The following is a 140,947-nucleotide window of genomic DNA, read 5'->3' on the forward strand; positions in this document are numbered from 1 at the left end:
AAAACTAAGTCGGAGACATGGCAGTAAAAAATATGACGCGCCAACTTCGTGACAAATTGGCCCTGCGAGAGTATAACGATCTCCAACAGCTTTTCCCAAAGGCGGAACAGCTCTCCCGGAATGTTAGTGACAAAGATCATTCATCGCATGTGCAAAAAGACAATTTTAATGTCAAGGAAGGATCTGATCGGAACTCCGTGACCATCAAACCGTCTCATGCGTCGATCAATACCATCGGAGTACGCCTAATGAAATCTCGTGCACTAGTAATAAGAGAAAAAGATTACATATTTTAATCTCATTTTAAATTTTTTAAAATATATTTAAAATTTTAATTAGACTAATTAGTTATTTTAATTTTAAACTATAATTATTAATACGATAGGGTAATTATTTTTCCTAGTACATTATTAATTATTTACTAAGTATATTTGTCCTAAATTCTTTTGTCTATAATAACCCGTATACGATAGCCGGAACAAAGAGAGTAGTAATTCTTGATCTCCATGCTCGGACATGATTGCATAATTAGTCCGAACGGAGACAGCAGTATATTTTATTAGGAATTGTGATAGTTAAATAAAAAAGAAAAAATTAGATGTACATACAACAAAACATTGATAAGAATGAGTTGCTTCAATTGTGATTGCATATATGGATATTTTAAAAATGAAATTTTATTTATTTATTTATTTTTTATGTGAAATATAAAGAATTATATATATAATATAAAAATAATTAATATATGTAATATATTAATTTTTTGGAAAAAAAAATATTTATTTGTTTGGATAAAAAGAACACACAGTTTTTGCAATATATAACTATATTTAAAAAATATTTTATTATTTAAACTTTACATTTGAAAGGATAATTTAAATTCAAAATATATATAGTATGACATTTATTTTAATTAAAAAATATTATGAGTGTGTTCATTTTGTGCTTTTTGGTGAAATTATTTTTTATATTAAGTAGGAGTAATTATATCTATAATAATAAAAAATTAATAATTTATATTAAATTATTAATTTTTTATTAGTTGATAAAAATATATATGGTATATATTGTATTAGTGTGTAATATAAAAATTATATTATTTAAGAGTAACATCTATAGAGAATTATATCACTAAAAAATACAAAATGAACTAATCGTATTGTGAAAATATTTTCATAAAACAAATATTGAAATGCAAAACATTAGCATCTCAAATATTCTCATACAAAATACACATCCACCGTAATAACAATTTATTATTATTATTGTTATTATTATTATTATTACAATATATTTGATTGTGTTTTAGTACTTTGCTAAATTTTAGAACTGATCAGTTGACTCAATTTTCAAAATATTGGTATTTTTTAAGAGGAAATTGTAAAAAATTATCTCTGATGTATATCTCAGCGTTACTTTTATCCTATATTTATCTCGCTGGTAAAATATATCATATATGTTTGTCAAAGTCGATATTTATATTCTTTAGTCGCACGTGACGTTTACACCACGCGCGGTCAAATGATATAAATAACGATTTTTGCAAAGATGTGAGATATATTTTGTCAACGAGATAAATACATTACAAAGTGATAATGAAGTATATGTGGGGATATTTTTTTCCTATTTTTCAATGTGATAAATAATACAATATTGTATCTTCTATTATTTTGCCCCCATTTTTTTTATATAATGTAAACTAATAATAAAATTTTTGTAATTTGGTTGACTTATAATTTTAGGTTTTAATTGTTTTAGTAAAACATACTCCCTCCGTCCATCTCGAAGGGTTACATTTACCTTTTGTGTCGTTCTACTTAATATTAAAAATATCCTTATATTTGTATTTTTTTTTTTTACAAATGTCATTCTATTTGTATTATCTAATGAAAGTATTTTTTGTAATTTTTTCTTAATTTTTACTATTTTTTTATATAATAATTAATACTCAAATATCACCATGCAAAAAGTAAATAAGACCTTTAGAACCAAACTGAGGTAGTATTAAATTTTTATATAATTTTATTTTGTTTCTCTAATCATTTAGGGTTTTTTCTTTTTTTACAAAACAAAAAATTTATGTATTTCTCCAAAAAAAAAAAAATATATTATGCGTTCATTATTACTCCCTGAGTCTCATATCTATTTATCAATTTGTATGAAGTTGTAAAAATATTAATATTATATTGAGATGCAGAAATAAATATGAAAAGACTAAACTAACATTATTAGTATTATATTATATAAATATAATAACATTTGTGTAATATATTGTAAATTGGAAGTGTGTTTGTAATGTTAGGTAGATAATATAATTACTAAAAAAAAATGAATACTTTGTTATGAGACGGACTAAAATAAAAAATTTGATAGATTGTTAAGGGATAAAAGTTATATTATTTACACAATTCTCTATACCTCACATAAAAATATATTTCTTCAAACCATTTCACAGAACAAACACACTCTTAATTTTACCCAGTTTTTTTCCTTCTTTGTTTACCTGATTTCACCATGAGAAATCGAAAACGACAATATTGAATAAAAAAAAATGAACTGATATTTTACCCCTCAAAATTTTATGACCGGTTTCGTCGCTCCATCTCTCTCTATATATAATTGTAATACTCTCCACGTCCCGCGCGACATATGATTCATTTTTCTTTTTTGTTCGTCCCATTAAAGATGACTATTTTATAATTTTAGTAATTTTATTCATCTTAAACATATTTAACAAATATAAATAATTCTAATTAAATTTCTAATCTTTTACGAAAATCTCTTTATTTCTATATTTCTCCTTAATAAATAAATATTTTTTATCTATATTTAAAAATTTTTATTTTTAATAAAATTAGTTTTAAGTTAATTATAAATAAATAAATAATTTTTTTTATTTATTTGTATTATATAAAATTTTATTCTCTACAAAATAATATCTATATTATATATATTTTATTGATATATAATGCTAAAAATATTTAAAATACCAACAACACTATTCATATAAAAAATAATAAAATAATATTATAACTTGTTATTAAATAATAAAATAATATTATAACTTATTATTAATAACTTACTAATCTACACTATCTAAAATATCTTATCAACTGGGACGGAGGGAGTATATTGCAAGGTATGAAAAATGTTTATAAAGTACAGCCGGTACTATTTATTTCATATCGAGAAATAAGAAATCTTATTTAGCGTGTGTATGTGCATAATGCAAAATAAAATATTGGATAGCCTGCATGTACGGATGCATATACGCTGGATTCAATCGTCCAGCTGTGTGCAAAATTCACCCTAAAAAGTACTATTAGCAAAGAAAGTTTAAAAATAAATCAATCAAAATCATCAAAATAATAAGATTAAATTGCACAAAATTCACCCGTAGTTTCATGAAATTCAACCAAATCTCTCATATTTTTAAAACTGCGTCAAACTTCCTCGTGGTTTCATAAACCTTGCGTCTAACCTCCTCAGCGGTCCTTATTTAACGGTTTTTGACCTAAATGCACTCAAACTGCGAATAAATTTTAGAATCTCAATTTCTAAACCCCTAAAATTACAAATATATTTATTTTTTTTATATTTACCTTAAAAAAATAGTAAAAATAAACAATTAAAACCCGAGAAAAATAACTATTTTTTAGTATATTTACTATTTTTTTAGGGTAAATATATAAAAAAAAATAAATATATTTGTAATTTTAGGAGTTTAGAAATTGAGATTCTAAAATTTATTCGCAGAGGCATTTAAGTCAAATACCGTTAAATAAGGACTGCTGAAAGGGTTAGACACAAATTTTATGAAACCACGAGAGAGTTTGACGCAGTTTTAGAAGTAAGAGGGATTTGGTGCAATTTTATGAAACCACAACTGAATTTTGTGCAATTTAACCAAATAATAATGCCAAAGCCAACCCTATTTGCTTGTTTTCTTTTTTCTGAAGTCTACAACAAAGAAGTGGGAGAGCAGCAGATTTTTTAGGATCTGTTTGGTTCGAGGGTTTAGGAGGGGACGGGAGAAAAATGGAGTTTTTTGTGTTTAGTTCAACTTTTATTAGAGGGGATGGGAGGGGATGAGAGTCAATTTCTTCTAATTTCTTTTACCCTCCAATTTGGGGGAATTCAGAAGGGAGGGATTTTATCAAAAAAAAATTATTTAATTATCTATTATACTTTTTACATATTTTATTAGAAATTTTATAATATTTTTTAAAATTTTAAAATTTATTTATTTTATTTTTAATTATATCAAATAAATATTAATATATATTAAAATTGTATTATATATTTTGAAATAGTTTTAATTAATATTTTTTAATCAAGTTTAATTATAATAATTTTTTAATAAATTACTAATTAGCATATAATTATATCTATAATACTAATATTTTACTTCTTTTTGCCCCACATATGAGCATATTACTTTAGATACACGAGAGTTTAGATAAAATATAATTAGTAAATAATTAATAAATGTACTAGTAAAAATAATTATATATTAAAATTAAAATAACTAAATAATTTAATTAATATTAAAAAATTTATAAATTATAAAATATAAAATATTTTTATAATATACTTAGTTTATATAATTTTTGTTATAGTGTTATTATTTAAACGATAAAACTATTGTTTATCTTCATTGGTAAATTTAATAAATAACTAATGTATGAAGTATTTGATTCTTCCAAGATGTAATAATGTAATTATTGTTTTTATTATATTAGACAAAAAAAAAATTTGTATCTTATTTTATAAATAAATTAATCAAATTTTATTAAATACTTTTATTTTTCTTTATTTATATAATATAAGGGGTAAAACAGTAAAATTATTATATTTTTTCTTCCCTCCTGTTTAATCAAACAAAAAAAATATTATTTTCTTTAGCTTTACTTCCCTTTCCTTCCATATGAACTAAACACACTGTTACAATTTTAATATTTTTTTTCTTCCCTTCGCCTCTCATCTCTTCTATTAAAATCTATCATCTCCCCTGTCCTTGTTTAAACCAAACAGACCCTGATACATTTGATATGAGATGGACGTATATAAGGAAATGGATCTGACGTTAGCGGCCAGTTAAAAATATGTTTAATTTTTTTTTATATTAATTTTAATATAGATATAAGGTATGCTCACCTAAATATTTTGGTGGTATGATTTTATATAAATATTATAATAGTAAAATATATACATGATTAAAAAGTAATCATAATAATATATAAATATATTAATATAATATAATATAATATAATATATATATTTATCCATTCACAAAATAATAATATAAAATATTACTTTTTATATATTATCAGGACAATTTTATATTTTTTATTAAAAATATATATTTATTAAAAAATATAAAGTGAACAAATTTATATATATTTTTTATTTTTATTTTTATTCTTTTATCTTTTATAATAAAAATATATAAAAACAAATTTTTTTTCTTCTTAATCCAAAGTATTTCTTTTATTTTTTTATTTTTTTTTTCTTTTCGGTAGATTAAAAAACTAATCCCCTCCATCCTAATTCGGCATGGGAAATTTAGATGGATAATATTATGTAAGAAAATTTAAAAATTAATTGATACGATGAGAGAAGTTTATATTTATTTATTTTTATTTGGGCGATATTGTGGTGAGAAAAAAGAATCAAATATTATATATATTTATAGAAATTATAAAAAAATACAATATATATTTCATCAGTTCCGCGTTAATATATACATATTTTTATTTTTGTTTGTCCCGCGTTGACGTATACATTTCCTTTTCAATAACTATATTATAGGCATTAAAAATTTAATGTCTAAATTAAATTAAATATCATGTATTTTGAAATAAAATAAAATTTCAATAAAATAAATATATGGTATTTAATTATTTACATATGTTAATTTTTGTACAATAAATATCAACCATTAATGCAAAAATCTGTTTATAATGGAAGATATCGTACAGATATTACGTGAATAAATAGAGCCATAATAAAAAAGGAAATATTATAAAAAACACGTGGCACCATCTGAAAAGGAAGCCAAGACCACCCTCCCTATAAATAGGAGCCATGACCAATTTATTTGAGATACCGAAGTTACATCGAGGATTCAAGCAAATGGATAAGTTTTTAGACTATCTTTGTATTGTTCTTCATATTTTTCGTGTCCTTCGAAGTGTTCTTCGTCGAAAGTCACTGATTTGGACAAATTATCCAATTTTGGTTGACGAATCGATGGAGTTAACATTTTTCGTCGTATGCCTAAGCCGAATAAAGGATCAAAGCTCCAAAAGCTGTTGAAGGATCCGTCAAAACCAATGAAGATCTTCCCAAGTTCATCCTAAAGCTTCAAGGCCTACGTCGCGTTCTTCGTCAAAAGCATCAACCAGGCCCTCTTTGATCCAAAAGTCAAAGGGACACGTCGCCAAAAATGTTATGGAACACCAAATCCACATCTTTAAAGATCAAAGCTTCGGATCGTCCAATGAAGACATCAAATCCAAAGCCGACAATCAAATCGCCCACATGGAAACCAAAGCTCTCCAAAAGGCGACAAAGTAAAAAAAAAAGATCAAAACTTCGGATCGTCCAAAGAAAATATCAAATCCAAAATTGAGGATCAAATTCGTCTGCACGGAGACCAAAGCCCTCCAAAAGGCGGCAAAGCCAAACCAAAGATCAAAAACCTCGAATCGTCCAAAGAAGACATCAAATTTAAAACTGGGGATCAAATTCGCCCGCACGGACATCAAAGTCCTCCAAAAGGTGGCAAAGCCAAACAAAAAATTAAAGTCTCGGATCGTCCAAAGAAGATATTAAATCCAAAGTTGAGGATCAAATTCACCCGCACGGAGACCAAAACCCTCCAAAGGCCAACAAAGCCAAACCAAATATCAAAGTCTCGTATCGTCCGAAGAGGACATCGAATCCAAAGCCGATGATCAAATCTAGGGATGAAGAAATTTACCGAACATACTAAAATACTGATTTATCGTACCGTATCGTGTCAAAAATACCAAAATTTTCGGTATACCAATAATTTCGGTACGGTATCGGTATAAATTTTTAAAGAGTCAGGTATTTCAGTATAATACCGTACCGATATTATTTTTATTAAATAAATTTAATTATTAATATAAATAATAATTATTAAATTTTTTTACATCATAGCAAAAAATATGGAGACTATTGAAAATTTATTGATTTTTTCATAATATTTTTGTAGCAGAGAATAGTGATATTTATTAATTTTTTAAAATATTTTACAATTTAAAATTATAATTTTCGGTATACCGATACTTTTGGTACGGTACCGGTATGTATGTTCACCATACCAAAAAGTTCGGTACGGTATCGGTATGTATGTTCACCATACCAAAAAGTTCGGTACGGTATCGGTATCTATCGATATTTTCGGTACGGTACAGTATGTCATCCCTAATCAAATCGCCCACACGGAAACCAAAGTTCTTAAAAAGCGGCAAAATCAAATGAAAGATCAAAGTCTCGGATCATCTAAAGAAGACATCAAATCCAAAGCCGATGATCAAATCGCCCACACGGAGACCAAAGCTCTCCAAAATGCGGCAAAGCCAAACCAAAGATCAAAACCTCGGATCGTCCAAAGAGGACACCAAATCCAAAGTCGACGATCAAATCACCTGCATGAAGACCAAAACCGACGATCAAATCACCCGCATAAAAACAAAAGCCCTCAAATGTTTGCCAAATCCAAACCGAAGACCAAATCTCTTCGAATGAAAGAAGCCATTCAAATTTAAGTTGGAAACAAATCAACCCGGAAAGAGAATCAAAGGACCCATACAGAGAATATGACCCGCTTTAAATCCAAATCAAATATAATTTGTACAAATTTTGTTTTTATTAAAAATAACACAATTTTTTCTCTACATATATATCTCTTTTTTCTTTTTCTTTTCTTTTGTTTTTTACAAATACTCTATATTTTACCTTTACATAATTACTTTTAAATAAAAAAGTAAAACAAAATTGTCTTTAAATAATGTGGGACGGGGGAAATATAGTATATATACCTATTCACTCGTAAAAAAAATCAATAATCAAATACAAAATATTATTTTTGTTGGGGTGTAAATTCAAGTTCCATATTGGAAGTTGTGAAGAAAATTAAACACCTTGTAAGTCCCAAGTCGAATTCCACTCACTAGTATGAGACCTTTTGGAGAATATCTAAAAATAAATTCGTGCGGGCTCAGCTCAAAACGGACTACCCTCCGACGCCTCAGGTCATCTGCCATACATGGTTCGTCTAATGCGACTTGTCTATCGGACTTAGTTTACAGGGTATTAGATTCGACCGAAAATTTACATGGATTCCTCGTCATAAAAATAAAATAAAATAAATAAATAGTAACAATTACAACGTACGCGGTATCGAAACCAAATCAGCCGGCCTAATTAATAATAATAAATATAAGTATGTTTTGTCGTGGTTCTGAAAGCCCTCGAGTCAGCAGTTGGCCTAAACTATACATTATATAGTCTCGTTGATCACACCATCACAACCACAGCCGGGGAGCGGAGCAACCTCAATATTATTATTATTATTCTATTACTAATTAATGGCGAAGAGCAAAATGGAGCTGGAAGAGCTGTACCTGGGAGTCCCCGACGACTCCGTCAACCTCACTTTCCAACACTTGGCTCAGCTCAACAACAACAGCAGATCGCTTACCTCGCCGGCCGTGTCCGAACGATCTATGACAAGGCCGACGACGGCGATGGCGAAGCTCCCGAGTCTCGACTTCAGCAAAGGGCTGCAGGAAACATCATCGGCCTTGGAACATAAGATCATCTACCGCCGCGACGACCACGATCATCATCGTGTTCATCAAGGAGGATACCGCAGCGATGTCGACACGATGAATAGCCAATTCAGTGGGACGACGAGCATGAGCATGAGCATGAGCATGAGCATGGCGGATAATTATGGAGCCGGCCGAAGGAGGCGCCCGGGGATTCCGCACTCCAATATTTGCACCGTGTGTTGCAACTACATCTATATTTGCCGTCACCGTTGCCTGGTACGCCGCTCCTCCGTCAATTCTACTAGTATGATGTTGTCGGTTTTAAAAAAATAATACTAATTAGTTAATATTAATTTAAAATTATTTTTATTATAAAATAATTATTTTTACTAATACATTTTTAATTATTTAATAATTATATCTTTCTAAATTCTCGTTTCTAGAGTGAAATAAACAACACAGTAGCCGGAACAGAACAGAGAGAATAATAAATAAATAAATACTCATACTATGTAAAATTAGATTCTAAATTATAACCAGTTTCTCAAACCAAGAACAACAAAGCTAGTAGGCTCACATTAGTATTGCATAGCCATTAATCAATTAGCATATATTATCTTCGTTCATTCGTAAACTTTCTATTTTATCATTTTAGTTTAATTACTTCTTCCGTTCTATAACAAATTATCCATTTTTTCATTTTAGTCCATCCATAACAAAGTATTCATTTCCTTTTTTAATAACTGTACTATCTACCTAACATTACAAATATTCTTACAACTTACAATATATTACACAAATGTCATTACCTTTATATCACACGTACTAACAAAGTTATTTTAGTCATTTCTACTTTATTCCTACTATATCTCAATATAATACTAATATTTTTAAAACTACGTGCAAAAAGCAAATGGATATTTTTTTTGAATGGAGGGAGTACAATCTTTTATTTATTTTTATTAAATAACAATATATTCTTATTTTTCACCTTTTATATTACTTTTACTTTAATTTCAATGGTAAAATAGATTTTACACTTCTTTATTACACTGTATATACACGTGTATGCAGGTGTGTGGAAGAGTGTACTGCAGACAATGCGTGACCATAGGTATGGGAGATATGACTGAAGGCAGAAAATGTATTGACTGTTTAGGGAGAAGATTTAGCCAAAGGTACGGTCTTATACAACTGTAGTTAACTTTTAAATAGTATTTTCAAATAATTAATTTTTTTTTTTTTTTTTTCCAAAATTTTAAAATTTGAGAAACGGGGTGCATTTTTTTTGGATTTAAGTTGAGAAATTTAATTTAATTTTAAAATTTAAGTTGATTTGATAAATCAACACATATAAAATACATAAATTTATTCCATATAAGATATATTGTTTGTAATAAAAAAATATTTTTTTTATATTTGTAATTACATTATGTACTGTATAAGAGTATGTGATAAATTAAAATCAACTAAGATATGTCAGACTATATCATATTATTCTCTTAATTTATTGTATTATATTAATATAAATGATGTATTACAATATGTACAGTAATATCATCAGTTGTATATTAGCTATGTTGAATTTTAAAATTCGTAACCGTCACTATTAAAATAGATAAGTATTAATATATATTTTTATTTATTAAATTATCACATTATATATTTATTTTTTATTTAATCATTTTACTAATTTAAAAATCTAATCATCAATATAGGCAAATATATATCTCTATATATATATATAATACCCAAAATTTTCCCATGGGATAAGCCCCGTTTGGTCCCAATGCATTATTGGGTTTGTGTTCAAATCAATCAATATAATTTATTGATAAACCAAACAATAAATAAAATCACTAACAAACACATTCCTTCATGGAAACAACCAAAAGAAGAAACCTATAAACTATCTTTCACAACGCATAGACCATTATACATTTGTAGTTTTCCTAACAGCCATTTAGTAGGCCGGCCAAGACCTCTGACCGATTAATAGTATTTTGTATGTAATAATATTATTATAATATGCAAAATTTCAAATTTATATATTATCAATAATAAGTAATAATTTAACATAATCTACTACTACCGATCAAATTTAGATAATATAAATTTAATTAAATCATAATATGAACATCTAAAATATCTCAACAAATATTATTACGACAGGTACATTAAGAAGGCTGGAAACGTAGGGTGGTGTTGCATGGGGTACCCGTCGGGGCTAAAGCAAATGGAGCTCAAGTGGGCCGAGAAAGGGCCAAGAAGGAGCGGCGAAAACAAATATTACAGCAACAATCACGCCATGATGTCGAGGACAAGAAGCCCTATTGTCCCGCCGTCGCATAGCAATCCGCCTTCGTTTGTGATGAACTCATCGCCGTATAACTCGCCGAGGAACCAACACTATCCCATGCCTTTCTAGATATATGTTTGTATGCATAAATGTGTGTGTGTTTTTTCGATTGATTCCTATCTTTATGTAACAATAATATTTATTGGTTTTTTGGTTTGTTTGTTATTTGATTTGTTTGGGAATTCAAAAATATTTCTTACATGGTTTGTAGGATCATGAATTTCATGTCTATTTAGGATAACAATATAATTTTAAATGCTGACAAATGGAAGAAAGCAAGTTATACAGAGCAATGTCGATAGAAACAACAAAATCTGATGCATTTTTTTTTAATGAATATTCATATTATAATGGACAGATTTTACTCATAGCAAAATATTAATTAAACATATATTAATATAGTAAAAAATTATAATATTCTTAATGAATTTATCTCTATTCTTCTTGAAGATAACGATTTTTTTTTTCTATTTAACAATTTTTTACTATTTATTGTGAATATAAAAAAGTACTTTTTCATTAAAAGTAATATTTATATGTCTCTCTCTTCTTTGATAACGTAATTTATTATTTATTAATTGCATACAAAAATATTTAAAATTCATGAATTAATAAATAATAATTAAAAATTAATTTTTTATTTTTATTTCTTCTATATTTTAAATTCAATTCCTTCTTCATGAATTATTTGATAGTGTTTTAGAAGAAAATGATAGATATGGAAACTTTTAAGTAAGTTATTACTAATCAAAGATCTATATTCTCACTAACCAAATAAATATCAAACAATCAATAAAGAAAACTTGAATTTATTACGGAAGCAAGCAATTCGGAGTTAGATTATCCTATTATCGAACAAACAGACACCGAACATACATCTAAGACTCCGACTACAAATGATACGCCACAGAAACGCAACAAACATGCAAACCCAAACCCTAATATAAGGAAACATTGCCGAAATATTAAAGCCAATAAAACATCGTTGATAATGCATATATTGTCCTATATTTATATAGATAAATTATAAACTATAATTAATGTTATGGATAGATTTTGCAATTACATGAACAATTAAAGACGCAACCATCTATAAAAAGGGGCCAAGGCATGAGATGAGATATCACTTCACTTTTCATAGTCTAAGTAAAGCATTAAGAAGGTCGTTTAGAGAGAAAACACTTTTGGATGATCTTTATTTATAAGCATGAGTAGCTAATTTCCTAACCTAGTCCAAGGTTGAATGTAGATTTCGGATTGAGATTTGTGAGATTGTGCGATTTCTGTGATTCATATATGCAATTGTTTTATTTAATCTTTTATCGTGGCCAGATCTTAGATTGGGTTAGTAATTGTGTGTCAATTGAACATTTACATCCGTAATTATGTATGTGTTTCATAAAGTGGTAGTACTGATGGGACTGACCCGAAGGTCATTCTAAATCCGTCGGTTGAAAGCGGCCCAAAGGAAGCCTGCCTGGCCGATGTTCGAGATTCTTTGACCTTTTTTTATGGTGATCAGAGGTCCTCCAGATCCGGCACTCCCACCGAACATAGTAACATGGTCATACTTAAGTGCCCGGGAGGTCGGATCTGCTGCGAGGTTGGTTGTAAGGCCCGCGGGAGGCCAAATATCTGGCCGGCTGGAATCGACCTTCAGGACCTTGCTTTTTCGAGTTTCTTCCTCCGGAAGCAGCGCAAACTCGTTCCAAACGGCGGGTTTCACAACGTCAGTAATATATTGAGATAGTTTTTGGACGGATCCGTGAAGAGATGACCGAATTTTCCCATGGATGTGCTCTGAAGTACACTGGCCGGAATGCTAATGATTTGGTCCGGCCTTCCAGAAGCCGCAGAAACCTCGTCGCACGGGCTAGCTTCCTGCGCAGGGCGCGATGACGAGTCGCCGACGATTTCTTTGTTTTTTGACATCTCTATAGTCGTCGGCGGTGTCTGTTTTCTCTACCGAAGTGGCATAGAAAAGTAACTAGACGTCGGTGTCCCACTGGGCGTACCAATTCTGTTATCGTAAAAAAATCACCTCCGGAGGCTTAATCGGAAGCCCACCAGAATCGATTTGTTCGAAGGATCCCCGGCCTCCTCGAGAAAGAATCCGGACTATTTCGCGATATCCGAATAATCTACGAATCAAAGAAACTAGAAGCTAAAATTAATAACGCAATAGAGAAACTAAAAATTGGAATTTAAATCGATAAAAGCTGGAAAATAATACAAAAAATAAGTGCAGAGAAAAATTTAATTGAAGAAGACATGAATGAATGGCATCTTTTCTCCGCTCCTAATCGCTCAATTAATTATTTGGATTTATTCAAATATGAATGAACAGAACTTAATTTACAGCGATACTGCTTTAACCACCTAAATACAACTTTCTCTACAAGCTAACATTGTTTTTCCAGGGATAGAAAATAGATAATTGTCACATTTCCTGATGGTCACTTGAGATATACCAAAATCTAATTCCTAAAAAAAAAAAAAAAAGGAAATAAAACCTATAAGAATTTTTTAGTATATAAAAAATTGAAGTTAAAAATCTCACAAAGGGCGCTGTGACAAAAACAAACAAGGAAACAACATTACACTAGTGTATGTATATCATAAGTAGAAATAATCACAGTATAATCTATTCCCCAAAACCATCTCGACATCAACCGTCGGCGACGCCTCCGAGACTCGGCCGCCGACAATTCACGGCGGCGAAGGCCCCATGCTCGGCGGGGCGTCCTTTTCCGAGTTCATCGGCGCATTCTGTTCGCGTCGAGGATAAAAGTTCAAGTCGAGCTTCTGTCCTTTCTTCGCCTCCTCGTCCAAATCCGTCTCGTTTTTTGGGGTGTTCATATTCATACTCATATTCGCCTCGCGCTCGGATTGCCGCTTCTTCTTGCGCATCATCAGTGTCTTGAAACGGCGCCTCACGGTCAGGCAGACGTTGCACTTGCACGTCGGCTCGTGCTTCCCCTTCCCGCTCGGCGGCTGAATGCACACGATGCAGCTGCAGCCGGGTCGGTGTCGAGGATGCCGGGTCGTGGCCACGACCGACGACTCCGCTGCGGCGTCGCCTAAATTGTCGCCGAGAACTGCGGCGGTCGCCAAGGCATCCAACCCGGAAGGCTCTCCCGCTTTCGGTACCCGATTGTCAAACGAAATCTTCCGTCTCTTCGAATCTGGAAAACATGGAAAGAAAATATCACTCATCGTGTCGATCTAATGTAAAAAAGTCGAATTTTGTTCGTACCCTTGTGAATACTGCAAATGTTCTCCAGATCCTTTGGATTTATGTCCTCTGGAGCCGAACATGAACACCTGAATGAAACGGCGAAACAGTGAAATCATCGGTAAATAAAAATTTTCAGTTTTTTGTAAAGATTGCTGACCTTTTTAAGTCCCACTTATTGTCGGCACACGACCACTTTACCGAAAGAAGAGCATGCACAGGCAATCTTCGCCATTTCAAACAACTGTCGCATTGCGCCAGCTGTTCCTTTTCTCTGATAAGATTTCGAGACACAATCAGGGAACGTAAGATACTCCCACCTTAAACAATATCCGAAAGCCATCGAATAAGTACAAGATCGATCATGGTAATACTTACCCTGAAGGCCGGGAAGTGAAGACTGTGCGTTTTCCAAAAACCGGAGGTTCCTGGTCGAGGATCCTTTTAACAGTAAGAACTCAAGAACCACATTGACATTTAACAAATTCATAAAGAAAACTTTGCGTACTTCGAATTCCTCAAATTCATGGTCCTCGACCATCACAACGGACAGCTTCGAAGTGGGAGACGGACGAAGCAACTCCTGGGCGTCTTCCCATGTAATTTTTAGCTCCATAGCATCGTTTGTGTGAATGAGAAGCCTCTTGTTTTTAATGTTTCGGGCCTTTTTCTTATCCACGACAGGTATATGCTTCTGAAGTGAAACATTCTTCCCGATCAGCGGAAACATCTCAATAAAAATGGAGGTAAGAACACAGAACGGAAGGGAAATAACAGTTATAAAGAACCAACTTACAGCGATGCCTGAAAGCGACATGTCCACCCCAGAATCGCCGTTTGGCAAAGTGGTTGTCTGTGCATCCTAAATGTTTACAAGAACATCATTGCAACAAAAGTTCGAAGAAAATAAGTGGATAGGGAACAAGAAAATGATACATAAAATATCAGACCTGCCCTTCTCCGTTATTCAGTGCCTTCCGACAGCCTATCACAAGCTTAGCGCCAGGGTCTATCCGACTAAACGTCACTATTAAGATCAAACAAAAGATTTCTCCTAAGATCTTTTATTGCTCAGAAATTTCATTTTAAACCATTGATAAACAAACTGTTGGACAATATTCAGCGCATATTGACAAACTTAACTATAATTCAGTAAAGAGCATGATTGACACTGGGAAGAGCCAAAAATCAGTATGTCCTATCAGATATACTCATTTCAATATTAGTCCTATAATTTGTTATTAAATTTTGGCAGACTATGTAGGGAAAAAACAGAAAAGAAAAGTTGAGATTAAATTATTACAATTTAGTCTCATGATATTTCCAGCCATTGCTATAAATAGAATCCAAACAGACAATTTTAAATAAAAGTTACAAAAGCTTTCTAAGCAACTTCAACTTGTATGTATGGCTTTGTACGAGCAGATTAATTAATTTTGACAAGAAGAAATACTGGGATGTGTCCGCCTTTATTTAATCTCACAAAATATAACATCCATACCACTGTTAAAAAAAACAATTACCAAAAAGAACAAAAAAAAATGATTAAAAGTTATTAAAATTTAACTTCAACATAAAACTTTTGCAAATGGAGAAGGCAAATTTAAAAAGCTTTTACCGGGAATAAAATTGAAAATTACATATTGGTCTATTGCAACCACAGCTTAATATTTTCTAGGGAAAGAACTCAAAACGAGAAAAAAAAAATATATTTCACTTTGTAGGTTGTTTCTTATTGGTAACTTCACTTTTATTCAACACTTCACTTTATTAAGAATGTCTAACAAAAAAAAAAAAAAGAATGTCTAATAACAAAATAAACACGTCAATATATTAGATAGGATGGGATAAATCAGTTATCTAAAGTTAAGCTGCAAAACACAGAATAAAATAGAATACTGACATAAACAACATTGTTAATGTTACAAAAACATCCAAAAAGTTTATCAAACAAATACTCCCTCCATCCCATATATGATGAAACATTTGGTTTTGGTATGAAAATTTAATTAGTATTAAGTATAATAAAATAAGAAATAGGTAATGTGATGAGAAAGAAATATATTTTATTTTTTTATGAAATGTAATATTATTTTCTATTTTAAAAATATTACATGGTACGTAGGACAGACTAAAATTAAAAATATTGCAAAATAGGCAGGGGTAGGGATGGTCGGAGTACTATTTAATAGTTCAGCATCGGCATTAATTTTTCCTAACGGCCCCTTTGTGAAACTATTGTCTATATATATGTGCCTTTTTCCGGTTGTATCCTAACCCATAATTTTCCTTGATATATAAAGATTAGATTAATCAATAAAATTAGCTCAGAAATTTTCATGTCAATGCAAGATATAATATAATCATATTTCAATAATAATTAACTAGAAATACAAAAACCATAATAATATCGAGAATATTACCTTAATTTAACTTCAAGATTCTAAGATAAGATCACTTCATAAAACTGACTCTAAAACTTCTCTCTCATAACAATCGCACATTCATGAAAATAATCAAAATATAACTATACAATCATTTTTAGACTTAAATAACAAAGTTTAGGGTTGGCAATGAGTCGGGATAAAGCTAATACCAACTTACAAAGTAAGCTTTGGATTACATTTTAAATGGAAAATAGGTATTGTTGTAGTTCTATTTTGAATGAAAAATAGGCTTTCGATATTATATTTAAAAAACATCACGCTGGATACTTATATCTAATTTAAAATATCACATCGAAAACCTTTTTTCTATTCAAGCATACATCCAAAGCTTATTTTCAATTCAAAACCTATTTTTAGTCAAATTTAGAGGATTACTAAAACAAAACAACCAATTCACACCTTTAAGAATTTTTTACTAAGTTCGATAAACAAAGAATAGCCAAGAACATACCTGTGTCGCCAGCTCGTACATCCATATTTTGGATGCACGGAGTAACACCCTCCAACACATACATACGGCTGTTGTTATTTGGCCAAAACCGAAACTGAAATGTCCATTCTTTTCCCTTTATGTCTTGAATTCGTATCGGTATGCCTTCCGATTGATTTATAGGGGGAAAGTAGGCCTGCAAAAGACATACACATCTCACACAATGCATATCGATAGTAACATAAAACAATCATGCAATCATCACGCAAAACTCGAAACCAAGACACACTTCAGCACAGGCTTTCGGAAGGACGAGGCGACCAATTCTCCCCGCATCGCTAGCGCTCAGAATTTTCTCAAACAACGGCACGATTGTTGATTTCAAACTACGGATTGAGAGTTAAGGCATATCCCGGACACAAATTAAATGATACGATAACAACAAAATCAAATGGTACGGATACTCTCCAGATAACTGCTGCAGTTCTTGGTCAGTGATCCTCGGCCAATACCGAGGTAGTAACTGATTGCGGCCGCGCCCTTCCCCCGGAGGTCTGGCGACACGTACCTGTGAAACGGCTCCTTTATTTATTTCTGAAACTATTGGGGAGCTGGGTTTGGGCAGCTTCGGCATAATATGACATTCTTTTTGGTCTAGTGGTGAAGAACTCTTGCTCTGTCCACTGCCTTTGTTAATTCCGCTTGGAAAAGGTACCCCGATTCCAGAACAACCTAATGGATTCACCCGAGCAAAATTTATTGATCGTTGAGCTGCAGATTCGAACATACCCTTAACCCCATCTTTTGGCTTGCTGTTGTCAGGTTTAAGAAGGGATGGAGCAGAATGCTGTTCCGGAAGAGTCGCAGGGCATTTGCTGCTCTGCATAATTTTGAAAATGGGGTCGTCTTGTTTATATTGCTCGAATGCCGAACATGCGTTGTTGGTGCTGATCACCTTCGTCAGTTGCAGTAGCTTCTCAGTGCTAAACTTGTCCCCATCGATTTTTTCCTCACAAACTACAGGATGAATGTCTTGAACAGCATTTGCAACAATTGCGTCGCTGGGTATGTTGCATGGAATCTGAAATAATCGAGTGAGTATAGGGGCACCAAACACGGAAGACAACGGAAATGCAAATAATTTGAAGAATATACAGAAGTGAAGAAAAGTGTGCACGACAATGAGACAGGATGCAATAACGTTATGCTGTAACAACGCTTTCTTTTGTACCATTTTGTTTTTCAACACGGCTACCACAAGGATAACTAATATGAATTGACCGACTCTTTGAAACCTTAGACAAGCTTTAATGATGTGTCACAAATTAGTGGCATCATAACCTTAGTTTGCTTATCAACGACCTCAGACTACTAATTTTATGATAATAGTTTCCAAGGATATCCAAAGTTAAATGTCCGGGCAATCCTACTTCTGATTGTTTCAGAAACCGAGGTATATTATTTATCAGCACTAAGCATCAGCATTTCATATATATGTAATCAATATATTGCACACAAATAGATGAGTATTCTAAATATATATATATATATATATAAACTCTTAGCATATTCAATTGATCGAAAACAACATATGAATGTATCGACACCAATTCCGCCGGCTTCATAACCAATCCAATGCCAGCCACATAAGACATCACAAGATCAAAGAAAAGTAAAAAAAAAAATGAAAATCAAAACTAAAGCAACAATAACAATGCACCTGAATCGATTGGTGCACCGGATGTACTTCCAAAGGCTTAGTACAGTTGGTGCACCGAACCCCTCCGAAATCCATACATTCGTGCAGATGTCTCGATGCAATACAACCACAGTGGATTCTCTACAGAACAAAATCAAATATATTTCGGACAGAGCCAAACAACAAACGAAATAGAAAAGACTGAGTAGTTGTCTAGTGGCATTGCTACCTTTCCACATACTCTGCATTCTCTCCAACCGGATTCCTCCAAGTGAAAAGTTTCACAGAACATCGAATTCTCGTACGCTGAGCTGGAATTCATACAAAACCGATCAAATGAGAAGACAAACACGATAACCACAAAATGACGTTTTAGCAATTGATATGGACTCAGTTTTGGGACATACAGTTCAGCAGTACAAGAATTTATAGCAGAGAGGATTGTTGAATATAATATATATATATATGTGCGTGTCCACATTTGTAAAAGAACTTCCTACCGCCATGTGAATCCGAATTTGAAAACCTCAGCAGAAATCGAAGTAGATATTCGTAATAAAATGATGTAGTTAATTCTGAAAATTACCCGCAGGCGGTACAGAGTGTGGCGAATCCGCCGGATTTCAAGCTCCAGCCTTTCTTCCACTCGGACAACGTCGTTCCACGGCACGCCTCGTTCGTGCAGTTATTCGACCCCATTTCCTAATATTGCAATCAGAATCCCCGTTTCCTAAACCCTAACTCAAATCCAGGAAGAAATCAGAAACCCTAGAAAACAAAAATCATGGGCGAAACCCAGTTGACCCAGAACAAGAAAAAGAAGAAATAAACCCCATCACTCTCCAAAATTAAACAATCCAACTTCCAACTCACCTTGATCGAACCAAAAATCGCGCAATCGAATTAACGTCCAAGGGTAAAGTCAGAGCGTCTCATCGTTTGGTACCAAAGATTTTAAATTGAAGAGAGGGGTAGGGAAGGCGACAGGCCCAGCGGGGGAGTGCAGAGAGCAGCAGGCAGCTATCAATCAATATATATATATATATGTATGTATGTGTAGAGGACAGGACTAAATGAGGGATGGAGGAGGGGAGCAGCGTGAGTGCATGCAGCAGCAGCAGCAGGAGCAGAGGATGGCAAGAGTGTCGTCGTTGATCTGCTGCTGCGCCTGTACCAGTCTGTTTGTCGACGTCGTCGTCGTCGTCTCTACGAAAGATTGTGGTGTGGTTGAAGAGAAATCGTGGAGAAGTGGGGTGTTACGACACGCGAACATACGTATATACGAAATGAATTTGGGCGAGAAAACGTGAGGGCAAGGCAGTCGTATGTTTAGTCAACTCAACCCAGAGAGATAAATAGGCTCTTATTTATGCACGTATGTTTATGTTTTGGGAGGGAATTATAGGCCCCAACCCTTGTCCCTTGTCGTCTCACCAACCCCTCCAATGGCATATAACCACCTGTGTGTTTCTTTGGAAATATTTAATTTTAATTTTATTTTAAAATAATCTTTAATTTAATATATATTTTCTTTTCAATAATAAAATTTAGAAGAAATTTCCAGAAAAATATAAAAGAATTATTATTTATTTATTTTAGTCAATAAATATAATTTTATAATTTAATCTTTATTATTTATATATATATAATGATTCATAATTCCGATTTTTTCGTCTTTTTTCTTATTAGATATCTTTCTCTTCAGATTACTACACCACATCTCTATTATCGAACTTTGCTTGATTCGGAGTTGATTGAGCGTCTATGGAATCGGTAGGAAGCTGATGAACTTAAATCCAGCACCGTTTCAATAAAAAATTATTGTGTTAGATCCTACCGGAGAAATGATGAAAAAGATGTTATAATTTAGGACAAGATATGCCTGAGGAATGTGACAAATTTGAAAACGATGGAAAGAAAGATTGTCGATTCAGTTAATGACAATGAAAAAACTTATAATAGGAGAAGTATTTAATGTAAGTTTAAAAGTACAAATAAATTTTTAAATAGTAGATATATTGGATTCCCTGGTCTAGAGGCTCTCTATCACCGTCACTCACTCCAACAGAAGAGTGACATATAATGACTTTTACATATATATTTTGAATAAAATTTTAAAATTTATTAAATTACATATTAACCATAATTTGATATTGACATTGTCCCTAAATTGATTCAGAGTTGAAAAGTCACAGGCCGCGAAATCTCTTGTCATCTTGTCACCATCATCTCTTTTTTGGCTTTTGTCGACCCACAACAACTTTTTAAATTCCTCTCTCACAGACCGTGGTTATTTCGATGTTACATTATCTCATCGACATTCTCCTCAAGTATCTTCTTTACTTTTCATATCGCAAAAAATGTTGTGGTAATCATATTTAAAGTAGTCGTTGTGTGCTAAATTGTTTTGAAAAGTGGCTTGGAACTTATTTATGCAAACCGTTTTAGAGTTTATGTAATTTATTTTACTCATTTGAAAAATGGTTTTGAAGTTGGGAATAGCTATTGTAGGCTTATTTGCGTAGCTATTGTGTGCTTTTTCATTTGTAAATTGATTGGAATTTGGAATCTTTCATTTCATTGTAGTTCACTTTACAGGGCTTGAAATTTGATGAATTAATAAAGATGACTAAATTTGATACAGAGAAAAGATTATATCAGTTTATGCTAAAAAATAGGCTTTAACATAAAAAAAACAAGATGCATAATGATAAAAAGAATAAGATAATATCTAAAACATTGTATGTAGTGTTGAAAAAAAGCGAGAGGAGGATAAATAAAGTATTACTACGAAAGCTTCCAAAGCTAATAACAAGATTGATTGCATGACTAGAATAAAATTTTATTTGAGAGAGAATGCAAAATATCAAAGTTGTCAAATTCATTTCTGAACATAGGCATTACCTTAGCACTTAGGATACACATTTATTTAGGACACATAAGAGGATAAATAATGTTCACATACTACATAAATAGAGTTGGCAAAATGTGTGAGACATACTCTAAAACTCATGATATTATGGTTAAAGAAGTCGGCGGTTGAGACAATTTTGGATTTATTAAGCATGATTATAAGAATATTATGCTAAAAAGAAACAAAATATATGGAAGTTGGAGAACCGGTGAAGTGCTTGAGTATTTGCAAAGATGCAAAGTACATACCGAAATTATTCGTATTCCATTCGAGTGGATAGATATGATATAATAGGTAATATATTTTGGACAAATAGCATAATGAAAGAAAATTATGCTGATTTTGGAGATATTGTGAGTTTGGATACCACAAAAGTTATCCATTTTCATTGTTTGTTGTTGTCAATCATTGTATATAAACAATAATATTTGGTGCTTCACTTTTACGATGAGACAATTCCTTATTTGAATGATTGTTTGAAACGTTCATAGAAATCAGGGTGGAAAAAACTTGTCACTATTCTTACATATCAAGATCATGCTATGATGAATGCATTAGCTAAATGATGGCCCAAAACTTATCATGGGTTATTTATTTGGCATATCTATCAAAATGTTGCAATACATTTGAGTGAGTTTCATGAAAAATATAAAATCTTGCATATGATTTTGAGAGATGCATTTATGATTCTGAAGAAGAGAATGAGTTTCTGCACAAATGAAATGAAATGTTTGTGAAGTATGATGTAGTGGAAAACGATTGGTTGAAAAGGTTGTTTAGAGTAAAAGAGAAATAGGCATTGGTATATGAGCATTAATTCTTCTATGCTGATATTACTACAATATAACATAACAAGGGTATTAATGTGTCGTCAAAAGGTACGTGGGTTATAAGAACCCTTTGCGAGTATTTTTTTTTAACAGTTTGAAAATTTTATTGAATCTCACTAATACGAAGAGTTGATGATTGATTTTAAAGTAAGTACGAGTGTTTTAGTGCTTCCTATACACATTCAATTTTTGAAACATACTAAAAATGTGTATACACCTGAAGTTTTAAAAGATTTTCAAAATGAACTATGAAAGGCTTATTATTGCACTGGCACAAATGAAACAATAGAATTATATCATGTCAATTATCTAGGAAGATTAAAGTGTCAAATTGTGAAATTTAACTTTTTAGATGATACTATTTTTAGTAGCTACAAGAAATTTGAATTTGGTGGTTTTTATGCGCTCATGCGCTGAAATCTTCTCAAATAATAATGTTTTCAATATTCCAAAATAATATGTGATGAGAAGATAAACAAAATTTACTAACATGGAGTGTGGTTCCGTAGGTGATGTGAATGATAAAAAAAAATGGTTGAGTTTTTTTTTCCAACAAAATGGTCATACAGGCTTCAAAAACTAAAAAAAAAAAAATGTACTTCCTCTGTCCCATGTAATATATCCATGCAAATGTAGATACGAGATTTTAGGTAAAATATAATTAATAGGTAATTAAGAAATGTATTAGTAAAAATAATTATAAATTAAGATTAAAATAACTAAATAATTTAAATAAGATTTTAAAAAATTATAAATTATGAAGTTTAAAATGTGAATAAAGTGTAGAATTATATTTCTAAAAAAAATGACAAATTATGTGGAATAGAGGAAGTATGAATTGATGAAAGAATCATCTGTGAAAACTATTGAAAAGGTGAATGAATATTTATACAAATGAAATATTATGGGTGAGCGATCATCTATGAGAAATACTCAAGCAAATTTAAAAATTGAGGGGCTGTAGAGAAAAAATGCAACATACATCTGAAGGGGATAACGAAAAAAAGATGATGTGAAATCTTCTATCATGACCTCTTTGTGATGTGTAGTCTTTTGTTTTTACCATCCAGATCAAAAGAAAATGTATTATATAAATGCTTCGAAAACTAATGTTATTAAGCTTAGTTGAAGCAGTAGGTGCAAAATTTTGTTGTTTCCAGATCTTCAAGAATTGTTATTTTTCTTAAACTTGAATTGTGTTATATGATACAAATTCTAAGCAACTATTTTTTTTTATTATTTTATGTTTTAACAAAACAGGTTGCCCATGTATAAAAGTTTACACTATCTCAAATACGATACTATTTCTTTGCCCATGATAATTAGGCACTACATTTTTCTTTCCTAAGAAAGTCTTTTTTCTGATCCGGGGGTACGTATTCATTGATAACAATGACTAATTGTAGCATCGTTCATTTGAAATGCAAAAAACAAACACTAAAGATAATGATAATAAAAAAAAACTTGTACCGACGTTACATAGTCATCCGTACAATAAACTTAAATAATTTGAAAATAAAAATATAAAAATCAATCATATTAAAACCTTTATACAAAACCCAAAGGCATAATTTTTTCATTTTGGTCGCCTACATTTTTTTTTACTTTGTGCTCTAATTTCATCATATCTTTCAATTTTTGCACTCTTCTCTCAACTATTTCACTATCTTTATTAACTCTAGTATCTCTCCCCAGTAATCTTCTCAATTGAAGAAATGACAACCATTTGGAACACCTGCATTTGCACAATTTCAATAAATATTCAAAATATCTCCAAAAATATTTATCTAAACACATTTCAAACTTCAATCATCATTTTCGATTCAAAAAATTCAACTCCAAAACTCTTGTCAAAACGGAACTTATAATTATTCTTTTTGTGGATTGAAGATAAATATATCTCACCATAAATATTTTTTTTTCATGTACACTAACTCTGGAGTTCTAATAGCATTCAATATATTAGGCTGCTATGGATTGTTTATACATAATTCAAAATTCAAAATTTCTCATAAATTAATTATAATGTACTTTCTTTTTTTTTTTAATTGAAAGTTACTTTATACTCTTCAGTTTTTCCATTTATATATTCTTCAAATCAACATCCGTAATATATACAAATAGCACACAGTTATATTATACACAACACAGTCTTATTATACACAACACATGTTGTGTTTAATAAAGACATGTGTTGTTGGTTCATAATTATAAGTATGTTTTAGTATGTAGTGTGCTAGAATCAGCTATTGTTTGTGTTATATAAAACTATAGCATGTGTTGTATTTGTATTGTTAGTTCATAATTACAAATGTGTTGTATAAGAGTATGTGGTGTTGAAATCAACTATTGCTTGTGTTGTATAAGACTATAGCATATGTTGTTAGTTCATGATCTGTATTTGTATTATACAAATGCATACAGTGTACTGTCAATAGTAATACCGTGCACAGTGCCGCCCTATATAAAAAGCCGTTATTACCTTCACTATCACCATTCTTCATTATTTTCATCATTGTTTTTCATTTGTTGTTGTTACTATTGCACAAAAAAATACTCACTTCATCCACTTGATAAACATATATTTTGTTATTTTTTATTTTCCAAACATAAAGTATCTATTTTATTTTTAGTATGTATAGACTCCAATTCGCTTATGGTGTTGATTACTATAATCAACACCGTGCTGAAACAATCCATACCGTAGATTGAAAGAAGAAATCAAGGGTTGATATTTAAGCGATGAATTAAAATGTAATTGTATGTACTATAGTAATTATAGAAACATGTAATTATGTATCCTTCCTAATTAATATGATTTATATAATGAATAGCAATCAATTTTGAATATGGAAAGAAATAAAATATTTTGTCCTAAAAAATCTAAGCATTTATATATTTATTTATTTTATGTTTACCGTTTTTTTTTTTAGAAATTTTTCTAAACCCTCCAATTGATCGATTATTTGCTATGTGAAGGAGACAAACAATATTTTAGGAGATGTGCATCACAATCCTTCTATCACATACAACCACAATGCTTCTGCATCGTCACCAAACACGGGTAACCTTATAAATATATTTTGCGGGTGATTGTTCAGAATATACTCCACAGCATATTTCATTGTTTTTAATAACATGTTTTTATACGGTTGACATCATATATTGCTAATACGAAAAGCAAGCTAAAAATTGATATGGCTAGCGCTCAATTCTTTTTATTATTGGATTTATTTTCAAATTTAAAATGCATAAAATATCTTCTTGTATAGCTAACTACTACTTACATTAATTGACAACAAATGTATTATATACTAATGGATTACATAGTGCAGTGAGACATATGTAAAATATATGTAAATTTCATAAAAAAAAATAAAAATAAAAATTGGACATGCCGCGATAGTATGTTATCCGATTACAAATAGCATTTATCAATGACGTTGAAAGCAATTATCATTGTAAAGAATATCATTCTATGTTAATAACAGGAGGATTGGGCTTCAACATACCAACAGTCAATTTATTCTCTAGATGACAAAGTATTTTGATTTAGACATACCAACAACAAATAAATTTACTCAACTGAAAGATAATCGTAAATAAAATGACTGTCTGACACTGGAATCACTCCGATAAGTTGGGCGAAGTTGATTTCGAACTTTGGTTGGTGTCGCTACTGAATGAGAAGAAGGATGGAATGTTTGATTGATTTTGGGTTGGCGATCACCGCGGAAATAGCAACAACGATATTGATGGAAGCCAACAACGGCGGAAGAGCAATAGGAAATGCAGTTTCGGCAGTTGGCGGAGGGGATTTGACATGGGCGCAGGCAGAAAAATAGAAATACGATAAAAAATAAAAAATAAAAAAAATAAAATTATGAGATATTGTACCTAATTGTAAGTAATTAGGATTTTTATAAAAAAATTACCATCTATAATTTTATAAAATTTAATACTATGAATAATTGTACAACATATACAATATAAAATGAAAAGTATATTATTAAATTCCGGATAGAATGTTTATATTGTTGATAACACAATGTAATATGATCAAAATTTGGATAAAATTTTAAATAAGGGGTTGAGGGCTTCGTCATTAGACTACACCCTCGTTCTCATAATTAATGTGATTTTCTTAATTATAGTAATATTTGCAATTAACATAATATTTATTTTTTACCTGAATTAAATTTATTGCTTAAATTAAAATTAATACGAAAAATATTTCAATTTTATAAAAAAAAAATGTCATAAATAATGTATATATAAAATTCAACATTATATAACATGTACGTCATACACAGTATAGAATGAAAACATATAAAAAAAATTACAGATAACATATGTATATAGTGTAGATAGCGCAATGTCATATGGTCAAAATTTAAATAAATTTTAAAACTATAATTAAATATTTTTCTATTCAAATTTACAATATCAATCTTTTTTATTGATATTCATTTGATCATAAAATTTAATTTATTATAGCATTTATTTTCATTTGATAAAGCATATATATATATATAAATTACAAATAACATGTGTAAAATACAAAAAGCATAAGTTATTATAAATTGTGGAGAATGCCTAACAAGAACATATGCAAGCATAATAAAAATCTAATAGCATGTATACATCTATATACATCTATCATGTAAGTTTACTTCAAAATATATTTTTTTAAAAAATCTATTTTTAACAAAACTTGGTTCACAATATTCACTATAAAAAATTATTTTGGCTAATCAAAATAATAATAATAATAATCAATAAAGATATTCACTATATCTCGCCCTTCTTCTAGGCCTACCTTTGCTTTTACATGAGCAAATTTATACTCTCTCCGTCCCGTGTAATTATTTTTTAAAAAATAAAAGTGACATGGTATGTGAGACGAATAGAAACGGCAACGTGGACATGATACGTGGGATGGAATGAGTAATTTTTTTTTTTTTTAAAAAAAAAAACATATACTGAACAACAGTGAAAATTTCAATTACACGCATGATTCACTCAATTGTAGGGGGAATCGGAGATGGGATGACGGCCGGCATTGGAATTGCAACAATGAGTGGTGGAGGAAGTCAATTTCACAACCGAATTTCACTTCACGGATTGGAACGAAAATTGAAACAAGTGTTAGAATTATTTTTGCCACGGCAATAGCAACTGCAGCGACGGTAGTGCCGACAACGATGGCAGCGGGCGATTGCCGCGAATGATCAAAGAAGAGATGACAGATCTCCGGGGAGAAGAGAGAAGAGGTGAAAATTTTGAGAAATAATAGTAATTGTAATAATTAGAAACATTTCTCAGCTAAAATTATTGTTTTATCCTTATTATTAATAATAATAATTATAAATACAATTCTATAATATATTATGAAAATAATTTATTTTTATATTGAATTTTAAAAAAATTAAAAAATATAATTATATTATTATTTTTAATTTATATATTATATTTGAATTAAAATTTAAAATTATAATTTAGATAACAAATTTAAATATAAGTATATAATTTTTTAAATTATAGTAAAATTATTAAATATAAGTTATCAAATTTTAAAATAAATTGAAAATTATGAATAATTTAATACTCCTATTATATTGTAATTTTATTTTTAATTTTTAATATTTTTTAAATTAAAATTTTAAAATATAAATAATTAAATTTTAAAAATATATTTTCTATACTTTTATTTAAAATATTTAAATATAATTAAAAAAATTTAAAATATATATAATTTTTATAGAAAAATATAATTATATTAACAGAATGTCCCTTTGAGTAATTTTAACCATTTAAAAGTATTTTCAAATTTATTACATCCAAACAGTTTTTCAGGAGAAGCATTTAAGTCAATTCAAACGGCCTAATTAGAGTTTAAAGATATTAATTTAAAACATATAATTATATTTTTCTATAAAAATATAATAAAAATTCGGATAAGATTTATATCCATAATTATTGAGATTTTGTTAATTATGGTGATATTTTTAATTAATGTAATAGTTAATTCTTAACTAAATTAAATTACTTAATTTAAAATTATCACAAAAAAATTTTTAACTTAAAATTACAATTTTAACCTCGTTTATTAATATCGGTTAGATCTATTATTAATTACGATCCTACTGCTATAGATAAATCGGCATGGTGCTTATGTTTTTAAATAGATCAAATTATCTAACCCAAAATCGATCCATTTATTTAAATAGGTAAAAAAAAAAAAAAAAAAAACCGACGAACCGAAAATGACATGTTTACCAATTTAATAATTTTCTAAACAAATTCGAAAACTCCACACAAACTCAACATATCCAACAAAACAAGAAACACACTAAAAATTCACTGAGGATGTGTTTGTTTGAAAGATTTCCCCAAAAAATCCACTATTCATCCAATTTGTTCTCTTCAAAAACATCAAATCAAACACCTATTTTTTATTTTTTTATATTATACTAGAAAATAATTTTGTATTCAAATCATCACATCACCACCTATTTATATCACAATCATATAACTATTTCAATCCAAATTTTTTACTATTCAAATCTCAATTCAAAATCCAAACCCCCCAAACAAACACACTTCTACCGTAAGAAAATAAATATTCCTCCATAAATTAGTAATTTTTTTATTAGATTAATATTATTTTATATATATAATAAATATATTATAAAGACTTCGATCCTAACATGATCTATTTATTATCGTGTTGACGCATATACATAAATGAATCAAAATTCTAGACCCAAATTTAATTATTTCGTATCAGATTCATATCAAATTGTTGTATCGTGATAGTTCTTGTCCGATCTACTAAAAATGTCATAGTTACACTAGTTGGACACGCCAAAGCTACCCCATTGAGCTACATCATATATATTGGTGGTTTGAACAGGAGTGAAGGCTTGTAAAAGACAAGGGAGACAAACATGAAGATAAAAAAACACCTAACACATGATATACGACTAACAACATACAATATAAGGATAGATATATATGTTACCAAACACTAATAATCATAATCAGCTCAGCTACTACTAAACTAAAATCATGTCTTGATTCCTTCTCTAACATGAATACGTACGTGTTCACACAATCAAGTCACTCGCTCGTCATAACTACCCCATGCAACGCACTCAGTTTTTACTTATTCGACACCATTCATTTACTTTTGTGTTTTCAACATCGTATTAAATTTTGGTCTATGCAGGTGGGGTGGTTTAATAGAAGAAGATGCATATAGACGGCATACCAATATGAGTGAGTACCGCTGCTTTAAATCAGTCTTCGTCTTCTACGTGAGAATATAGCATAGCTAACCTCAAACTCCATCTGCATAAAAACCCAATCCATCATTTGGCTATTTTCTTTAGATATATAGCTAACACAATCAATAAATAATCTCATCATAATAAACACAATCAGACTTGAATCTATCGAGTTTGTTTTATTGTTGTCTATATATATAGGTCCATTATTTTGATAATCTATAGAATGCAATTTTCTAATTTTCATAAAATATTTTCACATTGACATATATGGAAAAGACCAAAATTAAATCTAAAATGGAATATCTAAAATATCTCAACAATGATCATATTGATGGATTTTCTGTGCTCCTTGTCATTGTGAATACTAACTAGCTTAGAATTCAAGTCAGTGTAAAGATTTAAGTGTGAATCTAGGGAGCATTTTTAAGCAACTAAGTCACTTGCAATGTCAATGTTAACTAACTAGCTTAGAATTTAAGCCAATGTAAAGATTTAAGCGTGAATCTAAGGGACATTTTTAAACAACTAAGTCACTTGCTATTTCCTCCTCGATGGATTGATTCGGTACAAATCTAAGGCACTGGACTTAACCCTATGACTTAAATCAACCAACTGGAATTGCATATTAAACAGATTAAATAAGATTAGGAAAAGAATAATAAATCACAAGAGTAATGTTTTCATGGAAAGTAGTCTTGAAGTGGTTGCTGTATATATTACAAATTGTCTATAAGTTGTTACGCCGCTCAGCAGAAGGGAATTAGACAACAAATCAACATAGTAAAAAAAGAAAGTGCATTTATACTAAGCCTCACTCTAATGCATCTTTATAGTGATGAAAAATAATCGTAATTTGCTTGAAGGATTGGAAGGTCAGATTAGTTAGTACTCACTGCTGCATCACAAAAATATAATCTGAATTATCAACATGCATTCCTTGAAAGCAACATAATGTTGAATAGTTTCAGATGAGAAGAATCAAGATGTCAAATGAAACTAAGCCAAGCATTTCCAAAAACCAAAATCTCACAGAATGAACTGTTCTATGTCTGACAGACCAACAATATGATCTAGTGCAAATTTTCCATGAGAAAAATGCATGGGAGAAAATCATGACTAGAAAATTGTGGAGTCAAAAGCAACCTCCATGGAAATGCATTGTAAAGTGCCTAGTTTTTTATCTCTAGGCATTTCCCCGCTGTAATATTAATAGGAGAAATCGTTTGTTTACTTGTAAGATTTTAGACTGGGTTTTACTATTCCAACTCCCTCAAAAAACATCAAATCAAACACCTAAGGGCTGTGTTTTTTTTTTTAGTTTTACCACATATTTTTAGAATTCAATTTTTTTTTTCCCTAAAAAAATATCAAATCAAATAATTACTTTTCTTTTATTATATTTACTACAAATCCATTTTACATTCAAGCATCAACGTCTATTAATATCACATCAAACAACTATTCAATTTCAAAATTTTACTATTCAAAAATTCAAATCCAAAAATCCAAACCCACAAACAAACACGCGACTCTTTTTTATTTATTATATTACACTAAAATTTAATTTTATATCTGTAAAAATTTTAAGAGAAATTTCTAAAATTTATTGATAATGAAATTAAGTATACAAAACGATAAAGTTATTTATAACAACAAAATCTTGTAATATATCTAAATAATAACAACAATCTAATTTAGCAGATACGATTTTATAATAACTAACAAATCTAGACAATATCAACTAAAATATTTATCTAAAATATATTTCAAGCACTCACCCTTAAACTCAAGTTGATGTAGAAGCCAATTTGAATTTGGCAAAAAAAATTGGAGGTAATTGAATATTAACGGACTGAAGGTGTTGACCAAACGTTGACCTGCACTGGTAAATTACCTCCAGTTACATTAAGGGATGTACCAGGATAAAACGCTAATTAGTAGACTGTATCATTTAAAATTTAAAAGAAATTTCTAAAATTTATTGATAATGAAATTAAGATCTATTTTAAATAATAACAACCAATTTAAGTAACATATCTAAATAATAAGTAGATGATAACTAACAAATCTACATAATATCAATTAAAATATCTATCTAAATATATTTCAACATTCAAAACATTGCGTCATATTGATATCACATCCAACAACTATTTTAATTTAAAAATTTACTATTCAAAACAAAAATACAAAACCCAAATCTTACAAGTAAACACAATCGAATATGTGTAGTCCTTTGCTAATAATTGTTCTTCTGTCAACATATATTTTAAACAGATTATCTCATTTTCAACATTTGCAACAATCTTCCTGAGAAAAAACATATCTTCAAAATCGATCATACAGATAGACATAACACAAAAGTATGCCGCAGATGAGAAATCCAAAAGAAAATGAGAGTAATATTTACCATGTTGTCCCTGTTTACAACGACAGTCAAACTGCAGTGTGCCCAACACATGAAAAAGCTTGCTGGCCTAATCCAAGTATCTCATGTTTTCTTTTTTGAATCACCTCTCACTAAATGGTATAAGGGTTTATCAGGCTGCCAATTTCTTGAAAGTCAAGTTCCAGAAACAAAGATATAATAATAACTCCATTATAGGCTTACCAGCAGTTGAAGAGCATGATTCTTCACTGTCAAGAATTCAGATCAACAGAAAGTTTAAAAATTAGGTTAAGATAGAGATCCTTTCAAAGTGAAATTCTGCACCAAGACATGCACCTTAGCAGGCTCAAGCTCTCCCTTGTGTCCGTAGTTAAGAAGCAGCTGACAGAATCTTTAACATCTTTGCCTACTCCAAGAGTGGAACGCCTGCCATTATACAGGATAGGGACCCTCAGTTGGAAACAAAACATAAACAAAAGTTATGGGAGAAATTCATTTACCGCCTTGTATCTGAAACCATGACATCAGAAAGGTCTTCTATAATTTGATGCTTGCGACACCTGCCAGACAGAATATCAATTAGAAACAAATATAATCAAAGTTCTGGGAGAAGTTTATTTACCACCTTGTATCAGAGATTACGACATCGGGAAGGTTCTCAACAATTTGGTGCTTGGGATTAGTAACAGGTGACTCTGATCCAAAGTAAAAGGTATGAAATCATCAATTTCTCATAAAATAGAAAATAATCAGAGAATAATACAGAATCTAAAGAATTGAATAGAAGATTGCTTAAGTCATCACAACTCACATGAAACCAATGCGGTAAGGTAAGCAATTTGAGTGTCACAAAAGGAAGAACTCATCACAACTCACATGAAAATCAGCAGAGAATAATACAGAATCTAAAGAATTATATAGAAAGTTGCTTAAGTCATCACAAATCACATGAAACCAGTGAGGTAAAGTAAGCAATTTGAGTGTTGCAAAAAGGAATAACCCAGCTGAAATTACAAAGAAAATTAATGCAGCTCTTATTAAAAATATTTTGGCGATCTCTCACCCCAATGTTTAAGTACCATAGTGCAATTAATTAATATTCTTAGTTCAGTCAATAACACTTTTTCCCAAGACTTAAATTTAAACAAAAAAAAAGGTGGTTAACCAAACTTTACATGATAATAAAATCATAGACAATATAATTATATAAATATATCTCTACAGGATAGATAAAATCTTGTTAATGCTAGAAATCAATAAACTAAAATGTATTACCTCTCTCACCAAAATATCTGGTTGTTTCGGTGCTGGAAAAGTACAATCACAACAGTTCATGAATCAAAAACCTTTTTAGAGTGAAAAAGGATGAACTCAAGTATAAGAATTGAAATTTAGCATCAAACCGTTTCTTTTGTACATTCCAGCCATCCAGAATATCCTGCTTCCACAGTTCTTTACAATGATAATGATCATCATAACCAAAAGGTCCAAAACCTACTGGATCCATCCAGTTCTCATAAAAAGAGTCATACACCACACCCAAGTGATCAACACTTTTGTTTAAGTAGTTAGGACCTACCACATGAAAAATAATGAAATAAACAACTTTATTAAATTGAAGTCAAAGCACACTAGAGCTCCTGAATCCTCTTATACCAATCAAAATGCACCAAATAACCTTCAGCCAAAAAGCTATAATCAGTTTCCCGCAAAATCTAACAGCCGCCTTAACAAGTGCAACACTTTGAATTGATGGATGGGATAAAGAGTGTTCAGTAAATTCGTAGCCACATTCAATATCCTAGTCCGGGAATATATACCGTCCAACGTTCCAATATATTTAGTCCTATTCCAAACAAGACCTATTGAAAATGTATTATAATAAGAGGACAAAATCATAATTACCTACCATTCCGAAAATTTCTGCCCCGGCCTCGAATGCTGTAGATGAGTTCATTATTGTCAACATCACCATGCAAACTAGTTTCACACCAATTGAATGACGAGGGCTCTCTAAACTGTAAGAACTTCTGGTCTGGATCATCAAAGATGTCCACATCCCTGGAGCACAAAGGCTGTTGTAATAAACATTTATTTGATGATAATTCAGCCTGCATCATAGCAGAACAATAGGTTTGTCAACTGATGCTCGAGTCTGAAATGTGTTCTTTGGCTTCAAGGTATAGTGAGCAAAAAATTTCAGACAACCAGTAACATGTTTTGAAGGAAGAACAAGTACAGTTGTGACTATACAAAGACACAAACAAGACATGAATAGCTTGATTATGGAAGTAAACACTCCACAAGTGGAATTATTTAAGCTTGGATTTGCTGTATTTGTCACTAGATTTTTTTATTTTTTATTTTCTACTTCAAATTCATTGTTTTCAAATGTTTACTTGCTTCCTGTTACTTCAAGTTCTTTGATTGTTTTGTCCTCTTTTAAAGTGCATATTACATATATTTAACACAATGGGGTAACCAAGAACTTTGTTACTAAAGATAAGAAAAAATATTCAATATCTTACCACTACCAACCCAAAGTCATCAAAATCATATTCCAGGTGTTTGGATCTGGAAGTTTTCCCTGCCCTCATTTTGGGAGAAAAACCATGTAAAAAGGATCTGTAGTCATGAAAAAATAAATAAATAAAAAAAATTCTAACGAATAAAATGGTGTTCCACTTTTTCGGGAACATGTAAAGGACCAGAATGGGTCATCCAGTGGCCATCAAAGTTCTTTTTATATAATGGTACCTCAATCAGAGAAAATAAAAATAAAAATATAGTTGTCGATTATAGCCAATACCCTAATCAATTTCTTTCCATGCCAAAATGATCAGACAAAGACTGTTGACAACTATGCCATCATGCAGTGACAAGGATTCAAGGTGCAAAGAAACAAGATTGAAAGGTAAATTTCCAACTGTGGAGATATTGACCACTGGCAGGTATCAGATCCATAAAACCTTCTCGTGCAAAGCTATTCATTAGATTATGCATTAAAAACTATGTAAGTGAATAGTTTTAAAGTTGTTCAAGATGTTCTTCCTGCTCAAAAGGATGGTGATAATCCCTCTCCGAATTTTTTTTACAACATGACTTATTTAAAAAACTACAAAGCAATCAATTATGATATCAAGTGGAAATGATACTAGAAGCTAGTATATTAAGCAAGAAATTATGCATACAGGAGCAAAGTGGAAGTAAATTTGTGGTCTGCATGGGGACACAGTGTGTGTATTGGCATTTCAGGAAAACTAACAGACATAATATGAAAAGAAGATTGCTGTGTATTCCTTACTTAAAAACCACACAACCTATTGTTAAAATTCCAGTTACCATTCAATCGAGTCATCCTATAGTAAAAGGTTAACATTTGTTAAAAGATAACGTGAGGAAACCAAAACAAGTTATGACTTCAAAACCATGGACGGGAATAGTCATATTTCAATTTAAAATCTGTCATGATAATCCTCCACTTCGCCCTATTAAATAAATATATTCTATACACAAATCCTAAGATTTGATTGAAAAGACCTTGGGTTTGTTTGTTTTGTATTTTTGGATGGCACGATTCCTAATAAATATTATCAAAAAAATATAATATATACACATGTTACACAATATATAATATACAATTTATTCACTAAAAGAAATCAACAATTCAACACAAAATATATTATCAATACAATTCTCCATACCTAACATAAAAAAACACATTCATCCAAAAACACAAAGTGTTACACCTTAATTTCATTATGCTATTATTCTTTGTGTAGCTAACTGTTAAATCCTTTCCATGATCAAAATAATGTGTACATAAACAAGGCTAAAGTACGCAAAAACATGCAAAATTCATGCACTTTGCATTCTACAGAACTTACCTGCAATTTATCTTTGGTGAGTGATCTGGAGTTTTTGCTTCCAATTCCCCTAAACCTAATATATACAACCAGTCTCTCAGTTGATGACTCTAAACACTCCATATTTAAACGTTAAAGTACAAACCTAATACAGTCAAAAGAAAGAAAGTAATGGAATTTGCTAGTGAAAACTTAAATGTTAATTTATTGTAGGATTCATAGCAAATATTAGTACAACTTGGTCCAACTAATATGCCCAAAAAGATAGTAATTATCACTCACAATAGTTAGTTCCAATGGGAATGATAATATTAATTTTGCATTAGCCCTTAAATCAACCTTCAATTGAAAATGCAACATGGGATTCCTGAGCATGTGTTGGATTTTCTTCTGCATTACTGCTCACACCACCATCACCAACCAAATCAATGACAGATACCGCTGCAATAAGAAGGAGAAACCTCATTTTACATGTTTTATCTAGATTATGATGCCAGTCCAAAGATAAATCCCTGGCAAAGCCATGGCCTACTCTGCCAAAATTGTAGAGTGATACAGCAATTTACATTCTTATTCAATAGTTTGATTAGTAAACGCAATACCATTAAATAAATGCAGAGGCCTTAAATGGGAACAAACAACAACAAATCATACAAGGCAGAAACACACATGCACAGCATGTACATTACACGCCCTGCCATTCTAAAATACTAAGGAACACAACCAAGAACATGAATGTGCTGAGGGCAGGCGTGGAGAAGGCCAGGAACTTCGACGCTACAAGAATGAGCAACAAAGAAATGAAAGCATTGCAGCGAAAGACAGAAAGAGTGGCAGAAAAGCATCACATATGCTCATGAATGGTGGCTCACAAAAGTTTTTCAACCGAAAATTGGTGGATTCCTCTAAAAATCTGAACACACTGAAGATCTGGCACTCAGCTGCAGCCTCAGAACAACAATGATGATGGTATCGTAAACAAGCACAGGAAAGGTAGATCCGCAACTTATGGATTAAATGGTGGGAGGATTGTGGGTTGGTTTCCTCCACTTTTCTTCTGTCTTTCTTTTTCTTTTCTTTTTTTTTTTTTTTTTTTTTTCCATTAGCATAAAATTAAAGTAAACAAAAGATGTTGGAATACAGATCAAGCACACTATTGGTTGAACCATGTTGCAAGAATAATATAGAAAAAAGAAGAAAGAAAGAAAAACTATACTCCAATTAATAGATTCATTGATAATCACAAAGCAGTGATAATTCCTTGGCATAACGAGTAACGTAGAAATTGATGATACATCAACCACAAGACCAATCTTAACATAATTGAACAAAATACAAACAACTTGTTTATCAGCTCCATGTAGCAATAAGAACTTGAACAAAATATGAAAAAAAAAAAAAAAAAAAAAAAAAAAACACGATTTAGATAACATATATTGAAACTCACGATGTGTATTGGGCAACTTGAAAGAATCAAAATGTTTGTTGTCTTTTCCAGCTAAAGCTTCACATTGATCAGGTATATGGGCTGGTACCCTGCAAAACTGTCATCATTACCTAGCAAATCTGAAAACTTTCTTCTAAAAGAAAAGCATTGCGGCTTCTTATAAAGAATGCAATGCAGCAAGAAAAAACCTCAACTTCCACAAATTTAAGTAACTTATTAGTATATGATATAGTCAGCATACTCAAAAAGCTGTCACTTTGCAGCTTTTAAAAAATTTTTGAAAAGAAATCAAGTTCATGATTCAAAGGGCATATACTCCCATAAACTGGCGTACATCTTTGAATATTCAACCTCGAACTCGTGGTTCAATGAAGTTTCTGGAACAAAAAAGTTAGCACTCATCAACAGACAATATATATATCATCTCCAGACGCAACTCAGAGGCATACTGGAGCACTTAAAAATTAAGATCCAAAGCGTACTTTCTTCATTTGTTTCAGACTGATCCACATGAATGCCTTCACTGATGATATTGGAAGGAAGATGATGTGCGTCTTGATTATTCGAAGAAAAATCATCTTCATCTGAGTCATCCCTTGCTTTTGAATTTGAAGAATGAGATCAAGTTCAGGGAAGGTTATCATGCAATCAAACTTGGAATGTAATGCCTGACATTTTCTTTGTACTACAACTTTGATCCACAGATATTGAGTACACACATAGAAAACATGTCAAAAGGCAGACAACCTAGAAACCAAGAGACCCTTAAATGACAAATGCATTGTTCCATGAACAGCAGAAGCATTTATCCCACATGATCCTCTTGCACTTCAGATACTGATAATCTAAAAGATATTTCCGATTTTCTAAAAGTAAAGCCAAATTACCATCAAGATTCCTGGTCTTGTGCTCCTCCGCAGCAGTTGCTACATTGGCCAGGCTCAGAAGATCGAGCGATCTATTTTCATAATGTGAAGTGTGTGAGTGCTTTCCATCAGCATAACCCTCTAAACCAGCTGTGTGCTGATGCTGCCGCTTCCTTTGCTCAAAATATTGTTTTTGCCTAGATTGATTATAATCATTGGTCAGTTTTAGTTAAGTTAACCCATATTACCATCTGTCATCAAGTAAAGTACATATATTATATAAAATATCCTGGAAAACAATACTTAACTAAAATACATTTACCTTTTATGGGTTGATTTTCTTGACTGCAATATGTTCAGCATGATTACAAACATGAAATCCAAAATCTTATCAATTAAAAAACTGAAAACTGACAAGAAAACTGAAACAATTTATGTATAAAAGAGAACTTCATCAGCAAAACCCTAATGGAAAAAAAATAACTCAAGCATCCACCTAGCTTGATCTTTCCATGCAGAGGAACTTCTAAATGGAAAAGAACTTGAAAAGTTATCATAGGCAAGATTGGGAACACAATTTCTTGATTAGGCGCTACAGTGTTATTGACCCATAAGATTGTTAACAATGCAGCAAACACATCATACAAAAAGTTTATACTGAAAGGACCACAAGCAAAGGATCCAATAAGCTAACAGACCAATGTGGCAATTTTCATGTGTAAACTAGAGTAAGAATGCAGGCAGTATATACAAGTATGACAACTGTGATCAGTTAAAGTCAATCAAAGCATACCGATGGCTCCCAAGACTAGAACATAGAATCCAACAAACAGCAGCTACATCTTAGACTCACAGCCAATCAGCTAACCTAGCTAGGTGTGGTGTCATATGACAATATTCAAATTAAATCATTTAGCAATATTAAATCTTTATAGCTTGATTGTTAGATAGCTGTAGCATTACTACCATTTCTCGCAGCTTTCCATTAATTTAATCAACAACTTGGGAAGATCATACCAAATAGAAAACTATAAACACAAATGATCAACCATTTACATTAGCACCAAAATGGAGAATTACTTTCCATTTTAGCGATGAGTGCTTCCTTCACATGAACTAGCCAATGCTCTCGGTTCACAATATTGACGAAAGCAAGGAAATAAGTTAGATATGCGTAAAATCTAACCGTCGTGACTTTCCGCCTCGATCCACCCATCCATTGCAACATGACGTAAGATAGAACACCGAAAAGACCTCAAGTAAACCTCTGAAAATGGAAGAAAAAAATTAGTAAAAACTTCAGAGGAAGGAGCAGAAAATATGAATCTCCCAAATGGACGAAGTAATCACGAAGCATACCGGCGGCAAATGGCTGAAGAATCTGCTTGATCTCAATTTTCAGTCACAAATTCGTCGTCGATTGCACGCACGGCTTTAAACGAGTTTGAAGGCGGCAGGGGGAGAAAAATATTCGAACAAATGGTTTGTTTTGTCACGCTTTCGAATAAACTTTTTCCAATGGTGACGACAAATTTTAATAAAAATAATATTTTATAGTATAAAATATTGGTTTCATTCGCTTAATATTTTAAAGTGAACAATTTTTATAAATATTATTAAAAATATATATTTATTAGAAAAAAAAATAATTATTAAATATAAAAAAAAAACAATTTTTTATTAAAAGAAAAATACCTCTAAAAATATAAAATAATACACAATATAATATGTATGATACAAAAAAAAATATACGTGTACACACAAACAAAAGAAAATTTTAAAGTTATAAAATATAAAAAGCATATCGTAATAGATGATAAAATATATATTCTACACTTTTTTTTTTGACAACCAACGTTAAACTAGAAAAAGAACAATTTTTAAAAAAGTATAGCATAACACGGTCATATTTGAACACAATTAGAACCAAACTTATTTTGGATTAATACACGGCCATGTTTAACAAATATACAGTTATGTTTGATTGCGGAAATACTGAAGTCAATTTCGGATGTACATGGCCGTGTACATATACCATCTCGGTACATCCCCGTAGGAAGATATAAGGTTGTCTATAATTTAACATGACTATGTTATTTGATTCGACTTTTGCCGACTGTGGTAACATGGTCGTATTTCGTTCAAGTCATCTACTATGTCGATTTCGTTATGTTTACATCAGCCATTTTCGTTGATTTTTTAACGGTAAGACTAAAATTGATTGAAATTGTTTGTAATTGAAACTAAAATTGATGTTTTTTTATATTGAAAGCAAAATAAAAATATTTTCATTATATTGATACTACTATTAATTTTTCCCTTAAAATAATACTCAGTTCGTCTAAGTTAAAGTGTCTTAAGTTATTATAAATAGGAAAATTTAGATAAAATATAATTAATAACTAATTAATAAATGTATTAGTAAAAATAATTATAAATTAAAATTAAAATAACTAGAAAGTTTAATTAAATATAAAATTATAAATTATAAAATTTTAAATATGATTAAAATATATAATTATATTTAAAAAAATTAATGACAATTATGTGGACAGTAAAAAAAAAATGAATACTTTGTATTAGACGGATAAATAATAAACATCAAGCCCTGTGATGCACTATTATTGAATATATATATATATATATATTATAGATAAAAAGTATTTTGAGTTGAGATATATTTGCATCGTGAGGTATAAAATAATATTAACTGTGTTTTAGTCTTCGGAGTCTTCAAAGTGAAATTTTTTTTTTTGTACATTTAGACCTCTGGTGCCGGAGATGCCTACGTGGCTTGCCCGATGATACGTGTCCGCCAAGCGGATAATTTTTATTATTTTAAATTTAATCAATAATAACATGTAGAGTGCAGTGCACACTCGTTTCCATTTACAAACAAAATAGGGTAAATCACACATTGATAATCTTAACAAATTCAACATACTCATGTGAATAGAAAGTATATCCATACCATACAAATCTTGATGAAACCCAATTGAAATTCTATGATTTGCTTACAAATTTTAAAAAATTGCCCCTAACCATGGGGAAGTTGGTCACAATAACTCTAAGAAGTATTAAGATATTTAATGCCAAAAAGAATATCTAATACATAAAAGATATTTTATCTATGAAATAACTTCAATTGTACATAAAGTATGTGTGCCAAATTGCTATAATTACACAAAATCAAAACTTCAATGTCAGTGCTAAGGGCATATTTCTTACAAAATGAGTATGGATAAATATCACCTTCAAAAATAACAGTCAACAGACGATGTAAACACATTGAAATGGTACATGAAGAATAAAATCAAAACCCTTGGATATGTATGATGCATTCTGTTTTTGTCTAATCATTCAAGATGCCAAAACTATGCGCCATGTACAATGTGATCCGAACCTGATAAGCATTTCCTGCTGTTTGCGTGAGATAGTGCGCCGACACAACAAACAAGCTCATTCAGCATAAAAAAAGGATTTCCATGGAATCAACACTGACCTGAATTACAGAAGAAATGGCAGAACTCTAATATAAGTGTACTATTTTTAAGGTAAAAAGAACTCAGCCTAGTAAATACGCAATTTGGTAATAAAGACCTTTAGGAGAACATGGCAATTTGATCGTAAAGACCACTAATCCAACATGCCAATACCAAGCCATTATTTGCTCAAAAGTACAATCTCACCCAGTCATTTCAGAACAAACACGGAAATTATCTAGACCTCAAGTGTTTAAGCAAGTTTCAGATTCATAGCCATCGTACAACACTTAATGAATAACAAGCAGACTTACAGTTTTAACATGGGAGACAGGGAAAGGCCTCCTGTAGTCGGGGTTGTGAGTTCCATGAAGAATGCTGAATAAGATCAAGGGATGAATACTTGGGAGAAATCCCAATATCCTGTGGGTCAAGAGGTTACTCGCTGAGGGGGGAAAGTACAACAAGAATACAAATTCAGAAGCTCCTTGCTCTTCAAACAGAGAACAAATTGGCCTTTGTTCCTTTAGAATGAGATTGTGATAGAAGGCATCGAAGCAAGGTAGGAATGAAATCGTTAGATAAGATCATCAAAATCCTGTCCTAATATAGTGAATCAAAAGGGAGATTGGCACAAGGGGCAGGTTGACTTATGTGACGTTGAAAACCACTTGTAAAGACAGGCTGAATGAAATTTATGTTTGCAGGTCTTGCAAGCAAGACGAGGCAGGCTATGGTTGACTGAATGGATGACACTATAACAAATAGGGCAATCTTCAACTCCTTCGAATTCTCTGTCGAAACTGCTTTTCCATGACCTTATTGCTTCAGCCAAAGCTCCATTCTGTAGATTCAAACTCAAACTATCAGCATTGAAGTTCAAATTACATTTGTATAACTGAATCAAGTAATAAATAGTAAATGACAGAACACACCTATTGATTGATGAAAGAGTTTTCATTGAGTTAGGTTATAACAAGTGTATGTCAAACAATTGAAAGAAAACTCAATGCAAGGAATAAAAGCATGCAATGATTTGTGGGAATCAGCATAAACGACCTGAATACGAACAAATGCCATCAATGACATTAACCATTTCCTTTGCTTCACCTCACTGATGCCAAGGCTCTTGGTGGATTCTACGTCCACAAGCCTCAGAGGGTAAGAAGGGGGAAGGCGTATTACCAAATCCATTCCTGTCTCGTCTTTTGTATAGGTGGCCACTACCTCATTAGCTGATTTGCTCACAGAGATGGAAAAGTTATCATCAGCAAAACTAGCTTTCTTGATCTGCATTGATAAACAGACTCCAGTTACAAGGGGTTACAGGTGTTAGAAATAAAAATAAAAACACCAAGATTCTATCAAACTAATCCAAAACACTTCTATAGAATATAACTACTAGTCATCTTTAATCTAGAAATGGATAAAAGGATTTCAAACACTTCCCTCAAGTTAAATATAGGAGTTCAGCTTCAGCAAGGGGTGCAAAGCATAAGTTTGTTTCCATGAGACTGCAAGCTCAAGGTAAAAATACCTAACTAGCAGACAATATTTTTATTGTTCAACAGCTTTCCCCAAACACAAATTTTTTTTCTACTGTAACAAAAAGGTACCAGATCATATTCAAGGCTTGCAGCACATGGAAACCTTAGAACTGAACATGCAGTAGCCCAAGATAAACAAACTAATACCCTCGGTTACAGGGACAATTCATTACCAGTTCTTTAACAAAGGGCAGTAAACCAAATTCAGCATATAGTTAAGCTTATTAAGAGGAACAGGCACTAGTTAAGAACTGGCGAGGAAAGCTAAGTATTTAATTCAGTCGGTATCATATCAAGATAGTAAATTCACGAATTACACCTGAATAATCAAATTGAAATTCCCAATTCATGGTGATAACAAAGACCTATCAATAGATAGAACAATTAAGTCCTCATCTTTATTGAAAGATAAATACTCCCATCTATAATTGTTATAGTAGTTCATTAGACATTTGCACTCAGCATCTACTCAAATAAATTAAAACACAAACTCAATCTATGTGGACAATCAAGCTTTTGAAAATAATAATAATAAAGTAAAAGCAATAATTGTGAATCACATCTTTCGCACCTGTGATAATTCATTTGATATCAATACTGGGCTGCACCATGCTTTTGTGAAAGATTCAATGGCAGACAATGCAGAACGGTCCCGAACATCACTAAACCACCCTCGAACATAGGCAGGAAGGCTGTAAAGCATTAGTCCTAGTACTGCACCGGAAAGTGAAGCCAGTTTCTCAGGTCCGACAGGCCAAAGCACCTCAACTGAAAACAACAATGACCTGGTTGTGATAGCTCGAGTTGCAGCATTTCCTGCTGCTGCCACTTCAGAAGGAAGTTCCATATCTTTCTTTCTTGAGCTGGTGCCCATGTAATGCTCCAAGGGAATATGTTGGAATAGACAATCCAGTATTATGGAATCAGCAGAATCTTGCACATACTGAGTGATTCTCTCCCTTTCTTTGGATGACGAAGGCAATGATACTGTATGAGATAACAGCAAAGACCAAGCAACTAGCAGGTTCACCTGTGAATTCAATATAGCAAAAAAGAAGGATGGTCAGCAGATAAGGTACTATTCTGTAAAATCTATCCAACATAGATGTCCATGTACAATCTAATCCAAGCAAAAAGTGCTATTGCCAATATAAAATATAACCCACCCTTTCATGTGCCACCAAATCCATTTCAAGAACATTAAGAGGTACTTTTTCAAGTTTGTGAGAAATTTCTTCCCTCAGTTTAAACTTTTCTGCTGACGATGTATCAAAAGAATCTGAATTATTGGAAGAACTATGATCCAACATTCCATCATTGTCACATGAAAAAGCACTTTGCGCAACAGGGTCTGTGGATAGTAGAGCAAAAGCTGCCAGCTGCAGTAGTGAAAGTGGTTTGCAAGAAAAGAGTAATGTAAAAAGAGAACTGACAGCTCCTTTACTTAGCCCCCAAATCTCAATTGACTTCATAGCTTTGTCTCTTGCATGTAAACTTGACAGAACAACGCATGAACCAACCAACTCCCAGAACTCATGATGATTTAACCTTGACGATGCAATAATCGATGAAGCTTCATGACAACATGAACTTGCTATTGCTTCTGCAACAGCAGTACAAAAAAACAAACGCAGGATACCTTCGAAAATACGATCTGAGATGATTACCCACTTCTCATTTCCAAGAGAATTTAAATTTTCAGCATGTTCCTTAGCCTGGAATCCAAGGGAACAAAACAAGGAGAATCCAATGAGACCATTTCTGGCAAGTTCCATGTTAAAAGGATCACTCAACTCAATAATATCCCTAAGTTTACTTAATGATACATTAACATCATCCGGCTCATTCTTCAAAGTATCATTGACATTTTCGACAAACTCTTCCATCATAACAACTGCTGCTTCAATCCAAAACCTTAGTTGATGCAAGACAAACTTCCAATCATCATCATCAAATTCTTCCCAGCAATAAGCAATTGAAATAACTGACAATTCTGATAACAGTTTCTGCACCACTGGAAGCTTATTCACTATTGCTGATGAAGCTTGCCTCTGTTTCCGAAGTAGCTCATACAGAGTGGTTCTCTCTGTAGGAGAGATAAACCTCTCTGGTTTTATATCTTGCATTGATTTTGAAACTTCTAAAGGGAAACAGGATACAACCAAGTTAAGCCAGTCCTCCATATCTGCAACAAGTAAGATATTTAAAATAAATAAAAAAACAGTAATGCAAAAGCAACTGAAGAATATGTTCATAACACAGTGATTGCTCCTTTCTGTATTTCAATAATAAAGATATTTGAACTATTAATATTGAGAACCAAGAATATATTATATATTTACTCTGCATGCACACTTTATTCACAGCATACAGATCTAGTAGTAAATACCTTCTCCAGTTTGCCATGTATTCAGTGGAGGAAAAGATAGTGCTTTCTTAAGCCAGTCCAGTGTAGCATGATGCAATTCACTTTGGCTATAAGTATCACATTGATCATTTGTGCAGTCACCAAATCCAGTGCTCAAGGGTCTGACAAGGACATTCATGATGCACGGAAGAACACTCAAACAATTTGAGTTTGCAGTATCACCGATATATAGTTTGTCTAGAAGCAATATAAAGAGCGAGTTAGCTTCCTCACTTCCCCATACATTTTCTTGAAAAATAGCAGACAGTAAACAAGTGAGAGCTCTCAGAAAGGGTGATTCGATAGCATCTAACTCATCAAGTGTAGCATGCCACAGGAAATTTAATCCAGCATTAGCTCCACGGACAAGAGCACCATCAAGCAAAATGTTCAATATGGAATTTAAAAAGGCAGCATCTCCTTTCTTTACATAGCTAAGGAAAGAAGGTAAAAAAGAGTGCAATACGTCGCCACCAAGCCATTTCCATGTGCACATTATTTCAGCAGCAAGCCAAGGACGAGAATAATGAATTTGGCTGATTGTCAAGTTCATTAAAGGATTATCTCCAGAAGCTGATTCAGGCTTAATAACACCAGCCACTACACGATCAAATCCAATTTTAGATATAAGTTTGTTGATTAAAGCAACAAACTTGGTGTTATTTGGTCCCTGAATATCATACTAGACATTGTTAGCTTCCATAACATATTATTTGCTCTCTTGGAAAATTAAAAAGCATTACCACATGCACATGATGAAGGTATGATGCATTTTCAATAATACAACATATATTCCATATAGATTTCCAAATGATTGACTAGCTACACAATTTCCTGTAATTCATTTATTTTAACATCAACTTGGATATAAATGATCAAGAAAAAGGGAGTATAGGTTTCACATGTAAGAACTAATAAAACAAATAGTAAAGTACTCTGTGTAAACTAATTAAACCCACATAGATTATGTGTTAACAAATATTCTATGTTTCTACAAGAAATAGCTATATCGTACTGTACTCATCAATATTCACCAGCAGTACTTGAACCAGAGACCTCTTAAACCTCAAAGACATGCATAAACTATAAACAATACAAACATATATTAAATTTGTGCAAACCTCCTGTTCATACAAGTGTCCATTTAAACTGTCATACAACAAACAAATGACACATGCTCCATTGACAAACCTCAAACATTTTTTCTGGCATATATACTTCGAAATTCCCACTTCTTAAAATTCTTATGCTTAATATTTGAAATATTTTCCTATAAAGTATAACTTAATAATATTTAACAATCTTTTCAAAAGTACACAATTGTACAATGACTTCACCCGAGGCCCAACCTTTCAATAATTCTTTTGCAACCAAACTCTTTGTTCTTTCAAATATCACATAACAGGCAATCCTGTGAAGGAGACGAACATAAAGTTATTGATTACGTAGTCTTTTAAATCATAATTACAACAGGTTTGCAAAAGATAACGACATGACGGTATCCTAGAGTCATTTTGCATGTCATCATGCTCTTACCAAATAAGTCGGCCATTCATGCTTCTGGTAGCTTCCAATGCAATCAACAAATAAGAAAATGAACACTAAATATCCCAGAATTGAGCAAATTAACTTTTAACAATTATATCACTTTCAGCAAAGCTCATACTATCTATTATAATCCAGTATAAGCCATGAAGTTTAACACCAAATAATGATGATCGTAATTCCTATGAAGTAAATATAAGTATACAGAACTAAAACAGAGAGCACATGAAAGGAAAACAAGAACAGAAAGATGAATTTCAAAACAGCTGTTCCAATAAAAAACATAAAACTTCAGTTTGGCGCTTTCCTTTTCATTTTAATAACTTTAAATAATTATATAAGATTAGAAGAGAACAGAAATTCCTCAAGAAACACTCACGTGGAGAGAGATATTTTCCAATCTGGCACCCATCATTTCAGGTGGGATGCACAAAGGCCACGACTCAGTCCTGCTAAGGAATTGATCCATTAATTGCTGTTCCTCCTCTTGATCTTGACAGAAAAGTTCAAGCACATCTATTGTCCATTGGCAACAAGCTGATATCAAGTTTTCCAAATCAAATCTATCATCCTCGCATGCAATGCATTTTACAGACTGAACTAAAGTAATCCTTAAACTCCTTCGGATGTTTGTGCCAAAACATTTCAAGAACTGCTCAGAGAGTTTGCAGTGGAAAGCATGAACAGCTTTAAAAAAGGTAACCCTAGCCTCAAGTTGCCTCATCTGCTCATTATTAAGCCCATCCTTCAAAAAATTCATACAATTGAATTCCCAATCAATTATAATTACTGCTGATAATATGCCTTGAATCAATTCATTTTCAGCTTCAATAGTATGCAGGCAAAAGGTGCTGCCATTGAGAATGTCTATAGCAAAATGAGCACCATCCTGTATATTATTAGAGGATTCGAACCTCTTACTAGAATAACTTTCGCCCCTAGCAAATAAAGCAACTTTATCTTGAACCCAAGCAAATGTGGAACATGCAAAGATGGACATGAGCCTCCTAAGAAGTTCCTCAAATATCAGAACAATTGTTTTCTCTGATAGGAAGGAAATTTTATCATCTTCAGATCTTCCACCAAGGAGAGCACTGTCAGACAAGATAAGAGCGTAGATTAAAGATAATCATATTAGACAATCTTTATGTCTACTACATAAATATTATTTAATCATCCACAGTAAACATGTAGAAGCACAGGAAGCACAAAGTATCCTCATGATTGAATAATACAAGGCTAAGTAAACATTGTCTGCAAATTGATCCAGAATATTCACTTTACAAATAACGGTCTATCAAACCAATTTTATTATCCAAGATACAAACCAAAAAATAAGGAGAGATAAAATGAAATGATTCATTAAGTCGGCCCATCATTTTAGGGGCCAATTCCTAAAATTATCATTAACCCCAAACATAAAACAAAATCATAGATGGCAATACATGGTTTATAAGTGACAACAACAATATCATTGCATAACATAAGGAGAGATAAAATGAAATGATTCGTCAAGTCAGTCCATTATTTGGGCGCCAATGGCTAATTTCCAAAACCCACCCACCCAGCCCCCAAGACAAAAGGGGGGGGGGGGGGTGTAATATCCCATAATTCAATATGGGGTGTTTAAATGATAACAGTAATGTCATTGCACGTAGAAAAAGTTGAAATAATAATAATAAAGATAATAAAAAGAAAAAGACCAGAGAAGTACAGTATCATCAATGAAGATCCTTGATGAAGAACAAAGAAAAGGTATTTAAAACCTCCTGATCATGATTGGGAAGACCCATAGCCTAAAGCCTTACAAATTTGTGGATATACAAAGCTAAAGTATCTATAGAAAAATGCCTAATCAATGTAGCATTCTTTTTGCCCGGAACTTATATTATACAAAGCAATGATATCACAATAAGAAATTAATACATTGTGAAAAAGGTTTTGCGGGAAAGTTCATTCTTATAATATTTCTGTACCGACTACCGAGTCAGACAAACATTTTTAGAAGAAAAGCCATAATACAGCATTTCAATACATAAACTAGCACTTATCAGAAAAAAACTCATGCTTGTTCCCTCTCTTACTATCTCCATCATCCAATTTTGTGTTCATTTTACAAAGGAAATGATCACAGAATTGGATGACATATGGAGTAAGTTATTTACTAAAACATCCAGCAAAATATTTTTCATGATTTGGGGTAAAAACATGATATGGGCTTAACTGAAGACAGTACAAGAATGGTTGAATTCCTAGCATAAATGGTAAACATAGCCCTAGCACGAACTTGGAACATATATGTTTGCTAAAAACATGCAGCATTCCAGCTACAAGTAAAAATGTTTTCTCCACAATCAATAGCAGAGAGCATCAGAAAGTCTGCTAAAAAAAAGAAAAAAAAAATTATAATAATAATTGTGGCCCATTCTTGACAAAGGCTGCTTTAATAGGCCATAATGGTATAATTGTTAATATAAACATGAACCACTTCCCACCTTTACCATAAATTCCAGCAATGCTTCCTTCTACCCCCTTTACAAAATGGCGTTACAGTAATATTTTTCTAATGCACAATGCCATTTTTACATTTGTTATCAGAACAGAAGCATTAAGCACTTCCACATAAACCTCCAATCATAAACCGGCAGAAAAATAGATACATTTAACCCATGAATGCAACGTAACAAAGAACGTAAACATGTTACATGAAGCTTGCATAAAAAAATTCCATGCATACCATAATAATTGGGTATCAGGTTCTCCAAATCGAGGAAAGACTTGCACAACATGTGCAGAAACCAAGTCTAAAAGCTCATGATGCCAGTCGTATTTACATGAACCAAACTGATGAATGCTCTTCCAAGTCATTTCCCTGACCTTCTCCATCAAAGTAGCCAAGATGAAAATTTTGTTTCTATCCATGTTCTTGGGATCAAAGCTAACCTTTTCTCGATTCACTAGGTATCTAATAATTGCATCCCACTGTTCTGGGAAGCACTGATCATCGAGTAAAGCCAGCAAGAGATCCAGTCTAGCAGTCATTGAGGCAATACAATGTCTCAAGCACAAGGGGATGATCACTTCATTGAAGGATTTCAAGAATTGTTCCGTCCCTGAATCAATACTCATAAGTTCTTGCATTATTTTGCGAGCTCCAAATGTTGCAACAGAAACAACAATAACCCTTACTGCATCTGGTGAGTCCTGGTTTGAGAAGTCAATAGAGAAGATAGCATTAGTTGTATAAAGAAAAAAAGAAGACTAACACAACTGAATATGAGAACAATAGAAGAGAAACTTTTGTGTGTCCATGTGCTCAACTGACAATTAATGAACCTTCTAATCTTTGAGACTATTTCCAGTCTAATCTCACCAATGAAATAAGATAAAAAAGAAATGCAAAACTGCTCATGCTGTTCTATATATATGATTTCCCATGACTCCCTTTTTAGACAAGAAATAATAGAAAATTCAATCAATAAAAGGACAGAGATATTAAACCCAATTTGCAGGCTAATATTAGATGGAGTTCTATGACTTAATAGGCTACTAGAATTACAAAAAAGAAAAAAGAAACAGTAAGAGAGAAAGAGTGCTTGGATGTCTTACTAGTGTTTCAATTAATGGGAAGGACTTCTTTAATGTGGGCCCCATCAAGTTAAGTAAAGGCCATGTCTCTCCTTTCAGCAGAGCATGCTTGTCCAGCAAAGAAAGAAATCTGACCACCCACTGCACATTTTGAGAATGTTCTGTTTGCTGAAACAAATCCAAATAATCTGTTTTAAATTTCATAGAGAAAACCAAAAACAGGTCATAGTTTAGTTGATGAATCCCAGAAAGTATTCTTATGATGCATTTCCCAAGATTTCTGTAATCCACTGAATGCTTAGTGATTGCTGTTTCACTTGGTTCCTCAAGAGTAGGTTCGATGATCTTCTTTGATTGACCAAAAGCATGAAATGAAAAGGTATCTTCGTATTTTGAGCTGGCAGACAATATAAACTCAGGCCACAGAAGCCTTATTAGTATTTTATCAACAAGGCTACGCTGGGAGTCGTAGATGGTATCTTCATCACAATATCTGATGGCAAGGGAGCAGAAATACATGTTAAATCTTTGAGTGTGACTAGAAAAAGAAATTACGCAACTGCATATACATATGTAAAGATTGCCCTAAAAGACCAATATAAGTAATACAATAATTGAGCACAAACCTGGACACATTAGCCAAGCACCAGATGAAACACTCTTCTATTGCACAGAAAAATGCTAACTGGTCAGCATGTGAAGAGTAAGAAAACTTTCTCCCTTCCCAAAGGCTTTCAAAAAACTCCAAAAATATCTCCCCAGAGATAACTTTCGAGGGCATTGTTTCTAAAAATAAAACTAAAGCTGGATATGACAACTGCTGAGATCCAAAACATCCATTCCTAAGAAAATTCCATAACCGACCTAGAACGGTTTTATGCAAATTCACCATAGTCCAACTGTCTGGAAATCTTTTTGAAAAAAGTAACAAAGTTTCCCACATGGATGAATGGCATCCTGGATTCTTTTCCTGGAATGATCCCAGTATTGCAACAGCAAGCTCTTTCATATCTCCCTTACTGATAACATGTGGAATGTTTTTAACAAAGCTTCCCACTACCGAATACGCAGCAGAGCGAATAGCTACGCTTTGAGACTTCAGAAAATTAATAAAATATTTGTGGGTGGAAAGTAATTTCTCTGCAGTAGAAACAGCAGCAGTCCGGGCTTTCACAGCATGCTTGGAATCATCAGATACATTTTCAGAACCAGACCTTTCAGAACGCAGGGAAAAGAAGGCATCAAGAATTGCTGCTAGTGCACGTAAAGATGAAGAAATCACCTGGCAGCCAATAATGTTTAGAATCACCACTATGATACAATGGAATATTACAGTAATAAGAAGTTAAAGGTTGGCAAACCAACTATTTGAAAAAAATAAATAAATAGAAGTAACAAAGGTAAGTTGATATCATCATCACTGTGGATAGAGCGACGCAAAATACGTGGGAGTAACATGCTTTAAGTTTGTAGAATTTTATAGGGCAATAATAATGAAAGTAATAGCATTAATCTTTGTGAGGATTGTTCTAGATACAGTAAAAGCACCATAAATTATCTAAAAACTACATTGTCATCTTGATATATGCAACTCATGATGTCAGTGTCTTTCTTGGTAAAAAATAATCTCAACCAAAAGACAGGAACAAAATTCAGCTTTATGGGATGTATTATTTTTATATGGGGCCATCATTTACAACCCACCCAAAAAGGTGCTCTGGCACGCTGCACCCCATCCCTCACAAAAAGGTTCATGGCCTCACCTTTTATCACTATCCTGGTAGCAAAACTACTGCAGAACACACAAGGGCATATTAAGATACTAAAGGAAAATTGATACCAGTTTGGAATTCATTTATATGGAGGTCACATAATAAAACATAGTAGTAGAAAACATATTGCTTCTGAGAAACAGTAGGGAGGTCAAAATAAAGGTTCCTTTGGCAACTAATGAAATATACATTGCAGGGAGTAATTATTTTAACTATGTGAAAAGGATCGATATCATCACCTGTTGATGCATTTCTTCCAATTCATCACTTGCAGTTGCTTTATCTGACAAACTTTGTGGAGTTAGTTTTAAATTTTCTTCTATGTATGTAAATATTTCGATTGCATATATCATCAGCGCATCCACTCTTCTCTCTTTGGCTGGGAAGGCACTCTGCAGTATGATGCAAGGACAAAAGTTGTTCATATATTCATTTGATTGACACACAGAATCAAAAGAATGGGAACAAAGGATATCCAGCTAAAATTTGTAAAACTTGAGTAAATGGCCATAATCAAGTGAGCTACGGGAAATTTCATTGAAAAGGGAAGCTATCTGAAAATATCTTGCATATAGTGACTAGGGCACTACTTCAATTTTGTTATTCAGCTGATACATTGTTTCTTTAGTTTTTCTTCATGCACTTCGCTGTAGGGTGCTGCTGTAAATTTCCTCAAGCCACAGTAGCCGGCATTGACTCATGTTATCAAGGAACAAACTGTAGGAAGTGAAGATATGAAGGTGTTTGTTTGAAAGATTATAACAAACTTCTACTATTCATAAAAAATTCCCCCCCAAAAAACATAAAATCAAACACCTACTTTTTATTTTCTATATTATACTAAAAATCAATTTTACATTTAAAACATCACACCAATACCTATTTATATCACATCATTCTAATATTCCAATTCAATATTTTTACTATTCAAATCCAAACCTCCAAACAAACACACCCCAAGGTTCTTTGGATTTCTTTTTTCTTTTTTTTTTTTTTTTTTGCAATTAATCCTTTACAACGTAAATTAATCTTCTGGTGCTTAAAATCCCAAGCTTAAAGGAGTGAGGATAAAACCAAAAATTTCACCATTTTCAGCATGACATCTATTTAAAAGTGACAAGCACCAAAACTACTATAGATGAAAAGGGGGTCATTAGTAAGATCTAACAAAAACAAACCTGAAATGATCGCTTAGCAGCTTGAGAAACTTCGTATACTGAATCAAATTGTGAAAACCACCATGGTCCCATTAGCAATTTCATATGTGGTGCCAGTTCTCTTCTGAAAACAGAAATATAAAAGATATACATCATATTTGGACCAGAAGGATGGCATTGAAAACTCAATAGCTTGCATGTGGTCATGAAAAAGCATATTAGATATAACTCGATGCAAAATTCAGCCTAGCTTTTTGATCAAACTTAGAATGTTAAATTTTGAAATACATACCCTGCACTTCTTTTTCTATGTTATATTGTTTATGTATATAGTAACCAATCTCCTGTCTCTATAATATAGGCGAGAACCATTAACATTACTAAATTTATAACATACTTGAAACACTCAAATGTAAATAGCATTTGGCCCATGTGGAGTGTATAAAAGCTAACTAACAAGAACTGAACAAAATCTTGGATATTGAAATTTGAACTATTGCACTGTCAAAATTGAAATTAAATTACTAACTACATTGCATTCATGGTTAAAAAGAACATTTTGCAACTATCTACAGGTTTTACGATCAGCCACTTCACAAGGATCAACCAGACTAAAGTAACAATTAAAAACAAACCCAATAGCAGTGACAATGTTAGTCATGGTATCATGAGTTGCCCGTCGAACTTCCCTGTTGTAGTCCAGCAGTAGCTTCTTGTACTCAAATGCCTATGTCAAAAAAAAAAAAAAACTATGAACAACCCTAAAGCAAAGTACAGGAATTGTAGAAAAATTTCAACAAGTTAATTAACTGAAACTAAAAAATTTGACATAACTATACCCATTGAGGAATGATTATTGTTACTTCTTTTGCAGGTTTTTGCTTAATAAGTTGAGAAAGTGATGTCAGAGCCTTAAGCTGCAAAACAAACAACAGTTAGCAAGCATGTTCTACATTGTAGCAGCTAGTTTTCTATATCACATAAACATTTAAAACAAAATTTGAAGTAGATAATGTTAATTAATTCACTGGAAAATGTGAAATTCTTTACTTCAATGTACAAATATAAAACCCGCGGTTAACATTATCTCAGATAAAAACACACACGCATAAACACGCAAAAATTTTAATAAATACTTAGGACTCCATATAAAACTCATAAGGCATAGCTGTTCTCTTCAAGAACTTCCATTCATGTATATGTTACCTTACAATAAGGTTGTGTAATCTTAATTTTTTCTGTTGACACTAAACCCTAAGATATTGCATAATCTTAGAATACCCAGAATCAACATAATATACAAAGGTCTCCACTAACTCAATCCAATCAAAATCCAAAATTCAAAAACTGAAATATCATTAGCAAATCTAAAAAAAAAAAAAAAAATGCATTGAATTACTTACCTTGGTTATGGGATCTTTCCGCGAAAGCCGCTTCAAGTGCAGTGCCACTTCACCATCAATTTCCTGCTCGAAAAATCATCAAGTGAGCTAACTCATCACAGACGAAAACCTCGAGGACGCAACATATTCAGCATCTTTTCCATTCGAAACAGGAATAAAACTAACCAAAAAAGGAGAGGCCTCCGGAGTAGAAGGCAGCGAAGAATCCACGCGTGAACTCCCAATATAACCTCCGAAACCCACCGCGGTGGCACCCGACGGCAACAGTGAAGCAGCCATACTGCAATTGTTTTTCGTTATATACTATTCTATGCCCGCAATTGAAGTAAGCAAAGAAAATTGAAACGAAGGAACAACCTACTGCTTGAAGGGCGAGACTTGGCTCTCGCAGCTTCTCCTTTCCCTCTCCCCATGATTTTTGTTCTTGAATATTCCTTCTCTCGAATCAATCGGCCAGAAGTTCAAATGATTAGTGAAATCGAGATTTCTTCCAGCAGATATTTGGAATAAATAAGAAATTTCGAAGCTTGATGAACTCTGATTAGGTTCTCGCTGTTGGGTCGCCCACGGAACGCCGGAGTTTGGGCAGGCAGACAATATATATATACAGACACTCGTATGTATCCCCCGACTGACAAAATTTTTACTGGCCTTTTTTTAATAGTATTAACATTGGGCTTTTATTTCATTTTTTTTTAAAAAAACAATATCAAATGAAATATCTCTTTGTTATTTTTTATTTTATATTAAAAAATTAATTTTAGATTCGAAATATCAGAATCAATATTTATTTATATTTAGTAACATTATTCAAATTTAAAATTTTTATTATTCAAAATTCAACTCAAAATTATTTTGAATTTGAATAGTTGTATGATGTGACATAAATAAGTATATATTTGATGTTTTGGATGTCAAATTAATTTTTAGTATAATATAAAAAATTGAAAAATAGGTCTTTAATTTGATGATTTTTTTAAGAAAAAATTGGATAAATAATGTATTTGTGGAGAATCCCCAAACAAACACACCCTATAATGGATTTAGAAATTTTATATATAGAATATGCGAAGAGTTTAATTGATTTTGTTTATTTATTTATATGGATTTTAATTTTTTTTTTTTATGATGTAGAACCCGCAGCCATAAATTTTGATATATTTTACTGGATTATATATTGATTTACGTAGATTTTACGAGAGTTTATAAATTTATGGACTAAATATTTTTTATTAATTTATATAATTTCATAATATAGGAAGTCTATCTGTATATATATATATAAAAATTTTAAAATATTTAACAAAAATATTAAAAATACATTGGTTCTTAAAAAATATATTTATTATTATTTTTTGTGTTTATTTTAATAATAATAATTTTAAATTTATATTTATATTTTTTTGTTATATTATTATTTTGATTGAATTTGTTAGTATTATTATTCAATGTAATTAATTTTTATCTTATAAAAATCTATTTAATTATTATTATTTATATAATTTTTTACACACAAAAAAGTATATATTTTAAAATAAAATCACATTAAAATTACAATTTTTAATTGAAATTAAAAATATAAGAAATAAAAAAGAATCAATATAAACTAACTGTGTAAATTAAAATCGGTGATTTTTGAACTGAAATCGAAATAAAAAAATACAAATTAAAATTGTAGAATGTTTAATTTCAATTTGATCTTTCAAAAAAATCAAAATTGATAATTTTGATTGGAACCATTTGAACAAATCTATTTTTGTTATTTTAAATATATATAATTTTTAATATTATTTCAAATGTATAAAATTTTAGAAAAATGTATAAAATTTTAGAATATTTTTAATTTTTATATTTACATCTAAATTTTTTTTATATTATTGATAATTTGATATTATTATAATAAAATTGTTGTATTAAATACATATAAAATAATAAATAGTTATTAATAATACAAAGAAAATAATATATTTCTGTTAAAATTTTGAAAATCCATTAAGATCTTAGCTCATAACCAAAGATTTTATACAACTTAATTTGTTAACAATCTTATGAAAAAATTTAACAAAATCTATGAATTGTTGAATATACCAAAATTTGTGAAGATTTTCTAAAATCTTAATTGAATACACTCGAATCTTAAAAAATCTGGACTGAATACCCTCAAATTTTAAAAAACTTAATTAACCAAATTTTAAAAATCCAATTAAATCCAACAAACTCTATATTCAATACACTCCTTTAGAGTCTGTTTGGTTCAAATGAGGGGAGGGGAGGAAATTTAATAGAAGAGGGGGGAGCCGAATGGAGGGGAAAGAATATTAAATTTGTAATAGTTATTTGGTTCATATGGGATGGAAGGAGGCGAGATAAAATAGTATTTTTATGTTTGGTTAAACAGATGAGGAAAAGGAAAATATAATAATTTGTTACTGTTTTATTTTTATGTTATATAAATAAAGAAAAATAAAAGTATTTAATAAAATCCGATTAATTTATTTATAAAATATGATACAATATTTACTTGTCTAATATAATAAAAACAATGATTACATTATTATGTCTTGGAAAGAAGCAAATACTTTATACATTAGTTATTTATTAAATTTACCAATAAAGATAAACAATAGTTTTTACGTATAAATAATAACACTATAACAAAAATTATATAAACTAAGTATATTATAAAAATATTTCATATTAATTAAACTATTTAGTTATTTTAATTTTAATTTATAATTATTTTTACTATACAATAGTTATTTTTACTAGTACACTTCTTAATTATTTACTAATTATATTTTATCTAAATTTTTTCGTATTTACAATAATATGCTCATATGAGACAAAAGAGGTAAAATATTATTATTATAGATATAATTATATGCTAATTTGTAATTTATTAAAAAACTATTATAATTAAACTTGATTAAAAAAAATTAATTAAAACTATTTCAAAAATATATAATATAATTTTAATATTTATTTGATATAATTAAAAATAAAATAAATAAATACTCTCTCGGTCCAATTGAAAGGTTACCATTTTTAATTTTCGTCCGTTCCAAAACAAGGTTACAATTTCCTAATTTAGTAATTGTACTACCTATTATCCTAATAAATACTCTTTCAACTTACAATATATTACACAAATGTCATTACTTTTATATTACACCATACTAATAGGAGTATTTTTGTCTTTTTTTTACTACAATCCAATATAATATTAATATTAAAGAATCTACTTGCAAAAAACAAACGCCACCCTTCCAACGGGACCGAGGGGGTAGTAAAATTTTGAAAAATGTTATAAAATTTCTAATAAAATATGTAAAGGGTATAATAGGTAATTAGATAAAAGAAAATTTTGATAAAATTTTTCCCTTCCAAATTCCCTTAAACTGGAGGAGAAAAAAATTAGAAAAAATTGACTCCCCTCCCTTCTCTTCTAAAAAATTTTGAATCAAACACAAAATTTTTTATAATTTCCTCTCATTCTCTCCCCTCCCCTCCTAAACCTTCGAACCAAAAAGATTAGAGCATATCCAAGGGAGGGCTTTTTTCTCTATTTCTCTATTTTTGCAGGATGTGGAGAAAAAAATTATTCCAATTCTCCCGGTAAATATGCAAATTTAATTATTAAGATCGTCTTTAATCCATAATTCTATTTTTATTTTACACTATTTTTGTAGGTCTGCTACTATTATTATTATAAATATATTATTATTAATATTATTCTGAAATATAAATATTTTATCCTGATCAATTTATTTACACAATTACATATTCAAAATCGCTGCAGCCCCACATGTTCTCCTCTTTCTTTCTTTTTCTTTCCGGTTCTTTCATTTCTTCTATATATCTTCGATCCTCCTCCTTTTTCATCATCATATTTCTTCTTATTCACCTACCCTATTCTACTGTGCCTGCGTTTGGGGCGACGGTCAGATATTTTTTAAAAGAAAAGCTGAACCGCTAGTCAGCCAATTCATATATATATATAAAAAAATGGCAACAAAGTCAGAGTTCTTTAACCGAGAGGTTTAAATTTTTTGTTGAGATAAAAAAATGAAATTTTTTTTATTGTTTTGAACGAAATTGATGGTAAAATGATGTATCTTGACTTGATGTACTCAATTAACATGGAGATGTTGGCTTTGTGGTAATTGTTCGAATCCAACAAGGATGAGCGGTCCATATAATCGGAAATACAATAGATGCATGAGACGGAGATGACGGCTCGGGCTCAATTCCCCTAAGCTCACATGTACTTAAGCCACTTGAATTAATACTTCCTCCATAAAAAAAGTTAATAATAATAATAAAAAAATCAATATTTATTAATTTTCTTTTTACCATCCACAAAGTAGATGAACTTTTTATTAATATAATTTTATTTTTTTTACATATTTCTTAATTTTATCATTCAACTTTACAATTATTTACAAATTTATCATCATCCTAATTATACCTTTATACCATCAATTGATTGTAATTTTTATCTCACATAATTAATTCATCCATCAGTTTTCCCACAATATCACCATCAGCCAGTAACAATATTAATTGAAACCTTTCTCCTATTAACATATTTTCTTGGACAAATGAAATGGAATATAAAACACTATTTTTTATTTTTGTATATTTTCAAACTTTATTTTTTTTTGTTGATTTAAAAAGTATTTTTTCTTCAACAATATTTCATCTATTTTTTTTATTTAAAAAAAACCGTGACAACTACTTGAACCTAAACAAATAAAAAATACAAAATAACATATCGAAATCTTTTATGTGCATATATGATAACAAATAAATTTGCAAAAGCATGATAAACTAATATTGACCTGAATCCAAAAGCCAGCTGAAGTTTATTCATTTTAAGTTTATTTTTTATTTTTTGGTATATATATTTTTTTAAAGTGTAAAACCAAACGTCAAATACCACTTGTAACGGGTCGAATGGTTCCCCTCCTCGAACACCTTTCCGTCGACCTAGCGATTTTTCGACTCCCTCGAAAACTCGCTAGTGCGACCTTGCACACAATTCCAACAGACGCTAAAAGTAAGAACACTGTGAGATACACCCGACAAAGTAGAGTGTTTTATTCATTTTCAAAACTGGAGTGAAGTACAAGCGAGGAGTCCTCCTCTTTATATAGGCACTCTATCAAATTCACACTTGGTTGTACTATATCTTAACAACCTACGGATAAAGATATCTAACTAAAGAGATACTGATAAAGATATCTAAATAAAGATATACTGATAATCTAAATCTAGTTGATAATCATCAATTCGGTTGAGGGGATCCCAAAATAATCAAGATTTCACAACAATAATAATAATTATAAAAATGGCAATCAACAACAATAATGCCAATGATGAAATTTGATAATAGTAATAATAGTATTCGATTCGTTCGACGGTGTTTATAAGTTAATAAAATTTAAAATACAAAGTCGAAGAAGTTGTACCATATATATATTGAATAGCCACACACATTATTCTAGTATACTTTGCTTGGATATTGATTACTACATCCTCCTTGACAACGCAATGTCCATGGCATCAACAAGAAAATCTTACAAGAAAGAATAGATTAATTAGAACAAGATAGGATAAATATGTACTGTACGTGTGAGTACAGCTGTAAATTAATATGAAATGTATATAGATATCGGTGTGTTTGTTTGTGGGTTTTAGTTTTTTAGTTTGAATTTTTGAATAATAAAAAATTGAATTTGAATAGTTGTTTGATGTGATATAAATATAAGTTGATGTTATATTTTGAATCTAAAATAAATTTATAGTAAAAAAAAATAATTATTTGATTTGACATTTTAAAATAAAAATAAAATAAAATAAAATAGTAAAAATATACTATAAAACCCGGGCAAAAGAATATAACCATATATACTCACCAGCATCCTCCTTTGTGAAGCAAAGGGGCGGAGTGATTCTTAATACGTTGCCATAAAATCCGCCTTTTCCTATCAACACGCCCATCTCTGCACAAATAAATTAATTAAAGTAAAATATATATATATATATATATTATACTCCTTCCGTTCGTATTATATTTATCTTTTGTTTCATTTTAATTAACATTAAAAATATTTTTATATTTATATAATTTTTTTATACAAATATCTATTCATTAATATTATAAGACACTAATAAAAATATTTTTATAATTTTTTACTATATTTTGATATAATAATTAATATTCAAATATCACCGTTTATACCTTTCATTTGGTTGATCAGACGAAGAGCATGGGTGGTGGCAGGGGTTTTAGAATCACCATCTGCTACGAGTTCAACCCCCAGCATTAGGCCCCTCCCTCGGACGTCCCCAATCACTGCATCAAATAATATATATATAATAATAATAATAATAATAATAATCTAAAGTATTAATTGATAAAGTAAATACGTACGGTGGTATTTGTGTTTGAGCGAAAGAAGACGTCGTTTTAAGTATGATCCAACAACAAGGGCGTTTTGTTGAAGGTTTTCTTCCTCGATGACTTGAAGAACTGCAAGTCCTGCAGCAGCACAAACAGGATTTCCCCCGAATGTATTGAAATAGTTTCGTTCAGCTAACACCTTCGCCACTTCCCGAGTTGTGATTACTGCTCCGAGTGGCACTCCGTTCCCAATACCCTGCACATCCATCCATATATATATATATATATATTATTAATAATTAATTCATCATAAAAAAAGATATTTCATCCGTTCTCCGCTAATTTGTCATCTCTAACTAGGTATCCAACTAATTTATCCTCTACGGAGTTAATAAAAATAATTATAGATTACAGTTAAGATGACTAAATATTTTAATTAAAATAAAAATATTATAAATTATGAGTTTTAAAATGTGATTAAAGTGTATAATTATATTTGTAAAAAAAAGGATAAATTATGTAAAACGAACAAAAATACAAAAAATAGAGAAATTATGTGAGACGAAAAGAGTAATAATTAAGTAATTAATAGAAGAATACTAATTATTATTATTATTACCTTAGCCATGGTTACAATATCGGGGACGACACCATGAGCCTGGAATCCCCAAAAGTGGTTCCCTGTACGGGCAAAGCCTGTTTGGACCTCATCGGCTATGCAAAGTCCACCTGCTTTTCTAACAGCATCGTATACTGCCGGAAGGTAACCCGGTGCCAACTCCATAATCCCGCCAACTCCCTAAGCAGTACATAATTTAATTAAATTAAATTAATTAATTAATAAATACAAGAAAATGTAATCGTATATATACTTCTTTCGTCCCGCCTACCATGTCCGTCCCACACTTTCCTTTTTTTTAAAAAAAAAAAATGATTACACACCTTAATCTATTTTATATTTTCTATTTTTTTAATTTTGATTAAACTAGTTAGTTATTATAAGATAATTATTTTTATTAATATATTTTTAATTATCTACTATTTATACTTATTTTAAATTTTTATATCTGCGGTAACACAGACTTTCAACGTGGGACGGAAGAAGTATTATATAAAGAGAGGACAAGACAGGACCTGTATGGATTCGGCAATGAAGGCAGCGACACGGCCGCATGTGGCGTAAGTAATTATATCTTCAACATCCTTGGCATATTTGGCTCCGTCTGATCCGAACACACCTCTGTACTGGTCTGGATTTTGAGCGTGGTGAACTCCACTCTGTGCGTAATTTCATTCAATTATTTATTTGCATAGCTACCTAAGAATTAATTGATTAAGAAGGCCATGCATATATATATATATATATATATCTAGATATATGTCATGAGATCCTCTGTCCTAAAAATAAATTCTATCCCCTATTTCTACACACATAATGTGTATACATACACTCTCTCTATTCTGAGTTTGAACTTTGAGCTGGGATTTGAATTGTAATAGTCGTATAATGTAATATAAATAGATGTTGATATGATATTTTGTAAAATTAATTTTTAGTATAATATAAAAAATGAAAAATAAGTATTTGATTGAATATTTTTTGAAAAAAAAAAATTGTTATATAATAGAATTTGGAGGATTTTCCCCAAATGAACACACCCATATCATATGTATGTATGCACATTATGTATACACCGATATTGGTGTGGGAATAGGAGAATAAGATTTATTTTTTTGAACAGAGATCCCATGGCCGTGTATCTATATAAAGGTATGTATATACGCTATGGGTGTGAGAACAGAGGGATAAAGTTTATTTTTTAAGACAAAGAATCTCATGACATATATCTAGAAATATATGCATGCTCGTGTGTGTATATATATACATTATGTATGTGAGGATAGAAAATAAAATGTTTTAATGAGGCAGAGAATTCGATCTGATATATATATATATATATATATGAAATAGAGAGAGACCTGAAGAACATTAAATTTGTAGCTACTTTGAGCAGTGACGGCCATTGAGGCGAGCGCATTACCGTGATAGCCGTTTCTTACTGAAATAACATCTTCACAGCCACTGTACAATCTCGCCATCAGCAAACTCAACTCTGTTGCCTCCGTCCCGCTGTTCGTGAAGAACACTACCTGAGGAAATTAATTAATTAATTAATTAACTAATTAAATGGAAACAACCTATCTAGCTAAGAATACATGTACGTATTATTATGTACACTCACTCTACCTATTATTATTGCATCTCAATAATAATAATAATAATAATAATAATAATGATAATAATTTTTTTTTTAAAAAAAATAGAGAGTTTTATTCCAACTCAGATTCACGATTATCCTAGTGCTAAAATACTTGTAAACCTCTTCAGTACGGCTTATACTCTAGAAATGATTGTTTCACTATCTAACGCTACTATATCACACCCCTGTCTCACAAACCCGTCCACATTCACGTCCAAACAAACTCTCAAACAATAATACTAATTGAAGTATAAAAATAAAAATAAAAAATCACAAAAGAGCACTAACAATCAAGCATCCTATGATGTCGTTTTTTTTTTTTTTTTTTTTTTTTAATTTATTTATTTATTTTTTTTTTTATGATGCAGGCGCTACCCGAAAGTGCGCACTGGGTAAACCTCCAATCGAACCTAATACCCTGCAAACCAGGCCCGACGGAAAAGTCACACTAGGCGAACCATGTGTGGCAGGTGACCTGAGGCGTCGAGGGTTTGAACCATCATCACAGTCACAAGTTCAACCCTACCCTACTAGGTCATGCTTTACGGACCCTATCATGTCGTTTTAGGTGAGGGAAAGAAGGGAAACATCATCAATCAAACATTATACAAAATGAACATCTTTCCTTACTTAAATACCTTAAAAAAAAAAAAAAAGAAGAAAGAAAGAAAATATTGGTCTTTTCGATATGATTTGCATTCATCAGATTAAATTTGTTCAAGATAGATTTTATTTTAGATTTATTGTCGATAAAAATAATTATCATTTCCATAATAGCAATGTTAACATATTAAAGTGACACTATGTCATTTAAGATTTGATTATAATGGATAAATTTATTTTATCCATTAATATAACAAAGCTTGAAATTAAAACTAACTAAGCTATATAATTTCTTATTTTTATTATATGTTAGTGTTAGCATAAAATAATAAGGTATTTATATGTATCTCGATCCGAACTTATCCATCTACTATTGCATCATAAAAATTAAATAACATTTTCTTTCATACTCAACTTAATATGTTTGGTTTGTGTTTCGAGACAAATTAATATTATACAATTCATACAACACTCAAAAGTGTGTTTATTTACGTCCAAACCCCCAAATTTTTATTATTTGGACAATGTATTTTTCAGAAATTTTTTTTTTTTTCATAAAACATCACATCATATATTATTTTAATGTCAAACTCAAACCAAATTTTTTTCAAATCTATCAAAAGAAGCAAACCCTAAATTTTCATTCAAAACCAAACAAATTCAATAAAGGTATAAACCTAATCAATCAATTTCTAGTTTAATACATTAGATCAAATCTTACATGGGTGTTTTTGTTTGGGAGATTTTGATTGAATTCTAGAGTTTGTTTAAAATTAATTTGAAAGAATATTGATTTAATTATTTTTCAATGTTATTTTAATTTAATATTTGACAAAATTGTCCATAACTTTTAACTTAAACCCTTACTTTGTAAAATTTGTGCATCTCTTGTACTTTAAAAAATATTGCATAAAATTCGTTTTTAATTTCAAAATTTATTATAAATCCTCACTTTTACTTTAAAAATTGTTAGCACAAACCTCCCACCATTCAAAATTTATAATAGGAAATCATTTCTCATAACACAAGGAATCAACTGATTTTCGTACCTTGAGGTCGCCGGGGAATTTGGAGGCAAGAGCTTCGGCGAATTCAGCTATGGCGGAGTTCAAGTAGAGAACGGTGGAATGCTGGAAGCGCTTGGTCTGATCGACGATCGCCTCCACCACGCGCGGATGGCAGTGACCGCAACTGACTGTCGCAATTCCCCCGAACGCATCCACATACCTCCTTCCTTTCTCGTCGAACAGATACTGCATCTTACCCTCTACCAAACACAACTACCAAAAACAACAACAACAACAACAACAACCAGGATCCATAACCGCTTAATTAAATCAATCGAAAACAGAGCAAATCCAATCCAATCTAATAGAAAAAATTAAAGAAGAAATAGAGTGAAAAAAGTCTCACCGGTTCTGTGAAGAGATGGAAGACAGCAGGATTGAGGAAGCGCCGGCGTTTCTGCAAAATCTCGTCGGCGGACGGTCCGGTGTACGGAGGCGGCGTGTAGTCGAACGAAGGCATGATTGGATTTGTAAAATCGTTATCGTGTGAAGGCTGTGCGAGAGACGATTTGAAAGCAGTAAAGGAGCGAAGGAAGCGAGAGGATTTGGAGGAAAATACCCTCCGGAGGATTGGGAACGCCATTTTCGACTTCAAAGGAAGAAAATTTTGAACATGCAGAGTTGTGATGAGAAGTTTTGCAGAGAATACATTTACTTATAGTGCTGAGCAATGCCGTGGCGATTTCTTTCTCGATAATCTGGATCGTTGATTTAATCCCAATTAAATTTTATTTTATACATATACTCTTTCCATCTTATATCTATATATTTATTTACTTTTTGGGATAAAGTAAAAATAAAAGTAAAAAGACTAAATTAACTATGATACAAATGTAACGAAAGATATTTGTCATGTCAGTACAATTACTAAAAAAAAATGGATATTTTTATTATTAAACGGACCAAAATGAAAAAAATAAATAAATTATTAAAGGACGAATATTATTTTGTTGTGGAATGCTGATAAATTTTCTGATATTATTATTTAGTTTTTAAAAAAATATATATTTATGCAAGTCCCACTACATAGATGTATATTCAGAGTGTGTTTGTTTGAAGAATTTTGCAAAAATTACACTTTTACGTTTAAAACATCACATCAATACTTATTTATATCACATCATATAATTATTCAAATTCAAAATTTTTACTATTCAAAACCCACTTTAAAATTCAAACATTCAAACAAGCACACCATCTGGGGGTTTGGGAATGAGTTTTTTAAATGTTTGGCCAGCCTTTGATAAATTAATTTTTTAAAAGAAATTTTGGATTTAAAAAATTAATTTTGAAAAGTTAATCTATACCCACTGTTTTAAAGAATTTTTTCACTTTAATTTTGTTTAATCATCATTTATGCTTAAAAATTAATTATTTATTATATATATAAATATATTTTTATTGAATTACTTATTAGTTATTTTAATGTATTTAATTTATTAAATTATAATTTTATTTTTATAAATTTAAAATAATTACTATTATTAATTATTATATAAAAATCATTTTATGTGTAAGATATATAAATATATTAAAATTAAATCAAATAGAAAAGAGAAATAACATTAATTTATTTATATATTTTTATTATATAAATTTTATATTAAAAATTAATAAGCAATAATTAACATGATAAAAGTATATATACAAAAATTTATTGTTTTATATTTTATTACAATTTCAATAAAAATTATTATTATTTTTTTAATAAAAATATTTTTCTTAAATCTAAAAAATAAAAATAAATATTTTATATTTTTATAATTTTCAATAATTAATAACATAAATTTTAAACCAAAATGAACAAAATTAAATATTTAAAAAAATAACATATCAATGTCCTTAATTTTCATTTTACGTATAAACATCTAATATCAAACTGTTATTTTACCGAATGTTTTAATACAAACCGTTAATCGAATCAGTTAGTCAAAATAGTTAATCGAATCAATTAGTTAAAATAGTTAATCGAATCAACTAACAGCTATCAGCTAATTGTCAAACACATCTTTACTCTCCGTGGTCCATTTAATATGTCTGAATTTAGGAAAATTATCATTAATAAATATTTAAAAAATTAATAAAAATAATTATTGTATAATACAAATATTAGAATAATTAATTAATTTAATTAAGGTTTAAAAATTTTAAATTATTAAAATTTTAAATATAATTAAAGTATATAATCATTTTCTAAAATACATACAAATTACATGTAAAGCCCTACAAGCTGACGAACAAACCTTTCTTTAAGGGTTGGGAGAGAGCACCCGAGGCCGGTGCAAAAGACCAGAGTTGTTTCACGTGTGGAGGGCCACACTTTGTTAGGGATTGTCCGAAGAGGAAGGTTCTCAATGCTACCACCGTAGTCCAAGAGGAGCGGGAGAAGCCCGAAGAAGCGAGGTTGGGAGCAATGAGAGTCCTCAATGCCGTAAAGGCAAGCGACGAAATGTTCACGGTGCCTACGGAGGAGGGACCCGAGGATGAACTCATATATTGTGAAGCCAAGGTAAACGGGATACCTATGAAGGTCTTGATGGATTCGGGAGCATCTCGAAACTTCTTGTCCGAAGACAAGGCGACGGAAATGGGTGTAAAGGTGACGAAGGGAATTGGGTGGATGAAACCGGCGGATTCGGCGTCAAAACCAATCACTGGCATGGCCAAACAAGTCCCGGTTCAAATTGGTGGATGGCACGGAAATTGGACTTCATGGTGCTACCGATAAGATTACAAAGTCATATTTGGCGTGAAGTTCATGAGAGAAATGACGGTGATCTTCCACAAGACCAAGTCAATGAGCTTCACGGAAGGTGACGTAAGTGTTTTTGTTCCTTTGCACGTTGAGAAAGTTAAATCGCATGTTTTGTCGGCTATGCAAGTTTCGAAGGGATTCAAGCGAGGGCACGAGACGTACTTCGTGGCTCTCAAGGAGGATGACCCGTCAAAAGGCCAAGATGTCCCGACGGAGATCAAAGGCGTGCTAGACGAGTTCGAGGACGTGATGCCCCCGAATTACCAAAGAAGTTGCCCCCGAGATGAGAAGTCGATCACGAGATCGAATTGGAGAAAGGGGCGAGACCTCCGGCAATGGGTCCATACCGGATGGCCCCGTCCGAATTGGAGGAACTTCGAAGACAACTAAAGGAGTTGTTGGATGCCGGCTACATCCGACCATCGAAAGCTCCTTATGGTGCACCGGTGCTATTCCAAAAGAAGCAAGACGGGAGCCTTCGAATGTGCATTGACTACCGGGCGCTCAACAAGGTGACAATCAAGAACAAGTACCCGATACCATTGGTGGCGGACTTGTTCGACCGCTTGGGGAGGGCCAAGTGGTTTTCGAAGTTGGACTTGCGGTCGGGATATTGGCAAGTTCGGATTGCGGAAGGCGACGAGCCAAAGACCACTTGCATAACGAGGTACGGCTCCTACAAGTTTTTGGTTATGCCCTTCGGCTTAACTAACGCCCCCGCTACCTTTTGCACTTTGATGAATACGATATTTCACCCATTTTTGGACAAGTTTGTTGTGGTGTACTTGGATGACATAGTCATCTATAGCGAGTCCCTAGACGAGCACGCGGAGCACTTGCGATTGGTGTTCCGGGCCTTGCGGGAGAACAAGTTGTATGTGAAATTGGAGAAATGCTCGTTCGCCCAATCGGAAGTGATGTTCCTCGGACACAAAGTGAAGCAAGGCGAGATCTTGATGGACACAAAGAAAGTGCAGGCAATTGTCGAGTGGGAACCGCCTAAGAACGTTTCCGAACTTCGGTCGTTCCTTGGGTTGGTGAACTATTACCGGCGATTCATTGCGGGATACTCGGCGAGGGCGACGCCATTGACAAACTTGTTGAAGAAGAAAGTTGCTTGGGAGTGGGGTGATGAGTGCCAAGCATCCTTCGAGAACTTGAAGGCGGCGGTCGTGGAGGACCCGGTACTTAGCCTCCCGGATTACTCGAAGCCGTTCAAACTTCACACGGATACCTTGGACTATGCCATTGGAGGAGTGGTGATGCAAGATGGGCATCCCGTGGCGTACGAGTCTCGGAAACTCAACAACACGGAGCGGAGGTACCCGGTCCACGACAAGGAAATGTTGGCAATCATCCATTGCCTTCGGACATGGAGGCACTACTTGCTCGGGAGTCACTTTGTGATCAAAACGGATAATGTGGCGACGAGTTACTTTCAAAACCAAAAGAAGATCACCCCGAAGCAAGCACGGTGGCAAGATTTTTTGGTGGAGTTCGACTACACATTGGTGTACAAGCCGGGCAAAGCCAATGTCGTGGCGGATGCACTTAGTCGGAAGGCTTCCTTTGCGGCGATTACTCAAGTGCAAGGAGACCTTGCCGACCGAATCAAGGAGGGATTAGCCGAGGACTCCTTAGCCACGAACTTGATAGAAATGGCTAAGAAGGGCACGACGAGGAAGTTTTGGGAAGAGAATGGCCTACTCTTCACGGTCGTGGATCGACTATTTGTGCCACGGTGGGATAATCTTCGGCGGGATATCCTTAAGGAGTGTCACGACTCCAAATGGGCGGGACACCCAGGTATTCATCGTACTAAGGCGTTGGTCGAGCAATCGTTTTATTGGCCTAACATGCAGGATGATATCAATGCCTACGTACGGACGTGCTTGGTTTGCCAACAAGACAAGGTTGAGCAAGCCAAACCGGCGGGACTTTTGGAGCCATTGCCGATTGCCGAGCGGCCGTGGGATAGTGTGACGATGGATTTCATCTCGGCGTTACCAAAGTCGGACGGATGCGGATCGATCATGGTGGTGGTCGATAGATTTTCCAAGTATGGGACGTTCATACCGCCGACAAAAGATTGCAAAGCCGAGGAAGCCGCCCGACTATTCTTGAAGCATGTGGTCAAGTATTGGGGAGTGCCGAGATATATCATTAGCGACCGTGACCCACGCTTCACCGGGAAGTTCTGGAGGGAGCTTTTCAAACTCTTAGGGTCGAGTCTCCACTTCTCGACGAGCTTTCACCCGCAAACCGACGGCCAAACCGAGCGGGCGAATCACTTGTTGGAGATATACCTCCGACACTTTGTAAGTGCCAACCAAACTGATTGGGCTCGTTTACTTGATGTTGCACAATTCTCGTATAACTTGCAGCGTAGCGAGTCTACCAATCGGAGTCCTTTCGAGTTGGTGACGGGGCAACAACCGACGACGCCCCACGAGTTGGCACGGGGATACGAGGGAGCGAGTCCGGCGGCGTACAAACTTGCTAAAGGATGGAACGAGGAGCACGACATAGCAAGGGCGTACTTGGTGAAGGCCGCGAAACGGATGAAGAAGTGGGCGGACGACAAGCGACGTCCACGGGATTTCGAGGTCGGGGACCAAGTGTTGGTCCGAATGTTGGGGAGGAATGTAAAGGCGATCCGTCAAGTGCACAAAGGCTTGACACGGAAGTACGAAGGACCGTTTGAGGTAGTGAAGAAGGTCGGAACCCGATCGTACTGACTCAACCTACCCGACAACTTCAAGATCCACCCGGTCTTTCACGTGAGCTTATTGAAGCCATATCATAAGGATAAGGAGGACCCGTCCCGGAACGAGTCACACCGTGCTCCACCGACGACGATGGTATCCTACGAGAAAGATATTGCGGAGATCATGGCGGATCGTGTGATGGGCAAACGGGGGACACCCCGTTGGACCGAATACTTAGTCCGGTGGAAGGGCGAGCCGGATAGCGAGGCGTCATGGGAGAAATAACAAGACCTATGGCAATTCAAGAACCACATCGAGGCGTACCGAGCGAGCACTTGACGAGGACGTCAAGGTTTAGGTGGTGGAGAATTGTCACGGTCGGACTTTCAAGCGGACACATGGCGGTGGTTTTCCTATACTTAACACTTTTCATTATGCCAAAGACAATTCACTCAAACTCACTAGCATCTTCTAGAAGGTTCCGGAAGGTGGTAGAACTTGGCATTAATGAGGTAGTTGGGAGTTGATGGTTGATTGTTGATAAATCGCATTTAATTCGGTAGTTGAGGAGATAATATTTACTCATTTGGCCTGTATAAATAGGTGCTCGCACCTCACTTGTAATCATCCAAGTCTTTAGCAATCAAAAGCATTTTTCTCCACACTTTCTCTCTCTAGTTTCTCTCTCTAGAAAGCCATTGGCTTTTGTGGTGCTTGGCCGAGTCGGGAAGCCTGCCTTAGTAGCCGACGGGAGTGAGTTGCTAAGGGGCGCACAGTTACTTCGAGTGAAGGAAGTTAACCCGTGACACCGTGGTCTGAAAATTCACAAGTAAACACACCCCGTTTTGAGCTAATAAAATTTTATTTGTTGCAGATTAATGAAAATTTTTAGGCAAAATAGTATAAAATCCCTGTGTGGTTATCCGAATTTACTGAAAACCCCCATGTGGTCTGAAAATTCCATAAAACCTACTTACGGTTTCTAAAATTTTGCAAAAAATCTATCTTCCGTTAGGATTTAACCGTAATTGCCTCTCACACGCTCATATTGCAATTTTTTGTACAAAATTGATATATTACTGCGTAAAATTACAAAAATACCCTTAGATATGAATACACCTATTTTTCTCTCATTCACCTTTTTCTTCCCATTAACCACAGGGGACAGATGATTGATGCCCTGGGCAATAGGCGGTGGAAGACTGGGGCGAATGCACATGGCGATGCGCAGTGGTCGCGGTGACTGTCGAACTGGAACAAATATTCTCTTTCGGTGAAAGCAAGAAAAATTTAAACAAAATCCCAAACGAAGAAACACCAAACTAAAAAATAATAAAAAAAAATCAATACACTCAACAAAGTGAGTTCGCAATCGTATTGTTATGTTGGGAAGAATAAAAAAACGGGTTGATTTTTCTTCACCATCAATGGCAAAAATTAAAATTAAGATTTGGATTAAACCCCAAAAAAGGGACTGTGGCGACACGGCTAGCGGCAGTGGCGGAACTAGGATTTGACAAGAGGATGAGCTAATTTTTATAATTTCCGAAACAACGCAATCTATTTATTATAGATAATTTTACTTTTTGATATGTCATATTTTGAAAACCTTACAAAATAATAAACTACAACATTGACTTCAAATTGCAATATTCATTTTGATATTGTTTGAAATATGTTGTAACGAATTATGATTAATGATCGAATAATAAACAAAACCGTAAAAAAAACACAGATTTATGTGGTTCACCAACAATGTTATTGGAGTTTTTCTATTGTTTCTTTTGCGCATATTTCCCAACATATTTTCCAAAAAATTAATATATTACTTATATTCATTATTTTTATGGTAAACTATTTTTTAATCCCGTAATTGGACTACATTATTATTTTAATTCCGTAAGTAGAGCCTGTTGCAAACTAGTCCCATAGGTTAAAAATTTTCGTTGTTTTAGTCTTCCGGCGCCGGAGATGCCCGCGTGGCTCGCCGGAGGCCACGTGTCTGCCAGGTGTCGCTGACCTGGCAGACACGTGGATTTTATTTTATTTTTTTAAAAATTCATTTTTAATTTATATTTAATTTTTTTAAATTTTTTTATTTGGTCCAATTGAAAAAAAATTAAAAATTTTAAAAAAAATTTAAAAAAAAAATAAAATCCACGTGTCCACCAGGTGTCGCCGACCTGGCGCAGGATGGCGGGACACCTGGCGGACACATGGATTCCGACGAGCCACGTGGGCGTCTCTGGCGCCGGAGGACTAAAACAACAAAAATTTTCCACGAGACTAAAATGATAAAAGAGTTCAGTTACAGTACTAAAAAACAGTTTACCCTTATTTTTATATTACTTATATAATTTTCTATACCTTATATCAAAATTTTTTCTTCAAATCAAAACACAAAAGAAACACATAATATCACATAACACTTAAAAAATCTAAACTCAACTCAAAACCCAAACAAACATCTCCTATGTAAAATTTTAATATATTTTAAATTTATTCTAATTACTTTATTTTATACTACAAATATAAATATTATATACATATATATATATGTTAAGAAAAAGGAAATAAAAGAACTAAAGGATGGAAATAGGGAGAGGTAGGCTAAGTATTATATATACATATGTTAAAATTTAAAATAAAAAATAAATGAAAAATTAAAGGGGTGGGGTTGGGGGAAGGGAGTCAGATGATTCCTCCTCGAACATCTTTCTGTCGGCCTAGCAATTCTTCGACTCCCTCGAAAACTCGCTAGTACAGTCTCGCAAACAGCTCTAACGCACACTAAAGTAAGAACACTATAAGATGCACCCGACAAAGTAGAGTGTTTTATTGACTTTCAAAATTGGAGTGAAGTACAAATGAGGGCTCCTCCTAAGATAATTTTATAAATTATAAATGTATTCTTTTAATAAAAATTTACCGAGTCATACAAAGAAAAATTATAAAAATATTTGATGAATAAAGAAATAAAATATAAACACTAGTTTTTCTTCAGCTAGTTTAACTATCATGTCATGATTCCCTGTTAGCCAACATGGTACAAGGTCAAGAAATCAATTCTAATAACAACTATGGAGTCACATCAAGTTATGATAGACATTTGTTTAGATTCATTCACAAAGTGAATACTCCTTTCTTCCTGTTCTACTGGCAAGTGCTCTAATCGCAAAAGAGAAACAACAATGTCATTTTTTAAGTCTTCAAAGAGCGCGAAAGAGTGTTTGAGGCTAGATGGTCGAAAGGTTCGAAAACCACATATTACAAAGAGATGGACATGAGAACAAAATTGGATGTATTTATCTGAAGAGTCAAGAAAGAGCACATACTCGATTGCCAGCAAACTCAGCTACGACTCCTTTGAAGCTGTCAAAGGATTTCCATTTTTGGGCAGGAAAAGCGGGGGAAGAAAAGATGGGATGACAAACGCCAGCACCAAACATGCCAGTAATAGACCCACAACATACCAAGCCTTGTGCGGAATCCCAAGAAACAGCTCGTCGCAAACTGCCATTGAGTTAGAGAGATAGGATCAGGCAACCATACCGATGTGTGGAATTCAACAAGAATTCATGAAATACAGACTACTCACATTCGCCAACAACATCAAACAAATCTGAGGAGGGACATAAATATTTGAGAGATCAAGATTAAGCATGTGACAAAACACATAGAGGGAGATGCACAATAAATATTAGACAGGATAATGAGGAATGCATAGAATGAGATTGACATTGGTGATTATGCTAATTGAAAAGTTTCTACGACCCTTACCAAAAACATGATATGAAAACAAGTAATAAAGCACCAAGGTACCTATATTAAAGACGACATATTCTCTTTCTTGTTTCCCCGGTATAGCAACGATGCCTTCAGGTTTCACATTCACAAGTACAGACATTCCGACCTGACCAAAGGTTCCAAAACAATAAACTCACTTTAATAAAAGAACGAGAACACTCATTATCAGACACAATTAAAGAACTAACCTAACCAACCTGGTCATTGACAGTCTTGAAAATTAACTTTTCAGTATTTAACAATTTCCTTCCTTGATTTAGCCCCAAGCCGGAAGCTCCTTTTATTAGTTGCAAAGAGAAGCTGGCCGGTATCTGTCATTATCATGAGATTATAAACTATTTCTGCAACTAACAATGCATTAAATGGGCAGATTTGAAGGACATACAGAAGCAGGGTACGATATCTTCACTTCATACCACGTATGCGGTTTCAATTCTCTCAATTGGTAGATACAATCACCATTCTGTAATGGCAACATTTCCTCAAGCAGTTCCTTGCCAGCATACAAAATACTTTCTTTGGTTCTGCCAAATTTTTAAAGCCTTATTAATGAAAAGCAATCATACCAACCAACTTCTACCATTCACCAAATGACCAAATGCAGAAGTTAGAATGTCACATGTTTTAGAAAGTGGACTAAGGTAATAAAGATTAGTTGATTCCTTTTGCAGTTTTATCTGATCTTACAGCAAGTATAATTCCTAATAAAATTAGCAACATAAAAACTACATGGCCATAAAAAACTTACATACTTCCTCGAGTGGATGGTGGACAATTGAGTATGGCGATCAAAGAGCACAAGTAAAACCACTGCAAGTGTTTCATGTTTTGGGTCAAATTAAGTTTCCAGCCACACCTAGGTTGGTTTGTTACCTGAACAGCAGAACAAATTGAATTAGTGGCGAGAAACAAGGGCAATATAAACAACCATCAATTTCAGAATATACAGCATTAATTTTCATCATCTGTTCTTATCAACTAATAAAACTTGCCAACGGGACAAATAAAAGAACAGCTGGATCAAGACATCACTGGTATCGACTTTGATCTAAAGCAGAGGAACCAACAATCATATAACCCGACACAAAGAATCTTTCGATGAATATAACTTCCTTACAAATATTTATGATTTTTAGTAACTAATTTGGAATTTTAGTAAATATTTAATCAAATCGAATTTCAATCACATTTCGATCTTCCAACATCTAAATGCAAACCAAAATTAAATTTCTGTGACAAAATCCAAAAGGAGGGCTTTCAGAAAGTTCTTTCAATCTATATGCTACCTTCAGAGTCAGCGGCACTAGTTCGAGTTCTTCAGGCAAAGGGAGAACGATAGAGAACGCCTGCGCAAATTCTCAGGCGATAGATTTAGGGGAGGCAAGCAACAGTGGGATTGGGCTTGCGTCGGATCTTATAGAAAGCAGGGCGGGGGCGGATCAGAGCAGCTTCTCCAAACGGCCTCCCATTTTCCTGCATTCTGCTGTATATGTAGGGTTGTTGGTACTGTCCAAACCCACTCTTCATTTGCGCCGGTAGCACCCTTCCATCCCGGAGTGTTTTGTTCTTTTTAATCTAATTGTTTGTTATTTTCTTATAAAATACTCCATTCCCAAACAATGATTATATATTTACTTTTCCTTTTGATAGCATTTTAATTATAATAGATAAATAAAAATAATGTAATAATATTTATGCGTATATTTTTTAGTATAAAAATAATAATATGATATAAAGTAAAAATATTTATAAAAAAAATAAAATATTTAATAAAATAATTACTTTTGTAATTAAATATCCCAAAATAAAAATATATTTACTTTATAATTGAATTGAAAAAATATATAATAAAACATAATTATATCATATATATATATATATATAAAAGAGTTCCAAGCGTTTTGCAATCCTCAAATTTTCTTTTTCTTTTTTTTTTTATAATTTTTTATATAATACTGAAGATACAATTTTTACTATAAATACAGCTTATTTTATATAAGAAGTGTATCTCCACTATTATATAAAAAATTGTTAAAGAAAAAAAAAAAAAAAAACTCAAAATTTTGAAATTACAAATTGCAAAATTTTTAAAAAAAATATATAAGATCCACGTTGAGCTCTTTTATATAAGATTATTCGTAACATGATGAAAATATTTCTCCGTGCTGAAGAAACAAGCACTATAAGTCCGTGCTTGTGGAATGGAAACAAACATCCCGGCTATTTGTTCGCAAGGAAATTTTTCCATAAACCTTCGATAATTTATTGCAACTTTTCCCCAACTAAACATCCACTCGATCGTTGGGATGTTCTCTTCAGATTTTTTGGTCGATTCTGCTTAAGATCCCTTCTTCATCTCCGATTCTTTTGTCACACTGTAAAGAACCAAAAACTGGTTGATAGAGAAGGCGACAATCCCTGAGAAGCTAAAGCTGCATCACAAGCTGGGCACACTGATTTTCAATACTTAAATTTCCCCTTGATCTATATTTATGATGCAAAGTTTTCCCTGGGACAAAAACAGTGAAAACTATTTGCGGGAGATATAACATCAATTTATGAAGATGAAATTATCAACATATGGATACATCAACAGCTTAGGAACTTTCAATTTTGCTTAAATGCTACTTTCTTATGTCAAACTTATTGCATTATCATCTGTATTTTACGAAGGAACATATGTGTAACTATTTAGTAGTAACAATTTACTCGATATATTGCCTGGGATAAGACAGCCTATAAAAAACTCGACAAAAATAAGTGCATTTGGTCATGCTTGTGCCTCCAAGGTGGGATCGATGATTTTATTGTTTAGTAGCAAAGAAACTGCATACCTTGGGATTGTCCGTACCCTTGATGCTCACTTTGGATCGGATGACTGAATCCTGTGGCGCTTGAAAAATTCTCGGAATCCATAAGCGCTAATGTCATAGTTGAACTGTAAGAATTGAGGGAAGAAACAAAATCATGCCAAGTTCATTGGTAACAAAATTAGCCGAGACTAATAAACAAAGTTTGTGCGAAAGAATCTCCCGAATGACATTACAATGTCTAGGACTTCAAAGTTACAGCCTACGATAAATATTCAAGCTTTAAATTGCTCTTAGAGAGACAATATGTAAATTCCGAAGTGAAAAGATACACAGCCCTTATATATTCTTTTCCTAAAGAAAATGTTCAGATCTTCAAGGCCTCCTTAAAGAAAATGACTACCTTATGTAAAAGTGAAAGGAGAAAAACACCATTTTGGAACATCGAAATTTTGAGAACCGCATTATATTGTGGTGAGAAACGATAAATCATAAGCCATGATCATCATGGCTGAGTGTGTATATATCATTCTGAGTTGACATTATATCCAAATATTACACGAGCAGATAAAAAAGTTCATGCAAATTGATTGCATATACTACCCTAATGTAAATGTGAAAAGGGATGAATATCTATGTTGGAGCCTTGAAAGTTTGAGAACGGAATTGAATTGTGGCGAGAATTCATAAACCATGAATATCATGAGTGAGTGTGTATAAATTATTCTAAGTCGAGTCGTTGACATTATATCCAAATATTATACAGGCAGATTAGAAATTGCAAATTGTCTTGCATATATGATAGATAAAGTCAATGCAGGAGTCCAAAGGTTTCAGGAACTTACAGGTAAAACCTTAACGGAGTACTTTGTGATATTTGGATCGATAGTCTTTCCTGAATTAGAAGCCTGCATTTTCATCATCGTTACAAAAAACTAGCAAGATACATAGACAAAAAAAAAAAAAGAAAAATAGACAAATACAACTCATGGAGGTTCCGATCAAAAATAAAATAAAATACAACTCATGTAGGAGAAGACACTAAAATCATTAATAACGGAGCTTATTAAGCATTCTATTTAAACACGATTTTTTAAGTTTTAGCACTATTTATCGACAGTATTTTTATAAAAAACATTACATTGAATACTTAATTTCTTTCACAAAACATCACATAAAATATCCTGCTTTTTATTATTCATAAAACTTATCTGCAATTTATTTAGTTTCATATTCAAAATGAAAAATAACTTACAATGGACATTTGGGCTTTATTTTATTTTGAATTTTTTTTTACTACATAACCCTAAAGATTCCTTTTAAAAATATAATATTTTGTCTTATAAAACATCACATCCAACTACTATCTACATACAAAAGACAAACAAAAAGCCAAAATAATAAAGCCGAATTCTCCTCAAAATTAGATTTTGCACCTTTTTACAGCTAGCTATCTTGTTATAAATTATGATGAGAACATTAAACATTGATCATCCAATTCAATGAGAAACTAAAAATGTATTTCGAGATTCTGATAGAGATGCGATTATTGATGAAATACCTGTTCTGGGGTGTGAAATATTTCTATAAAGGGATATTCCTGCTTCTGGCGTGAAATGCAGAATCCAGGATACTTTGGACATTCAACCTAAGACACAAGAGCCACAAACAGACAATGAATGTGAAATTCCCTCAAAACGAGCCTAAGACGCTATTATGAAATTAATAATTATCAGTCTTACATCATCAATTATCAACAATTGGAATAACCAATAATCTTCACTGTAAGCATAAAGAAAATTCATACTGATGGTAACTACGATAAGTATAAGCTAATTCTATAACCACTTTTAGATCAAGGGTAAAAAATATAAAGCAATAACTTACACGCATAAACTTAACATGTGGATCAAACTCAGCAGCAGCTTCCTCCAATACGCTGTCGAGGCGCTTGGTCAGATTGCACCTACATTGATCAAAGGCTTTAATAATTCATGAATACTACTAGAGTATTATAAGATTCATATTGCATCACAACATCAAGAGAAGTTTCAAATGTTACTTTATAGTAAATGCAACCACCACAGGGTAGCCCTGATGAAGGAGCTGCACAAACTCACGCTCTGATGTAAAAGGAATAACCCTTGACGGCCCAAGATCTTTTGGATAGCCAGTATAGTACCTTCGAATAACCCAGCAGTGGATGCAAAGATGGTGTGAGTGATTAATAAAAGAACATATAAGAGACTTGTGGATATCACAAAACTTTAGGACAATGCATCACCTCGATTTCTTCACTGAAATGGTGCTAAAGGAATAGCGAATCACACTAAAAGAATTTAAGTCTCATTGTCAACTAATGTACACAATTCATTCATCTGATCCTGTTAGAAATATATCACACAACATGTGAAAAATTAAAAAAATAAAAAGGAAGGCGGGGGCAATAAACCATCATAGCTATAATCGGATTGCCCCCGCCCTTCTTAGTGAATAATTCTCTTTGTTTACTTGGTGAGTTATTATTATTTTGGTTAAATAGTGGGTAGGATGCAATGTTTAGTGAGGTGAGGGAAAATATCATACTTTTATATGAAGTCGTGGTGATTGCAAAGTAAAGAAATTGAAAATAATAAACAAAAGCTTAGTCTCCCTATCACAAGAAAACATTTAGAAGACAAAATAATTACCAGAATAACAAAGTAAGAAAGAATGGAACAGCAATTTCTCCCTCTCCTGAATCTTTCCTTGTGAACAAATCATATATGTTTTGTGCAAACAATAGCTCAACATTCATAATCGGATTTTTGCTATAGTAAAAACCGTTTGCAGTAGAGATCAGAAATTCTCAAGAAACAACCAACAACCAATTCAGAGAACATAAAATTTTAACAGGAAATATAGGGACAAAAAAATGCAAATTGCAAGTCAAATTGATAAACATGTGTAAACTTAGCGTGTATTTAGCGGAGAGATCGATCTCGTACCTACAGGTTGCACGAAGATTAAGCATTATCTTGCTAAGCAATGATGAATCCTCCATTCGCGCTTTATTGACAAAAAACATGGAACATAAAAAAAAATCAGCAAACCGCATTAAGCAGAAATTAGTGCGACGAAATATTTCAATTGAAAATCACAGCGCAAAATCAATATCAAGGGATATGTTGCGCATACAAAATTGATAAACAATAGCAGAAATATCCTCCAATTCTCGTTCCAAATGAAAACTAAACTAAATTAAACCTATCTTAGCAACCATGCTTTTGAGTTCGATTTAGTACACAGTTATAAATTAAAATAGTTCCAAACAAACATGTCCATCGCCAGTTCTTTGTAAAGACGCGAAGAAAAATGATAATCAAGAATTGGAAAGAAGAAGATAAAGATAACGAAGAGAATTCAACGACAACTAAGGCACACTACCTATCGACGGCGACGCCGGCAGCAGTGGCGGGCGGGCGGCAGCACAGAGCTAATTGCGTGCAAATCTTTTAATCCAAAGACAGACCTCAAACCCAGACATTTCTACTACTTATCTATTTTCGTAAAACGCCCAAATACAATATTAATACTAATAGCTGCATTTACTCAGTGTCTGTTTGTTTTCGGATTTGGATTTTAAATTGAGATTTAAATAGTAAAAATTTTAAATTTAAATAATTGTACGATGTTATATAAATAACGACTGATGTGATGTTTTGAATATAAAATTGATTTTTAGTATAATATAAAAAAATAAAAAATAAGTGTTTGATTTGATGTTTAAAATCTAATCCCAAACAAACACACCCTAAAAGAATTGAATTGTAATATATATATATTAATTTATATAAAATGATATTTAATTTAAAATTATATATTAAATAATATTTTTCTTCAACAATATATAAAAATAGTCAAAAATATTTGGCAAAATAGCAAACTTCCCTTGTGGTTCTAAAACTTCAACAAAAAAAGTTTCCAAATGTTGCAAAAATCTCTCTAAGTTAGGATTTAACGGTTAACAATCAATTGTATATTAGCTCCTCAAATGCTTTTTTTTTTTAATGAACTGATATATTTTTGTATAAAATAACTAAAATACTTTTTTTACATTGAGCTTCTTCTTACTCATTTTTCTTCTTTCTTATTTTTCTTTCTTTATTCTTCTTGTTACTTTTAAAATTTAATCTCAATTCAATTTTTTTTTTTTTTAATTTTAAATCGGTTAAACACAACCAAATTTGAAATCGATCTTAAATTTATAACACAATTAATCGATCGGACATGAAGATGAAGACGAGAATGCTTGAGTTATTGCTCATGATTTTTTGTCTGTTTCACCAAACCCAAAATTGCTCTTCTCGTTCCAAACGTCGGTTCTCCAGTTCCTAAACTGACTATTACGGTTCAAATAGAAACTAGATTCAAACCGGCGGCAATTGTGAAGAACAAGAAAGAAAAAGAGTTGTGGCCGCGTGAAGAAACAAAGAAGAATAGGAGATGAAGTAAAAGAAAAAAAATTGAGGAAAAAGAAGAAAAGAAAGAATAAGTAGAACTGCCGGCCGCACAAAAAAAAAACAAATTGTGGAAAAAGAACAAGAGAAAGAGCAATAAATTAAAGAATATGGAAGATAAGAAGAATTTAGAGAAGATGGAAGAAAGAAATTTGGAGCAGTTGGGGGAAGATAAGAAGGTGTCGGCCAAAGACATAAATAAATTAAAAAATATATAAATAAGGTTACAACTGTCAAATCATATAAAATTTAATATCGGTTAATCAAATTTAGAGAGAATAGAGAGTGTGCAACAATTTGAAAATTATAAGTACGTTTTTTTGGAATTTTAGAAACACAAGTGGTTTTCAGCGATTCGGAAAATCATACGAAATTTTTTTACTATTTTGCCAAATTAATTCAGGAAAAACTATTTTTTAATTGCGATTCTCCATAAATAATAATAAACAATACAAAACACTCTTTATAAAAATTCAAAAATTTAAAAAAAATTAACTACTCGTTACAAAAATTAACTCATCTAAAAATATCGGATTAAAGAAGCTTATATGTATAATTAATATTAAAAATAAATCAACTATATTAAAAATAAATACTGATAGTCCATATTAAATTTTTTTAAAAAACTAGAAGAAAAGTATATCTATTGATGAAAAAAAAAAGTATTGATATTCATTTCATCTTTCCCCCAAACTTAGATTTGTTGGCTTCTTTATAATTCAAATCTATTTAATTCATATATATATATATATATATATATATTAGGATATAGTTTTTATGGATAAAGTTTTTTTTGTTATGTGATTTAAAAAAATTGTTTGATTTAGTAGGTGAATATTTTTTTAAAAAAAAATTGAATTTTAAAAATTATTTATTTATTTGTTATTGGTAAATACATATATGTATATAATTTTGTTATTATTTTTAATATATAAATTTTTATAATTAATTTTTTTTATTCTAAAAATTATATATACTTCATCTCATTGAAAGGTTGTCATTTTTTATTTTCGTCTGTCCTAAAACAATGTTATCATTTCCTATTTTAGTAATTGTACTACTTACCTAACATAATAAATACATTTCTAACTTACAATATATTAGAGAAATGTCTTTTATATTACACTATACTAATAATGGTATTTTTGTCTTTTTTACTACAATCAAATGTAATACTAATATTAAAAAATCTATTTTGCAAAAAACAAACGCCACTCTTTCATCGGGACGGAGGGAGTATTTATATTATTTGAGTGAATTATAATATCATTGGATTAATAAATACTCCCTCCGTCATTCAAATCTATTCTCACTTTCTTTTTTTGGTTGTCATTCAAATGTATTTTAGTAAAAAAATACCACTTTTTTTACCGAAAAATAAAAAATTTATATTCTTATATATTTTTCTTAAAATCCGTGCTCGGTCAAATGAGCACACAGTTGGATGACGGAGGGAGTATAATATTTACTTTGTATTATATATAAAATAAAATTATATTATGTTTATTTTATTTGATTATATTATATGATTATGTTTTTTTATTTAAAATACCTTTTATAAATATGATATTCATATTAATATAATATAAAAATATAACATTTTAAACGGATAATACAATAATTAAATATCACATGTTATCATTAATTTAAATCAATTAAATATACTCATAACATACACGGTAAAGTATGAACCATTGCTTTTATATGTAAGATTTTGATTGAATAGTAAAATTATAAATTAAAATAATTATTTGATGTGATATAAATATATATTAATGTAATATTTTGAATGTAAAATTAAATTTTAATGTAATATAATAAATAAAAATTAGTATTTAATTTGATATTTTTGGAGATAAAAAGTTATTGGACTAGTAAAATCTTGCACAAGTAAACATTTGTCTATTTTATTATTATTATTATTATTATAACGTGTAGACTAAAACTAATTAACTGGACCATTATAATCAGTTAATCACCCCTTAGTTAATCTTATTATAAAAAATAGAGCCAAAATTATTTTTAGTCCCAATTCAATATGATAATTATCAATTTTGGTTCAATTGAATTTTTTTTTTTTTTTTTTTATCAATTTTTGTCCCACATAAATTAAAATTTTATCAATTTTAGTGTCATAATAGTTGATTAGGATTGAACACGGCCGTATTGGATGATCAGAAGGATAACTGGACGTCCTTGACAGCCAACACGGCCGTGTTGATTACTCTGCACTTCGGAACACGGCCGTGTTTCTGCCCGTATTCTTCGTGACTCTGTTCACAACACAACAACAATGTTCTAGGCCATGTTCACAACTCTTTCCTCAATAGAGCCATGTTGTAGGCCATGTTTACGACCTGATTTTCAATATAATCATATTATAAGTCATATTTATTATTATTTTCACTTATTTTTAAAATTATTTGATATATATTTATACTTTAACAAAAATATTTTTTTTATAATTATCTCATAATATAAAAAATAATCAATTTTTGATATTTTAAAAAATAATAATAATAGTAATAATAATATATTAATATATATTTTTAATAATCGTAATTTTATATATCTTTCAAAATTTATAATAAAAATTTTAAAATTAATTTAATTTATAATTTTAGAAATATAAAATAAAGTATAAAATAATTATAGTTTATAATTTATAATTTAAAAAATATAAATATTACTATACACTGTAATTATTAAAAAATATATTAATATATTTTTATTAATAACAATGCTGTCAATTGAATTAGAGTTGGAAACAAAAGGATTCACGATGGAGTCAGAAATAACATGACTCTCGATGAAGTCGAAAATAACGGGACTTACGATAGAATCGAAAACAACAAGACTCTCGATGGAGGCGAAAATAATGGGACTCTCGATGGAATCGAAAATAATAGGATTCTCGATGGAGTCGAGAAATAACAAGACTCTCGATGGAGTCGGAAATAACAAGACTCTCGATGGAGTTGAAAATAACGGTACTCGCGATGGAGTCGAAAATAACGGCACCCTCAATGAAGTCAAAAATAAAAAAACTCACGATGGAGTTGGAAATAACGGCAGTCTCAATAGAGTCGAAAATAACGAAACTTTCGATGGTTTCGAAAATAACGGAACTCCCAAGATTGTCAGAAACATGGCTCTGGAGAATCAAAATCAAAATAAAATCAAAATCAGAAACGGAAATGACTAGAAATATAGAAAAAATCTCAAAATTGGGAGACATCGGGTACATTCCAAGTTAAACATACAGAAAGAAACGCGAGTTAGTAGACTATATCTACAGCAGGAGAAAAATAGACCATGATACCATACTAGAAATAAATTAGGAAAATTCAAAAATTCCATTGTTATTCATAACGAAAATAAAGGTCTATAAATAGGTATAATATACAGACTCGATAAACTCAAATCTAAATAAGATAAAACCAAATCTAAATCTAAATTTACTAAATCTAAAAACTGAATATCTAAAATATCTCAAGATATCATTCTAATATCGAATCTATCTATTTATACTATAATTCTCTCATTTCACTATCAATAATATACAATTTTGAAAACTCGGCAAAATATACCAACCCCTATAGCATGAGCATGTATGTATGTATAGTCATAGGCTACAATTATTTATACAAGTCGATGTGGTTTGGTTCTTATGTGAAGAATGAGAGAAAGAAAGATCCCTAAGCCACACAAACTCCCCCAAATAATGAATGTGGTTTGGTAGCAATTTTGGCCCATGCATTTGCCTTCAAAACTTGCAAATTTGTTGTATAATAGGGCCGCTAAATCCCCGAACAAGAACGTCCCAATCGGTATGTTCGACACCACAATGTTGTGATTTACCCCAAAATTTTTTACCCCGAAGAGCTCTGTTGTTGTCGTCACTGCGATTGAGGATAGGGCGCCCGTGCACGTGCCTATAATAGCAGTGCTTGTGTAAAGGAACATTGTGTGTTTGTTGAGCAACATGAAGAACGCTCCGCAAATAGGGACCATTATTGCGCCCATTGCGCCCCCGCCCGAGACCTTCCCTACTTTAGTCCTGCAATAATCGAAACCACGATTATATTAATTATACAGTCGTTATATCGAGAGAAGAAAATTAAATCGAGGAAGAATATGTTGTTTTAGTAATTTTTATCATTTTCGTTTGTCCCATTCCAAATATTTTTTTCTTATTTTAATAAAAGTAATCATACACTAATACCAAAAATAATCTTAATTTTTACATAAATTACAAATTTATCATTACACATGCAATTTCTTTTTACAAAGTCAAAGGGCAAATCTGTCAAAAACTTTTTACACACTTCCACTAATTAATAAAATACTATTATTTCTTAATCTACTACAAAATTCCAAATAACCCATCGAACCGAAACGGAGGGTGATGATATAGACAAGTAAGGAATGAATGGAATGTCTTTTCCACATGTCATGAATCATATACATTGCTACATTCTAACAACAACATTATTCGGCCGAACTAACTATAAGCCTAAATCCACCAATTTTATGACTTGTGGAAGCACAACAAACACAAAATATGTAATTATTAAATCGGCCCCTAATTAAATGCACCTACTCTGCCAATTTAGCATTAAAGCCCCCCTACCTACATTAATTGCACACACACTCACACACATATATATATATATATGTAGGCTAGCTCTACGGATTTTGTTGTGAGTTTGTGGCATAGAACAGCCCACATTTTCCTATGATTTGCAATCTAGTCCAAGCTTTTATTTTTGTGTCTATAATCTCCGACACGTTGGATCCTATATTCCTACTCCATACAAGTTATTAATTATATATACATATATATGTATATATGTATGTATATATTGCTACACTTTGTATTATCAATTTTATTGTATAATAATTTATATATATATATACTTTCTTGTAGCTTTTCGTCATATTATCGTACTGATTTGATTCAGTCAGCACATATTATCAATGCAGACAACGCATGTATATGTATATGATATAATTTTATGTAATACATAATATAATTTTATATGTCACAGTATATTAGTAATTTTAACACAATAAATATATTTGTACAATATAATACAAATATAAAATTTTACAGCGCATGCTTCTATATGTACGATAGTACACTACGCTATACTATATAAAATATATTTTGTATGTCTTATTTGGCCTAATCAGCACCATAACTATCGTTCTCTTTGTTAGTATGTAGTTAAATGATCATATTTCATTGGTTTTTGTCTTGGAATTCATTTTTCACATAATTGTTTTGTAATGGGAGATTTCAGTATGAAAAAAATAAATAAAACATAAACTAACTTATAAAATCAAAATATATTCATAGAAAATTGTATGGTCAAAATAATAATCATCCACTAGAGCAAACTGTCAATTTTTATTGAAATCATTTTTTTCAAAGACCATGGGAATGATTAAAAACAATCAAATTAAAGTGAGTAAACAATAAAATGAGGAAATACATATGAAAGAAGTAAAATATGATGTGATTCAAATGGCAAAGAATAGAAAATGACAACTCAAACAAATTGACTAAAAAAATGTATTCACATAGATTATTAAGAAGATAGTTTTATTTTGTCCCAAAAAGAGTTCTAATCACATAAATAAAAGTAGAAATGAAAGATTGTTTGGTTGTAGTTAAATTGTATTTCGATTAATATTTTATAAAAAAAAATAATAATATATTTTTATTAAAAATCCTATAGATTAAATAATAATTACTCGAGTTTGAAACTCAAATTAAACACAGTCAAAATGTGAAGAAAAATGAACAAGCGTATAAAATTTTGTTAACATTAACTAGTATTATACTCCCTCCTTAACAATAATAAGCTTATTTGATCTGAACATAAATTTTAATACGATGTATATTTTATTTATAGTAAAAATATAGAAAAAAAATAGTTAAAAAGAATAATAAAAATGAAATATATCTATTTTATGACAGATAAATATAAAAATGAGCTTAATTTTTATGATAGAGGGAGTATAATCTATTAATGTAGTAATAAAATGTTCGAAATTAAGATTTCACATTTGCAAGAAATAAGATAGAAAGAAAAGAAGAATTACTTTGAGCAAAGGTAGTCGAGGAGCGATGGGACGAGGCGGCCGAAGAATGTGAAAGCCGACGACAAAGAAACGAGCCAAGTAGTCCTAAAACAACCTCGCGACTCGGCTATTTGTCCGAGGTTGTTTAAATACACCAGTCCGAGCGTTGCGCCAAATAAGTACACAAAATAGTATAACCAAAAATCGAGTCGGCATAGCATCGCTTTAGCCCCAATTTCCTCGATAGAAGAACAATCCTCAAAATCCCTAATCTCACAACCCTCAATTTTCCCGCCATATTCAATAGCCGACATATTGTTAACATTATGGATCCGGATCGAGCACTTTTGCTCAATCCTTTCTCGGACATTTTCGTACAAAGGGACCAAAAGAGGCACGAGCAACATGGCCAGCATGGCGGCGACAACGGAGGCGGGGGACAGAACCGCAGTGAGATTGGTGGTCACGGCGAGGACGCCGGTGGCAATGGTGACGGCGAACATGGCGAAGAATCCGCGGGTCAGTTTCCGGGTCGGGTTGACCTGAACGGGTCGGGCAAATGGGGCAGCGGATATGCACACGGCGGGCGGGAGAAGGGCGCTGACGAGGAGGAACGCCTTGGCGCGGTCCGGCGGCGGCGCCGACGGGGCGACGGCGGCGTCGACGATGTCGGCATACAGCTTGGCGCTGAGCCCGACGTAGCTGCCGGAAAGCCCGACGGCGACGTGGCGGTCGAGGGGGAAGTTGTTGATGACGAGGATGTAGCAGACGGTGTTGATCCAGCATATGCTGTTTCCGGCGACGGCGGTGAGGAAGAACATGGCGGCGTACGACGGCGGCGGGAGGAGGTCGGCGAGGAAGAGGAATTGGAAGCCGTAGCCGGCGGAACCGAGAAGAGAGCCGATGAGGAGAACGAGCCAGAGGGGGAGGTGGGCGGCGGCTAAGCCGGATAGCCAGCCGAATAGCTTGCCGGCGTCGGAAGCCGACGCGAGGTTGTTGAGCTGGAGCTGGGAGATGGAGAGTCGGCGCTTGAGCTCAGAAGAGTAAGCCGGGAAGTTGGAGTTGGAGCCGCTGATGGACTGGAGCCATATGGCTCCGACTAGGCTCAGCCATTGGAGGGCCATTGCTTAGGGTTTGGAGATTGGAGAATATACATGTTTGTACGCACGTGTATATAAAGAAAATTTTCAAGGTAAATAAAAATAATAAATAAATAGATTGTATGTAATATGCTAGAATGGTTTTGTTATATTGAAATATATTGCATAATATTATACTTATTATTACATTGCCACAATTTTTTTTTATATATATTATTATTATTTTATTTTATTTGTAATATTTTGTTATAAGCATTTTTTTCAAAGTTAATTACCTTTCCCAAGGAAAATATAATAATATAAATAATTATAAATTAAGATTAAGATAATTAATTAATTTAATTTAAATTAAAAAAATTTTAAAAATTTAAAATGAGATTAAAGTGTGATTATTTTTCAAAAAATAAGGTGACATAGTGTGGGTCGAACAGAAACGACAATCTGAACAATAAAATATCTCATAATAAAATATTCAAACTCAAACTCAACTAAAACAAAACAAAATACTACCTTAAAAATATAATACTAAAAAATAATGATCAATCTTTAGAACTGCATAACGTATTAGATCAAAATTATATTATATCTTATAAATACGAGTTTGTACGGATCTGCCATTTGAAAAGTCTATCTTGCCCTTCATTTTAAAAATGACAATTTAGCCATTAACCTACTTTTGTACTGGCTTGAAAAGACGTTTTGGAACCGTCGTCAGCAACCGCCGTCAACCGCCCAAGACGAAACGTTTTGGAACGTCGTCTGGTCGGTTACATCAACCGCCTCGCCAAACGCCTCCACCAGTTCCAAAACTCAAATAGCCCACCCAACCAATCCAGAGACCAATCGGTAGACCAAAAGACTCATTGGCCGCACCCACCAAGCGACCTTTCTATCCGCCTGCGGACCAGCTGACTTGCCTATGCGACCGCAGACCAGCCGACCTACTTTATCCGATCGTAGACCATCAGAAATGTCTGTCCGACCTTCTGACCATCAGACCTGTCTGTCCAAACGCTAACCATCCGACCGAGGACCAACCGATCAGATCAACCGACCGAGGACCTTCCGACTTACCTATCCGACCACTAACCAACCGACCTGATCATCCGACCGAGGACCAATCGACCAGACCAACCGACCGAGGACCTTCCAACCTGCCTATCCGACCGCTAACCAAACTACCTGACCATCCGACCAACCGACCTGAGCGCAAATTTTTCTCCTTTTCCATCCGACTTCGTGTCTAACTTCCTTTAAGATCCCGTTATCCTTATTTTTATTATTATTATTATTATTATTATTTGTGCGTAACAATTATCAAAGTTGAAATATCATTGCTATTTTTGACATTTCAAAACTCATAAAGAGATGCAGGGTCACCCTTCTTATCTCAGTCTTCCCGCCTGCGGACCAGCTGACTTGCCTATCCGACTGCAGACCACCATCAGACCTGTCTGTCCGACCGCTAACCATCCTACCGAGGACCAGCCGACCATACCAACCGATCGAGGACCTTCCGACCTGCCTATCCGACCGCTAACCAACCGACCTGATCATCCGACCGAGGACCAACCGACCGAGGACCTTCCGACTTGAGCGCAAATTTTTCTCCTTTTCCACCCGATTTCGTATCTAACTTCCTTTAAGATCCTGCTATCCTTATTTTTATTTTTATTATTATTATTTTTTGTGCGTAACAATTATCAAAGTTGAAATATCCTTGCTATTTTTGACATTTCAAAACTCATAAAGAGATGCAGGGTCACCCTTCTTATCTCAGTTTATCCGCCTGCGGACTAGCTGACTTGCCTATCCGATCGCAGACCAGCCGACCTACTTTATCCGACCGCAAACCATGAGACCTGTCTGTCCGACCGCTAACCATCCGACCGAGGACCAACCGACCAAGAACCTTCCGACCTGCCTATCCCACCGCTAACCAACCGACCTGATCATCCGACCGAGGACCTTCCGACCTGCCTATCCGACCGCTAACCAACCCACCTGACCATCCGACCAACCCACCTGACCAACCGACTTAAGCACAAATTTTTCTCCTTTTTCACCCGGCTTCATGTCTAACTTCCTTTAAGATCCTGCTATCCTTATTATTATTATTATTATTATTATTATTATTATTATTATTATTATTATTATTATTATTATTATTATTATTTTTTGTGCGTAACAATTATCAGAGTTAAAATATCCTTGCTATTTTTGACATTTCAAAACTCATAAAGAGATGCAGGGTCACCCTTCTTATCTCAATCTATCCTTCTGCGGACCAGCTGACTTGCCTATCCGACCGCAGACTAGCCGACCTACTTTATCCGACCGCAGACCAGCCGACCTACTTTATCCGACCGCAGATCATCAAACATGTCTGTCCGACTGCTAACAATCCGACCGAGGACCTTCCGACCTGCCTATCCCACCGCTAACCAACCGACCAGACCAACCGACCGAGGACCTTCCGACCTGCCTATCCGACCGCTAACCAACCCATCTGACCATCCGACCAACTGACTTGAGCTCAAATTTTTCTCCATTTCCACCCGACTTTGTATTGAACTTCCTTTAAGATCCTGCTATCCTTATTTTTATTATTATTATTATTATTATTATTTGTGCGTAACAATTATCAAAGTTGAAATATCCTTGCTAGTTTTTACATTTCAAAACTCATAAAGAGATGCAGGGTCACCCTTCTTATCTCAATCTATCTGCATGCGGACCAGCTGACTTGCCTATCCGACCGCAAACCAGCCGACCTACTTTATCCGACCGCAGACCATCAGACCTGTCTGTCCGACCTGCTGACCATCAGACTTGTCTGTCCGACCGCTAACCATCCGACCAGACCAACCGACCGAGGACCTTCCGACCTGTCTATCCCACCGCTAACCAACCGACCGAGGACCAACCGACCAGACCAACCGACCGAGGACCTTCCGACCTGCCTATCCGACAGCTAACCAACCCACCTGACCAATCGACCTGACCAACCGACCGAGGACCAACCGACCTGACCAACCGACCTGAGCGCAAATAATTCGATTGTATTTTTGTTTTACAGTTTATATTTCAAATAAATAATGTTTCACTACATTACATTATAGAATAGTCGCGCGGTATACCGCGCAAGAGCGTGTTCTAGTATATATATATATGCGTAAACTGTTCTTTTAGTCCCGTAACTGGACCCCTTTATCATTTTAGTCCCGTAAGTGGATCCTGTCGCAAACTAGTCCCATAAGTGAAAAATTTTCGCTGTTTTAGTCATCCGGCGCCGAAGACGCCCGCGTGGCTCGCCGGAGGTGACGTGTCCGCCAGGTGTCCCGCCGGGTTAGCGACATCTGGCGGACACGTGGATTTATTTATTTTTTTTCAATTTATTTTTTATTTTTTAAAATTAAATCAAACTAAAAATTAAAAATATATAAATAAAATTAAAAATAAATTAAAAATAAGTTTTTAAAAAAATTTAAAAACATAAAAATAAAATAAAAAAATCTACGCTGACCTGGCGGACACGTCACCTCCGGCGAGCCACGCGGGCGTCTCCGGCGGCAGAGGACTAAAACAGCGAAAATTTTTCACTTATGGAACTAGTTTGCGACATGCTCTACTTACGGGACTAAAATGATAAGGGGGTCCAGTTACGGGACTAAAAAAACAGTTTACCATATATATATTTATTGTACCTTTTATCTCATAACTATAATTTATAAAAATATTATTGAAAAGTTACAATAAAAGTAAAATATATATATTTATATTAAGATTATAGCATGCTTTATTTCTTTGTGGATTCCAAATTTAAATTTAACTATTTATTAAATATGATCAAATCGAATTTCTAATTTTGATTTTATATTAAATTTAAAATTAATTTTATATTTAAATAACGCATCAATATATATTACTATTATTACTACATTAACAAATATTTTCATTCAAAATTTTAATAGTTAAAATCACAAATTCAATTTCAAAATCCTTTCAAAAAAAAAAAAACACACACACACATAAGAAGTGCATGAAAGTGAAAAAGTAGGAAAAATAAGTTTTTATGTGTGTTTATTTGTAAGATTTTGGTTATTGATTTTGAATAGTAAAATTTTGAATTGATTAGTCGTTTGATGTGATATAAATATGTATTGTTGTGATGCTTTGAATGTAAAATTAAATTGTAATGTAATATAATAAATAGAAATTAGTGTTGAATTTGATATTTTTGAAAGAAAAAAAAATTAAAATAGTAAAATTACGTAAAAAATTGTAAAAAAAAATAGTACCCTTTTACTAAAAAATATTAATATTTTTTTTATTGACAATAATGAAGAAAGTTAAACAACCAACCCATATATTAATGTATTTATATGTTTTTGTACATTTATTATTATTATTATTATTATTATTATTATTATATTATGAAATACAACAATGATGGCATGTAATATTTGGTTTAAGAAAACAAATATACTAAAATGATAAAGGTATATAATAATAAATAAATAAATTAAAAAAATACCCCCTCTGTCTCATGTATCGTGTCCGTGTCAGTGTCACTGTAGACAGGAGAATTTAGAATAAGTATAATTAGTAAATAATTAAGAATGTATTAGAAAAAATAATTATTCTATAATATAAATAATTATAGATTAAGATTAAAATAACTAATTACTCTAATTAAAATTTAAAAAAATTATAAAATAAAAAATTTTAAAATGAGATTAAAGTGTATAATTATTTTTCAAAAAATAAAAATGACACGAAACGTGGGACAGATAAAAACAGCAATGTGAACATGGTAGGTGGGACGAAGATAATATAATATGGAATGATAGGTTGGTTTCAACTTCAATTTCAATTAACAATCATACTTTTTTATATTCAATTCAAATGGATCATATGAAATTTTATAGTAGATAGAACATAATAGATAAAATTGAATATTTCATGGATATCAATTATCATTTTTGTTATGTATTATCTTGCTGGTAAAATATATCTTATATATTTGCAAAAATCGTTATTTATATCTACTGTCAAATAATATAAATAACGATTTTTGCAAAATATATATTATATATAATTTTTTTTTCGTATATTATATATTATATAGTGTGTTAATATATAGCCATATATTATTTTTTTTAATATTGATAAAAATATCGTATTATGAAAAATAAATTGGATGAATAAAACCAAAATGAACTCACATAAATTTTAAATTGATTAATTATTTAATTTTTGATAGATGCAATTAATTTTTAAATATAATAGAGGGTAAATTATTTTTGGACCCCTTATTATTTTAGTCTCGTAAGTGGAGCATGTAGCATATTAGTCCTATAAGTGAAAATTTTTCGTTGTTTTAGTCATCTGGCGCCGGAGACGCCCTGTGTGGCTCGCCGGAGGCCACGTGTCCGCCAGGTGTTGCTGACGTGGCGGATACGTTGATTTTATTTTATTTTAATTTTTTTTAAAAAATTTATTTGTTTTTTTAAATTTTTTATTTCGTCCAATTGAATTTTTTTCAAAAAAAAATTAAAAATAAAATAAAATCTATGAGTTCGCCAGGTGTCACTGACCGGGTGGGACACCTGGCGGATACGTGGATTCTGGCGAGCCACGCAGGCGTCTTCGGCGCCGGAAGACTAAAACAGCAAAAAAAATTTTATTTATGAGACTAATTTGCAACAAGCTCCACTTACGACACTAAAATTATAAGAAGGTCAGTTACGAGAAAAAAAACAGTTTCCTTATAAAATATATAAAAATAAAATACTACTATAATTTTATATTTTATAATAATTAATTGAAATAGAGAACGAGTGTAAACATCTACAAACGAATTGCAGTGCGGATCGACTCACACGTGTCCAAGTATTACGTGATCATCGATGTAGCCGTATGGACCATCTACATTAATATTCTAAAATGTTATTCCATTCGTTGTATCTTACATGTTCAATTATTTTTATAATATAAAATAATAATAATATATATATATATTAGTAAAAATAATAACAATAATTAAAAAGAAATGTGTAAATATATTTTTAATGCTTTATATGCAAGTTATCAATACCAAGTAATATGCAATATCCTCGGGCGTATTTGTTTTTGTGTTTTTATCTGAAGAAGTTTTGTGTTTTTTTGATATTAGGTATATATTAGAATTGTATATATAATATAGAAAAATAAACTGTAAATTATATAACACTTTCTTGTATTTTAATAAAAATATATAAAACATCTTGTATTTTATTTATTGCGTGAAACTTTCTTGTGTTAATGTAAAATTTGCACGAAACACCCAAATTGTTCAAAACTGATGTTCGGTTCTAAATAAAGATCTAAATTATGCAAGTTTTATAAAAATAAAAAATGTAAAATATCTTAAATAATTTTTTTAAATAAAATAAATAAATAAATAATTTTTGATAAAACACAAGAGGTGTTATATAATTTACCCAAAAATAAATGTGTGAAGTATATTAACTTTTTTCAAAAAATATATTAAAAAGATTTTGTTAAAAAAAAAAAAAACTCTTTCATTTTATATATACTAGCGTACTTACCCGTGATACGTACGGTGTAATTAATAAAAATGATGATATAATAATATATCTATATATATATAATCAACAATCAAGAAAAGAATTACTTGCTGAATTTTATCTATGGAACAAATGACAATTAAAATATTTGAAAACCATAAAAATAATTATTTATATAATTACAAAGTAAAAATTGTAATATTAAAAAAATAAGGTGAAACAATTATAAAAATAAGATTTGAATTTTAAAAATTAAAAATAAATCACTTTTGCAAACTATGTGACAATTGAAATATTTATAAAAGTAAAAAAAAAATCAAAAGCAATATAATAAAAATAGGATTTTATAAACTTAAAAAACTAAAATAAAAAAAAATTACGTACACATAATTGTTTAACTTTGATCTCTATATCATCTTCTGAATTGTCATCTTTGTCCTATTTTTCTCTTCTATATATTTAAAAATCTATATATTTAAAAATTGTGAAAAAAAATATTATAACAAACAACATTAGGAAAATCACACGTATTTAGAAGGTGTTTGACAAAGAATTTTTTGAAGAGTTTTTTAGCTTATTGAATAGCTTTTAATTTATTGAATAGTTTTTAGCTGTTTAACTGGTCAAACAACTATAGGTGTTTCGTGGAATAGCTTTTTGGACAAAAGAAAAAACTAATTTCTAAAAAGCTAATTTACCGAGCGTTTTGAAATAACTTTTTCGGTTTAAATTTTTTATTTCTTATTTGTCCTTAAAACTTTATTATGCATTCTACACAAATAAATATATTTTGATTATTTATTAATTATATTAGATTATTTCATTATATTATAGTTTTATTTTTATAAATTTAAAATAATTAATTTTTATATTTATTTTAATTGTAAAATATATAAATTAATTAAAATCAACACAAAATAGAAAATATAAATATTAATAATTTGTTTTTATATTAGAATTACATTATATAAATTATATACTAAAAATGAATTATTGTTGCAAAGCATTAATATTGGTATAAAAATTGTATAAAAATTGTTGCAAAGCATTAACATTGTTTTGTATATACTTTTATTATAATAAAGGAATTGAATTTTGATGGAATTCATAGGGTGGATAATCATGATTGTTTTGTGGTACTGGTATTACAATTGGTTGATGAATTAAACTTACAAAATTATTTTCTTGGGTTGTATTTGTTTGTATGACAGAAGTATCAATTCAGTGTCTGCTTTGTTTGATTTCTTTTATATACTAGTTATCATATAGCATAAATTTTCAATCAAGTTTGATAGAATTGTCTATTTTCAATCTACATGTTTTGTGAAATGTAGATACTTACATGCCAATAATTTTATAGCAGAACAGTGCAATTAGTTTACGAGCATAGATATGGATATTTAAAAAGAAGATAAGAAAAGATCTGCTCAATTTATATAAATAATTTCATCAAGATTAATTAATATACAATAAAATTATGCAACTAGTAACAATACCAATCTTGCTATTAACAACATAAGAATTAGCAAAATTATGACATTAACAACAACAAAAATCATCTAAACAACAATAATAGAAAAAAAGCAGTACCAAAAGCAATAAGAAGAATAGAAGCATAAGCCTACAGAAACAAAATCAATTAACAATAGAAGAAACTCATTAGCAAAAGTGTGTAGCAGCACAAACAAATAACAATAGCACCAATAGCAGAAACGTGTAACAACAGAAGCAACCAAAAATAGACGTGAATCAATAGCAGAAGTGTGTAACAGCAGAAACAAAAATAATTGACAATTGCAACAACAGTAGCAAAAGCATGCAGCAGTAGAAATTTCCAATCCAAGTCATATGTATCCATTCTTAAGTCTTCTCGTACGACTGAGAACTTTGAGCTTTTCTTTTTGTACTGTTTGAACTTTTTTCCTATAACAATGAATTGAAAATATAAATATCAATTAGGTAAAAAATTATATATTTAAATCAAAATTAATAAATCTTCAAATTTAAACTATATTAATATTTTTAAACACAATTAAATATTACCTTTTTTTTCTTTTTATTTTTGTGATCCAAATGGTTGGCCAAATGAGCATTGCTAACTCCTCTTGGCTTGACGTAAAGAGGATTATGAACATTTTCTTCACTCTTGGTGCAACTACCAATATTTGAAGCTTTACCAGTATAATTTTCAGGCTGACAACAATTTTTATGCACTTTTAGTTCATAAAGTAATACTGTTAATTCAGAAATAACACCCTCAAGCCTATCTCTCACTAAATTTCTAGTCTCCGAATAGGCTTTACTTTCTATACAAATATTTTGACAACGTCTCATTATATGGTTAACATATACTGTTTCCGATTCAAAATCACTTTTAAATGTATTTTCTCCTCTATATTGCATTTTATTACTCGCATGTGTAGTCCACCGTTTCTTTATATATTGTAATGGTATCCCATGAACATTTATTTGTTTAAAAATTAATAACGAATGCTTACATACTATGCCAACAGACTCATTATTTAACACAAGCACTTTATATCATTATATGTCGCATCAAATTTAACCTTGTGGAACCGATTTGTATTTTGAGATAGTATATTGAACTCAAAGAATGTATTGTAATTAAAAGGTTGCCCATCAAAATCAATAGATTTAATAATTGTAGCTGGAACATATCATATATTTTGTGAGTCTAAATTGATGCAGCATGTTTTAAAAATGAGTTATTAACAACCAGTGTAGGTGCTCCTTGACTACATTTGAAATCATCTTCATTTTCATCCTATCGTCACTTATTTTGGATTCTATCAAATATTTGTAAGCATTCAGAAAGAGTATATGTTTTTTTACCTTTTTTTTTTTAAACAGAATTTGTGCCTTCACTTCTTGAATTAGCTATAAGTCCCGCATTAAATCTATGATTACTAAATGCACTAGACCATTTATGTCGTAATTTTTACATGTTATTAAGCCATGAATGATCATGAATATTATATAATCAACAATCATTTTCTGCCGCACTTCTTCACATTTTTGCTCAAACTCATAAAATTTCATGCATTTATTAAATAAATTTTTAAATTCAGAATTATTATTTAAAATACCAAAATGAGATGGAGGATTTTGATTAATATGCAATTGGCATAATCAATTATGTGATAATAGAAAAACAAACTCAATGACATTAATCATAGCTTGACATTGATTTGAAAATATTGTTTCGGGTTGTTTACCACGCTCATGAATGTAAAAAATGTACTAAACAACCAATGAAAAGAAGATTCAGTTTCATCCGACATAAAAGTTAATACAAACATCACATTATGCATATCACGGTTTATGCCTACGAAAGGTGCACATATTAAATTATGTTTGTTTGTTTGATAAGTGGTGTCAATCGAAAGCACATCACCAAATGTCTCATAACCTATTCTACAACTACTATCTCTAAAGAAAAATTACACATCCTACCATTGTCATCAACTTGAAAATCCCAGTAAATTAATTTCTTAATTTGATTTTTGTTAACATAATCATATGCATCTTTTTTAAGAAACCCAACATTTTCCCGCCCATGTGATTCTTCTTGTAAATACAAATAAGCATTAGAAATTGAAAATCTAACATGTATTAATGGCATTAATGTATTTCCTTTAGCATAAAAAATACTACGTGCCATGCCGTTCTTAACATGTATCTTTGATCGGATAGCCAATTGATGATTATGCTCAATGTTAAAAATAGTCTCTCTCCATTTTTCATTTCTTTTACTTCCAATTCTCAATCTTGCAGTACACCCCGTTCAAATTTCTAATTTTCGGTAATTGAATTGGTTATTTTTACCAATACATTTTCTATCTTTCATCCCACTACAAGAACAAGCAATTTCTTTCATATATAACTCTTTCGTCCATATTCACAGTAAATTAAGTATGCTTTTTCAGAATCACTTATAATTTCTTCTAACTACCAATTATTTTTCAAATTCAACAATTATGGAGTCATTACTGATAATGAACCAGAATGTGTAGATGTAACTTCTTGCACGTTGTCATTTGCTTCACGTACTTCTTTAGTACTTCTTTATTTCAATATTGAGAACCTTTTTTTTTAAAAAAAAAAAATAATATTAAAACTACATACAAAATATATTATATCTAATATTATATACTTTTATACAAACCTGTGATAATAATATCATTCTAAATAGCATGTGAATCATCTGCCACTTTGCTATCCATTTTAAGATGCTATCCTCGAACCCAAAATTACAAAATCTACAGATTTAGTTAGAAATTAAGAAAAAAAAAATCTAAAAAAATTATAAAAATAAGAATATTTGAAAATTTTACAATTTGTCAATTCTTAAACTCAGAGGTTTTTCGATGTCTGAAAAAATTGAGTGAGAAAAGATAGAAGAGAGCGAAAGAAGAAATCAATGAACTTGAAAAATATAATAAAATACCCAAAAAATTTCTTTCCGTTAAGTCTCGTTTACAAAAATGAAAAAAAACCATAAAAAAAGAGAAAAAATCAAACAAATCTGCAATCATGTAATTTTCTTTAATTATTATTATTATTTTTTTTAAAAATAATTTTTCCAAAGCAATTTGGACATCCGGTCCGATATGTTCCGAGTGCAGGACCGGACAAGTTCCCTAAAGAGCTGCAAACTGTAGAGGCCCTGAGCGTCCGGCCATTGTTGTGATTTTACTTTATATATATGTTTTAATCTTTCTTTAAAAAATCCCGTTCTTTAAGTATGATTTAATAATTCAAACTGACTTAAGATATCAATTATTCATGCACAAACACAAAATTTGCATATTTTCTGGACATCATTCTAATAACTCTTCATTCAAAGAATTTTACTTTTATTCACTGTGTTGAGGTATAGACTCAGATACTTCGTGTGTGGTCTTTCAATGAGATTAAAATTTTCAAAAACATATTTTTTTTAAAAAATTAATATATATACATATTTATTATTTTGTTTTTCGGAACTAACCAGGAATACATTAAATATATAAAAAAAATCAAAACTAAGTTTTCCAATTTTTTTATTAGATTTTTATCGTTCATAATTGTTGATATATTTTTATTTTTAAAAAATTATATTCATTTAAAAATAAATTTAGAAAATAAAAATTAATTTAATTATCTTCGTACCATATAAATCATACATAACATAGGATCATTCAAAACTCTCTATTTTAATGTCTCTTCAACAAATAAATATTTCTATTAATTTATGTTAATTATAAATAATTATATATTTTTTAATTTATTTGTATTATATATTTCATCAGTCACATAACAAACACACAAAAAAATAGTATATTTGTAATGGAATTCTGTTCATAAAGTTTACGTAGTTAACGTAATTCCATCTCTAATTCCGTTTCTAATATCATTAGTAATAGAAAAAGTGAATTTAGGAACGAAAAAATCTCGTTACAAAATTAATGATTTCTTGCAGTGAAAGTATCGATTTACTATTTGCGTCATTATATTAACATTAAAAATATTCTTATATTTGTATAATTTTTTGTACGAATAAAATTGTATTAGTATTATAATACACTAATAGAAGTATTTTTATTATTTCCCCTTGATTTGTAATACGTTTTGATATAATAATTAATATTTAAAGATCAACACACAAAAAATAAATAAATACTTAATTACGAGACTGAAAAGAGTATAATTTTGTTCGTTCACAAAATAATATTTATATTATATATATTTAATGAAAATATAAATCTTAAAATATTTAAACAGATATTCTAAATATATTTTAATAGTAGTAATTCTTATACTACCTTCGTCCCATAAAAAAAACAATATTTGTCTTTTGCGTTATTGTACTTAACGCTCGAAAATATTTTTATATTTGTATAATTTACTCTCAATATATCATTGTATTTGTATTATTAGAGACTAATAGATGTATTTGTATTATTAGAGCCTAATAGATGTATTTTTGTTATTTTTTTATTTGAATTATATATTAATATAATAATTAATATTTAAAAACAAATATATAAAAAGTTTATAGTACCTAAGCTGCGTGTTCCCACACCATTAAAAAAAAAAAAAAAAAAAAGGGTATTTAGGAATTTATGACAATTCTATTAATTCTATTAATTATCTGATAGTAGTAAATATATTAGGGTGTGTTTGTTTGGGGGATTTAATTAGATTTTTACTATTCATCCAATTTTTTCCCTCCAAAAATATCAAATCAAACACCTATTTTTCATTTTTTATATTATACTAAAAATTAATTTTACATTCAAAATATCACATCACACCTATTTATATCACATCATACAACTATTCAAATTCAAAATTTTTACTATTCAAATCCCAACTCAAAATCCAAACCCCCAAACAAACACACCCTAAGAGTACAGTACAATATTGACTGCCGACTGCCGAGCACATATGATGTAGCCTGTAGGCTAATTAATGCTTTCTGAGGACATTAATTATTGAGGGTTATATGTTAGCCATAAACTGGAACAATCAAGTAAAGCTTTCCGTGGATAATTGGTGGCCATCATCGCATGTAAACAATCCTTTATGGATTTTTAATTAATTAATTAATTAACTAATAATAAGGTAAATTTGTTTTTGAGTTTGTAGGTGTACTCGTTTATATATATATATATATATATACAAGACTATACTGTTTTTTTTAGTTCCGTAATTGGATCCCTTATTATTTTAGTTTCGTAAGTGGAATCTATAGCAAATTACTCCTATAAGAGAAATTTTTTTCGTTATTTTAGTCCTTCGGCGCCGGAGACGCCCGTGTGGCTCGCCGGAAGCCACGTGTCCACCAGGTGTCCCGCCAGCGACACCTGGCGGACACGTGAATTTTATTTTTTTATTTTATTTTATTTTTATTTTTTTTTCAATTAGACCAAATAAAAAAAATTAAAAAGGCAAATAAAATTTAAAATCAATTTTTAAAATATTTTAAAAAAATGAAAAAAAATAATAAAATCCATTTGTCCGCCAGGTGTCGCTGACTTGACGGGCACGTAGCCTCCGGCAATCCACGCGGGTGTCTCCGGCGCCGGAGGACAAAAACAACAAAAATTTTTGACCATGAGACTAATTTGCGACAGACTTCACTTACGGAACTAAAATGATAAGGGGGTCAGTTACGATATTAAAGAAACAGTTTAGCCATATATATATATCTATTTTTTCATCTATCTATAATAGTAATATGTTTGTTTAGTAATTTATCTTTTAAGTAAGTTGGATATAATATTTTATAAAAAGTTATATATATATTTTTATATAATATAAAAAGTTTTAGAGAAAGAAAATGAGAAAAGGAAAAAAATAAACATACTTTTAATCTACAAATTATTAAATTTTGCATCCAAAAATAACACTAATGTCGTATGCTTGTATAGAAAAGAGAGAAATAGATACTCAATTCAAAGTGTGTATACTAAATGATAGGACTAAATCAATCCAAGTTTGCAACAATCAATTAGGGCTTTTTGGGTCGTGGATTTCATGGAATTTAGATTTTAAAATTCTAATGAATCCATGTTTGGTTATAAAATTGATAATGGAATTTTAAGTGCATGAGATTTTAAAATCCTGCAAATGTAGGATTTTTCAGCAACAGTATACCCCTGTTACTTTAAAATTCGATGTCATTGTATTTTTCATTTTACTATTATACCCTCCCATAAAAAACTCATATTTATTTTTCTTTTTAATATTAAATGTATATAAATATATATTTACATTTAAATTATATTTTATTGGTTTTATAAAATATAATATTATATTTAAGCATACTATTACAAATTATATATTTATTTATAAAAATGTTATATATATTTAATTCTCTTACTAATGATAATTTAAATAAATTAATAATTTAAAATATCAGTTAATAATTTAAATTTATTTTAATGGTGTATTAATTTTATATTTTTAGTTTAAATTATTTTTTTATATTAAATATGATAAAGAATGTCGATAGTATAAAAAATAATTAAATTGTTATATTTTTTAGTGTATAGATTATATATTACAACATATATTTTGTATGAATATATATTATATATTTTATTATTAATTGAAAATCGTATTAAATTTTTTTATTAGAATACACTAAATTTAGTAAAAGATAAAGTTTACGGAAAAAAAATGAATGTAAAGTTTAATTTATCACAATAAATCAAATTCGTGGAAGGATAATTACGTCATTTAAAGTATCAAAAATCAAAATCCTTGAACCAAACACTGGATAGGATTCCAAATCTAAATACAATAAATCATATCACATATAAATCTTACTGCAAAATCCCAATTTCATCAGAAAAATTCTCGAACCAAACAACCCCTTAGGAGGAATAATAATGCTAGCATGTCGCATAACTACAAAATAAATATTAATTCTTACATAAAGAAAAAAATACAAAATGCAATATAACAGTGGAGGAAAACAGTAAAAAATTGATCATTTCACTATTTATAATCAGCATAGATCAGGTGTTTAACTTAAAAAATTCAGCACATGAGCTGACACTTAAAAACACATTATGTATAATTATATTAACTAATTATTTAATTATATTAATTAGAGTAATTAGGATTTTATGTTATCAACACCTGTGCTGAATGAATGAATTTAGCATTTAATCCAAAACGATTTATAATAATAATAATAATATATATATATATATATATATATAAAGGGGGGTTCACACTAAATAAAAAAGAAAAATAATTCAAATTAGAAAGAAAATGTATTAAGTGTTATGAAATGTACACATACAATACACATATATTGAACATTGGTGAATACTATTATAAATTTACCAGCGCGCACACACAATATACATACATAAATAACACGCTATTGTGCACACACATATTTATATATGCATACTTTTATATATATAATATATACAGTATATAAAATAGTGGTTAGTGGTAAAAATAATTAATATTTTTATTGATTAATTCTATAATAATATCACATCACGTTATCGGTACGATTATATATTTTAATTTTCGCAAGGTAATATTTTATATTTTATCTGTTTATTATGTCTAACATTGTCAAATAGGAATTTCTCCCTCTCTTCATTTCTGGCCAAAACTATATAGTCTGGGCTCGCGATGTTAAAATACATTTGGCATCAATGGATTTGGAAAATACGATTGCCTGAGATAAAAATTCTCCGAGCCAAGATCGTGCAAATGCCACGATCCTTTTGTATCATCACATCGATGAGGCATTAAAAATACAATATGTGACATTGGAATCCCAACTTGAATTGCGGGAAAGATTGACTTTGTTGCCAAGAGCACGAAGCGAATGAAAAACCTACGGCTTCAGAATTTTAAAACAGTTCAAAAATATAATTCTGCCATGTTTAAAATAACAATTTGATAGGATGGAGAAAACTTTCTTCACTTTTCATGCCTCTAACATGGTTTTGCAGCAGCACTATCGCAAGAGAGACTTCCAAAAATATTATGAGCTGATCACATGTCTTTTGCTAGCCGAACAAAATAACGAATTGTTGTTGAAAAATCACGAATCTCGACCGACATGTGCAAATCCATTTCCAGAGGCAAATGCAATACAACCGGCAAATCCGGTGCGTGGCCGTGGGCAGGTTAGAAATCAATGAATTGATTGCGATCGAAATCAATAATGCGGACGGGGCCGGACAAACATATACAATTACAATAATTATCAAAACAGATCCCGATATGTGTCAAATCGGCATTATAACGACAGAAAGCTGTATAGACCTCAACAGAGGTTCAACATCGGGAGAAATATAAACAATGACGAAGAATACACCCGGTGTGGAATAAAAGACTATTACATCCATGTTTGACGCACAACCAGTCATTTGGTTCGCTGAACTTTATTGGGCCTCAAAAGAAGGACATCTTTCTCAAGAACTGATTACCTTCAACAAAAATTTAAAAACAAAAATAATTGAATATTATTCAATTTTTTAAAAAAATTTTAAAATTAACAGAAATTATCAAATATATATTGATTTATTTAAATAATTTTAATTTTTAAAATAGTAAATTATATGTTTCAATATATTAAACTTTATATAGACTAAAATTAAAAAATTTAATATAATATTATATAAAAATATCATTAGACAATAAAAATATATAGAAATATGTACAAATAAATAAATAATGTATATATATTATATAATAAAAATATATAGAAATAAATAAATTACTATGAATCATATAAAATAGTAAAAGTAATGTGCTCAAGGTGATTACTATAACAAAGATAAAAAAAAAATAATTTAAATATTGAGTTGAATATGATGTGGATGAGAGAGATAAAAGAAAACGAAGTAGAGGTAATGTCCATGCTCTAATAACATTTATATAGTTAAAATATAAATAAAATAAAAATTAATACTTTAAAAGTAGATAGCTAAATTGATGTGCATTTAACAATAATTATAATATAATTAATTTCTTTTAAAAAATATAAAGTCGTGAAATTATTGGCCCTACCGTTGATATAAAGTCACGGAAGTGTAATGATATTATTCTGTAATTTATTGTCACAGAAATGTCACAATTTTTAAAATATTCATAAAATTTTGTTGCAATTTTTGTTATTATATAAAGTGACAGACGTATTATAGTATTATTCTTTAACTTATTATCACAAAATTCTCACCAACTCAAAAAAATCACCAGTAAAATTCTGCGGAAATAATTCTGTATATATTTTCGTGACTTTTTGATAAAAAATCACGATTTTTATTAAATTAAAAGACTAGTATACCTTTATTAAAAAGTCACCATTTTTATTAAAAAGTCATCAACAAAATTTATATACCTTCTAAAAATTAAATTAAAAAGACTATGATAGTTTTATTTAATCTAAACAATTAGATTTATTTAAACAAAATTAAAAGTTCAAAATTAATCAGCATGGTGATTACACAAAACACATGTAAATAGTTCAAAGTTAATCAGCATTGTGATTAACATTAACAATTATGAATATAAATAGAAATAGAAATATGCCTCTTCATTGGCCAATTACGACTCAAATGGAGAACTCATGTAATAATTTATTTATTTATTTATTTTTAAGACGTGGGAACCCGCAGCCGCTACCCGAAAGTGCGCACTGGGTAAACCCCGGCCGAACCTAATACCCTGCAAACCAGATCCGACAGGAAAGACACACTAGGCGAACCACGTGTGGCAGGTGGACCTGAAGCGTCGGGGGTTTAAACCCATGACCTCACGGTCACGAGTCCAATCCGTACACCACCCGGTCATCCCTTACGGACAATAATTTATTTATTTATCCGGATGGAATCTTGGTACAAAAGTCAGTCAGGAGCATGGTCAGAAGTATGATTTATTGTGAACATGTAATTAAGTCAATCATCAGCAGCCTAACCCCAACCAATCAAATAATTTAACGTCTGGTTGATTGCGATTTGGATTATATATCTTTTGTGTTTTTCGTTGTCATGGATTTGGTTATAATAATAATAATAATATTAATTCATCGGTCCCACGTAATTTGTCCACTCTTTTTATTTCAATTTATTTTACATAATTTGTTATTTTTTTAAAAAAAATATAATGATACACTTTAATCACATCTTAAAATTTATTTATAATTTTTTTAATCTTAATTAAACTATTTAGTCATTTTAATCTTAATTTATAATTATTTTTACTAATGCACTTTTTAATTATTTATTTATTTTTTTATCGGAACTTCTTAATTACTTATTAATTTTATAAAACGTTGTGTCCCAACTAAAGTGGACAAATTAGCTGGAAATGACGGAGTAATAAAATATTGAATACTACCTCCGTCATTCAAATCTATGCTCACTTTTCTTAAAATTAGTACATTTCTGTACATTTTTACTATAAAAGGAAAAAGTAACCATTATTAGTCACTTTTATTAAAACTCGTGTCCGATCAAATGAGCACACATTTGCATGACGGAGGGAGTGTAATATTTTAAAAAATAAATAAATTGTTTTATCTATTTTTTATGAAAAAAAAATATTTTAATATAAATTACAAATTATGAAAAGAAAAATGTACAAAAAAAAAATTAGTACACCCTTGTTCATATCCATTTTGATCACTTAATTATTTATAATTTCGTTAGTTAATTAACAAATCCTCAATTTGACTTTTGCATGCATGCATGCAAGCAAGCAAGCAAGCGGCGGACATTAAGTTTCGACGAAGCTGGCTATATATGCATGGTGATAGTGGTCAGCGTCATTTGGTAAACTGCTTTCACCAAATCATTATTTGATTATTAATTAATTTTATTTTTTTCAAAAAAGAGCCAATTGAAACACGCATAGAATATTTTGATCGAGTTTAATTTCATTTTCCGCATGATCCAAATGTGTATAAATACGTGCTTGTGTTTGCATGGCTCCTCAACCTCAACCTCAACCTCAATCCATCCATCTACAATTAATTAATTATTTAATTAATTAATGGCCACCCCGGGTGCCGTTGTGAGTGTATTAGTATTAGTATTAGCGATATCGAGTGCGTTGCTTTCGGGCAGCACATTGGCGCAGTCGAGTCTGACGACGGATTACTACAAAAAGACGTGCCCGAAGGTGTTCGAGGCAGTGAAGTCGGTGGTCAGCCGCGCCATAGCAAAGGAACGCCGCATGGGGGCGTCCCTTCTCCGACTGCACTTCCACGATTGCTTCGTCCTGGTCTGCTCCCGGCTACTACTTATTAATTACTACTTGTCTACAGTGACGAAACTAGCATCTAAATTTCGGAGGCAAAATGTTATGATTTATTTAATATTTAACCAATAAATTTAAATAAAAAATAATGAAAGAATTATATATGAATTTAGATAATTTTTTGAAGGAGGAGGGAGGGGGCGAATTGTATATAAATACATATCATAAAAAATTGGATTTGGGAGGTCAATTGCCCTCAAGCCCTAGTATAATTTCGTCTCTGCTTGTCGATCAATGCTTTAATTATTATAAATGTATATATCTATATACAGGGGTGCGACGGATCAATACTATTGGATGACACGGCATCGTTTACGGGGGAGAAAACGGCGGGACCAAATAACAACTCAGTGAGGGGATTCGATGTGGTGGACGCCATCAAGTCTAAGGTGGAGTCTTTGTGCCCCGGCGTTGTCTCCTGCGCCGATATCTTGGCCATAGCCGCCCGTCATTCCGTCGTTATTGTCAGTACTAATTCATTCATGAATTATAGTATTATATATACTACTCCTTCTGTTATCCAAATTTATTTTCATTTTTTTTTTTAATTCAAACTTATTTTTATTTTTATTTTTATTTTTAGTAAAAAAATACTATTTTTCTTTTTACTATAAAAGGAATTTTTTTTTTATTTTTATCTATTTTTTTTTTTTAAATTTGTGCCCGATCAAATGAACGTACTTTTATACGACGGAGGGAGTATTATGTGTAAAGGATTTCAAACATGACACTTACTAGCTAGTACTACTTTAATTTAGCTGGGAGGGCCGAAGTGGGATGTGAAGGTGGGTCGGAGGGATTCGAGAACAGCCAGCCTATCGGCAGCCAACAGCGGAGCGATTCCACCCCCGACATCCACTCTAAACAACCTCATCAATCGCTTCTCCGCCAAAGGTCTTTCTACTAAAGACATGGTTGTCTTATCTGGTAATCAATCAATCTTTATAAGTTATAGGTTGCTGATCCCGTGTTGACTCAATCAAATTAATATGGTACTGATTTGATCGGGTCAACATATGATACAAAGACAATAAGTTTATATTATATACTATTATATCATTATTTATGATACATTATATGTTATATTATAACTCAACATATAATATTTTATAACACAACATTATGCAAATATATATATTGTATGTCTGATCCGATCAAATTAGTATCATGCTGATTTAATTGGATCAGCACCTATCCGCACCCATCCTTTATTATATCTATCCATTACGTGTATATGTATATAGATGGGGTTAGGATGTTTACTTTGTCAAGTCAATACCGTACACATTTGATCTAACACACTCATCTCAAAATTGCTGTAAATTTTATGCTGATCCGATCAAGTCAATATAGTAATGATTTAACCTGATCAGCATATGCTATAGAGCTGACTTGTATATGTTCATACATATCTCAACATATAACGTCTTATAAGATAATATATGTTGATCCGGTCAAATTTGATCGGATCAGCAGTTGACCTATGTCCTCACAAAATAGATGTTGTAAGTTATATATTATGTTATACTTTATAATATGTTTATATGATGTGATATGCCATATATATTGTATTAATATTTACCATGTAGGTTGTCAATTGTATTGTGCCGTATGTATAATCTGTTCATTATACTGAAATTACAATATATTATTGTACTATACTGAATTATATAATGTGTTATGAAAATATATGTTATATATGATATTAACATGTTATGTTGATTATCAGCTACTTTCTTTATAAATATATGCTGCAGGAGCACACACAATAGGGCAAGCACGATGCACGACATTCAGAGGGCGCGTGCACAATGAGAGCAACATCGACGCATCCTTCGCTCGCACAGCTCAGAGAGGATGCCCCCTAACCGGCGGCGACAACAACTTGGCACCTCTCGACGACAGAACTCCTACGTCTTTCGACATCGCTTATTACCAAAACCTCGTAGAAAAGAAGGGCCTTCTACACTCGGACCAAATCCTCTTCAACGGCGCGGGTGCTCCTGCCCAGACCGATTCCCTCATTCGAACCTACAGCAAAAACCCTAAGGCCTTCAGCGACGACTTCCGCGCCGCCATGATTCGGATGGGAGATATCTCACCGCTCACCGGATCCCTTGGCGAGGTCAGGAAGAACTGCCGAAGGCCCAACTGATCTGATCAGAATAATATATATGAGACAGACCAAGACTAAAACTAAGAATCAATCAGGAGTACTATATGTTGAACCAAGATTTATAATTGAATTTAAGACATGTTTGATTTCATTTTGTGATTTTTACATTTTCTAAATTGTTTCATGTCCCAAAATTGGCTTCTTGCTTTGATTTTATTGTCTAAGAATGCTTTGTTTATATCTTCCAATCAATTCGAATTCTATTCTTAATTAATTATTATTATTTTTAAGAGAATCCATTCGAATTGGACTCGTGTTGAAATTGTTAGAATATGAAACTAAAATTCTTTATTTCAATCATAAGAATACTTACATATTTATAATGATATATAAATCGTCTAAACAAGACAAGAAGCCTACGATTATCTTAAATAAGATAACTACCATAAATATAATAAATTGCTTCTAAATATATTTTAACACTCCTTCTCAAACTCAATATATGATGAAACAAACTTGAGTTTGTCAGAACCGACCGAAAAAGATATAGCCGAGATCTTCCACGTACGAATTTGAATTCGCCAAGATTGATTGAAAGTGTGTACCCGTCTACTGGATCAGAGTCAGAAACAGAACTCTCAACACTGTTAGAGCCGGAAACAGGACTCGCTCGTTCACAACGGAACTAGAGCCGAAAATAGGATTCGCTCACTCTATAGAGCTAGAGTCGGAAACAGGACTAACTCGCCCACAACATAGCTAGAGTCGGAAACATGATTCTATCGCTCTCAATAGAGTTAGAGTCGAAAACAAGAGTCTCAACAACGTTAGAGTCGAAAGTAGACTCTGTCAGTGGAGTAGTAGAGACGGAGACGACATGAAAATAATAGCATGATCGTGGATAGAAGTAAATACATTAATAAAATATAAAAATATATACAAAATATAACTGGTTATGGAAGTATCCGGAGAGAATTGGGCTCTGATACCATGTTAGAGTATGAAACAGAAATTTTTTGTTTCAATCATAAAAATACGTACAATATATAAATCGTCTAAGACAAGAATTTACGAATCTCTTAAATAAGATAACTATGATAAATATAGAGTTGTAATGAATAAATAGGAAGTTAAAAGAAACAAATATATAAATGGGACCGACAAGGAAAACAATTTGCAAAATAGAAATTTTTTAGGAAAGAATATTATAATAAAAAAAACAAATAAAGAGAGGTATTTACTTTAAGCATTTAATTAAAATAAGGTTATTTTCTAAATTAAACACGTAATTAATACGCATTTGATTGTTTTCTTTTAAAGTGATTATTGTTTTAGTTTATAGTATTTCCTAGTTTCCTGTGAATGTGATAAGTCGACTGTATTTTAGATGTTAGGCAATTAATGGTGTTTCTCCGGCGAATTACGATTTGCGAGCATTTCGTTTTCTGCTTTGCTTTTGATTGCTGCAATCACAGGATCTCCGAACCGACGCATGCTTCTCTCCTCCTCCCCTGTCGTCTTCCTCTCTATCCGTGCTGGGGGAAAACGAGGAAAGGTGGTGGTGAATCAATTGCGCTGCTTCATTTTCTGCGGTTTTTGTCTGTTTCGGTGATTTGTTTGGAAGTGTGATTGCTCGGCGTTTGGTGCACTTCTATGTGTTTTCATGTTGAAATTTACGTCGGATTGTTTTGATGTGAAAATATTCTGATTCTGTTTTCTTTGGAATTGGATATGGATTCGTATTTTTGCTGAACGTCGCTTTGTTGGCAAGGTTTGTTCGTGTTGGATCAGGAAAGGATTTGTGTTTATAGTTTTCTATAGGAAATTAGGAATAGGTGAGCTTGATCGCGTTGTCTGCGAAGGCATGATGATTGGTGCAGGCAATTTGGATCAATGATGTACAATTTTTGGTAATTAGATTGTAATATTTGAATGGAAAAAGTATTTAAGAAATGAGCATGTGACAATTAACAATGAACCATTTAAACCAGGATTAGTGGGTTCTATTGATCATTTATTTCACGGTTAAGTCTTGTGGATGAAACAGGTTATCAGAAAGAAACTTCAGTCTGTAGCAAAACTACTAATAATCATGGCATACTGAAACTGGAAATGCTTTTGATTCTTTTTTTTACATTTTAGGTGATGCCAATGCGTTGATGTTAAAGCAAGAATCTGCTACTTGGTGTTTTGAAGTTGGTTATTCTACATGCTGTTTTTGGGTCGTATGAGCTAGATTTTGGATGGATCAATTGTTTTGCAGCTTATAGGTTCATTTCTTAATTATGAACAATTATTATGTACAGCTCTAGTGGTGGCACAATTGTATTAGGCCTGTTGATAGTGTAAAGAAACTTAAGATTCGAACAATCCTGCTGATCCACAATTGGAATTATTTTGATAGATGTGGCATGTAACACATGTTGAAGCACTTTCTATTTCGGTAGGGCTTAGAATTTGTAATTCACAGTAATAATTAGATTACCATTCTTTCGTTTTTGTTCTGAAAGCTTTGCAATCATCTGTGTCCGGCTGCTATGTATATATTTTGCCTTACCATGATCATGATAGGATGACATTTCATTCTTTTATTCATTGTCCAGTGAATCTCCTCACTAACAATTGTTGTGTAACCTTTCAAACAGCGTGCTGAAGTTGACGGACTCCTTGCAAAACTTCTCATCATTTACCCTGTTGGATGTCAAAAGAGGGGAAGGGTATGCAGAAAGATGTTCTTTCAAAATAGGAATTCTTGTTCTAACGATCTCAATGCTGCATCGTTCATTAAGTTACCTTTGTTCACTGTAGATGAGAGTGAAGACATAGGCTTCAGATTAAGTGGGTATTTTTCAAGAATCTCGTTGAACTTTAATAGTCCGGATGCATTGTGCAGTGAGGGTTGAGCCTCTTCTTAAATCCCCATGCTTGTGCATCATTGTCATATACAATAACTTGGATTAGTTAGTTGACAGCACTTTTTTTTCCCTATGGATAGTAGTAAGTTTAATGTGTTGATGGAAAGATATGAATTAGGAAGGTTATTAGGTCAAGGAACATTTGCAAAAGTTTATTATGGTAGAAGCATACAGAACGGGCAGAGTGTAGCCATTAAAGTGATCGACAAGGATAAAATTTTGAAGGTGGGGATCATCAGCCAAATAAAGAGGGAGATATCGATTATGAGGCTGGTCAGACATCCTTATATCGTTCACCTATATGAAGTCATGGCGACGAAAACTAAAATCTATTTTGTCATGGAATATGCTAAAGGGGGCGAGCTCTTCAATAAAGTGGCTAAAGGGAGATTAAAGGAAGATGCTGCAAGGAAATATTTTCAGCAGTTGATAAATGCAGTCGATTTCTGCCATAGCCGGGGTGTCTATCACAGGGATTTGAAACCCGAGAACATATTGTTGGATGAGAATGAAAATCTGAAAATTTCTGATTTCGGCTTGAGCGCCCTTGCTGAGTCGAGGCGTCAAGATGGCCTCCTTCACACCACATGTGGGACGCCTGCTTATGTAGCACCCGAAGTAATTAGTAGGAAAGGTTATGACGGTGCAAAAGCCGACACCTGGTCTTGTGGGGTGATCCTATTTGTTTTGCTTGCTGGCTATCTTCCATTTCATGATTCAAATTTGATGGAGATGTATAGAAAGATTGGGAAAGCTGACTACAGATGTCCCAGCTGGTTTCCTCCCGAAGCTCGGAAGCTGCTTTCAAGAATTCTGGATCCCAATCCGAATAGTAGGATATCCATTGCAAAAATCAAGGAGAATTCTTGGTTCAAGCGGGGATTAACTCTACCTTCCATAGGTGAGTCTTCAAGTGAGAAGTGCCATTGTAGCACCTCACAAGAAAACCAACAAGATATGACTAGACTTTCGAACCTCACTGCATTCGATATCATATCCATATCATCTGGATTTGACTTATCAAGTTTGTTTGATGGGCCTCGCACGAGGAAAGAAGCTAGATTTATTTCCCGGAAACCAGCTCCGGCTATAATCTCAAAGCTTGAAGAACTTGCTAGACGGATGAAGCTGAGGATTAGCAAATGGGATGCCGGATTGCTGAGGTTAGAAGGATCGAAGGAAGGTAGAAAAGGGGTGTTATGCATTGAAGCTGAGATCTTCGTGCTCACTCCTGCTGTCCATTTGGTTGAAGTGAAGAAAACAAATGGAGATACGGTAGAGTATCAGAAAATACTCAATGAGGGATTGAAGCCCGGTCTTCGTGACATTGCATGGAGTTGGCAAGGTGAAGAAACACAACCTCAGCAGCAATCCGAGGACAGACGAGCTTGATCAACTACCCTGATACTCTTTCTCGGCTAACAAGGTATGTTCTTCACCTGCTTCTATCATTTGATGTTTCACTTTGATGGATCCTCCAATACTCTTTTTTATGTATGTATGTATGTATACCTCAGGAATACGAAATCCGTACCAGCCAGCAAAGCGGAGAAAGACTAACTACACTAGTCAACGTGTATACGGCAAAACATTTCAATCAATCACTAGTAGCAATGATCATGACAAACCATCTTCTAGAAAGGTGTCTTTGTTTGTTGTGTGTAAGAAATGCTTACTATATGATACTATACAAACAAAGGAGAGTTAGTGAGATCGATTATTTCAGTTGGCCCTTCTCCTCTGTTTTTGCTGCTGCTGCTGCATGAATTGATTCTGTTGTAGCATGACAAAGGAGTGAAGATTTCGATGACCTCGGGTGAATGTTGGTTCTTGTCAGTTCTTGGAGACCCGTCGGCAATGATAATTGACATTGTTGACTGTGGCCCGGTATTATGATCATCTTCTCCATTGATCCGAGGCGAATTCCTATTCCTATTCCTATTCCAATTCCATTGTGGGGATGGGGATTTATCGACATTGTTGTCGTTGCCATTTTCTTCATCTCCCAGATCTTGTTCTACTTGCACTAGGCTGCTTCTCCTTGCCGTTTCTATTGTCGCTCCCAGAGAAGTAGCGTCGGCATTAAGAATACCATCATCTCCTTCTCCTTCCTCTTCATCACAATCATCATCATCTTCTTCTTCAGCATTTGTGTTGTAACAGGGCAACTCATCCATGGTGCTTACACGGGTTCGTGTTTGCGAGGGCAAGGTCGGGCAGCCAGAGATGTGCTTTTGGTATTTTGTCGAAAACAAGTTGACTGTGAGACTCATACTGAATGAACGAATAGAACAACAACCACAATCGTCAAGAAAATGTTTGAAATGAAGAAATATTTTTAAATCGTCCTGCTTTAACAAATAATAATCAATTTATCACTACTGTTTTACTTAATCTTATCATTTTATTACTTCCAAAAAAAATTGGGAACATTTGAAATTGGCACGACAAATAAAGAATAATAATGTTAAAAAAGTGAAAATAGTTTTATTAAAGGATCGGAGAGTTAGATTCGTAAGAATAGAAATTGCAAAATGAGACTATTATTTTATTCAATTCCTTAGTAAATAAAATAGTATAATTTATTAATGATTTAAGTAGGTAGGTAGGTAGGTAGGTAAGTAAATGACCTATCCCAAGGTGGAAGAGTGAGCATGGTCCAAGCCAATTTGATCTTATTAGCCAGCCCTGACAGAGATTTGAAGCCAACCGCTGCCTTTCTTACGGCAAGAGACTCGACGGGATGCTGCCAGGCCCACTCAAACTGAAGGGCAGCAATATTCGTCGGAAAGCCATAGATGCAGAGCACCATTTCCCATGGCCGTTTCCTTTTCGTCCTCCAAGCCCCACTCCCGATTTCCCCGTTGTGCTGCCGTATTCGCCTCCGTGGATTCACCGTATAACTATGGTGGAATTCAATCCAATCGAAAATTACAACAAAAAAAAAAAAAAAAAAGGTAACGATTCGATTCAATTCAATTCAAATTCAGATTTCGATCCAAGTTCTTACCCGATGTAAGTGTGGCCTTTGAATCGAGGGCAGAGCGACGTCAGCAAATAGCACGCGAAGAATCCTCCTCCCCTCTTTTCCCCATTATCGTTTCCAGAAATTAGGGTTTCTGGAGCAGCAGATTTTGGGGATCTTTTTCTCCCCATTTTGATCTTTAACACTGTTATTTGAATCCAATGAGTTCCTTCGGTTTGTATAGACCAGAAATTCGACCGTTACATCAACCCTTTTTTTAATAACCATATTAATTATTAATTGCTCTAGAATATTTGAAATGCGGGCTTTACAAGGAATTGATTGAAGTTGTACTAAGCCCAATCTACCAACCCAAAAACAAATCATCTTTATAAACTAAAATAAGTTGTTTGCTCTAAAAAAATCATTATTAAACATATATATATATATATATATATACAATTGGGTCTGTTCCGAACCGGATTCGAATCCGTTATAAATTTCACCGATCTGAGACGTCATTAAAATTTAGATTCGTATTATATGATACCGGATCCGGTATTTATGGTTCCCATCCGGAACCACTGGATCCGGTACTATATATTATATATTATTATTTATTCTATTACATCATTAAATATTTATATTATATTTTGTAAATTTAAATTTTTTGTCCAAAATTCATTTTATCCAAAACAATCAAGACAAGTTCCATCAAGACTTACAATTTTTTTTTTCTAAGTTATTTTAAATTTGATCTAAAAATATTGAACCCAACATTGAATTCGAACGGGACCGGATCCGACTGGCCGGATTCAGTCCATATTTTTCAGATTCCAATGGATCCGAAACCAGATCCGGAGCCGAATTAAAAGGGTGGATCCGGATCTGAACAACCCTAGTTGTGGATGTCATTTTCATCAAGCATATGTCTAAAAAATATTGTACCATGTCCCAATGATTATACATGTTTTATTATTTATTTTACCTATAAATATACATCAGTGAAATGAAATAAAATCACCATTCCCATCTTCTCTCTCGTCGCTATTTCATTTCTCTCTCTAAATACATTAATTACATAAATAACACATACAATAATATATCATGCATACCTACTATACTACATAACACACATAAGTATACACATATATACATATCCACATATACAATATATACACAACATAATATATTATACATAATTATCATATGCTGTATTTATATTGACTAATCCTATAATAATATCATAATACATTGTCAGCAAGAAGATTTTTTTTTATTTTTTTGATATATTTTTTTTATATTATGTATATTATTTATTTTCTATGTTATGACAAATATTGTAAAATTTTCTTTTAAATCTTTTGACTTCTACCGAAAATAATTTTTTATTTGATTTCTGGATATAGAAATGCATCTGGTCTTATTCATACAATTTCCACTGAAAATACAACTACAAGTCAAAATCGGACTATGACTGTTATTTTTATCCATCATCACTTGGACATTGTTTTATAGTCGAATATTTGACGGTGAAAAATACACTTAATTTGTAGAATGAATTGAGTGAAAGATTTTAGGCATGTGAAATATATTACTCTCCTGAAAATTCGACATGATTAGCTTAAGTTGCATTTGCAGAATTTTAAAACTGTTACATAGTATAACTTTACTATCCGCCATCAATTACTTTTCATTTAAAACTTTACGGAGAAAATATAACTAAGAATGATAAGTTGAAAAAAACTCTCTCTATCACTCATCTTTCTAATGTGATACTACAACAGCAGTATCGTGAGAAAAACTTTGAAAAATTCTCACAGCTCATAGCATGTCTATTATTAGCTGAGCAAAATAATAGGTTATTAATGAAAAATCATCAGTTCCAACCAACTGGTTCCAGTCTATTCCCTAAAGCGAATGTGATATTTTATGAATGTGGCAATGGACGTAGTTGCAGTTGTGAGAGTCAACACAGTCTATATACTCTTTACAATCGCCGCAGTTTTGATATTAACATGGAGCAAACTAAACCACAATATATGAATGTAGCTGAAAAGACTAAACATGAAAAGAGACAAATCAACATTTATCATAGGTTCATTGAAGGCCATTGGGTGGCAGAACACCCAAACACCAAGCTAATCTCTATCAAGTTTTATTGCAGAAAAAAAAAGGGAAATGAGTCAAGACTAATCATATTGATAATAATGCGACATCACGATGATCTTTTGAATCACGATACATTGCATTTTGATATGGTAGATTTTATCGGAAATCCAACAAACCCCTTGTCATTTTACAGTATGTTAATTTTTATTTGATAATCTTTAAACTATTTATATATCATTTTATACTATATTTTGTAATATTTATATTAGCTCTTATAAATACTGCATTATTTATATTTGAATGTTAAATAAACGTCAATCAAAATTATGCTAATATATGTTTCATTAACAGTGTTACAACACATACTATATTAAAACACGAAAAATAATTTTTCTTATTTAAAAAGAAAAAAGATTGATGAATCATATATTGTTGTATATTTTTGTAGATAAATTATAAATTAATATTAATATTTTGGTAGACTTCTACTAATTTTGGAATAATCTCGTTTGGTGCTAAGAATGGAGTGATTCGTGGAATGATGTGCGGTTTTATCAAATTTTTGGGTAAAAAATCTAGTGAATTTTAGGCATGAAGATGAAACTGAACAATTAAGGAGCTAACTGAAAACTTACTCATCTATAACAGCGGGTGAGGGATCAAGACATTGGATTGAGGATCACAACTTAAGCCATCTCCAACTCATTAACTTCATTTATCCAGTTTTAACTCTAAATATGCAATTGCTATAGTAATTTTACTCCAATCATAACTCCCTTTTTTCTATTATTTTAAACAACTTTTTAGTATTATAATTTAAAATAATTTTTTTTTTAAATTCGGAAAAATAAAAAAATTAAAAAGTTAAAATTAAAAAAAAATAAAAATTTAAAAAAAAAATTAAAATATATATACATATATATAAAGCAACGCCATTTTTTTACGTTCCTACAGTGCAACATCAAAATTGGCGTTGCCAAAAAGTGGCGCAGGATCGCCAAATAAACCAACCCAACGCCATTAACTTAGAGGATTGAGAGAGGCAATTTGAGCGGAAGCGCCACTCATTTTATCGGTTTTATTTATTTCTAAACATGAGTAGCTAGTTTCTTTTATTTTAGCCCAAGGTTGATGTAGATTCCGAATTCGGATTTGTGAGATTATGTTTTGATTTGAATTGAATCTTGTTTATGAAGTTGATATTTATATAATTTCTGTGATTTATACTTACAATTGTTTAATTTAATCTTTTATCACGGCTAAATATTAGATTGGTTTAGCAATTGTATGTCAATCAAACACTTACATCCGTAATTGTGCATTTGTTTAATGAAGTGGTAAATAGGTTGACAAGCTTAGCCTAAGAATTGCATAATTAAATAATTTAATCTTTTTGTAATTAAATGAATATTTAAATTGGGTTTTTTCTCGTGCCAGTTTTGATTGGGGAAATTAATCTATAGTTGTACCTGGATTACTTCTTTAATTAGGGATGCAGTCAATCGGTCGTACAATTTTCGTCAATAAAGTAAGAAAATATTGGGAGTTAGGACCATATCAAATTCTTATAACCAATTTAACAATTGAACAACAAGATTGTTTAAAATCAATGAACAAATCTTTAATCCGGTTTCTTATTCACCCATTGGGCTATAAATTTAATCTCATTGAAATTCGATTTTTATTTAGCATTGTTTATTTCAAATGTTGTAGTTGAGTCTTCTAATCTTCTCCCCTCTCTTTGTGGCAAAACGATAATTAAACTACATAGTCCCTGTGGATAGATCTCGGCACCGCTTGCTACGTTGAGATTGTGGTGTTAGAGAATTTTAATTGAAAGCTCTGAAGCTGCTAAAGATGAATGTCAATACAATAAATGATAGTACAAAATAATTGAAGACTCTGGAGAAGTTATTATATTTCTTCCTGTGGGGAAAAGAATTATGATATAGTATGCACTGTTTTTTTTTTAAATATATAGCAGCGGCTGCACCCAAAGTGGGCTACCTACGTACCCAAACGGGATCAATCCGTACATAGTTCTGCTGATATAAACTACATAATCTAAGTAAAGTAAACAGACAAAAAAACAAGCCTAGGAATCTAAGTGTCCAAGCCCAAAGAAAACATGCCTAAGGGATAAAACACCAATCAACGCTAAGCCTATAATGTCTAGGTATGAATCCCAACTATAGAATCATCAAAAGCAATAAATCTGAGTGAAGCGTGCTACTTGAAACGGAAGCTCGGGAGTCCATCTGCATCGTCTTAAGGAGGCCGGAGGAAGATCTTTCGGTAGTATCCACTCGATCAGAAGGAAAATTGCCATAGTCGCCAAAGTATTCGCAGCACGGTTCCCTTACCTATATATGTGAGAAATCCGCCAAGTCACCCCCCGAAGTCGCAAAAGAAGACGGAGAAAGCATCGCTGAAGCGTCCAATGGCTCGACTCGGAGGAGATCAAAGAAGTACATGCCGTCAAGTCTATCTCGATCAATAATGGCACCAATCCTCGATCAATCTCTATATTCACTCCTATTTGAATCGCTGTCAGCTCTGCCAAAGTGTTCATCGCATGTGGGATCGGAGTCTGAAAGGCCACTATCGCCACACCGACTGAATTCCAAATACTGCCAGCTGCTCTTGCCATTCCGAGATTTCCAAATAAAGCACCATCTGTGTTAAGCTTGAACCATCCCAGATATGGTGCCTCCCAACGCACCATAATTAGAGGGCGATGAATCGGTGGAGGATATCGAAAACCAAGCCCGTGTTCAATATGAAAATCACCTTCCCAATGCCGTCATAGAAGAATCCTATCGCATCATAGAGTCTGTAAGTGTGAATGAATCCGCCAGATGATTCTCTCAAAAAAAACGTGAAGCCCTTTGTGTTTCGCATCATTCCGAGCAATCCATATGAACCATAGTATCAACAACAGAGCATATGCCCTAATACTTTGAGAAAGCCCCAATGATAGCCTACACGAAGACACAAGTAGGTGAGGAGTACTTCTCAGCGGTAATGAATTCCAAATAGTGCCGCAAAGTGTTCCGAACTCGCCGAGCGGCCTCCGAATATATGAAATAGTCTCCTCCGCCACATGACAGCACTAGCAACGTGACGCAATCAAGACCCCGTAGTGCCAAAGGATCTCATCAACAGGTTTTGAGTTGATTTTACATAATGTTATATGTTTTATAGTTAATTAAGTTATTTATATTTGTTAAGTATGCTTTGATTTAGTAAATTTCATCCAATTAGAAATGTATTAATTGTTACGAGACATACAAACAAAAAAATATGTCAATTAAGATACATGATTTGAATTTTATGATTTTGAACAAAAAAAAAAAAAGAATTGAAATAATAGTATAATATCATATGTTTTAAATGTAAAATTAAAAAATAAATTTATTTTAATATTTTTAAAAAAGAATTTTTTAATGAAAGTAAAAATCGATCAAAATTTTTCAACCAAACACACAAAAGCATTCCAATAGCAATGACAGTAGACCTTTAACAATAAAATATCACAACATATTTTTGTTGCATGGAAAACGTTTCAATATTAAGGCTAAAGCATATCATCCGGTGCAATTAAAATAAATTGAGTAGACTATTCAAATTAATAATATGTACATTTCTTTTCGATTTTTTCAAAAATCCTACCGAAAGGAGTCGTGTTGACCTGTATGGCCAATCTATTAAAATAAATTGAATATTTCTCATGAAAATGTGTTTTTATTTTTTGGAATTAATCATTAGGTTTGTTCTCTTAACCAATCTTTAGCACAAATGTGATCAAATAGGCTTGAAAATTATGTAGTGGATAAACTTGTGTTTAGGGCCCACAAAAATTAACCGACATGAACCTGACTCAAAATAGTTGGGTTTGAGTTGAAATTTTTGACCCAAATAATAATTGGTCAAACTAGTTTAACCCATTTAATTAAATAGGTCAGGTTTAGCATCAAAATTTCGACCTAAAAATAACTAGTCTAACCTGTTTAGTTAATATTATTTTAAATTTAAATAGATTTTTAAAAATTTTACCAATCCAATTTAAATATTCATGACCAATTTTCTAAAAATAAAAAATAAAAAAAAAATAAAATTAAAATTAAAATTCTACAAAATTAAGATTAAACAAAGGATTGTAAAATAAAGTTTCTCATCCTCGTATAGCTAAAGCTAACAAGGAAAATGTATATATTATTATGTAGTATTTGTTTATTCGACTCTTGAATATCAGTTTCATAAGATGAATAAATAGTTTTTGCTTTAATATGTTTATATATATTATGCATTTGAAATATTGTTAATAGATTGTAATTTTAAATTAAAATTTAAAAATTTTAGACATACACATGTTATCCGATTAATAAAAGATCGGGTTAAAGTTACAAAGATTACCTATTTATTTGAATGTATCATGTTCAGGTCAAAGATTTTCTAATACATTTATAACTGACCTGAACATAAATCCGATCTAACATGATTCGTTTGTGAGCCTGCTTGTGATTCAAAATGATAAAGTTTTTGTGTCTTTATCTTGCCTGTCTAATTGACAGATTAAAACTATCCCACTCAAATGAATGTTTATGCCATGGACAGAATGAATATATAACAAAATTGCATAATAACTATATAATTCACACCAGCAGGCTATCACTCACAACCAATATGATAATTTTGTTACATAAATCAATTGTGAAAAGTTGTTAAACAATACGAGCCTTTTGTTGGTAATATAAATTAGAGCTCGCAAGAACTGACCCGACACGACAAGACACGATATAATTGGGTTTGGGTCAAAGATTTCAACCCGATTATGCATACGGATTGACACGAACCCGACACGATAGTAAACGGGTCAGGTTAGGGTTGAAGCTCTCAACTCGAATTCGACACGACAACCCAATTATAATATATTAATATTGATTAATATATTTATTATATATGTAAAATAATCATAATTTAATAATTTTCTCATAAATTAATTTAAACTAAGTTCAATTTTAAATAATTCAACCTAATTTAGGCTCAAATCAATAAAAACTAACATAACACGACAACATAACAAAAAATTATTTAATTTGAATCAAGAAATTCGACTTAATTATGTATACGGGTCAACACGAGTCAATCCGAACTCGACACGATAATAAACGGGTTAACACGAACCCGACACGATAATAAACAGATTGGGTTAGGATTGAGTAATTTAATCCGTTTAAAGTATTCAATCCGACACGAATCGACCCATTGTCAGCTCTAATATAAATGTATCCCATCTCATCATCTAATCCTAGCCTACCAAAGTACCAATCAATAGTTGAAATAAAGCACATCTAACATTCAATGAAACTGAATATTAGTATTTTATCACACAACAGCTAGTTCTATTTTTTCTACTTTCCATTTTAGCACACTATTCAGTTCACAATACATTTCTATATGTATATTTTTCTTTTCTTTTTTTCCTGAAACACCCTGCCACAATTATTTCATCATAACATTTTCAGAACCCAAATCACCAAAAATAGAACCCATATGCAATGTATACACAAGCTTCAGAAATCAAGTAATAATGGAAAAACACAATTAAGGCCAGGAATTTCCTAACTCTTATGTATTGTAGAAGCCAGCAAATGTCCCAAAGTGTGAACAACCTACCACAGTATTATGAAGAAACACATTCAAGTGGAAAGGCAATGGAAACTTCAATGGACAATTTATCGACAACTTCACATCAGAAAAAAAAAATAATAATAAAATAAAAATGCTACCCATGTTTCATACTTTCCGTCTTTCCTTCACGGGCTAAATGAATCATTGCTTGGAATTCTTCATTACACCTCAAGATTAGCAAAGGCAATTCATTCCTAACAAGTGGACTTTCGGGTTACATTCAATCTTATTACCCTCATTTTTATGAAACAAATGTCAGTTGGGGAATGCATACAACACAAAAGAGGCACACAGCCATAACCGAGTCTCTTTTAAACAATTAAAACAGAATCCTTCAGAAAGATATATTCATGAAAAACACAGAACATGATAAGCACCATATCTAAGAAAATGATCTTATAAGTTTAACAAACGCTGCAAGTGTAAAGACAGACATATTTTTCATTAGAATGAGAATTATCGTAAAGTTTATGACCAACCAACATAGATCAAGTATTATAGATGTCACGTTCCTCTGTTCTTATCTACAAAGAAGAACAACCATGATCCATCCACAACACAAGAAGGCCTAGTGATAGAAGTCAACTGATTCTTCCTCCTTCCAAATCTATTCCCACATGGATAAGGATCATTTGATTACAGCCCATGATTAATTTTAATCCTCTTTTCTTATGATTATCCTGTATCAGGTCTATTTTCACTCTATTCTCTCTACTTCATTTAATTCTTGTTTAATTCTATTTTTCACTTGTCCTTACTCATATTTAATTCTCATAAAGTAGTTAGATCATTCTTTATACATTTCCATTCCACTATCCAAAATATCATAAACTAAACTTCTTTTCTTTTTTTCATAAGCTATACTTTATGCTTTAGATTTAGTACTACAGCTAAAACTTAACTTAACCTAGACTTTAACCAGTTCTGGTGTTAAATATTTCCTAAAACTACTAGAGGAATGCAAAAGCTATTTCATTCATGTTCTTCTGATTTGCACTTCAATAAAATCCATCTTGTTTACATATACCTGCATTCCGAATAATATTGACAACAAGATCTGTCATAGCCATTAATTAACTGGTAATGATATAGCAATGAATAGATTGAAACCTACACGAGGAAACATTTCATTACAAGATGGAAAAGAAATCCATGAACTCGTCTTTCTTTCCATTCAATTGGATTTCTTCCCTTTCATCAAATTTGTTCGTCTCCTCATTGTTTTTGGAAGAGAAGTTTACATTTTTTAGGATACTTTCAGTTTCTTAGAAAGAACGGGCGACGTATTGTGCCTAAATAGTAGACACTGGTAATAACTAAGAGAACACAAACTCTGAGCCATAGAATTTCTCATGTATAAAGCGCGTGGATAATTCTACAATGAACATATTAGGAATTCAGCATCAAGAAGTGATAACACACCACAAAAACAACTTCAAGAAAACCACCAAAGTCTTCAATTAATAGTGTCATTTACAAGATTACCGATCAAATCAATCGTCTTTTGAAGATGCGGATGAAGAAACCAAATTCCTCCACAAGTACCTTCCACTCGCCATGTCCACGCAAGTCCAGAAGCCTTTCCCTACCGCGCTGCAAACCTAACGAAACCAATTCTTTTCAATATTAACACATCATTTTCGAAAACATTAAAATCAATTTCCAGCTAAGTTTCCAAAAACAAAATCGCTTCCACAATACTTTTCCTCGAGGCCTCAAAACAGAAAGAAGCGACAAAAAAAAAGCAAAATAATTCAATAATATAACAACATTTCCTCCACAATCGCACTCATCCAGCTTCTAATGATTCAAATTCTGTGTTTTCTAGAGTAAAGTATAAGCAAAAACAGGAAAAATACTAAGATGAAAACCTTGGAGGAAAGGGGAACGGCCACATTGGAGGATTCAAATTCTTCGCCGACGACTTTCTCTTTCTCATCTTCAGAATTCGGCAGCGGCGTCTTGAGGTTTCTGAGTACGAAGAATCCGGCGAGGGTAGCGGAGAGGAAGATCAGAATTATTCGCAGCGGACACATTTTCTCCGGACGGTTATGGCTCTCTGTCTCTCTGTGTTTTTCTCTCTCCCTTGATTTGAGAGAGAAAATTCGGAATGATCTGTCGGAGAAGAAAAGTATATGTAGTACAATATAAAAAAATAATCATTCATTATTAGTGGCTGTTTGCGTTTATAAATAAATCCGACTTTTTGTTTGACAAAAACAATTTTCTTTTTAGCATTTGCATATTTGTATAATAAGTATATTTTCATTTTTATTCGTCTAATATCTAATGTCATTTTTTTTTTTTTTTGAAATTATTTTTTATCTTAATTTTATTTTAAATTTTTTAATTTAATTTTTTAATTTAACTTTTTTAATTTTAATTAAACTAATTAGTTATCTTATTCTTAATCTATAATGATTTATATTATAAGTTAATTATTTTTACTAATACATTCTTAATTATCTACTAATTATACTTATCTTAAATTCTCGTATCTACGGTGACCAAAACACACAATATGGACGATGTTGTACTAATTTTAAATACTTCATTAGACGACAATGTTTATTTGACTATCAAGGAATTTTTTTATTGCTTACTTTTAAAAATATGTATACTCCATCCGTCCCAAAATAAAATTACAGTTTACTTTTTGCAAGTAGATTTTTAAATATTAGTATTATAATAGATTGTTTTGAAAAAGATGAAGACATTTGTTTAATATAGTGTAAGTTGAAAGAGTATTTATAATGTTAGGTAGGTAGTACAATTATTAAATTATAAAATGGTTATCTTGTTTTGGGATAGACGAAAATGAAAAATGACAATATTTCAATGAGACGAAAGGAGTATTATTTTTCTTCATTTAAAATGTATACTCCCTCAGTTCCGCTTTTATACACATTTTTTATTTTGGGATATTTAATTAAAAAGTAAACATTTCATTAAATATTTCACTTTTTTCTACAAATACATTTATTTTATATCGCATCGTTACTTTTATACTAAAAAGTAAGAGAAAAATGTCATTAAACTGTCCTCCCTAAATCATTGGAGGAAGGGAGAATTAAAATACCTTTTAAATAAAAATATATACTTTTAAGTTGGATGTGTATGATTATTGGTTAAATACAAATTTGCACTATGTTTTAATTTTTTTAAAAAATATTATGGGTTTGTTTGTATAATGTTTTAATTTGAATTTTTTTTTTATCTCGATAATATAAAAGTAATATTTTATTTTAAATAATTTTATAAAATTATAAAATATATATATATATATTAAAAACGTGTTGAAAAAAATATTCTACAAACAAACCCTACATTTATTGGATAGTCATCTAAAATATTATATTTCTATTTTTCATTTTATTAAACAAATATAATTATATAATTAAAAAATTACTTTTTATAAAATTAATTTTATATTAATTCTATATAAGTATTTTATAATATTTTAATTATATAAAATAATTAGTTTCGTGTATTTCTTTTAAATATTTTTATATTTTTACTAATTAAACTACACATTTTTCGATTTTTTAAAACACACATTAAATATGTGATTTTAAACAAAATTTTTAAACTTGCAAATTCAATTCAAACATTAAAACTTTCTTTAGGAAAAAACATATTAGGGTCTATTTGTTTGGGGATTGGATTTTCAATCTACTATTCATCCCATTTTTTTCCTCCAAAACATCAAATCAAGCATTTATTTTTTATTTTTTATATTATACTAAAAATCAATTTTACATTCAAAACATCACATCAACACCTATTTACATCACATCATATAACTATTTAAATTAAAAAATTTTACTATTCAAATCTCAACTCAAAATTCAATCCCTCAAACAAACGCTTATAGGCAAAAATACATATAATTTATGGATTATATTTTTAATACAAAGTATACATATGATATACTAGTTAATATATATATATATATATAATGAAAGGCAACATCTACATTATACAAACTAAAATTCAGCACTATGTTAAATAGCAGGTAGTGCGCTAATAAATAGCACATGATACTACTATCGACAACAAATTATTTATAATTATAATACAAATACAACACATAATATAGTATTACACAACATGTATAACAATTGATTTTAACACATGATATACTCTTATATGACATATGCTGTAATTATGAATAAACAACATATGTGTCTATTACACGCTGCACATATTGTGTGTAGTTGTTAGACATGTGTTATTTTGATATTTTGCATGTGCTGATTTGGAATGCTAATTTTTTCAAATTAACACCTTAATCCTTTCCCATAATAAAATACTCGTTATCTTTCTCGTCTATTTAATTTATTTTCATATTTTTTATGTATCCATTAAATTTACCAATTACTATATTTGACAAAACAAATAAATTAATATTAAATTATTACTCTCAATTCAGCATTTATTTATAATAAACATAACTTATATTATCACATTTTTTAAATACCAACTAAAATTTTTAAAAAACGATCAACGGTTTTTTATTTTTCTTTTTTCTTATTAAAAATATTTTTTTTTTAAAAAAAATGATATTAGACCCAAATAAATTATTTTTAGCGGAAAATTTATGAATTATATGTTTAAAAATACAATTATAAAAATAAAAAAAATCTTATAACAAATCAGCACGGATCAGGTGCTGATTGAATTTATTCAGCACCTGTGCTGACAAGTTAAAATATAATTATACTAATTTTTATAATTAAATTATATAATTAATATAATTAAACAGAATAGATTTTTGTGCATCAGCACAGATGCTGATCCGTGGCATAACAAATACTCTCCGTCTCAATACAACAGTCTTGTTTATCATTTTTGTCCGTCCCAAAAGAATGGTCTCATTTGTATAAATAATTATATCACCATAAAATTATCCCTATATTTTTATTATTATTACACAATTGCCACTATTTTTTACACCAATATACTCACAAGGGCAAAAAAGTTATTTATCCTTACTTTTTACCAACTATCAATATAATATCAATATTTCTTAAATCTCGTACCCAACACAATAAAACTATATTTTTGGAACGGCGGGAGTACGATGGTTGTGGAAACGTCAAACATATGGTGAGCAATTATGTAATATTAGATGCATAAATAAGCAGCACAGTGGGATACGTTGACAATAACAACATACACATAGTGGGATGGAACATTCCCTCATCAATTCTCAACCACCCAATCATCAAATCCCAATGGTGCGTAGACTTACGATGAGAAAATAAATATTAATACAGTATATATTTATCTAGTTTTAATTTTTTATGGAGCAAAAATTATTTTTGGTATTATTCAATATTATAATTATCAATTTTGGTCCGATTGAAATTTCTTTTATTAATTTTGGTTCTACTCAAATAAAAATTTATCAATTTTAATCCCATGATGGTTGACTGGGACTGAATAAGGCCGTGTTGGCTTGAACACTATTATATTAGACGAGTCATAAGGTGACTGAGCGCCCCAAACAGCCAACATGGCCGTATTGATTACCTAGCACTGAACATGGCTGTGTTGATGCCCCTGTTCACGGCCGTGTTCCTGTCCGTGTTTCGAAACAATTATATTTCTGTCCATGTTCATGATCATGTTCTCAACATTCTAGGTCATGTTCATTGTTCTCAATACATTCATGTTATAAGTCAGGTTCGCGACCATCTTTTCAATATAATCGTATTGTAGGTCATATCGATTAGTATTATTTTCACTTATTTGACAAAACTTGTGTTTGTTTGGGGGATTGGATTTAATTTTCACTATTCATCCTATTTTTTCTCCCCAAAAAACATCAAATCAAACACCTATTTTTTATTTTTTATATTATACTAAAAATTAATTTTACATTTAAAACATCACATCAACACCTATTTATATCACATCATACAACTATTCAAATTCAAAATTTTTATTATTCAAATCCCAATTCAAAATTCAAACCCTCAAAACAAACACACCCTAATGTATATTTATAATAAGGAGAAAGCAACTAAATCTCCACAGGTCACTCAGCGGATTAGAAGGAGACAGCGAATGAGGTTGGCAGAAATGTTGTGAATTGATATAGCTTGAGTGGAACCTAAATAAATACCACTTCCTCATGAATTTATCTTGAATCACGATCTTTTGGCTTTTAACAAAAATAGTTTTTGTAATTATTTCATAATATATATATAAAAAAATAAAAATTATTTTTTAATGTTTAAAAATAATTTTAAAAAAAATTATAAAAATAATAATATATTAATATATATTTTAATATTCATAATTATATATATTTCAAATTTTATAGTAAAATTTTTTAAATATTATTTTAAATTAATTATTTTATATTTTATATTTCTGAAATTATAAATTAAATTTATTTTTAAATTTTTCAAAAAATTATGAAAAATATATATAATTAGGATTATTAAAAATATATATAACAATATTATTATTTTTATAAAAAAAAATTACAATTATTTCATCATATAAAAAATAATCAATTTTTAATATTTTAAAAATAATTACAAAAAATATTTTTGTTAAATTATAAATATATATAAAATAATTTTAATAAAGAAATTAAAATAATACTGATCAATAACAATATAATTATATTGAAAACATGGTCAAATATAGTCTAAAACATGATTGTGTTAAGAACAAGGTCATGAACCTGACCAGAACATAACTGTGTTCATAATATAGACATGAAGACGGAACACGACCGTGTTCAAAATATGGCCGTGAACAGGGGCATTAACACGACCATGTTCAATGCTGGGTAATCAACGCCTAACACGGCCGTGTTCAGTTCCAGTCAACCATTATGAGACTAAAATTGATAAATTTTCATTTGAATGAGACCAAATTGATAAAAAAAATTGAGCAAAAATCATTTTTAGTCTCATTCAATATCATAATTATCAATTTAAGTCTCGTTCAAATTTTTTTTTTTATCAATTTTAGTCTCACTTAAATGAAAATTTATCAATTTTAGTCCAAAATAGTTAGCTAGAACTGAACACGGCCGTGTTGGCTTGAACACAGCCGTGTTGGATGACTCATAAGGTGACTGGGCATCTAGGCAGCCAACACGGCCCCGTTGATTACCAGGGGCGGCTATTAGCAGGAGCACAGTGGGCGATCGCTCAGGCCCAATTTTAAGAAAGAGCCTATATTTTAAAATATTAATATATTATTATTAGATATATTAAATTTCAAAATTAAATTTTAAATTTTAAATTATATTTTTTCTTCTCCATAATTATCTAATTTAATTATAATTCAATTCACAATTTCACGTCTCTTCTCACTTTTTTTTCCCTCGGACCAGCCATCGTTCACTATCCCCATTCCCCTCATTCTTCTTTTCTCCCTTGGTTCAGACATAGACAACGACATAGACAGACAGACAATCTCTTCCGGTTCAACGACATAGACAGATAGACAGGCAACACACAGTGCTTTTTTTTTTTTTGGTACAAATTAATTTAATAATTTTAATTCTCTTATCTATTAATTCAAATATAGTAATTTTATTATTTTTTCAATTAATTTTTTTTGATAAATTGTTGGATTATGATTTATGGATTGCAGGAAAGACAACAGCCTGCGCCCAACTCCGCTCTGTCTAACGCCGGTGGAGAGGATTTCAATCCAAGTTTTATTGTTCCTTATTTTTTAAAATTTACAAATAATATAATAAATTAGGCCAAAAAAAAGTATGAGTTGGGATATGAAAAACGCAAAAAGAAAAAAAGAATTGATGAACTAATTCAATCTCAGAGTGGAGCAATTAATAAATTCATGATAAGAGAACCACAGTTGAATGTCGAAAATAATTTGAATATTCAAAATAATGAAAATTTTATTGATGATTATGTTGGTGATGATGTTGAGGTTGAAAACGTTGATATTGCTGATAATGTTAATAATAATGAAATTGAAAATATTGACATTGATGATTGTATTGCTGATTTTGATAATGATTCTAATGTTATGTTTAATATTTTTGATCCAAGAAATTGAGATTCTTTTAATTCTGAAATGACTAATATATTAGCAATAAAATATCCTAAAAGAGATTTATCTATTGTAAAAGGCAATAACGATAAATTTGGAAGACAATTTCCGCTACATTCTACACTAGAGTATTGCAAAATAAAGAAAAATGTGATAGAAATACACTTTGTGCATACGAGCTTTTATTAATATATAATTAAAATAAATTTTACTTTTATAGAATTAATTATTATATTTTTCGATGATATTATTTTAAAAATTCATTTAATTACATCTTTATAGGGCCTACATATTATTTTTGCTCAGGGCTCTAAAAAAATCCGAGACGGCCCTGTTGATTACCCTACACTTCTTAACACGGCCGTGTTTCTATCCATGTTCTGAACACATCCATGTTTCTGCCCATGTTCTGTTCCTGCACATGTTGTCAACGCAACCATATTCTAAGTTGTGTTTATTATTATTTCCACTTCTTGGTTAAAATTATTTGATATATATATTTATAATTCAACAAAAATATTTTTTACAATTATTTCATAATATAAAAAACAATTAATTTTTAATATTTTAAAAAAATAATTGCAAAAATTTATAAAAAGATACAAAGAAAATATGCAACACAAAATGAAAGATATATATACATTACAAATTACATCATTTTTACTCACAGTTTTAAACATAAATAGTAATCAGTTTTGTACTCTAAAATTTTATATATAGAATTTTAAAGGTTAGTTTACTTTTCTTTTTCTTATTATTTTATTTATTTATTTCATTCAAACAAAAGCAGAAAACACAAGCATTTGTTTGTGAATTTTTTATTTTAAATAGTAAAATTTTAAATTAAAATAATTATTTGCCGTTATATAAATATGTATTGATAGGTTAGAATATAAAATTAAAATTTTAGTACCGTATAATAAATAAAAAGATAGGTATTTGATTTGATATTTTTTTAAAAAAAAGTTTGAAATGATAAAAAAAAATTAAAATCTCGTAACTAAACACATTTCAACAAACAAATTATTGCTGACATAATTCTCGACGAATATTAATAAAAAAATATAACATATACATTTATCTCAATAAAATAAATAACATATACCTTATCATCGGAAAACAAATTAATAATTCAATATAAAATATTAATTTCTATATTATTGATATAATTTTACACATTTCACATAAAAAAAAAATAAAAAAATATTTTAAATTAAAATATTACTCTCTCCGTTCCACCACAATTGACATAATTGTCATTTTTGTCTGTCCGGTCAAAACCCCTTTATTTCTATCTATCTCCTAAAAATATAAATATTTTTATCTATATTTAAAACTACGTATCTTTTATAAAATTAATTTATGTTAATTATAAATAAACAATAATATTTTTTTATTTACTTGTATTACAGAAGATTTTATTCTCTTGCTATATAATTTTTAAATATTTAAACATATATTTTAATTTTTTTAATAATATATATTAAATTTACTTTAAAATTATAAATATTATTAATTATATAAAAAATAATATAATAATATCATAAATAATTATTACTCACAAATTAAATATTCTTATCTTAAATACCATTTTCTTAATTAAAGGGTGGGTCGGGGGTAATAAGCAGCCCCGTACATGATAGAAACATCAACGGAAAACTATATTATTGTTTATGGAAGAAATTTGAGTGGGTATCCAACGCGTCATTTGAAATTAGGTACAACAAACTTTTACTAAATCTACCCATTTCTATTCGACTTTTTTATATAGTGGCAACTACTACGCTGAATAAGCCTGCCATTGACTCTCCAATAATAATAATAATTTTATTATTATTATTATTATTATGGGATAAGATGGAGAGCACTAGGCGTGCTTACCATGTTACACTAATTTCATTTTAAATATTTGCCAATTCAATATATTACATATATATATATATATATATAGAGGCGGAACAGAGCAGATGAGAGTGGGCTAAATTTTCAAATTTTAAAACGATTATAATCTAATTATTATTTAATAATTTTATCAATAGAGTTATTATATTTCGAAAGTTTTTTAAAATATCAACTTATAGTAACAACTATATATTATAAAATTAATTTTGTATTATATGAAATTGATAAATAATAAAAAAAATTATTAAAAAAAATAGCTCTTAAAAATATCATCTCCTATACCTTTGGTTGAGAATTTTTTGAAAATTTTATTATTATTATTATTATTATTATTATTATTATTAGTTGTTACTTTTTTTGTTAATATCTATTTTTATAGCATCAAACAATTATTATGATATAAACTTTTTTTATTATTCAAAATTTTAATTTTAATTTTAAATTTTCACATAAATACTCTATTAATTTTTATCAATTTTCAGTTTATTTATTATTTTTTATATTATATATTATAAAATCAAAATAAAAAATCAAAAATCAAAAATTAAAAATTAAAAATTAAAACTGGGTGGGGTGGAGGAGGTAATTGCCCAGCATACATCCGCCCTTGTATATACACTTATATGCATTCAAAGCCAATTATATAAATAATATTTTAAAATAATTCTTACATAATAATAATAATAATAATAGTGATAATTCAAAAATAATTTTGTAACAATAAACATTAAAGATTTTATTAGTACTTATTATTATTATGATAATATATTATTATATGATACTAAATATATTTATTTATTATTAGAATGATTTTGGTTTTAATTCTAGATTTTAGCTTTGTAACTTCTTGTAGATCATTTGTGCATATATTATTATCAATGGATCCAATTAAAAAAAAAAAAAATAAATAAAAAAAGAAGAAGAAGAAGAAGAAGAAGAAGTGTAAGATTTTTATTATAATTATTTCTTATATGATAGGAGAGCGATGACTTTCAATGCCTCTTTATGGCATTTATCAATACTTCGGCCCACCTTTAATCTATGACACCCATAGTCCATTTAAATAATAACAACTACTTTCATTTACCCGCCTTTTAAGTGTCACATTTATTTTTGTGTCATTGTACTTAATATTAAAAATATTTTTATATTTGTATAATTTTTTTGTACAAATATTCTTCTATTAGTATTATAAAACACTAATAGAAATATTTTTGTAATTTTTTCTTAATTTGTATTACGTTTTGATATAATAATTAATATTTAAAGATCAACATGCAAAAATGAAATGAGACCATTAGAACCGGACGAAGGTAGTATTTAATTTGGCGTAGAACTATACACTCCGCACTCGAGGACTATGAATTTGAGTCATTCTTTTTTTTTTTTTTCTTTATGACGTGGGAACCGTAGTCACTATCCAAAAATGTGGACGGAGTAAACTCCGGAAGAACCTAATACCCTGCAAATTAGGCCCGACAAGAAAAGTCACACTGAGGGAACCATGTGTGGTAGGTGGACCTGGACCTGAAAGCGTTGGGGTTTGAACCCATGACCTCATGATTACAAGTTCACTCCCCACACTACCAGAACATTTCTTACGGGACAAATTTGAGTCATTCTTGGTTCACGGAATTGCTCCACTATCTACTATGCCACCTCTGATGCCGATTTTTCAACTTAGAATCGCAAGAACAAACTTATCTTGTTACGATTTCGTTTAATGCTTATTACTCTCATGTTCGGTCACGTGGCTTAGGAAATCACCACTTTAGAAGTTTGAATCATGATTGAGTAGATTTTTAACCTCAAACTCAAGCATGCAAAATGCACCTGAAGCAACAACTTCAAACATTTTTCAAAGGAGCTATCTCCATTATCAAATATGTTGAAAAGAAATCAGATGCTTGATAGTTGTTTTTATGTAGTCATTACATCTTATATTTTGTATGGTCTTAGTCTCGACTATAGGGCTCTCAAGTCGGCTCTTAGCATCCAACTACAACGAGTAACTTCTAATGAGTTGCTCGGCTTCCTTTTTCCAGGAGGAACAAAGTCTTGACAATGACAATAAGGATAGCTCGCTACTTTTTACCAATGTCGTTGCCCCAAAGCCTTTTTCTAATTGTTCTTTTGACCCAGGTTCAACCCTTTATAGTAATCGACATAAGTCTACATTCCAAATTTACATCAAACCCGATCACGAGGCTCGGAAATGTCCTTAGTACCTCAACTTGGTTGTGTTCCCGGTGATCAATCACAAATCCATCGAATGTCAATGCTTACAAGTTCTTGAAACCGCTAAGCAAGTGGACACTATGTATAATACCAATATTTTTACTCTGATTAATCCTTGAATCGTAGATGAGTGTACAAAAACTACTAGAACACAAAATAGTATACATAAATAGAAAATTATTCTAAAAGAAAACAGTAAACTCATAAGATTATGAAAGAATATATAATTGTGAGTGTTAAACAAGGAAGATACTATAAAAGAATATTGGTTGAGCTTATTGATTTATTGGAAGAGGTTATGCAGTAACCTCTTCACACTATCCTTTGCCATATGTGTAGTCATTTCCTGTTTTTTTTTTCTTTGGATATAATATTTCATAGCTGAGAAAGGTGAAAGTTTTTTTTTTTTTTCGATACAAGTGTTATGAAAATTGTAAAAACAAAGAAAACAAAAAATGCACACATAAGGAGACAATAATTTGTTGACTTAATTAATCAAAGTAATCTATGTGTGGGGTGGCCAAGCTATATATTTTCACTAGTATCTTTGGTGTGATTATAGAGAAAATACATTATGTATATATAGATGTCAAAAGTAAAATCCTAGGTTGAACGGTGATCAAAAGGCTATACGTACAATACTTTTTCAGGCCTCAGCTTGGGCTTTATAATATAACAATCTCCCACTTGAAATTCAAGTTATCTCTATTTCTTCTTTCAATATTTAACTAGAGGTTGTAAGGCCACCAAGCTTTTTTCTTCACTCATCTAGGCCAATTGAGATTGAACAAAATCTTAATTTATCTAAAGTCATCACCTTATTGAACATATTTGCTGGGTTTTTTTGATCTCTAAATCTTTTCTAATTTTAGAATCTTCATTTTCAATAGCTCTCAAATGTAATGAAACCTCAGGTCAAGTTAATTGTGTTATGATTATTGCTATAAAATGATTGTTTTTTCGAATTCTTTCCCAACTCAAACATGAAATTCTACAACCTAACCATTTTCTTGCAAGTCTTCGTTACTACAATGTATTTAGCTTTTTTCGCCAACAAAGCAAATACCTTATGCAACTTTGAATTCTATGAACACGTTGTTCCTCCATAAATGAACACAGTTCCATATGTGCTCTTCCTCTTATCATAGTTGCCTCCTTATAAGTTGGCGAGTCATTGTTTGAAAACTTGAAGTGAGTTCCCAAAGGTGCGTTCATGGGCTTTGCATCCTGTATGTTGAACCTCCTCAGAATCTTCTTCAGATACTCTACCTGCGAGAAACTCAATCTTCCACTATCTCGATCTCAAGTTATTTGCATGCCTGAAATTTGCTTTGTTTCTCCAAGATCTTCCATTGAGAATCTTTCTGTCAATTGATGCATTCACAACGTTTTGAGCACAGGACCCAACAAATAATATATCATACACATATAAAGTATTGTATATGAACCTTCAAACCGCTTAAAATAGAAGTAGTGGTCGACATTGGATTTTCTAAAGTCAATCTTTTACATGAAGCCATCAAACTTTCGATACCACTATTTTGGTGTTTGCTTAGACCATATAAGATTTTGCTTAACCTGCATACTAGGTTGTGTTATCCCTTAGTTATATATCATTCTGGTTGTATCATGTAAATCTCTTCATCCAATGAAAGTTAATAATCAGGCCATCTTCAACAAAAATCGGAATTGAATTCCCAGCTTTTCTGAAAAAAGTTCATGGTGATATTTCTGGATCTATAGATCCACCGTGTGGACTCTTCAAGTACTTTAGGGTACTAATTGATGCATCAATGGCGATGGTTACACGTATGCTTGTTGTCTACTCGCAACCTAATTTTTGCTAGACTATTTGCACAAATATTTAAATTGCAAGTACAATTTTCAAATCACCCGATAAAGAAAATACGTTTAGATAATGTTGGAGAGTATTCATCGTATATATTTGATAATAACTGTATGTCAATTGGGACTGTTGTGGAACATGTTGTTCCCCATATACATACACAAAATAACTTGGTTAAATCCATTCTTAAAAGATTGTAATTAATTGCTAGACCATTGTTAATAAGGTCTAAACTTCTTGTATCAGTTTGAGAATATGTCATATTGGGTGCAACAACCATTGTGAAAATAAAGGCGATAAGTAATCCCTGGTATTCCCCTATTCAATTGATATATGAAAAAGTACCAAATATATCTCAATTTTGAATTTTTGGTTGTGTTGTTTGTACCAATTGTGCCACCCCAACGCACAAATGGGACCTCAAAGAAGATTTGGTATATATGTCGAATATGAATCACCCTCGATTGTGAAATATCTTGAAGCAACAACGAGTGATTTATTTAATGCAAAGTTTTTAGACTTTTATTTTGATGAATCAACTAAAAAATCGTGGAAAATACCACTTGACTTTGATTCTCATACGAAACATAGTGAATTTAAAGTTCAAATTTTAAATAATTATTTATCATACATTTATATAATTATAATTTTTGAGCTATATTTTTGTTTCTCATAGATATATCTTCTTGGGCTTCAACAAAATATTTTTGTTGTTTCGATTTGGCTTCAGAACATAATAGACATCGTTAAGTCTAGCATTCACCAAACCCAAACCCACGACTACGACCAAAACATTTGAAACCGAGACAAAATTTATACTTGTGTACTTATGTTATTATCTGGTTCGGGCATGTAACACGCATCCGTGGCTTACCAGCATCATATGCCTAACCACATTATTAATAACCATCATACATTCCACATGCATTTCAACTCACCGAATAATCGATTCCGAAAATCATGAATTTAATTCAAAATTAGATTTCATCGATTAAATAACTAATCGATTTTCTAACAATATTTGTATACTTAATGTATAGATATTATTATAAATTTAAACTTATTTTTTTATAAAAAAGGTTATAATTAATCCGATCAATAAAATTATTATCTATCACATCACATTACCCATAAAAACTAAAAACCACATCTAAACCTAAAACACCCAAAGATAATTTAAAAATAAAAAATAAAAAATAAAAATTCAAATCTAATTCAAACTCAAACCAAATTTTTTGAATCAAACTCCAAAGAAATGCACAATTTTTAATAGATTAAAAAATAATATTTTATTAGTTAATAAAAATATATAAATTTTTTTTGATATTTTTGTTCTTTTGACTTTATATATAAAACAATTGTATATCTTAGTAAAAATTAAAAGATATTTTAATATTAATATATAATAACTTTTTCTAAAATAGAAATTACATATTTAAAGTGAAACACACAAAAATAATAAAAAATATTTTGAAACAGAAAAAATATATTTTAATAAAATATAATTATTAAAATAATCAAATACACTTTTTAAATTTTTTTAATCATACGTTGTCTAATATTAATTAAATAAATCAACTAAAATATAACTTCCAATTATATAACTCAATCAATCAATTGGTGATCAAACACACCCCGTTGAATGTATTCTAAGTTCTATTGATAAATATTCTTTTGAGGCCTCAGCCCATCTGCATCAATGAAACCTATGGGTTTCTTCCGGCTCTCTTATCTTCCACGTTATATTCTATTTCTGCCACGCCATCGGAGAAACTCATTTCATTTTATACTTTCGTCAAAGAAATTCATTTACATAAATTTTAATTTTTCTTTCCTCCATATTATTAAATTATCTATTTTTAAAATAATTTAAATAATAATAATTTTTATCTAATATATATATTTATTAGTATTTATTTATTTAATAATTAAATTTATAAATAATAACAAATATTTATTATTATTATTATTTTCTTATTATTGTGATCAATATTAATAATATTATATAATTATAATTATTTATATTTAATAAAATTTAATATAAAAAACGTATTTAATATAATAATCTATATATCAAAGAAGAAGAAAAATAAAACAAATTCTATTGATTTGATACTACAATGATAAATATAAAAATGGTGTAAAA

General features: G+C 31.2%; 12 protein-coding genes across 25 annotated transcripts; 3 read left to right on the forward strand and 9 right to left on the reverse strand.

Moving 5' to 3' along the window:
- Nucleotides 1-8,582: 8,582 nt before the first annotated feature.
- Nucleotides 8,583-11,235, forward strand: LOC127253563 (uncharacterized). The gene is made up of 3 exons (XM_051278212.1): nucleotides 8,583-9,083; nucleotides 9,882-9,985; nucleotides 10,980-11,235. Exons 1-3 carry the CDS (start codon nucleotides 8,622-8,624, stop codon nucleotides 11,233-11,235), a joined length of 822 nt encoding a protein of 273 aa, XP_051134169.1. The 5' UTR covers nucleotides 8,583-8,621.
- A 2,438-nt stretch (nucleotides 11,236-13,673) lies between these two features.
- LOC127253747 (B3 domain-containing transcription repressor VAL1) lies at nucleotides 13,674-20,310 on the reverse strand. Of its 3 annotated transcripts, none has more exons than XM_051278499.1 (14): nucleotides 19,851-20,310; nucleotides 19,564-19,714; nucleotides 19,207-19,288; nucleotides 18,999-19,118; nucleotides 17,743-18,359; nucleotides 17,568-17,664; nucleotides 17,300-17,474; nucleotides 15,352-15,428; nucleotides 15,198-15,263; nucleotides 14,910-15,092; nucleotides 14,780-14,829; nucleotides 14,562-14,675; nucleotides 14,423-14,490; nucleotides 13,674-14,351 (listed from the first exon to the last, which is right to left on the reverse strand). In XM_051278499.1, the coding sequence occupies exons 2-14, from the start codon at nucleotides 19,674-19,676 to the stop codon at nucleotides 13,876-13,878; spliced, it is 2,238 nt and encodes a 745-aa protein (XP_051134456.1). In that variant the 5' UTR covers nucleotides 19,677-19,714; nucleotides 19,851-20,310; the 3' UTR covers nucleotides 13,674-13,875. The 3 variants fall into 3 exon arrangements, with proteins under 3 accessions (XP_051134456.1, XP_051134454.1, XP_051134455.1); XM_051278497.1 differs by having other exon boundaries at nucleotides 14,910-15,095; nucleotides 19,851-20,309; XM_051278498.1 differs by having other exon boundaries at nucleotides 14,910-15,095; nucleotides 19,564-19,745; nucleotides 19,851-20,309.
- Nucleotides 20,311-29,780: 9,470 nt separating this feature from the next.
- LOC127253884 (uncharacterized) lies at nucleotides 29,781-40,083 on the reverse strand. Of its 6 annotated transcripts, none has more exons than XM_051278686.1 (20): nucleotides 39,941-40,083; nucleotides 39,768-39,848; nucleotides 38,904-38,926; nucleotides 38,603-38,778; nucleotides 38,198-38,314; nucleotides 38,050-38,092; nucleotides 37,716-37,804; nucleotides 36,608-36,709; nucleotides 36,290-36,344; nucleotides 34,931-35,027; nucleotides 34,312-34,513; nucleotides 33,806-33,977; nucleotides 33,678-33,709; nucleotides 33,028-33,097; nucleotides 32,903-32,962; nucleotides 32,739-32,828; nucleotides 32,625-32,650; nucleotides 32,424-32,533; nucleotides 31,792-31,895; nucleotides 29,781-30,074 (listed from the first exon to the last, which is right to left on the reverse strand). In XM_051278686.1, the coding sequence occupies exons 2-18, from the start codon at nucleotides 39,807-39,809 to the stop codon at nucleotides 32,505-32,507; spliced, it is 1,425 nt and encodes a 474-aa protein (XP_051134643.1). In that variant the 5' UTR covers nucleotides 39,810-39,848; nucleotides 39,941-40,083; the 3' UTR covers nucleotides 29,781-30,074; nucleotides 31,792-31,895; nucleotides 32,424-32,504. The 6 variants fall into 6 exon arrangements, with proteins under 6 accessions (XP_051134643.1, XP_051134639.1, XP_051134638.1 ...); XM_051278682.1 differs by having other exon boundaries at nucleotides 31,792-31,890; nucleotides 38,032-38,092; XM_051278681.1 differs by having other exon boundaries at nucleotides 38,032-38,092.
- A 1,604-nt stretch (nucleotides 40,084-41,687) lies between these two features.
- Nucleotides 41,688-56,100, reverse strand: LOC127253629 (E3 ubiquitin-protein ligase listerin). Of its 3 annotated transcripts, none has more exons than XM_051278293.1 (17): nucleotides 55,840-56,100; nucleotides 55,648-55,762; nucleotides 55,483-55,545; nucleotides 54,919-54,996; nucleotides 54,715-54,806; nucleotides 54,101-54,200; nucleotides 53,162-53,314; nucleotides 51,777-52,432; nucleotides 51,172-51,643; nucleotides 50,300-50,766; nucleotides 47,942-48,656; nucleotides 46,000-46,687; nucleotides 44,777-45,795; nucleotides 44,182-44,640; nucleotides 43,123-43,353; nucleotides 42,378-42,907; nucleotides 41,688-42,083 (listed from the first exon to the last, which is right to left on the reverse strand). In XM_051278293.1, the coding sequence occupies exons 1-16, from the start codon at nucleotides 55,893-55,895 to the stop codon at nucleotides 42,680-42,682; spliced, it is 5,592 nt and encodes a 1,863-aa protein (XP_051134250.1). In that variant the 5' UTR covers nucleotides 55,896-56,100; the 3' UTR covers nucleotides 41,688-42,083; nucleotides 42,378-42,679. The 3 variants fall into 3 exon arrangements, with proteins under 3 accessions (XP_051134250.1, XP_051134248.1, XP_051134251.1); XM_051278291.1 differs by having other exon boundaries at nucleotides 54,101-54,203; XM_051278294.1 differs by lacking the exons at nucleotides 55,483-55,545; nucleotides 55,648-55,762; nucleotides 55,840-56,100 and having other exon boundaries at nucleotides 54,101-54,203; nucleotides 54,914-54,996.
- Nucleotides 56,101-60,873: 4,773 nt separating this feature from the next.
- On the reverse strand, nucleotides 60,874-66,453 carry LOC127253769 (alanine--glyoxylate aminotransferase 2 homolog 3, mitochondrial-like). Its single transcript, XM_051278532.1, has 9 exons — nucleotides 66,166-66,453; nucleotides 65,802-66,032; nucleotides 63,869-64,039; nucleotides 63,023-63,166; nucleotides 62,508-62,687; nucleotides 61,919-62,144; nucleotides 61,727-61,840; nucleotides 61,401-61,487; nucleotides 60,874-61,060 (listed from the first exon to the last, which is right to left on the reverse strand). The coding sequence occupies exons 1-9, from the start codon at nucleotides 66,400-66,402 to the stop codon at nucleotides 61,014-61,016; spliced, it is 1,437 nt and encodes a 478-aa protein (XP_051134489.1). The 5' UTR covers nucleotides 66,403-66,453; the 3' UTR covers nucleotides 60,874-61,013.
- Nucleotides 66,454-74,151: 7,698 nt separating this feature from the next.
- On the reverse strand, nucleotides 74,152-76,713 carry LOC127253855 (uncharacterized). Of its 2 annotated transcripts, none has more exons than XM_051278645.1 (6): nucleotides 76,376-76,713; nucleotides 75,842-75,962; nucleotides 75,475-75,613; nucleotides 75,287-75,400; nucleotides 75,105-75,195; nucleotides 74,152-74,795 (listed from the first exon to the last, which is right to left on the reverse strand). In XM_051278645.1, the coding sequence occupies exons 3-6, from the start codon at nucleotides 75,565-75,567 to the stop codon at nucleotides 74,638-74,640; spliced, it is 456 nt and encodes a 151-aa protein (XP_051134602.1). In that variant the 5' UTR covers nucleotides 75,568-75,613; nucleotides 75,842-75,962; nucleotides 76,376-76,713; the 3' UTR covers nucleotides 74,152-74,637. The 2 variants fall into 2 exon arrangements, with proteins under 2 accessions (XP_051134602.1, XP_051134601.1); XM_051278644.1 differs by having other exon boundaries at nucleotides 74,158-74,795; nucleotides 75,838-75,962; nucleotides 76,376-76,712.
- Nucleotides 76,714-77,074: 361 nt separating this feature from the next.
- LOC127253856 (uncharacterized) lies at nucleotides 77,075-81,440 on the reverse strand. 4 transcript variants are annotated; one of them, XM_051278646.1, is made up of 8 exons: nucleotides 81,326-81,440; nucleotides 80,887-80,947; nucleotides 79,962-80,081; nucleotides 79,787-79,865; nucleotides 79,461-79,547; nucleotides 78,745-78,807; nucleotides 77,924-78,027; nucleotides 77,075-77,464 (listed from the first exon to the last, which is right to left on the reverse strand). In XM_051278646.1, the coding sequence occupies exons 2-7, from the start codon at nucleotides 80,940-80,942 to the stop codon at nucleotides 77,950-77,952; spliced, it is 483 nt and encodes a 160-aa protein (XP_051134603.1). In that variant the 5' UTR covers nucleotides 80,943-80,947; nucleotides 81,326-81,440; the 3' UTR covers nucleotides 77,075-77,464; nucleotides 77,924-77,949. The 4 variants fall into 4 exon arrangements, with proteins under 4 accessions (XP_051134603.1, XP_051134604.1, XP_051134607.1 ...); XM_051278647.1 differs by having other exon boundaries at nucleotides 77,075-77,507; XM_051278650.1 differs by having other exon boundaries at nucleotides 77,075-77,533.
- Nucleotides 81,441-85,744: 4,304 nt separating this feature from the next.
- LOC127253596 (protein NUCLEAR FUSION DEFECTIVE 4-like) lies at nucleotides 85,745-89,643 on the reverse strand. Its single transcript, XM_051278251.1, has 2 exons — nucleotides 88,510-89,643; nucleotides 85,745-86,458 (listed from the first exon to the last, which is right to left on the reverse strand). Exons 1-2 carry the CDS (start codon nucleotides 89,610-89,612, stop codon nucleotides 86,041-86,043), a joined length of 1,521 nt encoding a protein of 506 aa, XP_051134208.1. The 5' UTR covers nucleotides 89,613-89,643; the 3' UTR covers nucleotides 85,745-86,040.
- An 18,983-nt stretch (nucleotides 89,644-108,626) lies between these two features.
- On the forward strand, nucleotides 108,627-111,231 carry LOC127253589 (peroxidase 4). Its single transcript, XM_051278243.1, has 4 exons — nucleotides 108,627-108,928; nucleotides 109,237-109,428; nucleotides 109,723-109,891; nucleotides 110,722-111,231. The coding sequence occupies exons 1-4, from the start codon at nucleotides 108,698-108,700 to the stop codon at nucleotides 111,117-111,119; spliced, it is 990 nt and encodes a 329-aa protein (XP_051134200.1). The 5' UTR covers nucleotides 108,627-108,697; the 3' UTR covers nucleotides 111,120-111,231.
- Nucleotides 111,232-114,067: 2,836 nt separating this feature from the next.
- LOC127253516 (CBL-interacting protein kinase 18) lies at nucleotides 114,068-115,611 on the forward strand. Its single transcript, XM_051278148.1, has 2 exons — nucleotides 114,068-115,421; nucleotides 115,513-115,611. Exon 1 carries the CDS (start codon nucleotides 114,068-114,070, stop codon nucleotides 115,385-115,387), a length of 1,320 nt encoding a protein of 439 aa, XP_051134105.1. The 3' UTR covers nucleotides 115,388-115,421; nucleotides 115,513-115,611.
- LOC127253517 (uncharacterized) lies at nucleotides 115,548-117,151 on the reverse strand. The gene is made up of 3 exons (XM_051278149.1): nucleotides 117,006-117,151; nucleotides 116,626-116,898; nucleotides 115,548-116,269 (listed from the first exon to the last, which is right to left on the reverse strand). Exons 1-3 carry the CDS (start codon nucleotides 117,149-117,151, stop codon nucleotides 115,681-115,683), a joined length of 1,008 nt encoding a protein of 335 aa, XP_051134106.1. The 3' UTR covers nucleotides 115,548-115,680.
- Nucleotides 117,152-125,867: 8,716 nt separating this feature from the next.
- Nucleotides 125,868-126,909, reverse strand: LOC127253518 (uncharacterized). The gene is made up of 2 exons (XM_051278150.1): nucleotides 126,638-126,909; nucleotides 125,868-126,367 (listed from the first exon to the last, which is right to left on the reverse strand). Exons 1-2 carry the CDS (start codon nucleotides 126,800-126,802, stop codon nucleotides 126,260-126,262), a joined length of 273 nt encoding a protein of 90 aa, XP_051134107.1. The 5' UTR covers nucleotides 126,803-126,909; the 3' UTR covers nucleotides 125,868-126,259.
- Between the last annotated feature and the right edge of the window lie 14,038 nt (nucleotides 126,910-140,947).

The sequence above is a fragment of the Andrographis paniculata genome, unplaced genomic scaffold, assembly GCF_009805555.1.
Source record: "Andrographis paniculata isolate CXL003 unplaced genomic scaffold, ASM980555v1 Contig51END, whole genome shotgun sequence".
In the NCBI taxonomy this organism is placed as follows: domain Eukaryota; kingdom Viridiplantae; phylum Streptophyta; class Magnoliopsida; order Lamiales; family Acanthaceae; genus Andrographis; species Andrographis paniculata.

Coding starts and splice junctions, on each gene's coding strand:
- LOC127253516 (XM_051278148.1), top strand. CDS start 114,068: ATGGATAGTAGTAAGTTTAATGTGTTGATGGAAAGATATGAATTAGGA.
- LOC127253747 (XM_051278497.1), bottom strand. CDS start 19,676: ATGGGGTCGAATAACTGCACGAACGAGGCGTGCCGTGGAACGACGTTG. Junction 18,360..18,998: donor CGGTGCACCAATCGATTCAG/GTGCATTGTTAT, acceptor CGATTATTTCAG/ATTCCATGCAACATACCCAG. Junction 14,830..14,909: donor ATGAATTTGAGGAATTCGAA/GTACGCAAAGTT, acceptor ATCCTCGACCAG/GAACCTCCGGTTTTTGGAAA.
- LOC127253629 (XM_051278291.1), bottom strand. CDS start 55,895: ATGGGGAGAGGGAAAGGAGAAGCTGCGAGAGCCAAGTCTCGCCCTTCA. Junction 46,688..47,941: donor TGGAAAATATCTCTCTCCAC/GTGAGTGTTTCT, acceptor TATGATATTCAG/GGACCAAATAACACCAAGTT. Junction 44,641..44,776: donor ATTTGGTGGCACATGAAAGG/GTGGGTTATATT, acceptor TTGAATTCACAG/GTGAACCTGCTAGTTGCTTG.
- LOC127253884 (XM_051278684.1), bottom strand. CDS start 39,809: ATGTTGCAATGGATGGGTGGATCGAGGCGGAAAGTCACGACG. Junction 38,315..38,602: donor CAAGACCAGGAATCTTGATG/GTAATTTGGCTT, acceptor CAAATTCAAAAG/CAAGGGATGACTCAGATGAA. Junction 32,534..32,624: donor ATCATGCTCTTCAACTGCTG/GTAAGCCTATAA, acceptor TATACCATTTAG/TGAGAGGTGATTCAAAAAAG.
- LOC127253563 (XM_051278212.1), top strand. CDS start 8,622: ATGGCGAAGAGCAAAATGGAGCTGGAAGAGCTGTACCTGGGAGTCCCC. Junction 9,084..9,881: donor TTTGCCGTCACCGTTGCCTG/GTACGCCGCTCC, acceptor ACGTGTATGCAG/GTGTGTGGAAGAGTGTACTG. Junction 9,986..10,979: donor GGGAGAAGATTTAGCCAAAG/GTACGGTCTTAT, acceptor TTATTACGACAG/GTACATTAAGAAGGCTGGAA.
- LOC127253769 (XM_051278532.1), bottom strand. CDS start 66,402: ATGGCGTTCCCAATCCTCCGGAGGGTATTTTCCTCCAAATCCTCTCGC. Junction 66,033..66,165: donor TCCATCTCTTCACAGAACCG/GTGAGACTTTTT, acceptor TGTTTTTGGTAG/TTGTGTTTGGTAGAGGGTAA. Junction 61,061..61,400: donor CTTCACAAAGGAGGATGCTG/GTGAGTATATAT, acceptor CTTTCTTGTAAG/ATTTTCTTGTTGATGCCATG.
- LOC127253855 (XM_051278644.1), bottom strand. CDS start 75,914: ATGAAACACTTGCAGTGGTTTTACTTGTGCTCTTTGATCGCCATACTC. Junction 75,401..75,474: donor AGATATCGTACCCTGCTTCT/GTATGTCCTTCA, acceptor TGATAATGACAG/ATACCGGCCAGCTTCTCTTT. Junction 74,796..75,104: donor ATATGTCGTCTTTAATATAG/GTACCTTGGTGC, acceptor ACTCAATGGCAG/TTTGCGACGAGCTGTTTCTT.
- LOC127253596 (XM_051278251.1), bottom strand. CDS start 89,612: ATGGCCCTCCAATGGCTGAGCCTAGTCGGAGCCATATGGCTCCAGTCC. Junction 86,459..88,509: donor CTCGACTACCTTTGCTCAAA/GTAATTCTTCTT, acceptor CGATTATTGCAG/GACTAAAGTAGGGAAGGTCT.
- LOC127253589 (XM_051278243.1), top strand. CDS start 108,698: ATGGCCACCCCGGGTGCCGTTGTGAGTGTATTAGTATTAGTATTAGCG. Junction 108,929..109,236: donor TCCACGATTGCTTCGTCCTG/GTCTGCTCCCGG, acceptor ATCTATATACAG/GGGTGCGACGGATCAATACT. Junction 109,429..109,722: donor CCCGTCATTCCGTCGTTATT/GTCAGTACTAAT, acceptor ACTTTAATTTAG/CTGGGAGGGCCGAAGTGGGA.
- LOC127253518 (XM_051278150.1), bottom strand. CDS start 126,802: ATGTGTCCGCTGCGAATAATTCTGATCTTCCTCTCCGCTACCCTCGCC. Junction 126,368..126,637: donor CCGTTCCCCTTTCCTCCAAG/GTTTTCATCTTA, acceptor TGGTTTCGTTAG/GTTTGCAGCGCGGTAGGGAA.
- LOC127253517 (XM_051278149.1), bottom strand. CDS start 117,151: ATGGGGAGAAAAAGATCCCCAAAATCTGCTGCTCCAGAAACCCTAATT. Junction 116,899..117,005: donor AAAGGCCACACTTACATCGG/GTAAGAACTTGG, acceptor ATTCCACCATAG/TTATACGGTGAATCCACGGA. Junction 116,270..116,625: donor ACTCTTCCACCTTGGGATAG/GTCATTTACTTA, acceptor TCGTTCATTCAG/TATGAGTCTCACAGTCAACT.
- LOC127253856 (XM_051278646.1), bottom strand. CDS start 80,942: ATGGAGGATTCATCATTGCTTAGCAAGATAATGCTTAATCTTCGTGCA. Junction 80,082..80,886: donor AATCTTCGTGCAACCTGTAG/GTACGAGATCGA, acceptor GGTTATTCGAAG/GTACTATACTGGCTATCCAA. Junction 79,866..79,961: donor GTGGTTGCATTTACTATAAA/GTAACATTTGAA, acceptor TGATCAATGTAG/GTGCAATCTGACCAAGCGCC.